This window comes from Chlorocebus sabaeus, chromosome 10 (genome assembly GCF_047675955.1).
Source record: "Chlorocebus sabaeus isolate Y175 chromosome 10, mChlSab1.0.hap1, whole genome shotgun sequence".
Taxonomy (NCBI): Eukaryota; Metazoa; Chordata; class Mammalia; order Primates; family Cercopithecidae; genus Chlorocebus; species Chlorocebus sabaeus.
Window position 1 is genome coordinate 63534619 of NC_132913.1, and position 144179 is coordinate 63678797.

The 144179-nt window shown below is 36.3% G+C and overlaps 1 protein-coding gene across 2 annotated transcripts; it reads left to right on the plus strand.

The window, feature by feature from the left end:
• Positions 1–23435: 23435 nt before the first annotated feature.
• Positions 23436–93460, plus strand: MTX2 (metaxin 2). 2 transcript variants are annotated; one of them, XM_007965437.3, is made up of 10 exons: positions 23436–23681; positions 49717–49764; positions 50709–50755; positions 76283–76355; positions 79700–79776; positions 81171–81263; positions 81758–81796; positions 82180–82305; positions 83366–83442; positions 93009–93460. In XM_007965437.3, exons 1-10 carry the CDS (start codon positions 23642–23644, stop codon positions 93178–93180), a joined length of 792 nt encoding a protein of 263 aa, XP_007963628.1. In that variant the 5' UTR covers positions 23436–23641; the 3' UTR covers positions 93181–93460. The 2 variants fall into 2 exon arrangements, with proteins under 2 accessions (XP_007963628.1, XP_072875935.1); XM_073019834.1 differs by lacking the exon at positions 83366–83442 and having other exon boundaries at positions 23454–23681.
• Positions 93461–144179: the final 50719 nt, after the last annotated feature.

The window sequence follows — 144179 nt, forward strand, 5'->3', positions numbered from 1 at the left end:
CACTTAAAAATGATTAAAATGACAAATTTTATGTTATGTGTATTTTACATTTAAAAAGAATTGAAGCAGTGTGCATTTTAACATTTGGCTAATCCAAGGGCGTTCAGAGAGTGGCAACTGCACACCGTAACAGAGGTCTGACACATGAAAAGTGTTCTGCACCCATCGTTGTATTTCATCCTCACCACGGTCTGATTAGGAAGGTATCGCCACTCCACCAGAGGAGAAGGAAAACTGAGACTCAAACAGATTTTGTCCAAAGACTTACAGCTAGTAAGTGATGGAGCTGGGAGTTACATCCAGGAACGTGTGTTGTCTCCAGAGCTATGTGTTTTCTATGTGCTAACTATACCACACTGAAATAGTGGAGATGTAAACTGTGCTTTAGAAATGTTCTGAAATCCATGTCATAAGCCTGCAGCACAGTAGTGGGCCACTGGCAACCACCAGCAACAGATGGCTGAGGCAGGTCTTTTTAAACAAAAGCCACACTGTGCTCCAGTGGAGGAGCTAGTGGTACAAACAGGAGAAAGCACCATCAGAAGTGGCTGAGGCTGTGAATGAAAGCACAGTGCTCTGTGGAAGGACTCATCATTTCACACTGGGCTCATTAGCATTTCCTCACACACAGGCAGTGACCACCATTGTGGGGCATCACCCTCGGATAAGGCACAGCTGAAATATCAGATGCTCAGAGGTAAATTTAAAATTTTATATCTGTCACTCATATGAAGCATATGAGTGCTTCATAAATACGAGGCATTAAAATGATTCAGCATCTACAAAGCAGTCTGGGAAGAGGAACGGTTTTGTCAGACTGGTCTCATAAAGCTTACTGACTGCGAAAACAATAGTGTCAAAAAGGAATTCGGTTCAGACAACTCAGGGAAGCTTATATACTGCCAACTTGAACCTTTCTTCTTTTCCCACTAAAACATGTTTTGAAAAATCTATGTATGTATCCTATTGTATAGGGAACTTCAAAAGGCTCAAGTGGACCACTACAGAAACCTCAGAATACTGTCTTGAGAATACTTCAAAGATTTCCAAAACACATCAGGATAAAACATCTGCACTGTAAATTCAAGATGCCAATTGGGTTGCCAGCAAAGACAAAGTTTAATATTCCCAGATGTTACTATACAGTATCTATGATATGTTGGCTGAATAGGGTATGCACATTTGCACAACATGCTATTTTTTCAAAATGTAAATTTAGTCCCTGGAGATATAACAATAGCAAGGCCGAATAAATTGTCTAAAACGTAAAATTCGTATTTTTCTTGTTAGTTTAAAAGATGGGGAAAAGAGAGAGCAGTAAAGCTAATTCATATATTAAATGGCATTTTAAAAATTGAGATAGTACCCCCAAAATCTTAAAAGCGTGAATAGATCTGAAATAAATAGCTTTTTATTTTGGCAGTGATTATTCCCATTACCAGAACTTCGTAAGGACACAATGAAAGCTAAGTATGCTAAATTACTTAATCAACTCTCTTTTTGAGAGGATATCATAGTATACTCCATTTAAAAAGCGTCTTATATATTAAGACTGTTGACTGAATTCTTTCTAGAGTGTTCAAAACAAAATGAAGCATGATAATTTTACAACCTCAAAGAAGTCATACCTACATTAAAGAACTATTTTGGAGGATTTAGTAGTTCACAGCATCTTTGTCCCTGTGGGAGGTCATAGCAAGGATGGAATTGTGGAAGCAATTTGATTATGGAAGTTTTCTTTTACTTCATTTGTAGTTAAGCCTCAGTGGTGATAACCATAAAAAGTATTTTTAAGTACAAAGTTATTTTGGTTAACCCAAAGAACAATGTTTATCCAGTCACTGTCTAGTTTAATTATTAAAAGGATTTTGAACTCAAAATATCATTATTGAAAGCAGAAAGGAAAAGTTGTCAAGTATGTATGTCCTTTATACAGGTAATATGGCTGAAGTATCAGTCTCCAAATACTTTGGTTTTGTCTAAGGGTCTTCAAGGTAGAGGTCAGTAAACTAGGTTTCTAGACTCTATCACTAACCAGTCACGTGACCTAGGAAAAATAATTGCAGCTCTTTGGAACTATGTTTCTTCATTTTCAAAATAACGTTGGATTGGACTAGTTTTTCTGACCAGCTTCATCACTGGAGAACCTCTTTTCAGCAGCTGTCTTGGGAATCCTGATTGGGAAACTTTGATTAGTCTATGTGGTTAATTTGAGGTCAAACATACAATGGCTATCAGGTGTTAGACTCAGATCATTGAAGTCCTAAAGTTTCCTTCCAACACTAACAGTCCTTATTGGGACTTATTTGGTGCCTATCCTTCAATCATCATCAACAATAATGAGTTATGGAATACCTATTATTTTACCACATTGTGCTAGTCAAGGGGATACTAAAAGGTTTAAAAGATTCCTGCTCGATCTGGTTGGGAAGATGGGTTAGATAGATAAAATTAAGGAAACAGAGTAATGTATACAGGATAGAAATGACAACCTAGGCCCAGGGCATTTGGGAAGACCTTGACAGAGGGGACTTTAGAAAGGTTAAGGTAGAATGTGGCGATAAGGTCTTAACAGATAAGATAAATTGAGTCACCAGAAATATGAGAGCTGGAATATTCAATGCCTGGCTTGGAATAAAGAGTAAGGTAGTTTGGCTGGAAAGAATTGTGTTATTAGTTAATGAGCCTTTAATCCCAAATTGTGTACAGCAGCTCAGCTGTTATTTTAGCAAATGTGGTAGCTATTATTGCTATAGCTATATTTAGCCAACCTATGGTACATCAGACTATCCAACTGTTTACAATTACTTTTATTAACCCTAGGGAAATTATTGATGTGTCTCAGAATGTAACATTGACACAGTGGAATAATCGACGAATATTTATTGAATCCATATAGTGTGCAAGTCTTTATGGGGTATAAAACTGGATTGGAAAGTTTCTTGCCCTAAGGGAACAAACCAGTTGCAGTTATAAAATGGCTGCAAGGAAAAAAACCAAAATAAGATACAAGACTATATAGTGAATTTAGCACTTTTCAAAATGTAAACCTTCAAGCAACCCACAGTTACAAAAGTGATCTTCTTCATACCCACAATGAGAATGATTACCTTGGTACACTGATCACCCCTAAGCTTGTAGCTCTGGTCCAGGTTACTTCACCCCACCAACTCTAGGACAGGATTCCTTTACATTCATTCACACTACATATCCTCTACCTAGTGACTTCCAAAGATTCCAAAGTTTTTAAAATTGTGTTTTTGTTTTATAGGTCCTGTGAGATTTATGCTTTAAAGAGATTCTGTTCTGATGTGTTTCCAGGATTTGTTTCAAGATTTAGAGCTCCTTTTAGCAGTTCTTGTAGTGGTGGCTTGGTATTAGTGAATTCTCTTAGCATTTGTCTGAAAAAGACTGTATCTTTCCTTCATGCATGAAGCTTAGTTTCGCTGGATACAAAACTCTTGGCTGATAATTGTTTTGTTTGAGGAGGCTAAAGATAGGGCCCCATTCCCTTCTAGCTTGTAGGTTTCTGCTGAGAAACTGCTGTTAATCTGATAGGGTACCTGGTGCTTTTGTCTCACAGCTCTTAAGATTCTTTCCTTCATCTTAACTTTATGTAACCTGATGACAAAGTACTTAGGTGATGATCTCTTTGCCATTAATTTCTCAGATGTTCATTGTGCTTCCTTGTATTTGGGTGTCTAGGTCTCTAGCAAGGCTGGGGAAGTTTTCCTCCATTATTCCTTCAAATATGTTTTCCAAACGTTTAGATTTCTCTTCTTCTTCAAGAACACTGATTATCCTTAGGTTTTGTTGCTTAACATAATCCCAGACTTCTTGGAGGCTTTGTTCATATTTTCTAATTCTTTTTTCTTTGTCTTTGTTAGATTGGGTTAATTCGAAGACTTTCTCTTCGAGCTCTGAATTTCTTTCTTCTACTTGTTCAATTCTATTCCTGAGACTTTCCAAAGTATTTTGCATTTCTTTTTTTCTTTTCTCTTCTTTCTTTCTTTCTTTCTTTTTTTTTTTAAAGACGGAATCTTGCTCCGTCACCCAGGCTGGAATAGAGTGGTACAATCTCAGCTCACGGCAACCTCCACCTCCCAGGTTCAAATGATTCTCCTGCCTCAGACCCCCTGAGTAGCTGGGATTACAGGTGCGCACCACCATGCCTGGCTAGTTTTTGTATTTTTTTTAGTAGAGACGGGGTTTCACCATGTTGGTCAGGCTGGTCTCAATCTCCTGACCTCAGGTGATCCGCCCACCTCCCAAAGTGCTAAGATTACAGGCGTAAGCCACCACTACCAGCCAACATTTTGCATTTCTATAAGCGTGTCTATTGTTTCCTGAAGTTTGCATTGTTTTTTATGTTATCTATTTCCTTGAATATTTCTCCCTTCACTTCTTGTGTCATTTTTTAGATTTCCTTGCACTGGGCTTCACCTTTCTCTATTGTCTCCCTGATTAGCTTAATAACTAACTTCCCGAATTCTTTTTTAGGTAAATCAGGGATTCCTTCTTGGTTTGGGTCCATTGCTGGTGAGCTAATGTGATTTTTGGGGGGTGTTAAATAACTTTATTTTGTCATATTACCAGAGTTGGTTTTCTGGTTCCTTCTCATTTGGGTAGGCTCTGTCAGAGGGAGGGTCTAGGGCTGAAGGCTGTTGTTCAGATTGTTTTATCTCACAGGGTGTTCCCTTGATGTAGTACTCTCGCCCTTTTCCTGTGGGTGTGGCTTCCTGAGAGCCAAGCTGTAGTGATTGTTATCTCTCTTCTGGATCTAGCCACCTAGTAAGTCTACCAGGCTCCAGGCTGGTACTGGGGGTTGTCTGCACAGACTCCTGTGATGTGAACTGTCTGTGGGTCTCTCAGTGGTGGATACCAGCACAGTATTTGGGGTGTCTTCTGGGTCTTGCAGGAGGAATCCACTTCCTTCAGGTCACACCCCACTTTTGTATGTTGGATGTGGCTTCTGATGATGATGACAATGATAAGGATGCTTGCTCTCCTCCGCCCTCTGCAGGGTTCCCCTGGGCACTGCGCTCCTCCGCAGTCACTTTCCTCCTGACACCTGCCTCACTCTGACGTTTTCCATTCCAAAGTTTAAGTTCCAAATAGAATACATATTTTTTCTCCCTGACACATCATCTCCCCTGCACCCCACAACAAGCAAATATAAGAAAAACAGAAACCACTTCAATTGATATCTCCATCCCCCACAAAACAACAAAACCCCACCAAACCATTCTTTCTCTGACAATTCCTACCCTTGGTGAATGGTACTACTTACAACAACCCAGTCCCCAGGTCAGAAGATTTGGGCACTGGGAGAAAGGCACAGTGGGATGGGGGAGGATTGTGTACCTGAAAGGGTAGGGACAAAGGATTTCCATGAGGCCGAGGGATGTGTTCCTCCTGTTCATTGTATTTCTACAGGACCTATAACAGTAATTGGCACTGAGTAATTGGTTAGTAAGTATTTGCCAGATTAAGCAGAAATTTGCTCTAACATAGAAATCATTGCCTTATCAAAAGGGGGGAATACATTACTATATCCTTTTGTTCTTTCCTTGACAGCATAAAGTTTGATCCACAGATTCTTGAACTGGTATGGTTAGTACTTTGGTTCTGTTTCATCAAAGGCTGAATAGACTTTTGTGAGTTAGCTCCAAAATTTAAGCTGCGTTTATAATGGGACTTCTGAGGGAAATGGTATGTAGCATTTCAAGCAGCCAATTTATAAGCATGCTTTTGGAACACATCTTGTTTATAAAATTGGGGGTTCTCTGTATTCATTATGACAAATATTAAATGGATGTGTCAGATATTAGACACTAAAGGTGTACTGAAGAGGGCAAGATTGCTTCTAGTGGGGTAGGTGAGAGAACTTTTCAAGATGGAGGATTTATGCAGAGCCTTTAAGAATAGGTAGGAGTTGGAAAGGCAGAGAGAAGGTAGAAGAGCAAACTAGATGATAGGAAAATTATGAGCAAATGCAAGAATTAACAAGGGGAACAAGGGGATAATGAGTAAATGTTTAAGTTGTGCACAGAAGTATCTGATATGTAGAAAACATGTTACCACAAGAGTAGCATTTTAGCAAGATTAACCTCAGGGTTTTCTGTGGCATGATTTGGAGTTGGGCAAGATTGGAAACAGGAAAATCAATTAAGAGTCTATTTCATAAGTCCTGACATGAGTTAATGGCCCAAACAAGAGTGGTAGTGAATATGCAAAGAAAATGGAAAAAGACAATAGGAAATGAATTATATTTTATTATTAATACTTCACAGAGCAGAAGATATATCCAGGTCTTTTGTTTTATAGCAAATGTATAAACTACAGTGGCATGTTCTCTGAAATATTCATTAGTAAGGCCTTGCATTATTTCTGTTGAAAGTACTTTTGTTTATGTAAAAGACATATTGAATAATATATAATTATACTGACAGTTGACTTTTCATTATTAAAAAGACATACTGGCATTTCTATTTATAGAAAAACTGTGGATTAAAAACCTGAAAAACTCTCCCATTGAAAATAATTTGGAAGGCCTGGAGCAGTGGCTCACACCTGTAATCCCAGCACTTTGGGAGGCTGAGGCAGGTGGATCACCTGAGGTCAGGAGTTCGAGACCAGCCTGGCCAACATGACAAAATCTCATCTCTACTAAAAATACAAAAATTAGCTGGGTGTGGTGGCGGATGTCTGTAGTCCCAACTACTCGGGAGGCTGAGGCAAGAGAATCGCTTGAACCCAGGAGGCGGAAGTTGCAGTGAGCTGAGTTCGCACTGCTGCACTCCAGCCTGGGTGATAGAGCAAGACTCTCTCTCAATAACAAAACAAAACAAAAAGCATTAAAAAATCATTTTGAAATTCAGGGTAAAAGAAAACATATCCATGCACCAAAAATGAAGAAGGAATTGAAAACCAAAGTGGTGCCGGGGAAGATGATGTTATGGGTGCCTGAAGAGTTTGTTGGTCTTATTAACTTAGAGCCTCGGGTTTACTCTTCCATGTAAGAGCAGGAGAGACCTTGGGCCAGTGACAGGTTAAATTCCCACATAATGCTAGACTTCTCAAAAAGTTGTGACCTCAAAAAAAAAAAAGGGCTAGCTAACAAAAATATGCCTACCAACACAGGAAGGCAAAAGAAAGCTTGATTTTCATGTATGCTCTATATGGACCAAAATAGTATCCTCTTAAAATTCGTAACCATAAGCCCTCATTTGTCATTTGAACTCACACCACCTGTAGAACCCAGGAACGCTCCCACACCGAGAAATTAACCTAAAAAAAGTAATCAAGGCCAGGCTGGTAAACCTCCAGGGTGCTTGGTGGAGGCAAATGCAGTATCTTTCTGGAGGGTACCTCTTACACCCTAGTTGCACATAAATTCCATACAGCAAGCAGAGCAGATAAAAACTTACCAAAGACACAAGGAAATAATCTACTATGAGTGAGAGTTAGCAGATATATCAAATAGCATGATCATATTTCAAGAACTTCAATTAATAGAAGTATTGGTTAATTATTACAAAATCTTTTTTTTTTTTTTTTTGATATGGAGTCTCACTCTTGTTGCCCAGGCTGGAGTGCAACCTCTACCTCCCAAGTTCAAGTGATTCTCCTGCCTCAGCCTCCCAAGTAGCTGGGATTACAGGTGCCAGCCACCAAGCCCGGCTAATTTTTAGTAGAGAGGAGGTTTCGCCATGTTGGCCAGGCTGGTCTCAAACTCCTGACCTCAGGTGATCCACCTGCCTCGGCCTCCCAAAGTGCTGGGATTACAGGTGTGGGCCACCGTGCCCAGCCACAAAATCTTTATATACTTGTAGACTTCAAAAAAGAAATTAAAAACATTAGAAAAGAACAAGTCATTAACTTTAAAAAAAGATAAATTTTGAGACCTCATTCTGGGCAGGTTATTGGGAAAGGGGAGAGAGTTGGGCACAAAGCAGGGCTAAGATGAATGTCTGGGAATTGTCAACACTTCAGACCTAGTGTCCAAGGGGCTAGTGTGAACTTCCATTCTATTCAATTAATGCTGATATTTAAAATGTCAGCTTTTCTTAGTGAAGCCTCATGACACGGATCTTCATTAAGTGGTGATAATTTGAGTAAAATGGTGGAAGAATAGTGGCTGTGAAATTCTGTTCAGTTGAAAGCAAGACTCTAGCCACCAGGTAGCAGGGTTGGAGGGATCAGAGTAGGGGTGGAAGATAGCAGCTGACAAGGACTTGGGTGACTGTCAAGACCCTGGTCAAGAGGGCTTGAATGTAGGGAAGATATATATACCAGCAGAGAAATGAGTTACAAGATAAATTGGGAAAGAAGTCCTTTAATACAGATTAGGCATGCATGAGGAAGATAGAAAGCAGGAATGACATACTTCAGGGTTGGAAACAGGAGTACCCTGGATACCAGACTTAGGTTAACATGGCTAGTTCCAGACCCTACATGCTGATGGGAATGGAGTTTCCAATGTGCTGCCAGGCTTTCTTGCTCAGATGTTGAGCAAATTTAGGGCCTAATGCTGGTTGGAGTTTAATGATGCAGGAACTGATACAACCAACTATATTTATATATCCACTTATCTCTAGATTGCGCAATACCCTTAGGACTTAAAAAATGAAGACTCTTGCATTAGTATTGGTTAATAAAACAACTGTCATCCCTTTAACTTTCTTCAAAACATCATGCAAAATACTTCTTTTTGCAGACCTGACTTCTATTTGAATGAATATTGAATCTCAGTGAACACATTTATGATAAGTCCATCCAATTCTGCTATCTGGCTTCCACTATCACTAAAATTTCTTTTAAGGTGTTTATGAAAAAAAGCACTTTTTTCAGGAGTAATCTTTACAGGAGTAATTTTTCATTTTAGAAAACTTTACTTTGAACTTTCCAAGATTTCCCCCCCAAGTTTAGAATGTTTTCTGTTTTAGAGATGGAATCTCACTTGGCCCTCATCTCTCCACCCTAATGGCCTGCTGTATTGCTGTCCAGCTGCAGGTTCAGTCCAGATGAGCTGCTCTCTTCTTTCTGGAAATAGCCTGCAGCTTCCCTACTCCTAGGGTTGAGGGTTTGCTTCTGAGAACCACAGGGTCGTTCTGGCCCTTTTGGGTCAGATCTCTTGGGAACTGATGCTGCGGAATTGCATTTGAGATTCCAAATTCTCCTGGACCCTTGACTCAAATGGCTCCTTGTTCTTCCCCGCTGCCCTCCACAGAGCCCTCCTCCTCCTCAGCCCATTCTCTTGCTGTCTCCATCAGTCTCCAGCTCACAGTTCCTGCTTTAGAGGAGTTTCAGCATTCTGTTCAGCTGGGGCTGTGCAAAATGCTAGGAGTACCAGCAATCTTCCAGAGTTAGAAAGTGCTGTTTTCCATAAATAAAAATAGGATTCTGAGCTTCTATGTTTGACTTTGAAGGCAGAGAGAAAGTTAAGGAAGATTAGTTTACAGTGTGCTCTAAAATTTCCAAAGTGTATTCCATGATACATCTCATCTTGAGAAATGCCTACGAGAAAAACAAGCTAGGTCAAAGTACTTCAGGTGAAATTGGTTAAATAAATTTATAGAAATCTGCATACTATCCTTGTTCATAGAAATTTGCAATCCACAGCAGCATACTAACAACCCTGAGAAGCCCTGTAGTAAGGCAACCTGTTTGACTTTGATTAATACAACGTTTTCCGAACTTTTTGACCTCTGTAACTTTTTTTGGAATAATACATATTATCATCCAGAAGCAGCTAGAGTGATGGGGACCACACTTTGGAAAACGCTAGAACCACTTGCATCTAATGGCATTGACTCAGGCCTCATTTCCTTTGCAGCTACTGTTGTCTTGCCAGAGAAGCCCATTTTCCCCTTCTGGACCTTTCTTCTTTCTTGGTCTCTGTGATGTTCCTTATTCTAGTGCTCCTCCTACCTCCTCATGGTGTCCTAAACCTGGGTGTTCTCCAAGGTCCAGGCCTCAGTTCAGTTTTTTCTTTTCTTCCTTAGGGGTCACATTCTATATATTGTCTTCAATCATCACTCATATTTGGACTTAAAAAAATGAATCCCTACTATCTCTCCAAGCTCTAGTGCTGCGTCTCAAAATGCCCCAGAACGTTTTCACTTGTATATTTTGCCGGCATCTCAAATTCGACAGATTTATATCTCACTTTCCATAAAATGCAGGGTTTTTTTTGCCTTCCCCCAAGGACTGGTCACTTTGGCTATGATTTTTGTGGACAATATTTTTTAGAAATATTAAATAAGGGCTTCATTTGAATAGAACCCTGTCATTTGGCATTATTTTTTGCTGACATAGACATTGGTGGGGGGAAAAGCTCCTCAAAATCTAGCACTTTCAGCCCTGCATTATGTACTATGGATACTAGATTAAGAGAAACTATGGTGGTAAGAAATGATATCACTCTTTTTTTTTTTTTTTTGAGACGGAGTCTCGCTCTGTCGCCCAGGCTAGAGTGCAGTGGCCGGATCTCAGCTCACTGCAAGCTCCACCTCCCGGGTTCATGCCATTCTCCAGCCTCAGCCTCCCGAGTAGCTGGGACTACAGGTGCCCGCCACCTCGCCCGGCTACTTTTTCTGTATTTTTTAGTAGAGACAGGGTTTCACCGTGTTAGCCAGGATGGTCTCGATCTCCTGACCTCGTGATCCGCCCGTCTCAGCCTCCCAAAGTGCTGGGATTACAGGCTTGAGCCACCGCGCCCGGCTATGATATCACTCTTAATGTCCTTTTTTAAAATCACAAAGGATAACCTGTACTTAGTCACCAAAGTTAACTATATAACATTTAAAATATAAGGCAAAATGTCAAAAATGAATAGCCTTCATATGCATAACCAATAACCAATTACAGTCCATAAAGTTACAGAAAAATCCCATTTTAATAGCAATAAAGAAGATGAAAAACTCAGGAATAAACGTAATATGAAATATGAAAAACCTAGATGTGAACAATTTAAAACACTCTTGAAAGCCAGAAAAGTAGACGTGTGCAAATGGAAAGACAATCTCTATTCTTGGGTAAGATGAGTCAATATTATAGACATATCAGTTATCCTTAAATCAATTTACAGATTTAATGCAATCTCAAAAAAATTACCAAGAAGCTTTTTTATTGACTTATACAAGTTGACACAAAGTTCATGTGGAAAAACAAACATGCAAGAATAGTCAGGATAACACTGAAAAACAAAAACTACAAGAAAAGAAAAACACTGAAGAAGATAAAGTACTTCATGTAAAAAGGGGGTTTTAAGAAAATAAACATTTATCTCCCTGCTTTTGCAAAAGGAATGCAGGAGGGATAAACCAGAAACAATGAGATTGGTTACCTACAGGCAGTGGACAAAGATGGGGTGGAAAGAATGTGTAGGAAGAATGAGGGGAGAGTGCCACTTCTCTGTGTAGACCTTTTGTTTTTGCTTTGCTTTGTTTTTGAGACAGGGTCTGGCTCCATCACCTGGGCTGGATTGCAGTGGTATGATGATGGCTCACTACAGCCTCGAACCCCAAGGCTCAAGCAATCCTCCCACTTCAGCCTTTGGAGTAGCTGGGACTACAGGTACGCACCACCACACCTGGCTAATTTTTTTTTTTTTTTTTTTTGAGACAGAGTCTTGCTCCATTGCCAGGCTGAAGTGCAGTGGTGCAATTGCGGCTCACTGCAACACCCGCCTCCCACGTTCAAGCAATTCTCCTGCCTCAGCCTTCTGAGTAGCTGGGACTACAGGTGCGTGCCACCATGCCCAGCTAATTTTTGTATTCTTAGTAGAGATGGAGCTTCACCAAGTTGGCCAGGCTGGGCTCCTGACCTCAGGTGATCCACCTCCCTTGGCCTCCAAAAGTGCTGGGATTACAGGCGTGAGCCACCACGCCCGGCCCGCCTGGCTAATTTAAAAAATTTTTTGTACAGGTGGGGGTGTTACTATGTTGTTCAGGCTGGTCTTGTACTCATGGGCTTAAGTGATCCTTCTGCCCAGGCCTCCCAAAGCGCTGGGATTACAGGCCTGAGCCACCATGCCAGGACTGTACATCTTTCTGTATAGCTCTGACTGTCATAAACATGGTAACAGCCCACATATGCACCTCCCCAAATAAATAATTAAAATCACCCAGGATGTGGGGGAACCCCAAATGGAATATGAAGAGTGGTGGATGAAACTAAGTGTATTAAATGAATAACATAATCACACTGAAGTAAGTGGGGAAGGAAAGAACTAATTTGAATATCCTTGGAAAATAGTATTTTGACTATAAACTGTAAGATGAAAGACCAAAAACCTGGATAGAAATATTGTACTCTAATTAGTAAATTTGTTTCTTGGGGAGATTGGTTTGCAATTCTTAAAGTGCTTTATGTGTACACATTATTATGACTGAACAAATAAAAAAATATATTGTGGATAATGAAAGACAGGTTTCCCACTGTCAGAGAAAAAAGTTACAAATAAGGAAACAGGGGAAGGCTAAGAATGAACTTTGTGTTGGATTAAAATGGAAGGTATCAGTATAAACTCATGGTTTTATATACACATACACGCACAGATATTTTTAGAAATAAATGCAGACATGTGAGAGTGTGTTAAAATACACACATAAATCCTGTCTTTCTGGGCTGAGAAGACCTGAAAGAAATGATGACCCAGGAATATTGGGCATACCTAACAAACAGATATTGGTTTCTTTTCTTTTCCTTTTATTTATTTATTTATTTATTTTTTTATGAGATGGAGTCTCACTCTGTGGCCCAGGCTGGAGTACAGTGACACAATCTTGGCTCACTGCAACTTCTGCATCCCAAGTTCAGGCGAGTCTCTTGCCTCAGCCTCCTAAGTAGCTGGGATTACAGGTGCGCACCACCACACCTGGCTAATTTTTTTGTATTTTTAATAGAGATAGGGTTTCGCTATGTTGGCCAGGATGGCCTAGAACTCCTGACTTCATGTCATCTGCCTGCCTTGGCCTCCCAAAGTGCTGGGATTACAGGTCTAAGCCACCACGCCTCTCCCAGATCTTGGTTTCTAAATATCATTCTCCATTAAGAGAAACCAAGGCTCCTTGGAAAATGATTGCTTCTGTGTCTGGGGCAGGGAAAGTAGAAAATTAGTCTAGAATATCTTCTAGCACCAGCAAATAAGGAAATAAAGAATTGCTCAAAAGACAACACAGGCATTTTTGGAAGGACACAGAAATCAACTTGAAAGATAGCCAATTGACCAATCTGGGAAAATTTGAGCAAAAAAAAAAAAAAGTTACTTGTTGATTATAACCAATAGAATTCCTGAAATAAATAACCATGCACTTATACTGATATAAATAATCAAATAAATAAATAAAGGGGGAGAAGGCACAACTCTTCTTTACAAGTAGAATTTAAATGAATAAATGTGGAAAAAATGTTGAAAATATTACAGAAAGTCACCATTAGGCAAACACCAAAGCAATCATTGTTGCAAGCAAGCAACCATCCACCAATACTAAAGTTACTGGACAAAAGTATGATTACAAACAGGATTTTTCATAGTTTCAATGTAGCTCCCACAATGTGCTTATTAATTACAAAGAAAAGAAAGTTACTTTATAATGGAGAAGCCTGGCAGATACTACCTTCACTAAATGATCACATTTAACATTACCAGTATTAAAATATATTGACATGTACTCCGTAACATGATGTACTGGCAAAGGCACAACTGTCGCTTCAATGGTATGCTTACCAAAAACATATAACCTCAATTTATCATGAGAAATATCAGGCAAACTCAAATTAAGAGACATTGCACAAAAGAACTGACTAGTATTTATCAAAAGTGTCAATGTCATGGAAGACAAAGATAAAAGAAAAACTGAGGAACTGTCACTGATTGGAAACTAGGGACATGACAACTAAATGCAATGTGAGATCCTGGACCAGAAGAAGGAAGTTAGTGGGAAAATGGAAGAAATTAGAATAAACTTTGTAGATTGGTCAATTGTATTATAATTTCCTGGTTTCAATAATTTTACTATGTTATATTTTATACTTAACAAATACATGTACATTTTACAAATACAAGTATACTACATTTACAAATACCACTTTGTATTTACATAAAATAAAAAATTCTATTTCTCTATTAGATATTAACATTAGAGAAATCTGAGTGAAGGGCATATGAGAATTATCTGTACAATGTTTGCCACTTTTCTATAAGTCTAAAATTATTCAAAATAAAAGTTAAAAACAATTAGATAAATTAGGACATGATTTTCAGCTATTAGGAGTAAATAATACTCAAGAACTGAAATTAAAAGAAACCTAGTGAAAAGGCAATGATATTTAATTTAATTTTTGGCCTGTTACAGTATATTTTAATCCAATTTACATTTTCTTTAAAGTATTTTCTATGTAGCAGAGTAGCACAGTAGAAGCATGCTGGGCCCATAAAGTATTTTCTTATGACAACATAATTTGGCAGGGCTGGTAAGTTTAATATGTTTTCTAGTATGCCCATTTTTTCCTAAAATCTTGCGTCTTGCTGTTAACATATGGTTCAACATGATAATGGGCATTAAGGAAAAGTTGAGAGATATAAGAAAAATATATAGGTTACTTAAATGACCTTTAAATTGTTGTTAGAGACCAAAGTAAATTTATTATTTTTAAAAAGTAAAGTATTATCTTTGTTTACCCTGACTTCATTTCATTTTAAGACACTAAAATTGCTTTCCATATTTGCATTTTTGTATGTGCACAACTATACTCCTAGATATATAAGCTAGTTCTCTTTTCTCAGCTGTGTAGTTATCTAGTTACAAATCCCCTGGAGAAAACTGGATGAGGGAGTTGTGTGGAGAAATTGAATTCTCTGATCCTTTCCTAAGCTAGTGAAAGGCCTTCTTGAGTTTTTAATACTTCAGCCTTAGATTGCAGTGTAGATGCAACTAATGTGCTTGGAGTGCTCCATACAAAAAATATCCTTTATTTTCCTGAACTGGAGGTGTAGCCTGACAGCACTACCGGCATTTTAAATACAACTTTAAACAAAGCAGAGGCAGATAGGATTTTTAATACTTGGAATTAGGTTCTTTACTTGCAGTAAAATGCAGACAAAACTAAATAGAAGACAAAGTTCATGTGGATTCATGTGAATAACTGGGTTCAACAGGGAAGAGAAGAATATTCAGTCAATTAAAAAAATCCAGAGAAAAAATGGAAACGATTGCTGTGATTGGCAGGAGGAACTACTATCTGATATTAGTCGTTTTTATTCCTTTTGAGTTTCTGTGCTTTATTTCTGGGATACTGTTAAGAAAAAGAAAAAGGAAGTTGGCAAGATACCAAATATTTCATACTAACCAGCAGCTTAAAATGGTTGCTTTCAATAATGTTGAAGAGTTATATGGTGTGATGTTTTCATTTTATGTAGAAAGGAAGAAATTGCTACGAACAAAGCATGTTGTGCCTCTGAGGAACTGTGAGGTTCAAGTATGTGCCAAAACAAGGTTGGTCATTATTCTTGTGAACGCTGAGATATTTAATGAGGTTTCAAATATCTGAAATTACTGAAGGTGCATTTTCTATTAACCCAGTTAGTTATTTTTCAGATATTTCGGAAAGCCATTTGGTATCCTGGCAAGGACATATCACTCACCCTGAAGAGTGTGGTAGCTGTGCAACATGGCAACATAAAACCTCTCTTAGATAACATTGCCTGTAACTTTGAATGTGTTTGTATACTCTTTCAGTAGCATGTATTACACTGTGTTGAAATGGCCTGTTTGCTTGACCATCTTCTCAATTGGATGGTAAATCCCTGGAGAGCAGACGTTGACTTCCATTCACCATGTATCTCTAGACGTTGAGGACCCAACACTCCAAAATGAGATTCAATAATTACCTGAAGAATGAATGAGTGAATGAATCTCATTCTCTACTATAGATTCTGATTCGAACAGAAGGCAAAGGAAAATGGTAATGACCATGCTGTTTTGCATTACCTTCTAGATGCCAGCTTTGTGTTAGAGGGACCTATTTCTCCATCATGGTAGCCTCTTCCTCAAAGTAGTTCCAAGTATTCAGGAGTCCTTTCAAATTTCTGCTTTCTTAGGGTAAACTCTTTACCAGTTATTTGCCAATGCTCTTGCTTCAGGGTTCCTTAAGCCTCATTGCCATCCTTTCAGCTTTGTTTAGGGCTATGAGGTAAAATGTAATGACTCAAATACGGTTTAAAACCAATGTCAAATTAACAAAAGGGTCTATAACTGATCTACGAAGTTTGCCAATTTTTCTCTGCTTAACACATTATTTAGTATTCAACAATAGAAATCACATATCCAGATGTGTCTTGCCCATTTGTATACAGTCTTTTTTTTTTTTTTTTTTTTTTTTTTTTTGAGATAGAGTCTCCTTCCGTTGCCCAGGCTGGAGTGCAGTGGCATGATCTCTGCTCACCACAAACTCTGCCTCCCGGGTTTACGCCATTCTCCTGTCTCAGCCTCCCGAGTAGCTGGGACTACAGGCGCCCACCACCAAGCCTGGCAAATTTTTTGTATTTTTAGTAGAGATGGGGTTTCATCGTGTTAGCCAGGATGGTCTTGATCTCCTGACCTCGTGATCCGCCTGCCTCGGCCTCCCAAAGTGCTGGGATTACAGGTGTGAGCCACAGCGCCCGGCCGGTATAGAGTCTCAAATAAGAATAATCAAACAATAATGTATTTGGTTGTTCTGTCTGCACATGTTCTCTCATTATTACCATATGAGTGAATCTCTGCCATGGAACATCAAACATGGAGCTGGTTAGAAATAGCCTGTCAGCAGTATAATTAATAGGCTGTCTATTATGCAAGACCTAGATGCAGACAGGTTAGAGCACTTGCTATATTAGTCACTTTTAAAGAAGTTCTACCCAGTGTGACAAAACGCCTTTTTTCCCCAAATGGTAAAAGTGGCATAAAAATATTCCAGGAAGTTTAGAAGGCAGCACAAATAAAAATAAAAATCCCATGTTGCCTTGATAGAACAGTGTTACTACATTTGAGAAATCCCATCCAGTTTTTTTATATACATGCTTTTTGCATACTTGTATTCACAGGAAAATACATTATGCATTCTGCTGTTTTTCCTTAACATTGCATCATTTACATTTTTCATGCTATTACGTGGATTTCATACCTATTAATTATAGCTTCAGAAAGAAAGTATATCCTTGTTAGCCAGGTCTGGAAGCACAATATACACCAAAGGATGAGGCAATTGTATGTGTGTTTTTTGCTTTATCTTAAAAATGTTAAAATGTATTGCTATGGTGATTTGGTGTTGACTATTTTTGTTAGCGTTGTTTAGGGTTAATGATATTTATGAAAGAAGGTAGTTATTTCACAGGTATATAATACTTCTATTGAAGGCATCTTCAGTTCTGTTCCTCTTGATTAACCCAATTATCTGAATTCCCCCTCCTGCCCACCCCAGGGGTTGTAATTAATGCATCATTAGATTTTACTACTTCTTTCATAGAAATGAAAAATATTAAAAGGCTTAGATGACTTGTCCAAGTTTTAAAACAAGAGTATCCATAGTACAGCACTATAATTCTTGTATATATACATACATATATGTGTATATATACATGTACATATATATACGTGTGTGTGTGTTTGTGTGTATTTTGAGACAGGGTCTCACTCTGTCATCCCAGCTGGAATGCAGTGGTGCAATCACAGCTCACTGCAGCCTCAAGCAGATCCTACCGTCAGGTGCATACCACCACACAGGGCTAATTTTGACATTTTTTGTAAAGATGGGGTTTCAGTATGTTGCCCAGGCTGGTCTGGAACCTGCCTCAACCTCCCAAAGTGCAGGATTGACAGGCATGAGCCACCTCACCCAACCTCAAGCATATTTTCTCCCATTTTCCTTCTTGTCGCAGGTCGCATTTCCCCCTGGCCTGGTAAATCATTCAGCCCGTTCACTTGGACAAAGTAATTAATCCAGAGTGAGACCACGCAAGCAAGGACAATTAATATTCTTCCCTGAAATGAATACAGCATTAGGAAGTTGGAAGAGAGTAACTCTCTTTGCTCTTGGGTTGCCAAACCTGGAAGATGTCAAGTTGGTGCTGCTGGCTGCTATTTTTTCTGCCATCTGAGAGAAGGCATGTCTTCAGTTAAAAATAATAAAGCTGAACAGAGATGAGAGATAGAGAGCTGGAGGACTAAGCTATTGGTTCCTAGAACCCTCCATTCTGTTCCGTGAATTATTTCTGTATCTTTTCTTCCACTATGAGGCAGTAAAATTAAAATTTCTTAAGCTGAGTTTAATTGTGTGTGTATTTTTTTTATAACTTACAACCAGAAAAGTCCTAACTAATACAGTTCCTGTAACTGTAGATAAGACATTACCACCACCAGTAAAGAGCAGTCAATAGAGTAAAAAGATTCAGCTCCCTATAATATGGTAAAGCTATGAAAATGAGGCAACATATAGGCTCAAGGTGGAAGAATATTTTGGAAATCTAGCATCTTAATATATTTTGAAAAGCAGTTAATATTTGAAGAATCTAGGTCCACTACAATCAATATTGTAGATATTTCCCAAAGCATGGTCAAATATGCCATAGTTTATGTGAGAGTGTGCTAGCTTAAAACAGGGAGTAAGAACAGAAAGCGATAGAAAGGTAATAATGTAACAGTCCTGAGTTGGTTATAATTTCTTAGGAATTATAAATGGAGAAAAGGAGTTGAGGGATATAAGGATGAATGACTGTCACATTTATCTACCCTTTTAAAAATATCTTTGTAAACTTTATATATTAGATTGCTTATAGTTGTCTACAGCTTGTTTCTAAAGCAGTAAAGAGTATTAACAGAGGAACTTAAGGCACTGAAGCCTAACATTGTTACTGATATGGTTTGAATTTGCATCCCTGCTCAAATCTCCTGTACAATTGGAGGAGAGGCCTGGTGGGAGGTGATTGGATCATGGGGGCAGATTTCCCCCTTGCTATTCTTGTGATAGTGAGTTTTCATGAGATCTGATCCTTTGAAGGTGTGGGGCACTTCTCCCTTCTCTCTCTCTTCCTCCTGCTCCACCGTGGTAAGACATGCTTGCTTCCCCTTTGCCTTCCACCATGATTGTAAGTTTCCTGAGGCCTCCCAGTCATGCTTCCTGTTCAGACTGCAGACTGTGAATCAATTAAACCTCTTTTCTTTATAAATTACCCAGTCTTAGGTAGTTCTTTATAGCAGTGTGAGAATGAACTAATACAGTTACTTCAGTGTTTTTAACTATATTAACACTCTATTTGGGTTGATTGATTTAACCATAGTTAATTCTGTTGATGGGGGTATGAGGGAGTAATTTGATAAAAAGGTCTGGATTTATATATTGTTCTTAAGTAAATAGTAATTTTAAAGGAATCATAGACAAAAATGTTATCTTGCTGACACCTTTTTAAAAATAAAATATTTACCTTAAAATATTAACATTCTGTCAGAGAAAATTAAAATGTAGATAAAATATCTTAGTATTTTAATCTTAATAAAGTATATATTCATCATAATAACTGCTTCTTTTCTTATATTTAATACAGCAACATGAAAGTCTAGATTAGGGACATGAAAATATTCTATAATAGTTTTGCAAGAAAGTGATTTTTTTAGGGCAAGCAACAAGACTGTTAATGTCATGTATTGATATTTTATTTTAAAAATTGTGTAATTATTTTTTTAGTAACATATGGATTCCCCAGCACTTTTGTTTTATAACTCATTTTTTAAAATTCTAGTGGCTTGTTTTCTTGTATTTCCCTCAATTGTGGTGATCTTAAACAGATCTTGAGTTTTAAATCTGCCATTCATTCTAATACAGATGCGTAAATATATTTTCTCCAGTTGCCTATTTATTACAAAGACAGTTTATTTGTGGGCACCATACAGACATCTGCATTTTATTGGACTTAATTTTTGGTAATAAAGACCTCCCACATTACAGATTCTTTCCAGCCTAAATGTGTCTGTGTGGGAAGCAAAATAACCATCAGTCAGGGGGAAAAAGTGAATCCATATGGTGCTCATGATTCTACTTCCCTGGCTTAAATGAAGAAAGAGTTGAGTATAGACAATGCCCCCAGCACATCTCTGTTTTTTTTTTTTTTTCTAAAAAGCATGCTGCTATGGTTTGAATGTTTGTGTCCCTCGACAACTCATATGTTGAAACTTAATTGCCAATGTGATAGTATTAAGAAGAGATGGGGAATTTAGGAGGTAATTAGGTCAAGAGGGCTCTGCCTTTGTGTATGGGATTAGTGTCATTATAAAAAGAGGCCCAAGGGAGTTTATTTGCCCCTTTTGCCTTCTGCCATGTGAGGACATGTCCAAGGTGCTATCTATGAGAACTGGGACCCCCAAGACACTCAATCTACTGGTGCCTTGATCATGGACTTTCCAACCTCCAAAAGTGAGGGCAGTACATTTCTGTTTATAAATTATCCAGACTAAGATATTTTGTTAGAGCAGCCCTAATGGACTAAGGCACTTGCCATAATAAAGAAGATTGGTGTCAGTTCCAAACCAGTACCTTTGAGCCAGCTCAGTTCATGCATGTACCATGTATCAAGCCATGGGTACTTAACTTAAATTTTAAGGGCACATTCTATTTTGCCTCTAATCTTGCTCTGTTTCTCTTGCATCTGTGTCTAGTCTCTGGCTCTTTCTCTTCCACTTTGGGGCTCACTTCTACCCTTTGGATATGTTTGATTTTGGTTTCCCTAGTTGAATCTTCATTACTCTCCAGGGACTTTGGCTTAAGTTCCCACACAGGCCCTATGATATGGAGAAATCTTAAACTTCAAATCTGTCAAAAAGTAGTCAAAATATTGTGTCTTCAGCTTTATAAAAACGACAAACCAAAATTGATAATATAACTTAAAGTGATGATATGTCTTCTTCGTTATTACAGTTATACATAATTCTCCACTGTGAGGAGAACGGACAGGGCCAGAAAGCTTTTCTTTTGATTGATAATAAAGTACCTGGAACAGCTCATTTCTCTTGGTCAATAACACCTACGGGATGAGGAGGAAATTGAATCTCATGTATTCATTACCATCAGTGTTACCTCTCTCTGCACAAACAAGAAAAACCTATTAATATTACCTTCCCTGTATTTCTACTATTCACAACTGTTTGTCAACTCTGAATTTCAGCTATAGAGAAGACACTACTTCCTAAGACACTGCTGTGTTCATGTCAGTGTAAATTATTGGGTAAATTTAAATGCAGTTTAAGAAACTTCCTTTTGCTGAGGGAAATGAAAATATGACTTAACCTTAAAAAATATTATGGGGCCGGGCATGGTGGCTCACACCTGTAATTCCAGCACTTTGGGAAGCCAAGGTGGGTGGATCATGAGGTCAGGAGTTCGAAACCAGCCTGGCCAACACAGTGAAACCTGGTCTCTACTAAAAATACAAAAATTAGCTGGGCATGGTGGCACGCGCCTGTCATCTCAGCTATTTGGGCGGCCAAGGCAGGAGAATCGCTTGAACCTGGAAAGTGGAGGTTGCAGTGGGCCGAGATCACGCCACCGCACTCCAGCCTAGGTGACAGAGCAAGACTCTGTCTCAAAAAAAAAAAAAAAAAAAAAAAGAAATCATGTTAAGACAAGGTCCTACTGGATTAGGGTGGGGGTCCCTAACATAATGACTGGTGTTATTTCTCAAGAAGAGAGAAATCTGAACACATTGACATGCAGGGGGAATGCCATGTGATGTGGTGGCAGAAATTGGAGTGATGTATCTACAAGGCAAGGTACATGGAAGATTGCCGGCAACTCCCTTCTCTGGAGCCTTACAAGACATCAGATAGCCCTGCTGACACCTTGATTTCAGACTTCTAGCCTCCAGAATTGTGAGAATGAATTTCTGTTGTTTAGCCAACCAGTTTGTGGTAATCTGGCAGCTCTGGGAAACCAACACACTAGTTAAGGAGGCAGAATGAATAGTAATAGAGATCTATGGATAAAAAGAATGGAAATATAGCTTTCTTTTTTTTAAAATTTATTTATTATTATTATTATACTTTAAGTTCTAGGGTACATGTGCATAACGTGCAGGTTTGTTACATATGTATACTTGTGCCATGTTGGTGTGCTGCACCCATCAACTCGTCAGCACCCATCAACTCATCATTTACATCAGGTATAACTCCCAGTGCAATCCCTCCCCCCTCCCCCCTCCCCATGATAGGCCCCGGTGTGTGACGTTCCCCTTCCCGAGTCCAAGTGATCTCATTGTTCAGTTCCCACCTATGAGTGAGAACATGCGGTGTTTGGTTTTCTGTTCTTGTGATAGTTTGCTAAGAATGATGGTTTCCAGCTGCATCCATGTCCCTACAAAGGACACAAACTCATCCTTTTTTATGGCTGCATAGTAGGAAATATAGCTTTCTAAATGTCATGGACAGTAATTCTTAGAATACAGGTTTCCTCTGCAAAAATCTAGTAAGCTGTCTGACATTTTGATTTACTGTGTGATTTAAAATGAGTTACCTAACCTCTCTGAACCTGTTTCTCCTTAGTGAAGGGGGCTTTGGGTTACCAGCTCTGAAGCCTGTCCCACTTGTAATACCACCAATCTGTAATGCATATGATTTTTCTTTAATTGTGTAATTTAAGAAGCTATTAGGTTAAGAGAAAGTCACTCAGGGAATTTAGTTTCTCCTCTGTCTGCCCCGTTCACCCCCAAAAGTGAGAAGTGTGTGAAACTAAAGTATCTTCTTCTCCAAGCTGAGCATCATTTCGGGTGTATGTAGTTGAAGCACAAATTATCTTCTGGCTTAGGTGCTGCTCAAGCCTCCTTTCTGCCAAGCATGTTTGAAAAAATAAAAAAAATGAACACCAATGTCTACCCATGGACTAATCAACCCAGCAATATAATGGAAAAGGGGGAATTCACGCAGCCTTGAATCTGGGCCTCAGAGGACTGCCTGGGCAGGCGGTTTAAACTCCTTAAGCCTATGTTCTTATCCGTAAAATGGCGATATTATTACTTTAATGGGTTGTTGAGTGGACGAAGTCAAATAGAATATATGTATATATATGTATGTATGTGTATATATGTATATGTGTGCATATATGTATATATGTGTGTATATGTGTGTATATATGTATATAAGTTTGTGTAGATATATGTATATAAGTGCCTACTATCCAGTGGGCGTTTACAAATGTTACTTGCTTACAAAACTCTGGCTTACAGAAAGCACGCTAAAAAATCTCCCAGATCCCCCTGCCAGTCCCCTGGGTGGGAGACTAGTCGGGTACTTCGCTTCCCTCTGCAAAGCCCCTACGCAGAGCCTAGAATTGGCGGGTCGCAGCTCGCAGCGCCTGCGCCCGGTAGGACGGCGCGGGGGCGGGGCCGGCGGAATCGCTCGAGTGTCGTTTCGGCTGCGCCGGAAGTTCCTAGCAGGGCCTGGCGGTAACCTTCGGGGCGTCGCTGTAGCTGCCGCTGCTGCTGCAGTGGGCTTTGCGGGTCTGAACCTCGGCGGGGCTAGGGTAGTTAACTGCCGAGAGTCGCCAGGTTTGCGGTGGAGGACGCTGAGGCCCGTGGGGGGCAGGCACACCGGCGCAGGGCCTCCCAGCCGACATGTCTCTAGTGGCGGAAGCCTTCGTCTCCCAGATTGCAGGTAGCGCGGGTGGCCGTAGACCCAGAAGGTGGCGGCGCGGTCTCGGGGAGTCGCGTGGGGTACAGGGCTGGAGCATTCCTCCACCGTTGTGGCATTATACGCTGAACCCAGCCCGGAGGGTGGAGGCAGGCACGGACTACCAACCTTATCTCACGTATGGGAAAACTAAGGAGACACTTGGCCAAGGTCACTCCGCAGGAGCTGGAGTCCCGTCTACTTCCCTTGGGCGGTACTTTGTCCCACCTCCCCATTCCGTTGGGAGGTGCTGGAGTATGAGGGGGAGGCCTTGGATTGGGATTGAGGTGGGGGGCGTGACCACAGGGGCAAACATCTGAACGCTTCAGTCTTAGAGTAGGGGCAGTTTCTGGGTCTTAGTACCCAAAGTTTAAGGTGACTGTCACTAATCAGTTGTTACCTATTGTTGTTGAGGGAACATCAGACTTCTTGCTTCCTCTCCCAGCGACACAGTAGTGCCATTTGCTAAGACTCTAGGAGTTATTTATTTATTTATTTTTTGAGACGGAGTTTCTCTTTTGTCACCGAGGTTGGAGTGCAGTGGCACGACCTGGCTCCCTGCAACCTCTGCTTCCCGGGTTCAAGCAATTCTCCTGCCTTAGCCTCCTGAGTAGTTGGGATTATGGGCACCAGCCACCACGTCTGCGCGGATTCATTGAAATATTTTTAAATCTGCATGTACTTTAAAGAAATACCTTAGAGTCGGTGCACTGAAAATGACTGATGTATATAGATTTCTGATTTCTCTTATTGAGGTTCTTATTTATTGCCGTGAAAGAAATTAAATATTGTTGAGAAAGTGAGGAGACCAAACATAGGTACTTTGAGATACAGGCTGATAGAATTAGTCATAACTCCCTAGCAGTGTTTTCAACATGAGTACAGTAATGAAGACAGTCACCACAATAAATAGGTACATTTGAAGTAATAAGATAGTATTTTGGAAATGGGAAGTACAGAATGTGTCATAAAATTTGCCGGAATGTTTTTTACTGCTTTGCGTTTGTGTAAACATACATTTCTTTTTTTTCTTTCTTCACTTGAAAATATTCTTTTTCTAGAAGAGAGAAGCTCCTACTAGATTGCAAGCTTCTTGAAAGTAGGGATCAAACTTATTTTATTCCCCATTGTATTCATAGTCAGTTGGTGCTCAGTAAATATTTGTAACCCAAATCAATGACTAATCTTGAGATTTCAAGGAATGATTATTTCCATTTTTACCATTCATATTGAAAACAAAATCAGGCTTATATAGTTAGATCAGCGATTTAATTTAGTTTGCTACTATGTTAAAAAAAAAAAAAAAAAAACTTCACAGTGTATGTTGAGAGTGGTTCACTGGGTGCATGTGTCCTAATGTGTGATTTCTTTTAATGAGAAAATGATGAATGTCTTTTAATAAACTTTTGATACTGCTTTAAGTAGTGACGTTTAAAAATTTCTAGGCATTTTGTCTGTCTGCCATCTTAGCTATTTGTAGTGATCTGTTACTCTAGGAGGAAGCATTGAAAGATGGATAATTCAATAAATGGTGTTGGAACAACTCCTAAGTCATTACACCACATGAATAAATTCCAGATAGATTAAAGATCTAAATATAAAACAACAAAATTGTAATATAATAATTAGGGGAAAACAGATTATTTTAATAATTCTTGGATAGCAGAAGAGGTCTAAGCAAAACTTAAGAATTCATAATCCATAAGAGAAAAAATTGGCAGATTTGATTGCAGAAAGAATTTAAAAACTTTGATAAAAGACATCTTAAGTTAGTACAAATAAGAAGACAAACCAACAGAATCAAGGACAAAGAACTGGAACAGGCATTTCACAAAAGGGTGAAATATAGATGGACAGTGAACAGATGAAAAGATGTTCTGTGTCACTAATAATGTATAGCATCCTCCCGCCCCCCCCATCAGATGGACAAAAGTGAATATGATTTCTAGTACTAATAGGGCATGGGGAAAACAGTTACTCTCAAACTATTGGTTCTGTAAGTTAGTATTACTTTTTGGGAACTTAATGTAGCAATATTTATTAAAATGACATTCTCTCTCCTGAAAATTCTACTTATGGGGGTTTATCTGATAGAAATGTAAAGACCAGTACTTAAAGAAATATACAGTGATACTAATTGCAGCATTATTTGTAATAGCGAAAAATTAGAAATGTTTTAAATATATGTCAAATTATCTTGTACCAGTCCAGCAATTCCACTTATGGTCATGTATCCAAAGGGATTGAAATTGTCTAGGAGGTATGTGCACTCCTGTGTTCATTGCAGCAGTATTTACAATAGCCAAGATATGGAAGCCACCCAGGTGTTTATCAGTGGATGAATGGATAAAGAAAATGTATATAAGATGCAATGGAATACTATTCAGCCTTAAAAAAGAAGGAAACCCTATCATTTGTGATAGAATGGATGGATCTGGAGGACGTTATGCTAAATGAAATAAGCTAGACAGAAAGACAAGTAGTGATCTAAAATCTGATCTTTTTAGGGAAATCTAAGAAAGTTGATCTCCTAGAAACAGAATACAAAGGTGGTTACCAGAGGCTGAGGGGACAGAGGTGGGAGATGGGGAAGAGAAATGGAGAAGAGGAGATGTTGATCAAAGGGAACAAAGTATGTTAGACTAGAAGAAAAAATTTTAGTGATCTATTGCACTGCAAGGTGACCACAGTTAATAATAATGTATTATATGTTTCAAAATTGCTAAAAGCTTAGATTTATAATATTCTCACCACAAAAATTTAAGTTGGTGTGGTGATGGATATATTAATTAGCTTGATTTATTCTTTCTATTCTTTGATTTATTCTTTAGATCAAAATACCACATTGTACCTCCTAAATATACACAGTTATTATTTGTCAAAAACATAAAAAATTATGATATGGTCACATTTTTACAGATCCAAAAATGAAGAGGTGTATTTGTTAAACACATTGTCTTGAAAGCTATGGTTATATTAAGTAAAAAGTTACATATTTTGTATGAACTCATGAAATCTATATAAACATACGTATATTTATATATGTTAAGAATATTCAACTAATTTTAAGTAGCGATTGGGATAATAAAAATAGAGTGTTGGTAGAGGGTGGAGGAACTTTATTTCTGAATTGTTTGAATTACTATAGTGTGCATAGTTTTGTAATTTAAGTGATTGTAATTGTTAAAATTTTTAAGATTATATTTTGTCAAGAAGTGGCATTACATTATGGATAAGGAGGCTGTCTTAATCTGTTTTGTGTTGATATAACGGAATACCACAGACTAGGTAAGTTATAAAAAAAAAAAATTTAAGTCTCACATTTCTGGAGGCAATGAACTCCAGCTTCAAGGTGCCAGTATCTGATGTGAGCCTTTGTGCTGCATTATCCTGTGGCAGAAGGTGAAAATGCCAAAGAGGGCAAGAGCCAGGGACTGAGAGGGCTGAACTTGCTTTTATAACAACCTACTCTTGGGATAAAGAGATGAATCCATTCATGAGGGTGGAGCCCTCATGACCTAATCACCTCTAAACATCCCACCTCTTAATACTGTCAGAGTGGCAATTCCATTTCAGCATGAGTTGTGGAGGGGATATTCAGACTATAGCAGTGGTTAAAGTAATAATTTATCAGAAACACTATGTTTGACTTGTAAATGACTTACAAATGTGACTCAAATCCAGCAACTGTTCTCAATATTCTGTTTCTGGTAGTACAGGTTAGAGATATGTGTCTATGTAGACCTATTATAACTTAAGTAATTATGAATCTGTTTTTGTAATTGAGAGCTCTAATTTATATTGTATCTAACACTTTGCTTATTACCCTTCCTTCCTGTGGACATGAGCTAACACTGAGTATTTCTTTTGGAAATGTTTAACGATATCTGGCATCTCTCTGTGGTATTCTTGAAGTGACTTCTTTGAGATCCTTATTCATAAGGATATCTTTTTATAAGTCTTCTCTGAACTCCCCAGTTTAAGTGAACTGCTTCTGCCTCCTTACTACCAGTATTTCCCTCGCCAACTTTTTTCAGTTATTATTCCTATATAGTACTTATTCTATCCATTTCTACTGCTGTTACCTTAGTTCAAAGCTTTGTCATTTTTTGCTTAGATAACTGTAGTAGTCTCTGAATTGATTTCTCTGCTTCCAGTCTGGCTTCCTTCCAGTGGAGTCCATACACTGCAAGCCTCGTGGGTTTTCTGTTTGTTTTAATTTTCCTTAAAAAAACAAAAAAACAAAACCTCCTCTTGTTTTAACATTTTGTTGGTTTCCCATTGTCAGTAGAACAGCCTCATGTCTTGTCACTTCTTTCCTTGCCCCTTGCCTGAGATGTCCACTTTGCTTGAATAACTCCTGTTCATCCTTTAAGACTCTGGGCACCATTTTAACCATTTAATGCAAGTCTACTTGATGTTTTTTTCCTGTCAAATGAGAAAGGTTTGTTGTTGAGGTTTTTTTCCTAATAATGATAATGATATGTTGCCATTATGGAAAATGAAAACAATCCAGAGATAAAGTAAAAATTACCTGAAATCATACCACCCAGATTAAGACTTTAGAATTCCATCCTCATCATTTTTTTTTTTTTTTGAGACGGAGTCTCGCTCTGCCGCCCAGGCTGGAGTGCAGTGGCCGGATCTCAGCTCACTGCTAGCTCCGCCTCCTGGGTTCACGCCATTCTCCTGCCTCAGCCTCCCGAGTAGCTGGGACTACAGGTGCCCGCCACCTCGCCCGGCTAGTTTTTTGTATTTTTTAGTAGAGACGGGGTTTCACCATGTCAGCCAGGATGGTCTCGATCTCCTGACCTCGTGATCCGCCCGTCTTGGCCTCCCAAAGTGCTGGGATTACAGGCTTGAGCCACCGCGCCGGGCCGCCATCCTCATCATTAAAACTTTGATGAACAAAGCTATTTCATTCTCTTTCCCTGAATTAAAAGAATCGACATAATATATAATATGCATAATTTTTTGTAACCTGTTTTGTCATATATTGGGATCTCTTTTCATATCTATGAATGGAATTACACATCATCATTTTAAAATGGTTATATAGTATTTCATTGTAATGAAGAAGCCAAAATTTACTAATGTAGTATTACTTAGATGGGTATTTAGGGAGTTGTTATCAGTCAGTTCAACCAGAGAAGCAGATGTACCAGGATATCTGTTTCTCTCTTTAGCCACACACACACACATGCATGTATGTGCATACACAAACACATGCAAATAATTGGCTCTTAATGTGGGGGCTGGCAAAGTAAGTGCAAAGCATGCAAGGCAGGCAGTCAGGATGGGGAGATCCAGGACTAAGAGAGCACTGGCAAGAACAGATACTGCTTAGAGTGTCTGATCCCAGGGAGGACTTAGACCCTTTTTTAAAGAGCTTTCAGCTGATGAAATCAGGCCACTTAGGATACTCTCCCTTTTGATTAATGTAAAGCTAACTAAGTAGGGACTTCAATTATATCAGCAGAATCCCTTTATGGTATCACCTAGATTAGGGTTAGAAAAGCTAGGAGGAAGTGTGTGTCTGCTACAAAATGACTGTTGCCTCGCTTCTCTTTCCGGCACCTGGCAGAGAATATCCCTTGTAGCCCACTTTAACTGGAGACGTAGTAGAAAGGGAATTTTGGGAAGTGTGTTCAGTGTAGGTAAGCTGATGTGTCCCAAAGCCATCACACGTGTGTGTGATTTTAGTCTGTTGTAAGCAGTGCTTACATAAACATATTTATGCATCTGTTCAGTCGTTTTTTGGAATATATTTGTTAAAGTGGAAGATAATTTTGAATTTTTCTTTTATCTTAATATGGAAAGAAATGGTAAGTTATCTTTTTGAATGAGTAGTTGTTTCTCTACATGATGATGTGCTGGATTTAGAATTTTTTTTTTTTTTTTTTTTTTGAGATGGCGTTTTACTCTTGTCACCCAGGCTGGAGGGCAGTGGCACAATCTTGGCTCACTGCAACCTGTACCTCCCGGGTTCAAGTGATTCTCCTGCCTCAGCCTCCTGAGTAGCTGGGATTACAGGTGTCTGCCACCATGCCCAGCTAATTTTTATGTTTTTAGTAGAGATGGGATTTCACTATGTTGGCCAGGCTTGTCTTGAACTGCTGGCCTCAAGTGATCCGCCTGCTTTAGCCTCCCAAAGTTCTGGGATTACAGGTGTGAGCCACTGCGCCTGGCCTAGAATTTTAAAAGAAGGATAAAAATGGACCTGGATGTTATTAAAAAAATAGTTTAAAAAATATTTTATAACCTGTATATTTAAGTTTTCATTTTTTTTAATGGCAAGATTTTTCAATACATTACTTACATTTTTTTTTTTTTTTTTAATTTCGTTCTTACAGTCAGTTGGGTATGAATGTATCATAGGGGAGGATTGTGTAATCCCATTTGGGCTACATGACCACATTTGGAGCAGCTAAAAGGGTAGAGTACTTGGGTGGACAGGCCTAACTCACTTGCCCATCCCTGTGCCAGTAGTGGCTCCAGGTATTAGGGCTCCATAGTGCCACCAGATACACAAAAGAAGGGAGAGAGGTGTAGAGCACTAAACAGCGGAAATTGGCTGCAGTGTGGATTGCTTCCTTCACCTTGCTTTTACACTTTCTTTGGATTTTGAAGTGAAAAGTCTAACCTGGGTTCTTATTCAGCTACTTCCTAGCTGTGTGAACTTGGGCAAATTAACTGCCTGTTTAAGCCTGAGATTTCTCATTTGTAAAATGGTGAAAATAATAATATGTTACTTTAAAGATACAATTTTGGTAAAGCTTTAAAAAGTTATTTGTAAATAACATATAATTTAATTCAATAATAGGAAGCATCTACATAGTTATTGCCGTTATTAAAATTACTTAGGAATGTATCCTAGAATACTTTGTTATTCCAGGATATTTATTTCAAGATATATACTTCAGCCATGTTTATCTTCATTATAAAATTGAATCTTGGTATAAGTCATATTGGTGGTCTGTTAATTAGAATTGCCATAGCTGGTTACTGATAGTAAGCTTTTGAGCTACTGTGTTAAATGATTTATGTATGTAATTGCTAATAATAACAATTTGGTCTTGTTAGATAGGTATTTTGTGGATATGAATACTGAAACTCAGTATAAAGGTTAGGAGTAAGGTCATTGGAGTAAGAGCTGAGTTCTAAGCTCAATGCTGCTTCTTGTTCTGTGATCTTGGACAGGACTTTCTAGTCCTCAGTTTCCTCATTTGTAAAAGAGGATAATAGATTTTACAATGTTTATTAAGTGTCTAGTATAGGGTGGTCGATAATAAATGTTCAGTACATGTTACTTTCTGTTGTTACTTTTATTGCCCAAGAGCCTTTCACCTTATAGTAAGGGGTCCTTTGAGGATATTAACTCTTAACATCTGGTATCCCATTACCATTTTGGACAGAAGAAAATGCCCAAAGTATTCTTATTTTTCTTTACTCATATACCATCTTTTCTGATTTATTACTCCACTGGTGCCTTGAAGTATTTTAAGCACATCAGTTAGTTTCATCATACTATAATTTATTAATCTTTTGAAATAAGCATGATATCTGTTCTGTTCTTTATTTAGAAGCTCAGTAAACTATATAAAGGATGAAAAAAGAATGGTCGGAATATTCCATTTATCTCATTGTGGGCATTTGGGTGCTTAATTATTTAAATTTATTAATAACTTCATTTAAGCAGTAGCATTAATTTATAGTATGAGCTAGGAAAGTAGTTTTGCAGGGTTCCATGGAACCCATATGTAAGCATCTTGAAAGTAAATGTGATCAAAACGGGTATGTTCTAAAAAATTTGTTTTTATATTGGTAATAAAATGCTTTCATTCCGTCTCTCCTTACATGAGTACTGGGGAATCTGGACTGTAAAAGCATTCAGAAGAGTTCCAGAGGCTAAAGGAAGTACAAAATATAGGTTTAAAGGCTTTTGTAATATAGAAGTGATGCTGTTGCTCACAGTGAAGAAAATGATGGTAAAGGCTTGTACATCCATGTATCAGAACATTTAGTGATGACAGGTGCAACAGATAATTGAAAAAATACAATGCATTAAATTCTTTTTTTTGAGATGGAGTTTTGCTCTTGTTGCCCAGGCTGGAGTGCAATGGCACGATCTTGGCTCACCACAACCTCCGCCTTCTGGGTTCAAGTGATTCTCCTGCCTCATACTCCTGAGTAGCTGGGATTACAGGGATGTGCCACCACACCTGGCTAATTTTGTATTTTTAGTAGAGGCCTGGTTTTTCCACATTGGTCAGGCTGGTCTCGAACTCCCAAACTCAGGTGATCTGCCCACCTCGGCCTCCCAAAAGTGCTGTGATTACAGGTGTGAGCCACCGTGCCCAGCCTTAAATCTTTTGCTCTTGAAAATAAAGATATTTTGTTATTTTTACGTAGTATTTTGGGGATTTTCCAGTATTGAGGAAGGCACTGAGGAATTATTAAAAAGTTATTGAACTGACCGTCAAGTTTCAGAGAATTAAAAAAAAAAAAATCATATTAGTCATATGAATAATCTTACACAGTTGTGCTTATGACTTTGGAGATACGAAGCTGAGATTGAATGGTGCAGATGGTAAAGCGAAACAGTGACAAAATAGATTATACTTCAGACTAGAGGCAAGATATAGTTTATTGACAGCAGTGGATCCTATACTTTATTATACCGTATTCCTGAGTAGGTTGGAACTATTTTTTTTTTTTTTTGAGATGGAGTCTTGCTCTGTTGCCCAGGCTGAAGTGCAGTGGGGTAATCTCGGCTCACTGCAACCTCTGCCTCCCAGGTTCAAGTGTTCTCCTGCATCAGCCTCCCAGGTGGCTGGGATTATAGGTACCCAACACCACACCTCGCTAATTTTTGTATTTTCAGTAAAGACGGGGTTTCACCATGTTGGCCAGGCTGGTCTCGAACCGCTGACCTTATGTGATCTGCCCGTGTCGGCCTCCCAAAGTGCTGGGATTACAGGTGTGAGCCACCCCACCTGGCCAAAACTAAATTCTTAAGAGCAATGTTATGTAAATTTTTGAAAACTTGGATAATAAGATCCCTTCAAAGCCTTGTTTTCTGTTAATGGAATAGTTCATAGGCTGTAATTTGAGTTTTAATTTTCTTAATGTGATTTATTAACGTATTATACTCTGAAATTACATGATTTTTAGTTGTTAACTTAAAACTTTGGTGATGGGTGCCCCATAAAATTTGTCAGTCTTTCTTGAAGACTTTTGAGTTATTCATGTTAGCCCAAGCTTGCCATATTTTGGTGAAAATTGAAAGAAAATGCACCAAACTTCTTAATATTTTTCATTTTTGAAATGTCTTGATAAGCAGTTATCAGATGGACTGAAGATATCAAATACAGATGAGATATTGAAAATTCAGGCTTCTCATTTTTTTGTTCAAAGACAGAAGTTATAATATTCAGAAAATCCAGCAATAGACATTTATATGTAGAAGAGAAGTATTTGCCTTGCCAGTAAGAGAAATGCATGCTTTAATTTTTTGTTGCTTTGTAAATGAGCCTCTCTTCTATTCTTGAACACTTTTCTTATTTTTATATGCTCTATAAATGAATGATGGTTTTGAACTTTTTTACATCAGTAATAAAAATGAAATTTGATTGGTTGGTAATAAAGAAGCTTCTTTTCATAAAAACAATCATTTTGTCATGACAATTCTCATTAACTGTAACTGTGTTGGCAAAATAGAAACCGTAAAATGCATTTCACTGTTTTTATGCACTTAGCTATGTTTTTTTGCTGATTATATATTTTATCTCTAAGAACTTGTATAAACCAAAGAATTTCTTCATAACTTAATCTGTCTTTAGATGGAAAAAAATAGACTTTTGATGTGTATATTTATTCCAGTGGATACAGTATCTTTGAGTATTACAATGGTATTTACCTCCACATGGTCATATTTTATTACCTGGTCAATTTAGAGCACTAATTAGAACTTTATATGAATAAATTGTGTCATTTTTATAACATGAATAGGCCATTATTATTCAAACAGTGTTTATTTCTGTAAAGTAATATTGGCGGCTGACTCTTCCATGATCTAGCCATTTTTTGATCTCCATTTCTTTTGATTGTTAGCTTTTATGTTATAGAAAAATGTTTTGGCATCATGACTTACAAGTAATGTTTCCAACTTTCTTATTTTATACATTTAAAGAAAGATTATGTGTCTTTATAAGAAATAACATGAAAATAAAAGTTGCTATCTAGTTTTTCATTAGATGCTATCATTGTTATTTTTACTATTACTGTTATTACTGTTCATCGATTTAAGATTCTAATTTGGCTTGTCCAGGAGAACTAGTTACATAATGTTAACTATTTAAGTGATAATTGACATTTGTTCTTACATTGAGATTGTGAATTATTTTTGATGTATTTTCTCCCTAAGCAGTTTTCTCCTTTTTGCCATCTACTTGCACTGATTTTCTCATACTAGCATTTGGTGGCTGTTTGGAAAATATAAAATAATTTTAATATTAAAATAAATATTTAGAAAAGGTGCTAATGTGTGAGAAATTACAGAGTGCAAATTAAAGGCACATATAAAGTATGCTTTCATTTACTGTTTTGGATTATTTTTGTATCATAGGTAAATGACTATTGGTCTGACTTTTATGAAAAGATATAGTTAGATTTGACTTTAGCTAGAGTTGTTTCTCTCTTGGAGTCTCTTTTGTTTCCTCTATCTGTGAATAATACAGCAACTGCCATTCAGGTCAGTTTTTAAAGATGGATGTAAGCCATTCTAGTCACTGGGTACCAAATCCTGGAGGTCAGGGAGTCATGGTGATGCGGTCAGCAAATTGGAGATACAGTGAGATTTCAGGAAGGCAAAGATTGAAGATACTGGATTAATAAAGTGAAACTGACTGGAGGGAAAGTGCAAGTGTCAAAATCTATGTCTGAAGCAGTAAAGGGTTACTTATGTATAGGGTGCTGTATACAGCACAGGAAAGATGGTTTGTCTCTCACTCATGATGTGTGGGTCTTCAGCTGAAAAGACTCAAAGGCTGGGAATGATCCAGTGGTTGAGGGTTGGAAACATCTGGAAGCATCTTCACTTACATATCTGACAATTGATTCTGGCTAGGACTTCAGCTGGGGTTGTTTTCTGGAATGCTTACATGTGGCTTCATGTGGCTTGGCTTCCTCACAGCTTGGTGGCCTGAGAGTAGTCAGACTTTTTATGTAGTGACTCAGTGTACCACATACAAGTGCCTAAGCTAGCAAGTTAGAAGTTGCACCACCTTTTATAACCTACTCTCAATTGTCCTGCAGCATCACTTCCACAATATTCTGTGGGTTACAGTGGAGCTACAAGCCGACCCAGATTCAAGGGAAGGGGAATTGTAGGACAGGAATTACTATTGTGGATGTATTTAAGACATATACTTTGCCACAGTAACCAAGGTGGTACTGCCTGTTTTCGTTAGATCTGGGAACTGACAAAGCACACTCATGACTGAATAGAGGTTCTAAAGAAGGATGGGGATAGATGGGGAGTTGGGGGTGAGTAACGTGGGTGGTCTTGTACATTATAATTAGTTACCTGTGGAACTCTCTGAAGCTAGTGATGCCTGCCCAAACATGCTTGCGTATACAAATACTCCTTTATTCTCACCAAAGGCCTATTATATGGAAAAATTGAGGATAGAGTTAAGAAAAGTATAGTTTTCAAATACTCTATGTGTCTTTGGTTAGGAACCACTGAATGATTTGGAGAGAAAGTGAATTCTTGAGTTTACACTGTTGAATTTGGTACCCATTGTTGAGATGTTATCGTTCCTTAAATTGGTTCAATGATTTTATTTTTAGAGTTTTAGCAGTGTTTTTTTTTTTTTTTTTTTTTTTTTTTTGCTGTCAGATACCTTTCAGGCTTTAGATAGCAAAAGACCTGCTTGTATTTTCTGCAGAATATGTTCGCTGAGTACCTAATTTGAGCTAGGTGCTCTGCCAGGTGTTGGGGATACAAAAATAAGTAACAATTCTTGCCTTTCTTGAACTTATATTCTTTTGCAGAAATAGATCATTTTAACATGAAGAGCTATATCCTATAGTAGAAATCTGCACAGAGGTATCTAGTTTAGTAAGCCTTTGCTGAACATTTTGCCTCCCTTTCCTCAAACTGCGTTGGGGGTGTTAGGTTTTTGGTAAATATCTAAACTCGTCTTCATGCCCCCTACCTTCTATCTGGCATGCTTTGGATTCTTTTTTTGGATCCAATTCAGATTTCATCTCCTTTTGTGAATTCTTTCCTGTTTTCCTCAGGCAGATTTAGTTATTTCTTCATGAATATTTCTATAGGGCTTTATACACACTTTTGTTCTAATGTGGATATTAAGAATTATTGATTGAAAATATACTGTGAGCTGGAGACTTTATAGGGTACTTACATAGTTTATCTACTTTTTTTTTTAGATGGAGTCTTGCTCTTTTGCCCAGACTAGAGTGCAGTGGCACGATCTCAGCTCACTGCAACCTCCATCTCCTGGGTTCAAGCGATTCTCCTGCCTCAGCTTCCTGAGTAGCTGGAATTATAGGCGCGCACCACCACGCCTGGCTAATTTTTGTATTTTTAGTAGAGAAGGGGTTTCACCATGTTGGTCGGCTGGTCTCAAACTCCTGACCTTTTGATCTGGCCGGCCACCTTGGCCTCTTAAAGTGCTGGGATTACAGGCATGAGCCATCACGCCTGGCCAATCTAGTTTTATTCTTCCAATAACCTAACAAGATAATTAATATTTCCCTCTTTTACAGTGAGGTAATTGAGACAAGAATAGGTTAACCAGTTTGGCCAAGATAACTCATACAGTAAGTTGTAGAATTGGGAGGGGAAGCCAGGTATGTGTGACTCTGAAATGTATGTTTTTTCCCTACACCACCTGTATTTGCTTAATGTATTTTAAATGGTTATGTGTACCTTAGTCACCCCTAATCCCAACTCCCTCTTTGTTCTTCACTTGCTCAACAAAATTAGATCCTAGAGGGCAATAACAGTTTTATATTCATCTTTGTCTTTGTATTATAGTTTTGGGTACATTTTGGATGTTTATCACCTGTTTGTTCATTTAAATGCTTTTAATATTTTTTAGGGGGAATCCTCTGAGCATTTTCTACTGTGTTCTCATATTCATAGGGAAAGTCTTTGATGGAAAGACTGTTACCTCATTTCCTGTTTTCTTCTTCTTGGAGAATCTTGCAGTTTTGTTAACATTTCAGGCGGTATACTAATAAGTCAGATTCTCTGTGGGGGATAATTTGTTCTATAACTAGCTGGGAGTAATGAAGGAAGAGGAATAGTTTTTTGGTTAACTAGCTTGATATGAGATAGCAAAGTATATGTACAGTACCTGGAACCATAATCACGTAGTAGATACTTAAAAAAAATAGGTGCTGTCATTACAGTGATTGTATTTGGTTTAGATGGGAAGAACTACTTAGTTTGAAGGATATTTGTTTTCTATCTCTAGAGTTGAATTTAGAGAACCATTAAACTATTGCACTGTGAAGGTTAATGTTGTTGAGGTCTGATAGTTGTGTGGAGCTGTTTTTGTATCTGTTTTTTGGCCAGGTGGATTGGACCTTTACTCTTAACCAGCTGTTTTTCTGTAGTTCTGCTGTTGATCTCATACTCATTTTTAGTTCTGTGAAAAGCTCAGTCATTTTAAATTTCAGATTACCATTTTGAAAATGAAAATTAAAAGTTTGAGTACCAACTACAAGACTCTTCTCTGTTAATTTATCATAATCATATGCAGTTGGCCTGCTTTTTATTGGAAATTAATGAAAAATAATGGATATTTTTTTTCTTTTTGTGATGGAGTCTTGTTATGTTGCCCAGGCGTGCCTCAAACTTCTGGGCTTAAGGGATCCTCCTGCTTCAGCCTCCCAGGTAGCTGGTATTACAGGTGCACACCACCATGTCCAGCTATGATGGATTATTTTTATAATGGATCAAAGTCTAAACATAACCATTTGAGAACATGACACATACATACTTATTAAGAAAGAATGGAAGGTTTTAAATTTGACTTGTATTTATTTACTTTACCCTGAGTTATTGGCTTGTTGGTGTTGTGAATTTGTTTTCTTGACCCTTGTTAACCTCTAGAAGTTTGTCAGGTTTACGAAATTGGTCCTTGAATACCATTTTGAAATTGATCTCTAGTTACAAATAGATAGATATCACAACTGATGTTCATAATTCCTAACTTATTTTTACTTTCCTTATCTAATACTTCTAATGGAAAAACTATCATGTTACCACTTTGATTCCAAAGTAAGTGTGGCCTGAGTTCATTTATCTTAAAGGCTTTTTCTTGAACATTGTAAAATAGCAACATGTTACTAAGGCATGTTTTAAAACATGGCTTTAAGCCATAGCCTCAATGCTTAAGGAGAAAAAGGTGGTCAAAAATCTTCTTGAAAAAAATTTATCTACACACATCCTTACTACCATTTTCTCTGAGATAAATGAATGAAAGAGATAAAAAGAACGTAATCTTATCTCAAGTGCCATCTGTGTCTCTAGGATAGTCTTTGTTGTGGTGTTCACAGACCATCTGCATCAGATTTACCAGGAGTGCTTGTTAAAGATGCAGATTTTTGGTCCTCATCTCTACAGTATCAGAATTTGAGTTTAGGAAATACATAACTGTATCAAGTTCCTCAAGTGTACAGGAAGAGTTGAGAACTACTGTTGTAAGATAATTATAATTGCTTTAATTCTAATAATTATTACCCAAGAATGTTTATTTGTGAGCTCTGCAGGAGGTTAGCTAATTTAGTTGTGTGTTCACCGTAGAGTAATACTACTTGGGTTCAAATCCTGGCTGCTGTCACTTACTAGCATTGTGACTTTGGACAAATTACTTATGCTTGTGCCTCAGTTTTCTTATTGTAAAATTGGGAAAATAATAATAGTATCTACCTCATAAAGTTGTGGGGTGTTTAATATATGTCAAGTACTTACATGTACAGTAAGTACAATAAGTCTTTTAAGATTTTCTATTCAGCTTTCTTGAGATATAATTTACATACCATTTTAAATTTATAATTCAATGATTTTTAGTATATTTACATAATTGTGTGACTATTACCACAATCTTTTTTTTTTTTTTTTTTTAATTTTCCACTCACCTCTCCAGTTACCACAGTCTAACAGTAGGTTTCCATCACCTCCAAAAGAAACTCTTTGCCCATTTGCAGCCACTCCTCATTGCCACCACCAGCTTGAGTCAACCATTGGTCTACTCTGTTTCTGTAGATTTGCCTCTTCTGGACATGTCATATAAATGGAATCATATGTTTTCTTTTGTGTCTGGCTTTTTTTTTTCATTGGGCATAATGGTTTTTGAGGTTCATCCATGTATTCATGTTGTAGCATGTATCAGTACTTACTTGGTTCTTTCTTATTGCCAAAAAGTATTCCATCATATGGATATACTGCATTTTGTCTGTCCATTGACCAGTTAATGAACATTTGAGTTGCTTTCCTTTTTGACTATTGTGAATAATGCTGCTATGAACATTTGTATATATGTCTTTATGTGGATACTTATTTTTATTTCCCCTGGGTGAATACATAGGAGTGTAATTGTTGGGTCATATGGTAAAATTCTGTGTTTAACATTTTGAGAAACTGCCAGACTTTTCATGGTCCCACCAAGCAACATGTGAGAATTTTCGATTTCTCCACATTTGCAAAACATTTGTTATTGTCTGTCTTGTTGATTATAACCTTCTTATTGGGTGTGAAGTGGCATCTCATGGTGGTTTTGATTTGTATTTCCCTAATGACTAATGATGGTGAGTATCTTTTCATGTGCTTTTTGGCGGTTTGTATATCTCCTTTGGAAAAATGGCTATTCACATTCCTTGCTCAATTTTAAAAATTGGGTTATGTTGTCTTTTTATTATAGGGTTGTAAGAGTTTCTTACATATTTTGGATATATGCTGTATGAGTTTTGCGGAATCTTAATTGCTATCATTATCGTAATCATCATCTGCCTAAATAGAAGTCTAGTTTGTATTTGGCCGGGAGATAGATTCTAGTTATTCTCTGGTTTTATTGGGCTCCAACTTTGGTTGTGAGAGGGAAGTTCTGCCTTCATTTTTCTGTGTTTTCAATCTTTGTTGCTTTTCATCTTGTGCTTCTAGAATGGCAGGGTATTAAGACCCATCTGCCTTGGGTATTCTACTGTCCTCATTCATTCGTTATTACTCACTCTGAGTCTTTTTTTTTTTTTTTTTTTTATTCTCGAGATGGAGTTTCGCTCCGGTTGCCCAGGCTGGAGTGCAGTGGCGCGATCTTAGCTCACTGCAACCTCCGTCTCCCAGGTTCAAGCGATTCTCCTGCCTCTCAGCTTCCCAAGTAGCTGAGATTACAGGTATGCACCACCATGCCCGGCTAATTTTGTGTTTTGTATTTTTAGTAGAGATGAGGTTTCACCATGTTGGCCAGGCTGATCTCGAACTCCTGACCTCAGGTGATCCACCCACCTCAGCCTCCCAAAGTGCTGGGATTACAGGCATGAGCCACCGCACCCAGGCCACTCTGGGTCATTTTAATCTTTTGCTTACTACCTTGTTCCAAATGAATGGGTTGCTGGAGATAGTGAGTTATTTGTGGAATATTATTTGAGTTATTTGCCGTAGTTCAGTAAATTGGAATTCATTTGGTATTTTGGAGATTATACACTGTCGTGTATGTTTTTTTCCTTGGTTTTTGTGTAATGTGTAGCCCAAACAGAATTAAGCCTTGTTATATGTATACCAGATAATATTGTCATAATGAGGTAGACTTCAGTATTTTTTAGTGTTTTTAACTTCAGGCATCGTAAAGGTACACATAAGGAGACAGGCCACATGTACCTCTAAAATAGAAGTGCCTTATGGGCAGTTACTTGGTTTTCTTCATAATTTTACCTTTAGCTCTTAGAATAGTGCCTGACACTTTATATGCATTCAATGTATTTATTGAATGAATGGTAAAACTGATTTGTAGCTGTGGCTAAATTTACTTTCTGAAATAAGATATATGTATAATTTACTGTACATATTTATATACACTGAGTATCCCTAATTTGAAAGTCCAAAATCTGAAAATGCTCCAAAATCCAAATTTTTTTGAGTGCCAACATGATGCTCAAGGAAATGCTTATTGAAATGTTTTGGATTTTTGATTTTTGGGTTAGGGTTGCTTAGCTGGTAAGTATATAATGCAAGGATTCCAAAATGTGAGAAAAATCCAAAATTTGAAACACTTCTAGTGTCAGGAATTTTGGATAGGGGATACTCAACCTGTATGCAACAAGCAATAATGGATATACAATAGACTCTTATGTCAGTCAGTAAGTTTCTTTTTCCTAAAAACTTATGATGATATGTAGCCAAAGGAATAGTTCTGGTCTGAATCTTCTTCTAGAAGAATCTTCTGGAATCTAGGACTACTTTTGTATTTGTGTCTAATACTTATCTATTTTGTCCTAGAATGTTTGCTTTCTGCTTCAGGATTTCTATTTTAATTGACAGTAGTCTGTATCTTTGTATCTACACCTGCTTGCAAGTGTGTTTTTTAAGTAGCCTTACCACTGTGCTACACAATACTGCCTGCTTTTTTTTTTTTTTTTTTTAACGTTTATGGAAATGACAGTGTGACGCTGCACTTTCCTGTTCTCCAACACAAGCCATTTCTGACATAAACACTAATCTCTGACTATTGAGGTAATGGGAAAATGGTTTTAAACACCTTTTGTGGGAAGAGTCACTTCTGCTTACACATCCTGTATCATATCATTAAACATTCCCTATGAAACACTATCTAAGGGGCATTACTATTTAATAATTTCATGATCATCATTATATAGTGTTATTTTTGACTTGCACTATAGTTTGCAGGTTGATTTTCTTTTGAATTTAATACATAGCCCTTAAAATTCCAGTTTTGATAAAGTCCCATATCATCATATTTTAAGTCTAAACATCTTAAAAATCTATTTTAAATTAAACCTTCATATATTGCCTAAAACTTGATGGGTTTTGAACATGGTGTCTATGTTGATATCACTGATATCATTAGTATAATATTTATGTCAAATTAACAAATTTCCTTCTTTTCTCTGTGTGTCTTGCAGTAACTTGTCCATGTTTAAAAACTGCCGAATGCTCTTTGAACATTTTATTAGCAGTTTTTGCATTTACAACTTTGGCAGGAAGCCATCCAAATTTGGAGATAGGCTATGCATGTTTCTTGCTCCTTTTATATAACACTGTCTAAATAGTCTTGCTGTGCTGAAGAGATGACATCTATGAGCTTTCGGAATCTAGTTGCCTAAGGATAAACTGAGTTTGACTTCATTAGTGCACAAATGATAGGTTTGTGTAGAGTTATTATAGCATTAATCAATTTGATGGATTGGAAATATGACAGAACTGAAGCAGCATGTAATATTAGTGCCTATTATTCTACAAATTATGTCTTCACCTACATTCATATGGCAGAGGAGTCATGTACATCAAGAGTGCAGAACTTTAAAAAAAAGAAACAAACAACAGAGGACATCTCTTTCATGGCCCTTCTCTTATCCTCTTACATTAGATCATTGAGAGATGGATTTCAGAATTAGACTAATTTTTTTTTAGGTCATAGCACTTTCATACTTTGAAATACCTTGATTTGAATGGAATAAATAGATATTTAATCCCAACCTAATATTTAAGAGAATACTACAAGTAATATATAAAATCTTTAAGAGACTTATGGCCATACATACGTGAATTTATTGGTTAGCAGTCATTTCATTAAAAATGATAATGGATTAGTAGTAAAGAATATTGATTTTTTGTTGTATTGGTTGATAAAGCTTAAAAATAGGTAACTTAAAGGTAATTAAAATGAATGAGAAACAAATACTTTTTTGGGGGGTTGTGGGTGCTGCTCTATCATGTGTGCATTTCTAACATTTATGCATTTATTTTATGGCATTCAAAAGTTCAAGAATATGTGTCACTTCTTTTTGATTTTACTTTGTTCTCCAACGTAAATACTCATGAGCTTCTTTAAGAAATATTAATTTGCAAAAAAAACTCTCCCACTAAAGCCTGAAACCTTAAGCAGCATCTCTTTTGCTCCTGGTAAAGAAGACACTAAATGTAGCATAATCAGGGCCTGGGCAAAATTGGGAAGTAGGTAAAGAACTAACTGGACTTTTAATAACTAATTGGATATGCACTTAGTTATGAGGTGCTCTGATATTTGCTTTATTTCTAGGTATTCTTTTTATCTGCAATATAGGGATATATTTTTTCTTTATAAAAATGATAAAAATTTAATGGATCTTTTGTTAGAGAATACTATTAGAATAGTAATTCTAATTTTACAGAGTGAATTAATGTAGGTCACTAGGAGTACCTTAGAGTAAGTTACTGCTTTAGTATGAAAGTAGTACAGGAATTTCTTTATCATGAAATAATTAATTTCTAAAAGGTGGGTAGTTTAATTTAGAACTCTTATAATAAAGATATTAGCTTAAATGATGCCTATATAAAATTTAATCGTTGTTAATTTAAATTTCATATTTTGGCATGTATTATTGTAGAAGTCATTTTCAGTTTGGAGCAGTTGAGAAGCCAAGATTTTAATTAATAACCTCGGGACCACAAGAATTTTTCACATTCTAGGAATTTACCTCCTAGAAAGAGAGAAAAGATATTGACATAACAGTATGATAGAGTAGAAAATGATATATAAGAAAAATGCAAACTGCTGTGGACAGTATAGATCAAGGAGAAATTAGATTTGCTTAGTCCTAAAAGCCTTTTTGATGAATGTGGCATTTAAACTTGGTTGAGAAAGGTATAGGATTTGAGTATATGGCAGTGAAGGAGTATTCTGAACTTAAGGGGAACAATTTGAGCAAAGTCACTAAGATGAGAAAGTATGAAGTTTGTGGGGGAAATTTGAAGTACTCTGGTTGATACAAGGGTCATGTTAGGGAGGTAGTAGGCAGGGATTCCCATTCTCCTCACTAATTCATGTGTGTTCCCCCCGCAAGCTTTCTCCTTGGTCAAAAAGGATGATTTTATCAGAAGAGAGCAAGACTCTTCCTTGCTCCAGAGTACATGAATGACTGGGTTTCCTGCAAAAACTTCAAATAAGTAGTTATTTAATTAGAACGATGTTCTCCAATGTTGGATGAGATGTATGTAGGAGCAAGGGGTGATTACTGACTTTGTCTGACCTTGGGAAAGAGAAGAGTAGAGAAGAAGTTGTCCTTTTGGATTTTGTCTTTTCCCAAACCAAGAGATCAGCTTTTTATAAGGTGTGGATAATAATTTTCATGATTCATATATTTACATATGAAGACAATTTTAGAGCTCGTTTCCTAGAATGATAGCTACGAGGTTGATTTGTAGATTCATTGCCCAGTTTAGGATTTCCACTTTGGGCACTCCTAGGGAATAACTAGTTTTTTTGTTTTTTTTTTTTTCCTCTCATGTCATGCTTTACATGTAATGTATGTGCAAGACAATCCTTTGAAATACAGGAAGAAAAACATATAAATTAACTATATATTACTTACCTTTGCACTAACCCTAAAACTGGAAATCTCTTTCTATACAATATTTTATATTAAATATATAGTTTACATCAGATGTTACTGCTATATCACTCCTCAGTTCAACTTACCTGGCAATCTCAATGTTCCCCTTTCCATTTCCTATGACTCTAACCCAAGAATCACCATTTATGAAAATTTCGTGTGCTTATCAATAAAAATTTGAGCATTCAGGCCTGAATTTAGAAATCATAAAATTGTTAATTGCTGAGCCAATACATCATGCAAATTATAAAACATATACTAAAAAAGAAGGTAGAGTTAGAAAAGATAAAAATTCAAATTCCAGGAATTTTAGGCAGCTATTTAATATTTTTTTGAGTTGTGTTATTGGTTGTAGTGTTGAAGTTGTTTGAGTAAAGTTTATTTTATTTTTTATGTTTTGCCATGAATTTTTGTTATCTTCCCTGCTACATTCTTAGCCTGCATAGTACAGAGTAATAACAACAATGATGATACTGCTAATAATGAAAACAAATGTTTATTCAGCCAGCATTTACTGATAACCTGCTATGTGCTAGGTTCTAGGGATGAAGTGGTAAGCAAAAATCAGACGTGAATGGTGGATTCATGGTGCGTATTTTCTCGTGGAGAAGGTAAACAATCAACTACTTAAATGTAAAAATACAGACGGGAATGCATGCTATAAGAGCTTGTAAAAGGAGTGTTTGAACTATTAAAGGCGATCAGCGAAGACTTCCCTGAGGATAGGACTGGCTACATAATTTTTAAGACCCAGTGCAAAATGAAAATGTTCAAAAATTACTCACTTTCAAGACTGAGACAGCAGAACATTAAACCAAGCAGGGGGCCCTTCCAACTGCAGGCCCTATGCAACTGCACAAGCTATATGCTCATGAACCTGGCTGTACCTGAGGAAGTGATTTTTGAGCTGAAATGTGCCAATATCATAGGAGGATAAAATTGTTCAGGCAGAAGAAACTGCAGGGGGGAAAGTGGTGCATTCAGAAACTGGATGAAGGCCAGTGTGGCTGGAGTGCAGAGTCAAGGTGGGGAATGTGTGTGTGATGAGGTGGGCTGGTAGAGAGGGTAACTTCAGAGACCAAGTAGAGCCCTGTAGGCCATGTTGAGGATTTTCGTCTTTATTCCAAGAACCACATGTAACTATTGATGTGTCTTAAACGTAAGATTTACTTTTGATGTGGTGAGAATACAAGTAACTTGCACTTTGACTGCATTGGACAACTTTCTTCTTCAGCCTCCATTTCTTGCCAACCCCCTTTTTAGAAACTTTCTGTCTCACCTTCTATGTTTTTTCTAAGGCTGTCCCTTCATTTAGGTGTGTTTAAAATGGCACTTCACACCAGAGGTGCTTTTGGTGATAGAAACTGAAAATAAGTAGAGTAGGCGAGTCATGACATTTTATTTACTATTGAAGTAGTTTGTGGTGTAAAACATTTCAGGTCAACTGAAGAAAAACTAGTAAAATATAAAAATGTTTTATTATTGTTTTAAAATGATTTTTCTTTTAAAATGCCACAGATTTTTAAGATGTATATTGTCAGCGCCATGATTTTAAATCCTTAATCTCTCTTTTACACATGCTCAGGAGCAAGGGGTGATTACTGACTTTGTCTGACCTTGGGAAAGAGAAGCGTAGGGAAGAAGTTGTCTTTTTGGACTTTGTCTTTTACATAATAGGTATTCCCAAACCAACACATAAGCTTTCTTTCTGTTAGGTGTGGATAATAATTTTCATGATTCATAGGTTTACGTATGAAGACAGTTATAGAGCTCATTTCCTAGAATGAACCTGCGTGATTGATTTGTAGATCCATTGCCCAGTTTAGGATTTTCACTTTTGGCACTCCTAGGGAATAACAAACGAGGTTTTTTTTCTCTCATGTCATGCTTTACATGTAATTATATGAGCTCTGTCACTGATACAGTTTGGATGTTTGTTCCCTGCAAGTCTCCTGTTGAGATTTAATCCCCATTGTCGGAGGTGGGTCCTGGTGGAGGTGTTTGGATCATGGGGGTGGATCCCTCATGAATGGCTCAGTGCTATCCTTGATAGTGAGTTCTCTCTCTGAGTTCACACGAGATCTGGTTGTTTAAAAGAGAGTAGCATCTCCCCGCCTTCTCTTGCTCCTGCTCTTGCTATGTGTGACATCTGCTTCCCCTTTGCCTTCTGTCCATGTAAGTTTCCTGCAGCTCTCACCAGAAGCAGATGCTGGCACTGTGCTTCTTGTACAGTCTGCAGAACCATGAGCCAAAATAAACTTCTTTTCTTTATAAATTACCCAACCTCAGGTATTTCTTTACAACAATACCAACAGCCTAACAGAGTCATGTGAGGTGATGCACTTAAGTCAGTGATATTTATATTCTCTGAGCTGCTCATGGGTAAGATGGGCAGCTGGTTATTCTTTGTATACTCTACCATTTCCTGTCTACTGCATGATAAACTGCAATTCCTGGCTGCTGGCTATATGGGTTTATATCAGTCCATTTGCCTTCTCTTTTTAAGTCATAAGTTCTATTTGTGATGAAAACACTGGATGTTTTGGTAGAGTTACCTTCTGAGAATTTATTTTCAATAGTGATTTCTGAGTTGAAACAGAGTTTATGTCTTAGATTGAGTAAAATATTCACCCTTTTCACCTATTTCCAGCTTTAGATTCTTAATAACAGAGCTTTTGGTATTTGTAGGCAGCTTCTTTGATCTTATTTGCAGTGAAGTAGTATGTTGCAAACTTTCTGTTACTTTCATGTTTGTCTTTTGGATGAGATCTGGAGAATCCATGGGGGTGATGATGAATTAACTTTTTTTTTTTTTTTTTTTTTTTGAGACAGAGTCTCACTCTGTTGCCCAGGCTGGAGTGCAGTGGTGCGATCTTGGCTCACTGCAACCTCTGCCTCCGGGGTTCAAGCAATTCTCTTCCTCAGCCCCCTGAGTAGCTGGGATTATAGGCGCCAGCCACCACTCCTGGCTAATTTTTGTATTTTTAGTGGAGATGGCCATCTTGGCCAGGCTGATCTTGAACTCCTAAGCTTGTGATCCACCCGCCTTGGCCTCCCAAAGTGTTGAGATTACAGGCATGAGCCACCACACCCGGCTGATGAGTTAACTTTTAACTGAAATTACTGACCACATAAATTGCTGTTCATATAAGAACTCTGTTATGTTACAGAGTAGTGAAGTAGCTTCTGATTTATCAGAGAATACTTAGATTATATTCAGCATATGTTTAATACTAGTGTATGTAAAGGTTGGTGCAAAAATAATTGCAGTTTTTGGCGTATCATTTGTTGGATTCTTCTTTGTAAAAGCCGTAAAATATCAGAATCACCAATTTTAACACAGTAATACAGGTTTCATACAGTTTTTGGGCAAAAACTGCATTACTTTTGCAGCAACCTAATACTTCATTGTTTTAAAAATTTGTAATGCATGCCTAGTATGTGCACAAAATAGCTAACCAAGAGTTAAAATTACCACAATTTTAAATTAGAATGTCTTGTTACCTTAACATAGATGGTAATGTTGAGTAAAACTTTAATTAGCCAGCATGTTTAGGGAATTAAATGGTAGGTTTAATCAGATATCTTCTTTCTTTTTACAGACAATTAACATCAACTGTATGCAAAGCATAGTACAGTGTGTGGTTCACAGATGCATATGACACATCTGTGTCTCCAAGGAACTTGATTTCAATATTTATTCTTCGAAATTTTGTGAATTTTATTCCTATGCTTTATTGCTAGTAAGATTAATATAATGCATATAATTGAATCTTTGATGATTTAGAATTTTATAACAAACGAATCTCATTGTATTGTTTTTAGTATAGATGTAAGCAATATAGGTGTGCTGACTATACAATTTATCCAAAAAGGTTATTTTTTTGAGTAATTTGCTGATGTCAGCTTGTTTTTGTTTCCTTTTATTTTAAAAACTGTTATACAAGTTAATTGGTTCTTAATGAAATTTTACTTTATTAAAGTTGTGACAGCAAAGTATTTTGTTTCATTGCTGTGTTGGTATATGCATTGAAATTCAGTAGCCCTTATATATGTGTGTAATATTGTGGGGAACAGCATACAAAATTATGTGTAGTTCATTATTTACTTGATGTTTTCATGGCATTATCTCTAAATATGAGGTTAATTTTGTGTAGCCCAAACCAAACTAAACCTAAAAGTCACATTTGTTATTTTTTGTAATAATACTGTGTTTTTCTTTTTATTCTAAAGTATAAGTAAAAGCAAATTAAGGAGTTCCTTTTTCCCATTCCAGGGATTGCTTTAGAACATTTTAAATGATCAGTCTTAAAAAAAAAAGCTTCATATGTATAAATTTGTTTTTAAAAATCAGCCAGAATTATATATTAAAGTTATTTGTTGCTATGTCACAGAGACTAAATTAGTATAAACACAATTAGAAATATAACAATTATTATCAAATCTCATATATTTAGTTGCTGAGAGCAAATGTAGTTACGTTATTAAAATGGGTGATTCTGATGTTTTGTGACTTTTACAAAGAAGAATCCAACAAGTGATATCCTGATACCCTATGTATTCTGTCAGTGGAGCCATTGCTTCTTAAGTGCAGTTGATTAGACAAAGTTCAAATCTAGTGCTTTTCCCAAACTGGGAGGTTGGTAATATTCTCTTTGTAGCTGCAGTCTTCTCTAGATGAGAGATTAAGGGTCAAGTCAAGTTTCATTTCAGGCCTAAAATTATCTTTACTGGCATTATTTCACATTGTAGTTACGTAATGCTTCATCACGCAACTTTGCTCTAATTGTGTTTGTGGGGTGGTGTTGGTAGGGTCAAGGCAATGAAATCTTCTGGAATACAACAGGATTCCTCTGTATTTTTAAATACTGCCAGATTGTGGGGAAAGATGGACAGTTTGATACAGATATATTTGATTCTTTCATATAATGTCCGCTTGAAAGTTTACTTTGTTAAAAGTTTACTGTAAAATATTAAAAATATTATTTCACTACATTTTTTTGTAGTGAATTAGACATCAGTATCTTTTTATACATATGAGTAATATTTAGAATATGTCTGTGTTTGAAAGAAGCTAAAGGAATTGTAGCATATGGGCTATTTTGTTTTTTTAATTCTCATTTTGGATTGGGCAAGGTATCTTCCCCTCCTCCCCACTAAAATCAGCAAACGATAAACCAAACATGCTTTTAAAACAAGTTATCTAACTTACTTCTCCTGGTTACCATAGAATCTAAGATAGTGTGATTAGTTGCCGTGTATATACCTTAGCAATTGACTTTAAATGCTCTAGCCAAATGTACATGGTTATTAATTTGGTTTGTTATTGATACGTTTTTGCTCTATGTGCCTAATTATCACTGCCTTGTTTCCATAGCTGCGGAACCTTGGCCTGAAAATGCTACATTATATCAGCAATTGAAAGGTAAATTCTTGTTCACAATTAAAAATGGCTTTGTATCAAGCTGTATGTATTACAAAAAAATCCTCAGTAATACAATTTACTGCAAAGAGAATATAACATGTAAAAGAAGGGATTCCCTTGTATAATTTGTCTGGGAGGTTTTACCTAAACTTGTATCTGCGAGTGTAAACCAACTATTCATGGCCTATAAGGTCCTTAGTTTATTATTGACTTGTTATATTGGCTGCTGTAGGCAGTGTAAAATGATGTGGTTGCAGGAGCAGTTGGCAGATTTACTGCACCAATAGCTGAGACAGCAGATTTTTGAAGTCCTGTGGTAAAGTGGGCTCTCAGTAAAAAGGAACTGTTAAAATGTATAGGCTAGGATGGTTCAGGCTCCCTTTAGCAGCTCTTCATATATCATCAGATCACATTATGGACCCCATTTGGGGCTTAGCAGCCTGCTACAGTTGTCAGAAGACTGCAAAGTAATGAAGACTAATAGGCAGCAGCCCTAGTCTTCTAAGCATGGAATTTTTATTGCAGCGAACTTGTCATCTTTCTTTTGTGTGACAGACCTAGATACACTGTGCAATATTAACTGCAAGCTGGTTTTATATTATTGTGAGTGCTTTTACTTTTAACTAGAAAGGTTTCAGCAGATTTTACTTAATTTTAATGAAGAGAAACATTTCTTGAAAACGAAAAATGAGTTTGATTTTAAGTGAACAATTTTAATTACATTGCTGGTAAAATGAGATAAGTGATCAAATAGTTTTAGAGGGAACTGTCCTAGTTTATCATTATTTGTGATAATTTAATCAAAATTATAATTATATAATAACATTGATATAAAACTTTTGAATTTAGTGGTAGGCAATACCTTTGAAAAAATATAAATACTTTTTAAAAATAAAAATATTATATTCTATTTGGTTAAGTTATGCTTCATTGTATTTCCACAGGGGAGCAAATTTTACTTTCTGACAATGCAGCTTCTCTTGCAGTGCAGGTAAATATGTAAATAATATAATATGTTTTTCACCCCCTAGGTGATTTGCATCATTTTTCATTGCAGTTATATTTTTCCCCTTCCAAAAAGTCTGATACTATATGTTTAGATTTTTTCCTGTGTGATTTACCATTATCTATATAACATTGCTGGGTTGTGAAGAATAATTTTATTATGTATTATTCAGTTAATTGTCAGTATATAAAATAAACATAAAAATTATTATTTTTTTAGAAATCACTTTGATGTGCTAGGCACTTTCTGTGTCTCAGCAGTTGGTTTGCTTTTGGCTGGATATGATGGTGTTGATTATTTGGGGTGATATGTTCATTTGTGGACTCACAATTATTTCCTAATTAATTTGTTAAGATTTATTTATCACATATTTTTAAGCATTGTTTTGCTCATTGCACTCATTGGCCTCTAACTTTAATCTGTTTGGTAATCTTGTAGCAGTGTTCTGGTTCTCTAGCCACTCCTGATATATTTATTGATTACATGAGTGTTTATTATTCCCAAAACCATTTATGAAATGTAATAGCTCTTCAAGTTGTATATACCATTTGTATAATCCAAAAAAAATTAGTGCCCCTGTAAACTTTAAGCTGCATTATAGGAAAAATAGGATACTTGCGGATGTTTTGCTTAAAAAACAATGTTTATGTTGTAGGTTATGGAATTATAGTTATCCAATCATTTTGCATATTTAGCTGCTATTTGCTTAGCTTGTGTAGTTTAATATAGGACTGAGCATGTAGACTGTATCCACTAAATGTCTGTTGTATGAATAGTTTATAAGTGTGGTGAAAGTAGTCATGCCTTGATAACAAATGTAAAAGTAAATGATTTGCTGTGTATAAAATGATGTTTTCAATCTTTGTATCTTTGGAAAGATAGTTTCAAGGCGCTGTGAATATTTTAGTTGAAGCACTGATTCTTAACCCTTTTAAAATTGCTATTTTGGGGATAACCCTTTCAGGATCTGGCAAAAGCTGTAGAACATTTTTCCAGAAAATATACCCAGGCTATTCTGCATGTGGTTTCAGTAGGTTTACTGAGTTTCCTGCTGAAGCTATCTGGATCCCCTAGGAAGAGCCCCTGAAACTACATAATAGTAGTTTAAGAAGTGCTGAAATAATTTTCATCAAATAGAAAGGTGTTTTGGGTAGGAATATACAGTGTTTTTCAACTGGGCAGCTCTTTAGTACTCCCCCTACCGCCATCCTGTGACATTTGACAATATTTAAGTGTTTTTGCTTGTCAAAACTGTTGAAGGGTAGAGTGCTATTCTCATCTATTGGTTAGATGCCAGAGATGCTGCTAAAAATCCTAAAATGTACAGAGTAGTCCCTGCACAACAAAGAATTATCCAGCCCCAAATGTAAATAGATTTGTCAAGGTTGACAAACCCTGGAATAGATGGGTTAGCCAGTTTTCAGTACAAACCAAAATACCATTATATTACCATTTAAAAAAATTAACGTTTTAAATAATCCAGAGAAGGGAGGAAAAAATAAATCTTAGTGTGTATTTTATTTGTTAATTCTATTTTTATGATCTATTAATTTGCTTTCTTATGGTTTCTCAAATCATAGTTGCAATTAAAAATAAAACCAGAAAAAAGGACCTTTTACAATGTAGAATTTTCCTTAACCATTTCAATGTTTTTATCCTACATATGTCACTTCGATGATAAATTAAACAGCATATATTAAAATTTCTTAGTTTTCTTCAATATTCTTTGGCTTGACAGCTGATAGTAGCCATGACTATAAATGTGACTTTTCCAGATATCTGATGTAAACTTTATGGAGTAATTTTCTTCTATATAGTGGGCCAGCATTCGTTTAGAAGAATCAGTTAAAGGCCTACATTTGATATATAAAATTGATCAAAACAATGTGACAGGTATCCACAAACTGGATTATTTTCTAGAAGATACTAGATATCAAACATCAGATATTTTAATAGTCTGCCAGTTAGGCCATTAGGAAATTTAAATTTTACTTAACATATACACTTGGTGTTTGTTATGCCCCTGAAACTAAGTGGTTAGGTCTTTTTGGACTCTAGGAACTTTTATGATTTCAGTTTAAAAATAAATGTTTTTTTCCTGTAGGTATTTCCCCTTAGATTTTCTATCCTTCACTCTTGTGTGTTGAGTATAGTGAAGTATTAGTATAGCATGTTTCTCTGGTCCCTTGAGCCAAATGTGTATATATGCAGTATTATACACACATGCACACGCTAGAGAGACAGAGAGATATCTTCCATTCTGTACTTGTGCTTTGAAGGACTTAAGCTTATACTGATTAGAAACAATAACTTTGATAATAATTCTCTGTTACTATTCTCTCTTACCCCCAAGTCCAAACCAGCCATCTAATAAATACATAGCATTGGTCACATTTGTGATTTGAAATTTTCTAGAAGCCTCATTTTAAAAAAGTAAAAAGAAATAGGCAGAATGTATTTTAATAATATGCATTATTTTACCCGGTATATCCAAATATTATTTTAATATGTAACCAATACATAATTTATTAATGGGACATTTTTTATATTAAGTTCAAAATCTGAAGTGTGTTTTACACTTACGGTACCTCTCAATTTATGCTAGCCAGATTTCAAATGCCCAGTAGTCTCGTGTAGCTAGTGGCTTTTGTGTTAGACACTGTTATTAATAATAGAATACAATATGAGCAAGACATAATATACTCTCCAAGGTTTTGGCAAAAATTGTTTTGTTTAAGAAGTTTATGTCTATTGATTGAGTATATGCTGTCTTTTATAGAAGATTCCAATTGGTATCTGTTTCAAAAACAGCAAACCCTAAATAGAGCTCTTTGTTTCAAGTTTGCTCAAATATAAAATAGAGATATAATAGAAGCTATCCTGTTGGGTAGGATAGGATTGAATATGTTAACATTGAATATGTTAACATATGTAAATCACTTAGAAAAGTACCTGGCATATTGTAAATATGCAATGAATGCTGGTTATTACTTTTTTCTCTCCTAATTCTTTGAAAGAAATACACATATTCAGTGTCAGTGAGAGGAATGGAAGCTTGCAGGCTTGATAGTACCTGAAAACACTAGAGTAATTGAAAATAAATGTTATGTGTAAGAAGAATCTTGTTTGGACATGCTTGTGTTTGTGTGAACATTAATTTTTATAATCATTCTTTATTTAAAAATTAATATTGAATGCTTTAATGCAAACAATTTTATTAATACTGAATAATATGTTTTAAAACTATTTATTGAATACTTTTATTGTATAAGACACTCTATTAAAAGCTTTTATGTGCAGCATTGCATTCAGCCTTCCCATGACCCTAGTGCACAGTAGTATTATTACCCTCATTTTAAAGATGTGGAAACTGAAGCTCAAAGATGCTTCGCCCACATTCATAGAACCCACAAATTGTGGAGATAAACAGAAAACAACAACAACATTGGTTGAGTGCCACCTGTGCTTGTCACTGTGCTGAGCTCTTAATTCATACTAACCCATTTAATCCTTATAACAACTGTATGAGGTAAGTGCTGTATAGGGTAGGTATCAAATAATCCTTTCACACAGCTACCCTATGAAGTAGGTACTATTATTATTCCTATTTTCCTACAGATTAGGAAAGTAAGGCAGAGAGGTTAAACAGTGAGCTCAAAGTTAAATAAATAGTGCTTGGCAGAGCTGGAATGCAGATCTAGGAAGTCTGGATCGACAGTCCACACTCATAATACTTTGCTGCATATTGGTCTAGTCCAGTGATACAGATCTTGAAGTTTTACCTAACAATAAGTGATCATTTAATCACAAATTATTTCCGACATTTCTTAGTAAATTATGTCTTATGATTAATCGTTTACATTAAGGAGTAAAAGAACATGTCTTAGCTTTTGTATCTTTGAAATGGGATAAAGATAGTCTTACCTCTATAATATTATGAAGCCCAAGGTAGGTAATAAATGGGAAATTCTTTTGAAAAAAGTGAAAGGAATAGGAATGTAAGATGTTGAATACAGAATTAGTGCCTATTTTGACTGCAAAGATTTATGTACTTATTTTGTGAGTGTCTTTGTATAATAAAATGTTACTTTCCAATAAGTTTTAGAAGTCTAATGTGCTATCCATTGTGCAACAGAGATTTTCTAGTAAGGTTTAGAAAGAATTTTGCTTTATGTATGTGAAGCCAGTTTTAAAAATCTGGGGTTATTTTGTATGGCTTAATCTAGATATTATAAAAATTTGAATTTTTGTTTGGAGTGTCTCAAACTGATGATCATTATTAGAATATTGCATGAACAAGTAATCTTTTTCCTTACTTTTTACTTCAAGTTAAGAATAGCATTTAAGCTCAGGTGTCCTTGTTCCATTTAATATTTTTACTTTTTCTTATTGTTTGTTAATAAATGCTTTTCTCTAAAAGTGAAAGGGAAGACAACAGAAAAAAACTATTTTCTTTCTGTTGAATATAGTATATAATTTGAAAGTCAGCATTTTGTTTTGTTTTGCTTTTTTGAGGAGTCTAGCTCTGTCGCCCAGGCTGGAGTGCAGTGGCGTGATCTCAGCTCACTGCTGGCATGATCTCCACTCACTGCAACCTCCATTTCCCAGGTTCAAGTGATTCTCCCACCTCAGCCTTCTGAGTAGCTGGGATTGCAGGGATGCGCCACCAAGCCCAGCTGATTTTTTTGTATTTTTAGTAGAGATGGGGTTTCACCTTGTTGGTCAGGCTGGTCTTGAACTCCTGACCTCAAATGATCCACCCTCCTCAGCCTCCCAAAGTGCTGGAATTACAGGTGTGAGCCACCACACCTGATCAAAAGTCAGCATTTTTATAGGCCCCATTAATGCTGGGACATAAACACTCACATTTCAGATTTGATGATAAATACTTAGCTGACCCTTGCATTTTCCTTCTTTTAGCAAATGAAGCTTTCTAGAAGGATGGATTAACTATTGGCTAAATGATAATATCCAAATGTAGTGTTTGGGAAAGAGCAGGAGAGAGGAATATCTGTCTGTCTTTTGAGGCTGCAGGTTGATTACTGCCTTAGAGACAAAACTTTGAGTGTGAAAATACAGCTGCTGTAAATTTGTCGTGTCATTTAAATGGCCATAGTAGACAGCTGCCTGCAGAATTTTAGAGGAAATGATTTTGAATTTTCAGTTTGGTTGGATACATTTTGTTTTAAACGAGTTGTTCAGGGTTTTATGCCGTTTTAAAGGGTCAGTTTAAACCTGATATAAATAGAAGTAGGATGGACATTAGTATATATATTTTAATAAATAATATAATATTCTATGAAAAACCTTTAACAAATTGACAAAACTTTATTAAAGCCTCAAAGTATAAAATTTTAGGTTTTTAAAATTTGTACATTCCTCTTAATTTGATTGTCCTCTGTCAGATGAGGCTTCTAAATTCACTTTCAGGGTTAGGTGAAGGAAAGGAAAGCTAAGGGATAAATATAACTTAGTGTACATTTATGAGATACAGAGACTTGTAAAATCCTTTTCAGTATTCCAAACAAGCAAAATAGAGTCTGCAGATGTTTGTTTGATATCAGTGAGTTTAAATTCTTCAGACTGATTGTCTTACATTACATCATTATAGTTTGTGTGCCAGAAATGTTAAAGCATTTTGGTGATTTATGCTTATAAGACCTTGGATTATTTCAGTATATAAAATGTGATCTTTATCAAGATAATTGTGAACTGAAATTGCAAATAGAATTTAGAAATTTAAAAAACAAATCTCAATATTAGTTTCTCAACACTTAAATGGCATGGTGTATATAAAACATTAAAATTGGTCAGTGTAGAATTTGTGGAAATGAAGTATATTCCAAATAGAATTAGGTGGCTGTAGGAGTTGTTGTTTTTAGTAATTCGTGAAATAATGTGAAATGGTTATAAAGGGTAATAATGGTTTGCTAATATAAATATATATTTAACTTAACAAAATTCACACTCCTGCAGTTCTGAGAGATTGCAACTTAGAATAACAACTATATACTTTTTTGTTTAAAAAGTAAATAGCAAGCAGGACTTTATTTTGTTGCTATTAAACAGAACAATAAAGATACAGTAGTAAGATGGAAAAACAACAGCCTTTTTTTTAAAACAGAAAAAGGCTAGAATTCTTCACTATTAGATATACAATATCAACATAATCAATCTAGCAACATTATATTTGAGCTGAAAATATACTTAAATTTGAAGCCATACACTACCCTGTGTGAGTGAAACATCTTTCATATAGTTCTAAGATGAAATTACCCTTGAATGAATAGCATCTTCATTTATCTTCAAACCCCTTCTGTGCTTTTAGTGAATCTGTTCTTTCAACATTCTACAACAAGAATTACATTATACCATTATACCAGAGTACTTCTGCAGTATGAAATAGATTGGTTTGGAAAATGAACCTGGCTTTGCTATAAATTACATTCACAGGTACAAAGGAATTTGTTATTTTGTTTAAAATAGTCATAAATATAATTAAGGTCTTAATTTATGTTAAACTACAAATATGGCTATTATGGTAACTGGATTAGGAACTTAATCTGTCACTTCAAGAATGATACCTAACACTTTTCATTTATAACCTTAGATACTTTATTTCAATTACAGGGTCTGCAGCTGTTTGATATAAAAATGAATTATTTTATAGATAGATTTGTTCATGGTTTTTAATTTTAAATCATGCCTCTTCAGTAAGGTAGAAAATAATTCTTCAGTTGTCACAAATTTTCCTTTGTGTCTGGTTGAAAAAGGATATGAATTAAAATTCACAATCATTTTTATTTTGTGTCTTGAAAATGGCATTGCATGCTTGAGAATAGTCCTTAGTGAATTCTTACATAAAATATTTCAAATTTAATTAGGAAATGAATAGAAGCTTTGTCTTAAAGAAGAAAAACTTGATGTCTGCTGTCTAAGGATAGCTTTACTTGGTTGGACTGAAAATGGATTGCTACCTGTCTAGAATTTGAATATTTGTTCATGTGACTTACATAAATTTAGAAGCTGTGTTTATAACCCCTCGAATCCCATGGTATTAATCAGTGTAAAGCATCTAATCTTTAAAAGGTTATTAAAGGCAATTCCTTAAAATTTTGATTTACTTTTATATTTTTATTGGCAAGCAATCCTGATTTTATTGCTTAGGTGCAACTAAAGAGAGTGTGCTGTGTATCTAACTTGAAAGACAAATGTTCATTTTGTCTTTGGAATAAAGAAGAGGAAAGAAGACATTGGTGCTGGTCATTGGCAAGTGTTTCAATACTGAGTTACTATTAGTTAAAGAGAAACGAGTATATTTTATGTTCCTGCCATCTGCTAGTTCATCCTAAGAACTTTAATTTTTTTTGTTATTATTTTTCTCAGTTGGGAATTTTTTTCTAAGTAACAAAGTTTTAAAGCATTCATTATAGGAACTCAGAAAAAGAATATATATATTTTTTCCTTTTCTTCCCAACTGTTCATTGAGTGCCAACTATGTAACTGCTATTATGTTAGGTTCTTGGGTTACAAGAATTGTTCTTTTTGTACCTTTGACTATTTTATAACTCTTGCTTAATTTTGACCCTACAACTTTATGAAAGTAGTAAACAAGATAGACATGGTCTGTATGTACTAATGAAGCTTATATTCTTGGGAGGAGGGGCTTTTATCAGTTCATTTATTGGTTTTATCAGTGTGTTATTTATATGTAATTCTCACAGGGAAAGCTTATATCTTTCTCTATTCTAGTTGTCTTTTTTGTTGCTTTCGGAAATAACCTGATTTTTTTCTATAGCTGTCAGATGTTGATGTATCTAAAATTGACTTAGATATTTCAGTAGTTTCTAGGTGAGAGTTTTATTAAGGAAGGTCAGTCTGTGAAGTGATATGTCTTCAAATGTGCTCTCAAATAACATTTCATATTTTTTGGTAACAAATTCACTCTCTTTAAAGCTTTTTATGCTTATTGAATTGTGGTTTCTGATTTCTACATAGATCATTATTATTATTATTATTTATACTTTAAGTTCTAGAGTACATGTGCACAACATGCAGGTTTGATGCATAGGTATACATGTGCCATGTTGGTTTGCTGCACCCGTCAACTCGTCATTTACATTAGGTATTTCTCCTAATGCTATCCCTCCCCCAGGTCCCCACCCCCTGACAGGCCCCGGTATGTGATGTTCCCTGCCCTGTGTCCAAGTGATCTCATTGTTCAGTTCCCACCTAAGAGTGAGAACATGTGGTGTTTGGTTTTCTGTCCTTGTGATAGTTTGCTGAGAATGATGGTTTCCAGCTTCATCCATGTCCCTGCAAAGGACATGAACTCATCCTTTTTTATGGCTGCATAGTATTCCATGGTGTATATGTGCCACATTTTCTTAATCCAGTCTATCATTGATGGACATTTGGGTTGGTTCCAAGTCTTTGCTATGTGAACAGTGCTGCAGTAAACATATGTGTGCATGTGTCTTTATAGTAGCATGATTCGTAATCCTTTGGGTATATACCCAGTAATCGGCTTGCTGGGTCAAATGGTAATTCTAGTTCTAGATCCTTGAGGAATCGCCACACTGTCTTCCACAATGGTTGAACTAATTTTCACTCCCACGAACAGTGTAAAAGCATTCCTATTTCTCCACATCCTCTCCAGCATCTGTCGTTTCCTGACTTTTTAATGATTGCCATTCTAACTGGTGTGAGATGATACCTCATTTTGGTTTTGATTTGCATTTCTTTGATGACCAGTGATGATGAGCATTTTTTCATGTGCCTGTTGGCTTCATAGATGTCTTCTTTTGAGAAGTGTCTGTTCATATCCTTTGCCCAGTTTTTGATGGTTTTTTTTTTTTCTTTTATTTTTTTTGGAAATCTGTTTGAGTTCTTTGTAGCTTCTGATATTAGCCCTTTGTCAGATGGGTAGATTGCAAAAATCTTCTCCCATTCTGTAGGTTGCCTGTTCACTCTGATGGCAGTTTCTTTTGCTGTGCAGAAGCTCTTTAGTTTAATTAGATCCCATTTGTCTATTTGGAGTTTTGTTGCCATTGCTTTTGGTGTTTTAGTCATGAAGTCCTTGCCCATGCCTATGTCCTGAATGGTATTGCCTAGGTTTTCTTCCAGGTTTTTTATGATTTTAGGTCTAACATTTAGGTCTTTAATCCATCTTGAATTAATTTTTGTATAAGGTGTAAGGTAGGGATCCATCTGCAGCTTTCTACATATGGCTAGCCAGTTTTCCCAGCACCATTTATTAAATAGGGAGTCCTTTCCCCATTTCTTGTTTTTGTCAGGTTTGTCAAAGATCAGATGGCTGTAGATGTGTGGTATTATTTCTGAGGCCTCTGTTCTGTTCCATTGGTCTATATCTCTGTTTTGGTACCAGTACCATACTGTTTTGGTTACTGTAGTCTTGTAGTATAGTTTGAAGTCAGGTAACGTGATGCCTCCAGCTTTGTTCTTTTTACTTAGGATTGTCTTGGCAATGTGGACTCTTTTTTGGTTCCATATGAACTTTAGTTTTTTCCAATTTTGTGAAGAAAGTCATTGGTAGCTTGATGGGGATGGCATTAAATCTATAAATTACTTTAGGCAGTATTGCCATTTTCATGATAATGATTTTTCCTATCCATGAACATGGAATATTCTTCCATTTGTTTGTGTCCTCTTTTATTTCATTGAGCCGTGGTTTGTAATTCTCCTTGAAGAGGTCCTTCACATCCCTTGTAAGTTGTATTCCTAGGTATTTTATTCTCTTTGTAGCAATTGGGAATGGGAGTTCACTCAAGATTTGGCTCTCTGTTTGTCTATTAATGGTGTATGGGAATGCTTGTGATTTTTGCACATTGATTTTGTATCCTGAGACTTTGCAGAAGTTGCTTATCAGCTTGAGATTTTGGACTGACACAATAGGAAATATACAATCATGTAATCTGCAAACAGAGACAATTTGACTTCCTCATTTTCTAATTGAATACCCTTAATTTCTTTCTCTTGTCTGATTGCCCTGGCCAGAATTTCCAACACTGTGTTGAATAGGAGTGGTGAGAGAGGGCATCCTTGTCTTGTGCCAGTTTTCAAAGGGAATGCTTTCAGTTTTTGCTCATTCGGTATGATATTGGCTGTGGGTTTGTCATAAATAGCTCTTATTATTTTGAGATATGTTCCATCAATACCTAGTTTATTGAGACTTTTTAGTGTGAAGGGCTGTTGAATTTTGTCAAAGGCCTTTTCTGCATCTATTGAGATAATCGTGGTTTTTGTCGTTGGTTCTGTTTATGTGATGGATTATGTTTATTGATTTGCGTATGTTGAACCAGCCTTGCATGCCAGGGATGAAGCTGACTTGATTATGGTGGATAAGGTTTTTGATGTACTGCTGCTGGATTTGGTTTGCCAGTATTTTATTGAGGATTTCTCACATTGATGTTCGTCAGGAATATTGGTCTAAAATTCTCTATTTTTGTTGTGTCTCTGCCAGGCTTCGGTATCAGGATGATGTTGGCCTCATAAAATCAGTTAGGGAGGATTCCCTGTTTGGAATAGTTTCAGAAGCAATGGTACCAGCTCCTCTTCGTAGCTCTGGTAGAATTTGGCTGTGAATCTGTCTGGTCCTGGACTTTTTTTGATTGGTAGGCTATTAATTATTGCCTCAATTTCAGAGCCTGTTATTGGTCTATTCGGAGATTCAACTTCTTCCTGGTTTAGTGTTGGAAGGGTGTATGTGTCCAGCAATTTATCCGTTTCTTCTAGATTTTCTAGTTTATTTGCATAGAGGTATTTATAGTATTCTCTGATGGTAGTTTGTATTTCTTTCAGATTGTTGGTGATATCCCCTTTATCATTTTTTTATTGCATCTATTTGATTCTACTCTCTTTTCTTCTTTATTAGTTTTGCTAGCAGTCTATCAATTTTGTTGATATTTTCACAAAACCAGTTCCTAGATTCATTGATGTTTTGAAGGGTTTTTTGTGTCTCTATCTCTTTCAGTTCTACTCTGATCTTAGTTTTTTCTTGTCTTATACTAGCTTTTGAATTTGTTTGCTCTTGCTTCTCTAGTTCTTTTAATTGTGATGTTAGGGTGTCGATTTTAGATCTTTCCTGCTTTCTCTTGTGGGCATTTAGTGCTATAAACTTCCCTTTACACACTGCTTTTAATGTGTCCCAGAGATTCTGGTACATTGTGTCTTTGTTCTTATTGGTTTCAAAGAACATCTTTATTTCTGCCTTCATTCTTTTATTTACCCAATAGTCATTCAGGAGCAAGTTGTTCCGTTTCCATGTAGTTGTGCGATTTTGAGTGAGTTTCTTAATCCTGAGTTCTAATTTGATTGCACTGTGGTCTGAGAGACAGTTTGTTGTGATTTCAGTTCTTTTACATTTGATGAGGAGTGCTTTACTTCCAGTTATGTGGTCAATTTTAGAATAAGTGCAATGTGGTGCTGAGAAGAATGTATATTCTGTTGAATTGGGGTGGAGGGTTCTGTAGGTGTCCATTAGGTCTGCTTGTTGCAGAGCTGAGTTTAGGTCCTGGATATCCTTGTTAACCTTCTGTCTCATTGATCTGTCTGATATTGACAGTGGGGTGTCAAAGTCTCCCATTATTATTGTGTGGGAGTCTAAGTTTCTTTGTAGGTCTCTGAAGACTTGCTTTATGAATCTGTGTACTCCTGTATTGGGCGCATATATATTTAGGATAGTTATCTCTTCTTGTTGAATTAATCCCTTTACCATTATGTGATGGCCTTCTTTGTCTCTTTTAACTTTGTTAGTTTAAAGTCTGTTTTGTCAAAGACTAGGATTGCAACTCCTGCTTTTTTTTGTTTCCCATTTGCTTGGTAGATCTTCCTCCATCCCTTTATTTTGAGCCTATGTGTGTCTCTGCGTGTGAGATGGGTCTCCTAAATACAGCAAACAGATGGGTCTTGACTCTTTATCCAATTTGCCAGTCTTTGTCTTTTAATTGGAGGATTTAGCCCATTTACATTTAAGGTTAATATTGTTATGTGTGAACTTGATCCTGTCATTATGATGTTAGCTGGTTATTTTGCTCGTTAGTTGATGCAGTTTGTTCCTAGCATCGATGGTCTTTACATTTCGGCATGTTTTTGCAATGGCTGGTACCGGTTGTTCCTTTCCATGTTTAGTGCTTCCTTCAGGAGCTCTTGTAGGGCAGGCCTGGTGGTGACAAAATCTCTCAGCCTTTGCTTGTCTGTAAAGGATTTTATTTCTTCTCCATTTATGAAACTTCATTTGGCTGGATATGAAATTCTGCGTTGGAAATTCTTTAAGAATGTGGAATATTGGTGCCCACTGTCTTCTGGCTTGTAGAGTTTCTGCCAAGAGATCCGCTGCTAGTCTGATGGGCTTCCCTTTGTGGGTAACTTGACCTTTCTCTCTGGCTTCCCTTAACATTTTTTCCTTCATTTCAACTTTGGTGAATCTGACAATTATGTGTCTTGGAGTTGCTCTTCTTGAGGAGTATCTTTGTGGCGTTCTCTGTATTTCCTGAATTTGAATGTTGGCCTACCTTGCTAGGTTGGGGAAGTTCTCCTGGGTAATATCCTGCAGAGTGTTTTCCAGCTTGGTTCCATTCTCCCCATCACTTTCAGGTACACCAGTCAAACATAGATTTGGTTTTTTCATATAGACCAATATTTCTTGGAGGCTTTGGTCATTTCTTTTTACACTTTTTTCTCTAACCTTGTCTTCTTGCTTTATTTCATTAATTTAATCTTCGATCACTGATACTCTTCTCCATGATCGAGTCAGCTGTTGAAGCTTGTGCATGCGTCACGAAGTTCTCATGCCATGGTTTTCAGCTCCATCAGGTCATTTAAGGTCTTCTCTACACTGTTTATTCTAGTTAGCCATTCGTCTAACCTTTTTTCAAGGTTTTTAGCTTCCTTGAGATGGGTTCGAACATCCTCTTTTAGCTCGGAGAAGTTTATTATTACTGACCTTCTGAAGCCTACTTCTGTCAACTCGTGAAAGTCATTCTCCGTCCAGCTTTGTTCCGTTGCTGGCGAGGAGCTGTGATCCTTTGGAGGAGGAGAGGTGCTCTAATTTTTAGAATTTTCAGCTTTTCTGCTCTGGTTTCTCCCCATCTTTGTGGGTTTATCTACCTTTGGTCTTTGATGTTGGTGACCTATAGATGGGGTTTTGGCGTAGATAACCTTTTTGTTGATGTTGATGCTATTCCTTTCTGTTTGTTAGTTTTCCTTCTAACAGTCAGTTCCCTCAGCTGCAGATCTGTTGGAGTTTGCTAGAGGTCCATTCCAGACCCTGTTTGCTTGGGTATCACCAGAGGAGGCTGCAGCATGGCAAATATTACTGCCTGATCTTTCCTCTGGAATCTTTATCCCAGAGGGGCACCCGTGTATATAAGGTGTCTTTCAGCCCCTATAGGGAGGTGTCTCTGAGTTAGGCTACACGGGGGTCAGGGACCCACTTGAGGAGGCAGTCTGTCCGTTCTCAGAGCTCAGACACTGTGCTAGGAGAAGCACTGCTCTCTTCAGAGCTGTCAGACAGGGATGTTGAAGTCTGCAGAAGTTTTCTGCTGCCTTTTGTTCAGCTATGCCCTGCCCATAGAGGTGGAGTGTAGAGGCAGTAGGCCTCGTTGAGCTGTGGTGGGCTCTGCCAAGTTTGAGCTTCCAGATGGCTTTGTTTACCTACTCAAGCCTCAGCAATGGCGGACGACCCTCCCCCAGCCAGGGGGCTGTCTCACACAGATCGATCTCAGACTGCTGCACTAGCAGTGAGCAATGTTCTGTGGGTGTGGGAGCCACCGAGCCAGGCCTGGGAGAGAATCACCTTATCTCCTGGTTGCTAAGACTTTGGGAAGAGCACAGTATTTGGGCGGGAGTGTCCTGTTTTTCCAGGTAGTCTGTCACGACTTCCCTTGGCTAGGAAAGGGAAATCCCCCGACCCCTTATGCTTCCTGGGTGAGGTGACGCCCCGCCCTGCTTCTGCTTGCCCTCCATGAGCTGCGCCCATTGTCCAACCAGTCCCAATGAGATGAACCAGGTACCTCAGTTGGAAATGGAGAAATCAGCCATCTTCTGCGTTGATCACGCTGGGAGCTGCAGACTGGAGCTGTTCCTGTTTGGCCATCTTGTGGTTGTGGGCCAGATCATTATTGTTTTTAAGTTGAATTCCTGTTACTGTTTTCTAAAGCAGTATCAACTTACTGATATTTGTAACTATTGATTTTTTAAAATATCTCTGAACTTAATGAGTTACATCTAACTTTTTAAAACAGTGAATTCTGAACCCATAAAATTACAAAATGATAATTTTTGCTGTAGTTTACTAGCTTTCTGTGAACTTAGGTATGTTTGCATTTATTTTTGGGAATATCTATGGCTTGTTCATTAAGCAAATGTTTATTGAGACTTTATTGTATGCCAAGGACTAAAGCAGTAAACAAGATAGACGTTGTCTATGTATATTAAGGAACCATATATACTTGGGGGATGGAGTCCTTCTGTCAGTTCATTTATCAGTTTTATCAGTGTGTATGACTCTAAAAATTATTCACAAACATTTATATCAATATTGAGATATCTCATTTTTGCTTTGTTAGAAAAGATTATATTATATAATTATATATATTGAAAACATAAAGCATGTGTTCATTATTCTTTTGAAAAGTTCTATTGGGCCAGGCGTGGTGACTCATGCCTGTAATCTCAGCACTTTGGGAGGCTGAGGCGGGTGGATCACCTAAGGTCAGGAGTTTGAGACCAGCATGTCCAACCTGGTGAAACCCCAACTCTACTAAATACAAGAAATTAGCCGGGGGTGGTGGTGCATGCCCGTAATCCCAGCTACTTGTGAGGCTGAGGTGAGAGAATAGCTTGAATCTGTGAGGCAGAGGTTTCAGTGAGCTGAGATCGCACCATTGCACTCCAGCCTGGGCGACAGTAGTGAAATGCTATCTTAAAAGAAAAAAAAAAAAAAAAGGAAAGAAAAGTACTTTTGGTTATTTTCCTTTATTCTTTTAACATCTTTCTGGAAATTTTTATCTCAGTACACACTCTTGGTATTTTGATTTTATAGAAGTAAATGCAATTAAATTATAGTATGTAATAATTATTTTAATTTTTCTCATAAGGAGACATTAAAAGGTAATAAAATAAATGAAGCCAGCTTTCTTTTGAAGTCACTGAGGTTGAGTGGTCTTCCTTCCTTTGCAGATGAACAAATGAGTATTATGAATGCTGTTACTACTATTAATAATAATACCTTATTTTTTTGAATTACTCTGTGTCAGATAGTGTATAAAGTGTTTTGCATATAGAACTTCAATTAATCTGCCTGATTGTCTAATTTAGAAATGAGAAAACTTCTGAGGTAAAGGTACTTTCTCAAGCTAACATTTCCCAGGATTCTACCTAGAGAGCTCTCTCTGATATTCTGCTCATTAACTTCTTATTGTTCTAGACTGATCCTTTTTTTTTTTTTTTTAAGGAAATAGGGTCTCACTCTTACCCAGACTGGAGTGCAGTGGTGCAGTCTTGGCTCACTGCAACCTCCACCTCCCAGGCTCAAGTGATTCTCTCGCCTCAGCCTCCCAAGTAGCTGAGATTACAGGCGTGCACCACCACCACCCAGCTAATTTTTGTATTTTTAGTAGAGATGGGGTTTCACCATTTTGGCCAGCTGATCTTGAACTCTTGACTTCAAATAATCCACCCGCCTTGACCTCCCAAGTTGCTGGGATTATAGGCATGAGCCACTGTGCCTGGCCTTATTGTTCTACACTGATTCTTAAGACTGATGCAGAGGATTTCCTTCTTTTAAATGTATGTTCACTCTAGTCTTTTTTTCACTTAGGTAACTTGCTTTTAAAATCTGCCCTCTGTTACGATCCATTAGGTTCTGCTAGGGTACTTAATTAGTAAAATGTGTTGGTAGTTGCCCAGTCATGAGTGGTAGGGTTTATGACTCAGCAACAGAAAGTAAGAATAAAGGATGGTAAGGACAGCAATCTCAGTGAGGCAACATCATTCTTGTGCACAATAGCCACCAAGGCTGACTGTTTCCATTCAACCACGTTGAACCCTTTTTACCATTTTTTGAACTATGTATTGCCTTTTTTTTTTTTTAAATGCAGTTAAAACAAAGGATATTTGATATTTTAAAAAGTGTTGTAGAGTCTGTTCCCTTACTCCTGTCAGAAACCATCATATTTAGGGCTGGGTGTGGTGATGGCTCACGCTTGTAATCCCAGCACTTTGGAATGCCAAGACGGGCAGATCGCTTGAGGCCAGGAGTTCACCACCAGCCTGGCCAACATTGCAAAACCCCATTTCTACTAAAAATACAAAAAATTAGCTGGGTGTAGTGGTACACGCCTGTAGTTCTACCTACTTGGGAGGCTGAGGCATGAGAATTGCTTGAGCCTGAGAGGCAGAGGTTATGGTGAGCCGAGATTGCACTGCTGCATTCCAGCCTGGGTGACAGAGCGAGACTCTGTCTCAAAAAAAAAAAAAAAAAAAAAAAAAAAACAACAACAAAAAAACAAAACCAATATATTTACTTTTTTCTGTAAACAAATTGGGTTACTTTTTGGCTTTACATTTAGTTTCACTGATTTCCTGCAACATTTCTTTCTGGGATATTATTAGTATATTTGGGATTGAAGACTTGAAATTAAATATGTATAATATTTAAGATGTTTTGTTGATTTGCACATTAATGTTATTCTGTTTACCTGATTTTCTTAATTATAAGACCTGTATGCTTGCTTTTGACGTCCCGAAGAGTGGGCCATAGTTACTGAGATTTTAAACGATTCAAGTGAACAGTGGTTCCTTCATGTGTAACTTCTCAGTAAATTTTCAGAAGATCATACTGCTCTTATGGGACAACTTCTTAGCTTCTTAAAGCTTCTCATTTAACCAAGACGTTAAATTGACTTCAGTTTTTAAACTTGGTAGGCTATAGATGCAGGAAGCAGAAAAGACCAAAGATGAAGACGATCCTTGATTATATTTTTATTCTGCCTGACATCTGTAGTTCTTCTCATTTCTTAACACCTTCATAAGTATCATACCTGCAGGAAGTGCTAACAGATAGTATTATGTACATTTGTAGGCACTTCTGTCAGTTGTGTGCACAAAAGAGGTTGCGTGGCCTTGAGGATTGGGCTTCTCAAATTTTTAATAGAACCTGCTTATCTGGTTTTCAAAGCACATGGCTGTACTCTTAGCAATTCTAGGCCTTTGAAAAAAGAGTAGAGTTGTCTGCTATTCATTTCTTGTCAGAAGTCTATCCAAAAAGTGATAATTAGAGACGACGATCTAAAGACTTGTAGGTCCCCTTCCTTCCACCAAAACCTGCTCACCTCACAGTTTTTCCTAGTTTGGTAAATACCAGTTCCATCTTTCTAGTTGTTTATGCCAGAAACTTTTAGTCATTTTTGGAGTTCTTTTTCCTATATCCACATTGAGTTATCAGCAGAACTTCTTGATCCTCCCTTAAAAATATAGCTAGAATCTGACGTATCACTTTCATCACTCCCACCCTGGTCCAGGCCACCATCATATCTTGCCTGGATCATTACAAAAGCTTCCTAATTCGTTCTCCTGCTTCAGTGGTTCTGCTCTCAACAGTCTAATCTCTCTATAGTTGTGTCCTTTGAAGTGTTCAGTTAGATTACGGCAATCCCCAGCTCAACACCTTCTAATGATTTCTTGTCTCACTCAGTAGAAGCCAAAGACCTCACAATTACCTATAACGTCCTACATGGTATTTTTGGTTGCCTCTCTGATCCCATCTCTTAGTACTCACTTCCTTACTCCCACATAGTCATACTGGTCTTGTTAACTGTTGCTGAAACATAGATGAAGCACAAGCCTGCTTCAGGCCTTTAAACTTGGACTGTTCTCTCGTTAGATATCTGCATGGCTTGCTCCCTAACTTTCTTAGGTTTATGGTCAAATGTTACCTTATTAGCCCTTATCTGACTACCCTATATTTAATAGCCATACCTTTACACTGTTTTGTATTTCTAAGTAGCAGGAATTACCATGCATATTTTCTGGTTTATTTGCTTCTTATCTGTCTCCATTGTGATGTAAACTCCATAAGGACTGAGACTTTATGTTGCCTGCTTGTCCCAGTAGCTAGGGCAGTCCTTGATACATAGTGGGTGCTCAGTATATACGTATTGAATTTATTTTTGTAGGTACTCAAAGTTACGTCTTTCTGACAAGTTAGCTCACCAGGAAGTTTCATAGTGGACCAGATAGCCTTTGTAGGCCTTTTTGAACTATGTTTTAATGTTTTGCTCTAGGTGGTTAGAAGAAACAGCCTCATGAAAAGCATTTTTGCATTTGGCGTTATGTCATCTTATGTAATTCAGTAGCCGTTATTAGAGATTCCAGAGGAGAAATGTCTTTTGGAATTTAGTGTAAGAAATCCAGTTGAGGAGCAACCTTACTCTTTATTTTTTGGGTTTTTGTTTGTTTGTTTGTTTGTTTGATTTTTGTTTTGACAAGGTCTTATGCCCATCACCCAGGCTAGAGTGCAGTGGTGTGATCATGGCTTACTACAGCCTCAGCCTCCTGGGCTTAGGTGATTCTCCCACCTCAGCCTCCCAAGTAGCTGGGACTATAGGCACACACCGTCATGCTTGTCCATTTTTTTGTGTTTTTAGTTGAGATGGGATTTTGCCATGTTGCCCAGGCTGGTCTTGATTGAATTCCTGGGCTCAAGTGATCAGCCTGCTTCAGCCTCCCAAAGTGCTGGGATTACTGGTGTGAGTCACCTTGCCCAGCCAACCTTATTCTTTTTTGAAGGCCATAAATATTCTGTTGATGGATGCATCACAATTTGTTTTAACCAGTCTTTTATTGATAGGTATCAAGCTGTTGTTATTATTTTGCTGTTATAAATAGAGCTTAAGTGTGAATATCCTTACACATATCTTGTATAGTTTTTTACATATATGTTCATATTATATACTTATAGCAATAACATTTCTAGTTCAAAGGATATGTACATATAGAATTTTGGTAGACCTTACCAAAGTGCCCTCAAAAGGTCACATTGATTGTATATTACAACCAGTGGTTGACTATGAATGGTGTTTTGGATTTTGACTAAGTGTCTTTTTTTTTTAAAAAAAAAAAACAACTTTTATTTTCAGAAGTTTCTGTTGCTTTGTTTTCAAAAATTCACATGACTAAAACTAGATGTTATTGTTTACATTTTCATATGTTCATTTATTTATTCATCTGGTAGTCATTATCTGCCTGTTATGTACGAGGCACATAACTTCTTTCCTTCCTTTTTTCCCTCTTCCTTTTTTCTCTCCCTCCCTCCCCTCCTCTACACCCTGATCTTTGTTCTTTTTTCTCATCTTGAGATAGTGATACTTGTACATACCTTATAGGGTAAAGTTCTTGTGCAAGTACTTGGCATATAGTAAGTGCTCAGTAAATATTCACCATTATAATTTTTCTGTGAAGTTGTCTTGCTCTTTGCAGTTTTGTTTGCCAGTTCCTTTTTCTGTGGTTTGTTTTGGCTCTGTATTTTGTTTGAGGCTTTCCTCAAGTATCTGTTGATCTCTGCTAACAATTTATAGTTAAGAGTAAGGCTAAAGAGATGAGGGACTTTTTGACATGTAGCTGTCAAACTGTAGGTTGATTACATATTGAGAGGTCATTTTTGTTACTCACTATTCCTAGCCCACCCCACCCCCAATAAAATCATCAATATGTAGATTTCTTTTCTCTAGAGAGATATCCTGGAGTGATATCCTACGTTTGGGAGCTGAGAGGGAGAGGGATCCTGTGTGAATCTTGTTCAGTATGTATACTTACAACTTTGCCTCTTTCAGAGTGACACTTCACCTAGTGCCCTCTGCTGTTTGGGTCCCTCTAGTTCAGTTTCTCCAAAGAATAAATCTTTCTCTTCTGCTAGACTAGGGGAGGGCTAATTGTCTGATGCTTAGGTAGACTTTCATCCAATCCTTTATTTGCTGTCCTATATCTCACTTCTGCCTTCTGTGTTACTTGGTGCTTCCAATTTTGGAATCTTCCTAGTTTCTGTGATGCAACTGTATTGATTTTCTACTGTGCAAACTCTTAGGTTTCAGCTTCCTCTGCCCTGCTAAGTCTGCTTTCCATCTTAGAAAAATAGGTTGACATCTTTGGTCTGCTTTTGTCTCCTCTGCTATTCTTTATGTTTTTCTGGGTGTATACCTTTTCTGTTTCTTCATTGTTATTTTAATAGAGTTTTTTTTAAAGGTTGCAGAGATAAATGTGTAAGTTTAGTCTTTCATGTTTAACCAGTTATTGATGATCTGGTAATAGTTTTTTTTTCTTTAAATTTTTTTAAAGTAAAAAACCCTACCCCTGACACCCTACCCTTTCAAGTGAATTTTTAGATGTTATGAATTCAATTAATGTATTCAATATGTTGAAACTACATCAAGCTGATTAAATTTCAGGGTCTTAGAAATCAGGTACAGGCAATTATGTTCTGTGTGCATATACATATGTGTGCATTTAAGAAATTTCCTACCAGGTACTCACTATATATAAAATACGGGTGCAGTTTTAATACATTCTTCAGTTCTTAGTTTTCACATACTAATACATTTGCCTCATCATTTTAACAATTTGAGTTGCTCAGCAAATGAGTAATCTTTATATTCTCTCAGAAATTGGAAATACGGTATTTAATGTGTCACCATCATCAAAAGTTGATTGTATCACTTGCAGGATTTTTGGACTCTGTGCTATCATACAGGTTTTTAAAAATAATGTTTGGTATAATCACTTTCAGATGATGTCAGCTTCTCTTGCTAAGATCTCCTTTATGTACTGATTACTGTTGTTATATATCCATACTATCTGATAGACATCATCACATCACACTGTGATGATGGAGGTGTTCTGAATCTGGATTGTTCAATAAATACAGTAGCCACTAGCCACATGTGCCTGTTGAGCACTGGAAATGTGGCTAGTGTGACTAGGGAACTGAATTTAAAATTTTATTCAAACATTAATTAAGGCGCCATATGTGACTAGTGGCTGCCATATTGGACAGCATAGTTATAAAACGTTACTCTGATAGGATGTGCTAAGTGTTTTATTCAAATTATTTTATGCTGCTATTCATTTAAATTAGTTTGGAATAAAGTATTCAACCGAGGAATAAGAGTTAGCTGAGTTGTTCCAAGTTTATTATTCATTATTATAATTTGAAATACATTTTTCTTTGACTTCCATAAGAATAAAAATATGCAGATTGCTATTTCTGAATTGAAAAGAGGATATGTTTTAGGTGGGTGTGCCATGCCAGTTATTTGGAGTATTTTTGTGTGCCGATAAGATATTGAAAGTCAAAGCGGAAGGTGAAAGTGAGCCTCTCCAGTGTTTTCTTCCATCTTTCAAGAGAAAGGGGAAATACTGTTTGAACCAAACCTTGCTATTGTTTTAGAGTTTTTATATTATTGAAAATAGTCATGGTAATGTTTTGGTTTTTCCTTTTTTTTTTTTTTTGCATGATCATAGCTCACCTTGAATTATTGGGCTCAAGCTATCCTCCTACCATAGCTTCTACAAGTAGCTGGGACTATAGGTGCCTGCCACTACAGTGCTGCTAATTTTTTTGTTTGTTTGTTTTGTTTTGTTTGTTTTGTTTTGAGATGGAGTCTTGCTCTGTCACCCAGGCTGGAGTGCAGTGGTACGACCTCAGGTCACTGCAACCTCTGCCTCCCGGGTTCAAGTGATTCTCCTGCCTCAACCTTCTGAGTAGCTGGGACTATAGGCATGCATGCCTGGCTAATTTTTGTATTGTTAGTAGAGTCAGGGTTTCACCATGTTGGCCAGGCTGGTCTCAAACTCCTGACCTCATGATCCTCCTGCCTCGGCCTCCCGGAAATATAGGCATGAGCCACTGCCCCCGGCCTGTGCTGCTAATTAAAAAAAGTTTTGTAGAGAGAAACTCTCACTATGTTTCCCAGACTGGTCTTGAACTCTTGGCCTCAAGGAATCCTCCCTCCTTGGCCTCTGGAAGCACTGGGACTGGCCTGTTTTTGCATTTTTAAAGTTTGGATGAAAATGCTTTGTGACATCAAACTTTTTTGTAAACTGCAGATTAATTGGTTAACTAGAATTATGTTATCAGTTGAGGTCTGTAGTAAGTTGAGTGTCATTTAATTGGTAAAATTGTCAGTTAGTTTTTATAAAAAAATAAAAAGCATGGGACTAAGAAGCATGGGTTTTGGGAGTTGAAGTTTGCATTGAGCTGAGATTGTGCCACTACACTCCAGCCTGGGCGACAGAGTGAAATTCTGTCTCAAAAAAAAGAAGCATAGGTTTGATTGCAGAACATTACAATTCTGCTTTTATTTTAAGTGAAATACAATATTTTTGGAATATTAATTAGCATAGTTACCACTGTGCATGTAGTTTAGCAAAATATACTATATTTACTATTTTATACAGTGTTATTATTGTTAACAGTTGAATATTATTCAGACCTTTGAGAAGATATATTAAAGTTATTTCAAACTCTTTTTTTGTTCTACTGAAGGCCTTAATCCCTTCTTAGTTTCTCATTCTCAGCAAATGATTTCTCCTTCCATTTCATAAAATATGAGCACTCTCATTCTTGTTCTTTCGTATCAACTTGCAGTCATCATCACTGATTCCCCACCACCTCTTGCATTACAGTGGAAAAAGTGTCCTGTTCTGACAAAAACAGAACTCTCCAGCTAAGTTCTTATTTCCTCCCTTTTTACTTATTCTTCTTCTTTTTTTTTTTTTTTTGAGACAGGGTTTCATTGTATTGCACAGGCTGGAGTGCAGTGGTGTGATCATGGCTTACCGCAGCCTTGAACTCCCAGGTTCAAGCAATCCTCCCACCTCAGCCTCTTGAGTAACTGAGACTAAAGGTGTACACCACCATGCCCAGCCAATTTTTTAAACTTTTTTGTAGGAATGGATTCTCCCTATGTTTTCTAAGCTGATCTTGAACTCCTGGCCTCAAGTGATCCTTTTGCCTTGGCCTCCCCAAAAGTGCTGAGATTATAGGTGTGAGCCACTTCCCCTGGCCACATGGATCTTGTATATCAATTATTTCACTTGTTTTATATAATTTCAGCCTATCTCCATTATTTTTTTTCTCTTTGTGTTTTAATAAACTCCACTCTTCTTCATATGTAATAGAAGGGAGGCAACCCTTCTCCTCCCTTCTTCCTTTTTTTCTGATCCAGGCTTTTTGAAAGAACTGTTTATATTCATTTTCTCTCTTTCCGTAAGGAAAAAAAGGAAAAGCCATGCTTTGACATGATTTTGATGCATGCTGAAGTTTGAGAATCACCACCCTACCCTATCTTTGTGGGTCAGTCAGGAAGCTCACTGTTATTGCTATGAATTGGAATCACCGGTTATAGGTTTTAGAGGACTGTTAGTTTCCACTTAGACACAGAAGAATCAACTTCTGGTGGGGCAGGATGGTGTTTAAACTTAGAAGTCATAACTGTAGGTGAATTAATTAAGATCAGGTTTGGCAGTGAGTGACAGAAACTCATTATAGTGGTAGCTTAAAAAGATAGTTCACTTCTCGTACAAACATGGGTAATCCAGGTTTGGTGACTACATGATTATCAGGAAGCTAGGCCCCTTTACTCTTGTTGCTCTACCATTTCCAACACTCAACTGCTACTTCCTGATTCTGTTTGGCTGCTATAGCTATAGCCATCATTTTTACATTCTAGTCAACAGGGAGGAGAAAGAGGAGATATTTTCCCCTTTTAAAGAAACTTCCCAGCAGTTGTCCAGAACTTTTAGTCCAGTTGGCCATACCCAGTTATAAGGGAGCCCGGAAAATAAGTTTTTATTTTAGGCAGCCTTGTGTGCAGATGTAGTTTCTACCACTGTAGGAAAAGGGGAGAACATATGTGGCAGGAATAACAGCCTCTGCCATGATAAGCTCTTGGGAGCTTTGAATGGCTCAATCAGTAAACAATATTGCTTATTATAAGTAGTGCACTATGAAAGGTTAATTGTGGGAAAATGAGGGAGATTGGGGGGAGGAGAACAGAATTGCAAAAAAAAAATTAAAACTCTCCCGCTTGGTTTTCTAAGAGATTCCATTTACTTGGGGAGATCAGACATGCATACATAAGTTACAGAGCAATGTAAGAATCAGAGGATGTAATTAGGGGGGGAATCAGACTCATGTGGGATTTATTTTTGGAGGCAGGCATCTCTAAAGGACTGGAGTTTTGAGAAAACAGAAGAGAATTGACATACTTTTGGGGAAATGGAGTTCTTTGTAGAAGATACTAATCACTGTATTGTACCCTTAACACTTAACAGGAGTCTTAATACTTATTTCTAATCTAGAGCTGAGGAAGGAATTATAATAAACCTATGAGAAATCTCTGTGAGTAAAATGATAAATAATATCCTTGTTAATTTATTAATTTATCTTATCTTATTTTTGACAGCTATTTATATTACTTTCAATTTCAAAATAGATAAAAGGTTTGTTTTCCAATCTGTATGTGGTAATTAGAACCATTGCAACTTATGACTTCCCAACTGAATAACTGAATGATTTTATAGAAATAACATAGTAAATTTTGTGAATAGAGAAAAAGAAGCCAAGGAGTCATAGAAGAGAGAACAAGGGGAGTGAACATTGAGTATTATAAAAAACAGTGGGCTTGGCAGAGTTCACTGGTGTCTTAAAAACCTTTAAAAATGAATTAGTGTGATCTAGTAATAGAGTTTTGCATTTTTTTTACTTAATATTATAATGTGTACATTTTTTCTTGTAAAAGTTTTTCTAAAGCACTTTTTTTCTTGTGGTAAAAATTTTTCTAAAGCATGAGTTTTAAAATTGGTTGTATAGCATTCCATAGTTTGGATTTACTATAATGATTTACCCCATACCCTGATTATTAGACATTTAAATTGCTTATAACATTTTTGTAACTCTGAACAAAGATAAACAATTTAAGTCTTTAAAAAGTGAGTTAGTGAGCACAGAAGCTACCTGTTGGAATATAGAGTATTACTGGAGAGAACTTTGAGGTAGCAGAGATAGTATTTTGAGTTTTACTCTAAAATGAGGAAGATGATGATCCTATAGAAAATAGTGGAATGAAGCAATTAATAGCTTATAAAATCTGGACTTTAGTCATCTACTTAAGCAAATTAAAGCAATATATAGTATTGCTGGTTTACATAAACTAATACAGTAACATAAATGTGGATAATTTACATTTTATTCCTTAGGTATACATGCATTAAGTTTCATATATTTACTGATGTCTAAATCATACTGATTTTTAAATAGTGAAATGACATTTTTTTTTGTTTGGAGAACAAATCCTTCACTTTCAATTGGTTCATTGTTTTCGAATAGAGCTTTGTAGTATGAAACTATTCAGTTTAGAAAAGAAATGCATACAAATTTCTGTTCAATTATGCATATGCTTTTACTGGGCTTATTGTATGTATCTTGATTTACAGGCCTTTTTGCAAATGTGTAACTTGCCTATCAAAGTAGTTTGTAGGGCAAATGCAGAATATATGTCTCCATCTGGTAAGTGTGTTTTTTTTTCTTCTCTGTTAATATTATGGAGTGATAAAATTATAGTGATAGTCCAGTTTATATCTACATGTTAAAATGTCTGATTTTTTTGTTTACCCTTTGAAGAATCTTTCCATGGTTTTAGAAAGTAACAGTTGCAAATTTGACAATCTTGGGGTTGGCATATCTATTCATTTCAACTGTGATCAGAGATGGTTACTGACATGAGGAAATGGTTTTAATAGTAAGGGAATTATTTTAAATAGTAAATGTTAAGGAAATACATGATCTCAGATTTCCCTAGTCTTAATGTACATAAGACTTTCCTGTTGAGAAAACAAATTTTAGTAATAATGAATCCATTTATTATTCAACACGTCTTTCTAAATTATATTCTCCCATAATACAGGTGGAAGAAGAGAGAGATTGTAGACAAATTAATTTGTCATTAGATCTTGAAGTCATCACTGAATGTTTTTGGTTTCTAGTTTTTTTTTTAAATGCTTAATTTTAACAGGTTTTGAGATGCATTAGCCTTCCTATTTTTAAAAATCAGTATTATCTTTATGTCAGTAAGGTACTGTTTTAAATAAATGATTCAAATAATTTTTAATGTAAAAATGTGCTATAAAGCTGATAAATAAATGTTATATGTAATTATCATGGATGATTATTGTAATTATGGTTTTGTTGGAGCAATAAGTAGAATTACCCCTTTTTGAATAAATTATTAAGGATAACTGATTGGTATAAGTGTGTAACATTGCTTTTTAGGGAAACATTTTTCATTTTGGTGTGATAATTTAGGAGTGACTTGTGTTAAACTTTTTTTTTACCTTAAGTTTTTAAGGGTGGCAGAAATTGTTAAAAGGTATGAAGACACCCCTTCTGTACATACTGAATATTCTTTTATATAAATACCTGGTTTTAGAGGTTTATGAATATACATTTAGAAAACATTTCCATAAAATAATTTCTAGGCTTGTAAATGTAAACATATTTTAGAATCTTGGAGGGCATTCATTGACTCATTTTGTGTTGGTTTTATACACAAATTTTAGGAACTACAGAATTCTGGTGAAATAAGTTATATTGTATTCTGTGCATCCTTTTCCTCTATGTAGTCATACAAAAAGAGTTTGTATATTTATGTAAAAAGGTTAGTAATCTAATACTAAAGTTCAGATCTTTGGCAAGTGAGAAATCATATAGTTTATCCACCTGTTTACTAAAATTACTATACTTACTGTCACTTAAGTAGATATCTATTTTCTTTTTATTAGACTGTGCGAAAGACAAACAGATAAATATTTTAGAGACATACAAAAATATACATTCTTTCATAGGAGTCGCCTATAGGTAGATGAAAATGGCACTTTCTACTAAGATGTTTAAATTTTATATCTCAGATTGGTATTCTCTTTCATTTAATGATTTGAGGTGATCAGGGAAATGTTTTTTATTGTATTTGCTTCTTTGATCTTGTGGCAGATTTTTAAAGCAGAGAGCATGGAATAGTCAGAAGACCAGTTGACTTAAACTCTTATATCCTAAAGAGGTAGGAAATCTTCAACTAATCCTTCTGTGACTTTGTCACATATTAACTATTTCCTTGAGAAATTTCACTTCTCTGAGCCTCAGTGACTTCATCTATAATATAGGGTAGTCGGATTAGATGACATCCAAGGTCCTATTTCTTGCATTCTTTGAATCTGCCAACTTGTTTGGCAACATATTCTTGCTTGCTTTAGAATAGAAATTTTAAAAGTGATTATTCTGTCTAAGATGGTAAACAAAGCCCTCACTTTTCTTATATGACCTTTGATTGGTACCGGAAAATAACTGTCTTACTGTGTTTTTGCCTAATACCTGCAATAATGAGGATATAACATTGGCTCTATTTTCATTAAGCAGGCTAGTGACAGAAAACATTATTCAATTCTAATTTGTTATCTTTGTTTTTATATATCTGTTTATATTTAGAGATATATAAGGTGAATACTCAGTTGACTATCCACACTTCTTTTTGTTTCAGAATTGACAATACTCAGTGTATTTTTAAGAAAAATAAAATACAAACCCTGTTTTCCAAGAACCTGAAACTGGTCATTAAAAATGAGGAATATGCTTTGCTCTAAAAATATTATACCCCCAAATACTCTTTGGTCTAGGTACTAAATAGTTTTCATTCTCAGATCATTTGATCTCAGGGAACCTGTGATAATTCTGGTAGTATAGTAGTTACAAAGATTTTATCCCAAGTTAAGAAAACAATATGGCCTAATGCTTAACCAGATAAAAAAAATTTTTTTTTTTTGCAAGATTTATAAAGCAATAGAAGGAAGGAATGCAGAATTGGCAGCAGGGAAATATCTTCTCAATACATCTATTGAGTTGTGTTCCAAAAGGCCTGCCTTCTCTTTGTAATGCATGTTGTCCTATGGATGCAGTTGAAGCTTTTGTTAGGGCTGTGTACTTCATCCATTACCCCCAGGCTGACTGAGCCAGAGAGGAGTGAATCTATTGAAAAGGAACAGGAAGAAGCCTGCTGGTATTGTGAACTCTGTTTGAACTAGGTCTGACAGCAGGTTTCATTCTTTAGCATTTGGAGTAGACCCTTCTTGCTATTTGGAGATTATTTTGTTCTCTCATCTCTAATAATTCCATCAAGTATTAGTGTTTGTTAAAGTGAAATATTTCTTTTTTAATGTGACATTTGTCTATAGAAGCTAGTTTTTATAAACATACTATTATTTTTTCCCACGTGTTGGGAACATTACTCTGTATTACACCTCACCAACTAGCATGCCTTCCAAGATTGTTAATTCTTTTAATTCTTGCTATTTTGAGTCAAAGAGATTACTGTACAATTACTTGCTTAAAATGTTGATTTCGGTATCAAAGACATAAAAGATGTAAAAAGATTTTTTAAATGTAGTTTACAATATAGATTGATTCACTGTACTCTCAAAGCTTAGCTAAATTTCTTTGAAATGTATCAGTGGTCATGTACCAATGTCCTGGCTTGGTTCATGTAATTTGGATAATTAGTATTTGCTGCTGTATGGTGGTATGTTCGTGTTGGCTCTGAAAAGAGAATGTTATGTGATCTGTTATTATATCTAAGTGAGAACTCTAGAAATGAATTTACCTGTTCTTTTTTTCTAAAGTTGGTTAGTAATCAGTTTAAAAACTTACAGAATTTAATATACACATCTGACAAAAATTTTCAGAAGTTACAGTTTTATGAAATCCCTATTTATAAATATCTGAGTTTTGTGTTAATTTTTCTTTAATTATCACAAACTTTAACATACTGGAAGTATTTTTATAAATACTTTTTTTTCTCTCAACAGGTAAAGTACCTTTTATTCATGTGGGAAATCAAGTAGTATCAGAACTTGGTCCAATAGTCCAATTTGTTAAAGCCAAGGTAATAAAAAGATATTAAATGTATTTGATCACAGTTACTAAGTCATTCATCATTCTTTAATGTGTCTTAACATTTACATTGATTTCAACCTAGTTTTATAAAATGCCAATGCAAACTACTGGAAAATATTTCTGAAGTGTAAGTTAGTATTTTTTCATGATATAATGGCAAAAGAGGTAGCTTTATTTTTCTTTATTAATGTCAAATTTATTAAAGGTATGTAATTTTAATATCTAGTCAAAAGAGATGGTTTGATCTTTACAAAATGGTAGATAATTTTCTAACTTATGCTTATGAGAACCGTGGTCAGAAATGAAAAACTATTAGGTTTTGAAGTGTCTGGCTGACCTTTGAAAAGGGAGATACAGGAGATGTCGAAGTTGAATGTATTTATCCATTTGAATGATGCTGCTTTTCATTTATTCAGTTTAGATTTTAATAGTTATTAAGGAACAACTCCCATTAGTGTTTCTGAAAAATCATTCCAGACTTTTCTTTTTGCATATATAGAAAAACCTAGATCATACTAGTATGTATTATTTTGCAACATACCTTTTAAAATCATAAATATGTTTGGAAATTCTTCCATATTAATAGCTGTAGATATATATCATCCTTTCACATTGGTGTATAGTATTCTGTATTGGATATATATATATATTTTTTTTTTTTTTCTTTTTTCCTTTAACACCCCCCCCCCCCATATTAGATAAATTAGAATTTTATTTACTCAAGTTTATTGATGGGCATTTAGGTCATGGCCAATTTTTTGTTTTTATAGAGTACTAAGATAAATTTTCTTGTATGTACATCCTTGTATAAATTCCTAAGAGTGGTATTGTTACCTTAGAATGAATTCCTAAGAGTGGTATTAGGATGTCATAGGTTATGTACTTTTTAAATCTTGTAATAGATTGCCAGATTGAACTAATGATTATACCATTTTATGTATCTCCTAGTTACTATAGTATATTAGAATTTTAAAATGAGTGAAATTTTTTCCCCGTATCTTTACTAACAGTATTTTTTTCATCTTTAGCTACTTTATAAACAGCACATGTCAGTCTTTTGGTATTTCCTTTATTTCTAATAAGGTTAATTAATGTCTTAAACAAGGTTTGCTGACCATTCTGTTTTCTTCTTTTGCGAAGTAGTTGGTAATGTAATTTTCTCTAGTGAAAGATACATTTGTGTAATGAAAAATAAGTACATACTAATATTTTGTGGTGATAGCAGAGTATTAAATATGCTTTTATATAAAATAATTTTTAGGGGGCATTTTGGAAGTTTGATTCATTGTATAGTTGCATGTTATATTATTTGTTAGTAAGATAACTGAAAGTTTTTGTATATTTAATATGATGGTCTTTTAAATTTTTTTAAATTCCCTTTAGGGCCATTCTCTTAGTGATGGGCTGGGTGAAGTCCAAAAAGCAGAAATGAAAGCTTACATGGAATTAGTCAACAATATGCTGTTGACTGCAGAGGTAAAATACTGGATGATATGGCTTGAAGATAAGCTTTTTCTCTCATTCTCATAAAATATAATCTTTCTAATGGGTTAAAGTTATTGAGAAGTGGGAAAATAATCAAGTAATTCTAGAGCTGAGATGGCTACCTGAATTATTTGATTATTACCTTTGAACAAGTTACTTGACATTTTCAGTTCTAGTTTTTGTGTTTATAAAAAGGGGTGATTCTTGCCTACTCATTATTTTACTTTGGCCTTTTGAAATTTACTTAAATAATATCTGTAAAACACTTTAATGGTGTTTAGACACATATTGTGTGAATAAAAGATATTTTTATATCGTACCATCATTACATTTAATAATTCTGGATAACAGCTAAGGAAAACAAACCCCTACGTATGTGACTTATGAAATTAGCTTATAAAAAATTGCCTTGGCAAAAAATTACTTTCTTTATCCTTTTCCTCTTTGGTATCCTAAAGTCTAGTTGACTGTTCTTTTGTTCCTAGCTGTATCTTCAGTGGTGTGATGAAGCTACAGTAGGGGAGGTGAGTGGTTCTGTAACATTTATCTTAATTAAAATTTAATGAGAAAACACTTTTGCTCAGAATCGCAAGTCCCTGCTCATAAATGAAACATTGTGGTTTATACCATTAGTGATATAGTTTTTCACTTACTTTAATTTTGCTTGCACATACATTTTAGGGAAGCTGTGTGTCATTGTTTGATATAACGGGTTGCAAAGTACATAAAAGTTTATGTATTTTTAAAGAGAATGGCTTAAAATTTTAATTTTTTAGATTGCAAGCTGTGTATTTTTTTCAGATTGCCATATGTTCTTTGAAAATATATTTCTTTTAGAATTCTATTTGTAAAAATGGGCATTGTTTTTAGGAAGGATCACCTCTTTTACAAAATCTTTTTGCTTTAGATCACTCATGCTAGGTATGGATCTCCTTACCCTTGGCCTCTGAATCATATTTTGGCCTATCAGAAACAGTGGGAAGTCAAGCGTAAGATGAAAGCTATTGGATGGGGAAAGAAGACTCTGGACCAGGTCAGTTCAGGTTGAAGTTGACAAAACCCTCAACTTTTATGCATTAAAAGAATCATTCTTTATATTGGTACTCCTTTAAAAAAATTTTTTTTTTTTAAGATTTGCAAGAAAACCATTTGCTGTTACTAACATGAAGTAATTTTATTTCTAAAAATTCATACATGCTTGATGTAAAGCAAACAATACAATGAGATATGTGTAAAAAAGCAGTGAAACTTGCCTGAAATCTCATCACCTAGAAATTGCTACCCTTAACTATTTGGAGAGCCTTCTTCTAGATGTTTCTTAGTAACATTTTCTCAAATGGGGTCATTATGCCTGCTACTGTATAGCCTGAGGGGTTTTTGTTGTTGTTGTTGTTGTTTTGAGCAATACATGTGGGTACCTTTCATGTAACTAAATATATATCTGCAGCATCGGGCTTTAAAAAAAAAAAAAGCCCTGTTAAACACAGTACTTAATATATCTGTATCTATCTGCATCTATCTATCTATCTGTCTGTATTTTTGCTACTAAAGTAGCAAAACTTAAAAATACTTAATCTTGTCCACAAGCATCATTAAGTTAATTAATGCCCGTCTTTTCCAAGGCTACCCTTAATACTAGCCAGCCATCTCACTGATGTGTGCCATTGGCCACAAGGGGTTTCAGTAAATGAATAGGGATAGAATAAATAAAAATCTATCTCCACTAGTGGGAAAACAACTCAAATGCTTTTACTCATGGTGGGTCAATGGTGTTACCTTTATTAAGCAGATTTTTCAGTATATGCAAAGCCATTTGAATATATGGATTCAGGAAGACACTTTTGTTCTTGACAAAATCCTTGTAAGTAACTTAAATGTACTTGTAGTTTGAAGGAAATTCACTGAAATTTTCTTCCTATTTCTTATATAGAAAGTATGTGTGTATGTGGTCTGTAGTCTTATTAAAATATATTATAAAAGGTTAACCTACATTTATGTTTTTGTTATAAACTATGATACAAGTTATGTTTTAGATACTTTTTATTGTTTTGCTAATTGATATACTTTTCTTTGGGGTTCATTGCCTGTGTTAGGTCTTAGAGGATGTAGACCAATGCTGTCAAGCTCTCTCTCAAAGACTGGGAACACAACCATATTTCTTCAATAAGCAGTAAGAAATTTTACTTTTTAAAAGTTAATTTTCTGTACTGTTAGGTTGCAAATTTCTTTTTTTCATAAAAGAATTGCTTTTTCAAGAAGAGATTTAGCTATTTTTATAATTTTTGTACTCAAATATTTTTGTGACACTTCTTTACTCTCAGGCACAGTGCTATGCTCTAGGAGACCTAAGATTTCTAAAATATGGTCCTTATCATTAAGAATTTCTCTTAAAGGCAATCATGTAAATCAATCATTATATGATAAGGTTTTAATGAGGTAGTTCAAGGTGCTATATATGGAACTACAAAATCTTAACAAAATTCTAACTTGTAAAGTACTATTAAACATGAAGAAAAGTAAATTACTATTAATGTAACTGTAGTTTTCTATGTAGAATGATACATGGAGGACTAGAAGAGTCAGTAAAACTAAATATTAAAAAATATTGTTTGATGGACAAGCACTATTATGAACTTTTAAATGTTAATGAAAATATTTGTAAAACAAATTAATATAAAGGATGTAGGTTAAATATATGTGTATGTATGTAAGTTGAATAATGTTTCATTGACAGATTTACTTTTGTAGTTTTGAAAAGAATCTAATGAAGGCAAAGAATGAATTTTCCTTTGTTAAAAAATTATAATTTTAATATATCAAAATCAGCTGTCCTGTGATCCAGTATAAGATGGGCTTAAAGCATTTTAATCTTAAAACTTTCCCTAGAAAGTCTAACCTTTTCTTGACATTTTAATAAAAATTATTTGATTTTTAGATTAATAATTTCTAAAAGGCTTTATTTGCTATTATGTGTTATATCATCATAAGCATTCCTCTTCTATAACCATATCAAACATATTTGGGTAAAGATAACGTTTGTAGTAAAAATGACTATGATGATAGTTTGGAAATTTAAGTTATATTAATCTATAACACAAGTAATATATACTATATATAATTGATATTAAAATAAAATCGAGGGTCTGTTGCTCTTTGAAGCAGAAAAGTCACAGAATTCAAACCATGAAATTCTAGTAGGTAAAGCTTCTAGGACTCTGTTCCTATTTCTAGTGATATTTGCTATGCAGATTCTATTTTTCAGTTCCTAGCACAAGAGATATGTATCCAAATGTCAGTATTATGTGGTTTCTTTTCTTTCTGACACAGGAATTCTTAGGAATTGAAAAGCTCAGAAGGGGTGTGTTTTATTGAAATATGTTATTCTATTTTAGTTTTGTTATGCACTCTGTGTTTAGAGGAGGCCAGGAGAATAGATCTAACTTACTTTTCTTCTCAGTTAAACTCATTGTCATTGTGTTAGTAACCAGAGTTTGGCATGTGACTCAGTGGAAACATCAAGATATCATTTTTCTTCATAAGGGCACAATTACATTTAATCTTGTGATGAAAACTTCTAACTTACAACAGTTCAAACACCCGAAGGCTTGCTTTTGAGGAACTATTTAACTGATGCTATGATGTACAGTTTTGACGTAATTTTCCTTCACATGATACTTAGATAAACATTTTCCCTAAAAATAAAATTAAAGATAGAAGAGATTTAATTTTTAATTTTATTCAATCATTTAATTAATATTAAAATGCAAATAAAGTACATTTAGAAAAAAGTAACTGGTATTTCACTTTCTGTGCCAACATTTTTCTCATTCCTTTATCTGTAGCAGGAGTCATTACTTTGTGAGATACTATGCTGAATAGAGCTGTGGCTTAAGTCAGGATACATAGTATTATACTGCAAGACAGAGGGTCTGAATTCTATTCTTGGCTCTGACATATCTCTAAGTTACTCTAATTTCTCTAGGTATACTCCAGTCCTAAAATTAGAATTAACCCCCTACAATTAGAATTAATTCCCTAAAATTAGAATTAACTTTCCTTCTAGCTCAACTACTGGGGATGTTGGGAGGACTCATGAAAGAAACCAAATACCTGTACTTGATGACAGAAAAGGAAAAGGGTAGTTAAGAGAGATCTTACAGAAAGAATAGTAATTGGAAAAAGAGGCCAAAAAGCAAGGGCCTTGATTTACAAAACTTGAGTGACAGCCCTAAAGATAAGTGATTGGGATGTAAAGAAAAGATATGTAGATCATTTCTAGTACTTTAAAGAGATGAAAAGTTAATAATGGGAAAGAACAATTGGGAAACACCCAGACAAAATTAATGCTTTTGAAACTAGATGATACTTTGAAGGTATCAGAAATAAATGTGAAATAATGAATAAGCAAAGCAAAAAAGATGAGTGCCAGAAAAATCTTAAATGGAAAATGTTAGGAAAATGTTGAATTGTACTGTTTTTATTTTGATATTCAAATGAAAAAACAGTAGATAACCAACATGAATGTGGAAAGAATAATAATATAAGAAGGCATCAAATTTCTTAGGACCTTAAAAATATATTTGTCACCCTGGAATATTTTTCTAATAAAATGTCTATAAAGTTAATCCAATAATATATGAAACTTCTCAGAGTTCACAGGTGGGGAATTGCTATCTGTATTTGAATTATAATCACAAACTATTTGGTAAGCAGAATGGTGGAAAGTTAACGTTTTCACATGATATAGCAAGATAATTAAAATTGGAGATATATGAAGATCTTGACTTGATTAAACAGTTCAGTAGAAATACTGGGTAAAATATTTTTTTGTTCTTGTCTTCCATGTGAGTTGGAAATATTTTTCTGAATTTGTTACTTCTCTATTTATTAAGTCATATTTATTGATGTGTAATGTACATCTAGTAAAATTGGCACTTTTATGTGTGTAGTTCTATGAATTTTAACAAAGGCATACAGTTGTATAACTGTCATCTATCAACTAAAATATTAATTGTACTTTTTAAAAAGAAAGACTTGTTGGAATCAGTAATTTATATATATCAAGAGTCAGTATAAGGAGTTGCTCAAATTTGGAAAAATTACAAAAAAATATGCTTTAAAGGTTAAGTGTTTGTGGATATATACAGTTATGCCCTGTATGGCAACCTTTCAGTCTGTGATGGACCAAATATATGAAGATGGTCCCTTAAGATTGTAATATATTTTTACTATACCTTTTCTATTTTACTATACCTTTCCTATGTTTAGATATGTTTAAATACACAAGTATTTGTGTACCATAAATACACATTATCACTGTGTTACAGTTGCCTGCAGTATTCAGTATGGCAATGTTCTGTACAGGTTTGTAGCCTAGGAGCAATAGGCTGTACCATATAGTCTAGGTGTATAGCACCATCTAGGTTTGTGTGAGTAGACTCTATGATGTTCACACAGCAAGAAAATTGCCAAACAGTGCATTTCTCAGAATGTATTCCTGTTATGTAACACACAATTATATGTGCTTTGGTTTAATCTATTGAGTTATACTTTTGTTGATATTCTTTTTTTTGTATTATTATTATTATACTTTAAGTTCTAGGGTACATGTGCACAACGTGCAGGTTTGTTACATGTGTATACATGTGCCATGTTGGTGTGCTGCACCCATCAACTCGTCATTTCCATTAGGTATATCTCCTAATGCTATCCCTACCCCCTCCCCACAATAGGACCCAGTGTGTGATGTTCCCCTTCCTGTATCCAGGTGATCTCATTGTTCATTTCCCACTTATGAGTGAGAACATATGGTATTTGGTTTTCTGTTCTTGCAATAGTTTGCTGAGAATGATGGTTTCCAGCTGCATCCATGTCTCCACAAAGGACACGAACTCATCCTTTTTTATGGCTGCATAGTATTCCATGGTGTGTATGTGCCACATTTTCTTAATCCAGTCTGTCACTGATGGACATTTGGGTTGATTCCAAGTCTTTGCTATTGTGAATAGTGCCACAATAAACATATGTGTGCATATGTCTTTATAGCAACATGACTTATAATCCTTTGGGTATATCCCCAGTAATGGGATGGCTGGGTCAAATGGTATTTCTAGTTCTAGATCCTTGAGGAATCGCCACACTGTTTTCCACAATGGTTGAACTAGTTTACAGTCCCACCAACAGTGTAAAAGTGTTCCTATTTCTCCACATCCTCTCCAGCACCTGTTATTTCCTGATTTTTAATGATTGCCATTCTAACTGGTGTGAGATAGTATCTCATTGTGGTGTTGATTTGCATTTCTGTGATGGCGAGTGATGATGAGCATTTTTTCATGTGTCTGTTGGCTGTATGAATGTCTTCTTTTGAGAAGTATCTGTTCGTATCCTTTGCCCACTTTTTGATAGGGTTGTTTTTTCTTGTAAATTTGTTTGAGTTCTTTGTAGGTTCTGGTTATTATCCCTTTGTCAGATGAGTAGATTGCAAAAATTTTCTCCCATTCTGTAGGTTGCCTGTTCACTCTGGTGGTAGTTTCTTTTGCTGTGCAGAAGCTCTTTAGTTTAATTAGATCCCATTTGTCAGTTTTGACTTTTGTTGCCATTGCTTTTGGTGTTTTAGACATGAAATCCTTGCCCATGCCTATGTCCTGAATGGTATTACCTAGGTTTTCTTCTAGGGTTTTTATGGTTTTAGGTCTAATATTTAGGTCTCTAATCCGTCTTGAATTAATTTTCGTATAAGGAGTAAGGAAAGGATCCAGTTTCAGCTTTCTACTTATGGCTAGCCAATTTTCCCAGCACCATTTATTAAATAGGGAATCCTTTCCCCATTTCTTGTTTTTGTCAGGTTTGTCAAAGATGAGATGGCTGTAGATGTGTGGTATTATTTCTGAGGCCTCTGTTCTGTTCCATTGGTCTATATCTCTGTTTTGGTACCAGTACTATGCTGTTTTGGTTACTGTAGCCTTGTAGTATAGTTTGAAGTCAGGTAGCATGATGCCTCCAGGTTTGTTCTTTTTGCTTAGGATTGTCTTGGCAATGCGGGGTCTTTTTTGGTTCCATATGAACTTTAAAGCAGTTTTTTCCAATTCTGTGAAGAAAGTCATTGGTAGCTTAATGGGGATGGCATTGAATCTATAAATTACCTTGGGCAGTATGGCCATCTTCTAAAGTAACTTGCCAAAAAGTTGCTATCTTTATGTGAAATCAGATCAATTTTTATATGCTCATGCCCATATATAATTCAGTACCTCTGGAGTTACGTGGATATATGTTTGCAGCAAATAACATTTTGGCCACTTCAGGGGTACTTCTGGAGCACTGTCATTTGAGCATATATTGATAGTTGAACTCTTTCAGAGCATTCATTTATTGATAAAGGGTGCCCATCTATACTACTGGAAGTTGCGTCAGGGAATATATTCACCTTTTTTAGGCTCTAGTACAAGAAGCATAGGGTAGCTGGTACTAAACAAGGATTAGGAAAATAAGTTCTAAATTGGTAAGATAAGATGTACCTCTTAAGAAATATGTTTAGGGATGTGGAAGAGTTGGTGTTTGTATTACTCTCACCAAGTGCCTCAGCTCAGCTCCACATTTATCCACTCTGCATCCTTGGTTTTTTGCAGGGATCTATTCATTATTGATTCATTCCTGTGCTGGTAAGATTATGGTGCTGTTGAGTCTAAGGACTTTGAGATTTTTTTTTTTTTTTAAAAACTATACTGTTGGCTACCCATTTAAACATGGCCACAGATTGTACATTTGACTTTGATTAACACTTCATGAATGTGTCAAAAGAGTGGAAGGCTTTCAAAGAATGTAAGTCACTGCTATTGAGAAAATAAAATATTCCACACATCTTAAGATGCTTTCTTTTTTAATTCATGTATTTATTCTGCAAGTGCTATTTCAGTTCCTTAGACACTGTGCTAAGAACTGGGAATATAAACATACATGCATCATTGCCTTTAAATAGCTTGGAGTGTAGTGAGGGAAACAGTTAAGTGAACACAGTTATAATATGGTATGAGAAGTGTCACCTTTTTATTGGTTCATTCAACACAAATTTATTGAGAACCTGCTTTGTGCAAGGAATTGTTCTAGGTATTGGGGATAGAGCAGGAACTAAGTAGGTGAGGTCCTTTCGCTATAGGACTTTCTGGTAGAGGAGATGCACAATAAGAAAAAAAAAATTATATGGTATTAATTACCAAATGTAGCATTAAAAAAGGACCACATGATAAGGAGTGACTATATGTCCACTTCAGTTTGAGTGGTCTGAGGAGACTTTTAAGATGTGCCATTTAAACCTTATTCTAAAAAATAAGGAGCCAGTGTGAAGTCAGAGGAAGAGTATTTTAGGCAGCAGGAATAGTTGTAGTTAAGGCTCCCTAATTGGCTTGAGTTTGTTACGTTCAAATGCAAGAAGCAAGGCCAGTTTGGGTTGTGTGCTATGAATGGTAGGATATGAGGCTAAAGAGGTAGGCAGAGGCCAGATTATCAAGGCTCTGTGTGCTTAGTGTAAGGAGTTTGGCATTTTAGTATAAGTAGAACAGAAATCCATTTGAATGTTTTGTGCTTGGAGTTCGTATGATCTGCTGACATTAGTCATTCTGACTATGGTATGGAGAATGAGTAGAAGCAGTAAGACACTTCAGGAGGCTATCTCAGTGGTCTAGGTGACAGATGATGGTAGGTTACACTGTGAGATCATAATGAATAAGTAAGTGGTGGCATTCAGGGCATATTTTGGAGGTAGTGTCTCACCAGACTTGCTAATGGATATAGGAGGGTGAAAGAAAGGACTCAAGAGTAGCCCCTAGATTTTTGGCCTGAACAGCTGGTTGGATAGTGGTGCCTTTATTTTGGGAAGTTTGGGGGACAAGCAGGTATTTACAGTATCTTGAGATACTGTAAATTACTGCTATTGGGAAAATAAAATATCCCACACATCTTAGTCAAGAGGCTCCACATCCTGCTCCACAGATATTCCACATTGAAGTTGAGACGTTATGTAGGCATTTGAATGTATGAATCCAGAGCTCAGGGGAGACATTAAGACCAGAAATAAATATTTAGGAGTCAGTGGCATCAAGATGGTATTTAAAGCTGTGCATCTCTAGGATATTACTTATCAATAGGAATCAAGGCCACATAGCTAGTGACAGTATTGGGGTTCAAATTTAGATTTTTACCAACTCCCAAATTTATTCTGCCAAACCAGATTACTGCAACATTTTCACGTTTATCGGGGGAAACCCCACTCCTGATATTTAACGTGAGTTATTTTCTATTTCCCTAAGCATCTCGGCTGGTCTGAGAAATAAAGGGAAAGAGTACGAGAGAGAAATTTTAAAGCTGAGTGTCTGGGGGAGATATCACATGTCAGCAGGTTCCGTGATGCTCCCTGAGCCATAAAACCAGCAAGTTTTTATTAGTGATTTTCAAAAGGGGAGGGAGTGCACGAATAGGGTGTGGGTCACAGAGATCTCATGCTTCACAAGGTAATAAAATACCACAAAGCAAATGGAGGCAGGGCCAGATCACAGGACCACAGGATGGGGCAAAATTAAAATTGCTAATGAAGTTTCGGCATGCATTGTCATTGATAACATCTTATCAGGAGACGGGGTTTGAGAGCAGACAATCTGTCTGACCAAAATTTATTAGGCGGGAATTTCCTCTTCCTAATAAGCCTGGGAGCGCTACAGGAGACCAGGGCTTATTTCATCCCTGTGGCTTCCACTGTAAAAGACGGCCGCCCCCAGGGGGCCGTTTATAGGCCTACCCTCAGGGCGCATTCTCTTTCTCAGGGATGTTCCTTGCTGAGAAAAAGAATTCAGCGATTATTTCTCCTATTTGCCTTTGAAAGAAGAGAAATGTGACTCTGTTCCATCTGGCTCACCGGCAGTCAGAGTCCAAAGTCTTATCTCCCTTGTTCCCTGAACATTGCTGTTATCTTCTTCTTTTTTCAGGGTGCCCAGATTTCATATTGTTCAAACACACATGCTCTGCAAACAATTTGTGCAGTTAATGCAATCATCACAGGGTCCTGAGGCAGGCGACATACATCTTCCTCAGCTTAGGAAGATGATGGGATTAAGAGATTAAAGTAAAGACAGGCATAGGAAATCACAAGGGTATTGATAGGGGAAGTGATAAGTGTCCATGAAATCTTCACAATTTATGTTCAGAGATTGCAGTAAACACAGGCGTAAGACATTATAAAAGTATTAATTTAGGGAACCCATAAATGTCCATGAAATCTTCACAATTTATATTCTTCTGCCACGGCTTCAGCCGGTCCCTCCGTTCGGGGTCCCTGACTTCCCGCAACACACGTTTATGTAGGCTAGCACATGTTTTCTCAAAAACTTTATCACTATGGGACTCAGAGTAATAATTAGCTCATAATTATGACATTTTCTTGTTTTAGTAATATTGCATTAGTAATTATTTTAATATAATGTAAATTGGTGATGCCCCATTTATAGATCATTAGTAGTGGGATAGATTTCATTTTGTTGTTAGTAATATATAATTAAAGAGAAAAAAACCCTAGAAATTTTTATGTTGAAGCCATCCTTACGATTTTATCTCCTTCCAAAATCTAAGTTACTTTGAAAGTGGTAAAATTAAAGTTGTATCTTGTTGTTGATTTTTGATTGGTTTTCATTTTTTTGGTCCTGTCATCACAGCGAAATCCTTTGTGCTTTGACAGCACTTTGTTTATGCAGCTATTAAAATACTTAAATTGTATTTATTAAAACAACTTTATAATTTATGTTTCATGTACATGTCTTAGAGTATTTTTCTTGTTTTTATGCCTCACATTTGGTATAGTTTCTGGCACATTGGAGATCTGCTGTATTTATTTAGTGACAAAAGTAACGAATTAAATGAATATGATCATTACATCTATATTATTTTAACACACTTAAATGTTGTTACTAAAGAAAGCAAGTCACACAACTAGCAAATCATTTTTTTTTTCATATAGCAGAAACTCCAAGTAAAGTTATGTCAGGTTGTGGTAGGATTTGTTTCTTATGTGGCTTTTTTCTTTTAAATTGATGAATAAAATGATTTTTAAAAACATATCCACGGGGGTCTTTCGTGTATCTACAGGACATTTGTTCCGGGACCCCCACAGATACTAAAATCTGCAGAGTTCAAGTCTCTTATATAAAATGGCATAATTGCTTATGTAAATTTAATGTATTGAGAAAGAAAGAAAAAATGGTACAGTGTCTGCTTGTAATCTATGTACATCCTCCCGTATGTTTTAAATCATCTCTAGATTACTTATAGTACCCAATACACACAATCTAAATGACACGCAGTAGTGTGATCTCAGCTCACTGCAACCTCCACCTCCCGGGTGTAAGCCATCCTACCACCCCAGCCTCCTGAGTAGCTAGGACTATAGCCAAGCACCACCATGCCTGGCTAATTTTTGTCTTTTTTGTAGAGATGAGGTTTTGCCATGTTGTTCAGGCTGGTTGTGAATTCCTGAGTTCAAACAGTCCACCCACCTCAGCCTTCCAAAGTGCTGGGATTAGAGGCATGAGCCACCATGCTTGGCCTGTGTTGTTATTTCTAATTGTTTAAAATATTTTGGATCTGAGGTTGGTTGAACCTGCGAATATGGGACCTGTGGGTGAAGAGGGCCAACTGTGTTTTCTATTGTAAAAGTTAAATGCTACTTACTCACATTACTCCCGTTTCTACTTTTAGGCCTACTGAACTTGATGCACTGGTATTTGGCCATCTGTACACCATTCTTACCACACAGTTGACGAATGATGAACTTTCTGAGAAGGTGAAAAACTATAGCAACCTCCTTGCTTTCTGTAGGAGAATTGAACAGCACTATTTTGAAGATCGTGGTAAAGGCAGGCTCTCATAGAGTTATGTGTTAGTCTCAGAAGTCTTAACTTTTGAAAGATGTTTTACTTGAATGTTAGATATTGATGTCAGAATTTTAAAACCAAATTACTGCTTTTTGAAACCTCAAAACAAATTATATAATGTATCTTATATATGTGCTTTATATTGTTATTTGTGTATACATTAAAATCTGAATTATTTCATCTGATATGTCATTCTGTATCTTGAAATTTTTGTTTCCTTGAAACATGCATGCATATAAAAATAAAGCTTAAACAACTGTATGGATATTACATTTACCTTCTTTTGATTTTTCTGAAAGTCATTCACTGAATTTTACACATGTGGAATAAACAGTGTCTTTTCTAAGGCAAGTAATTTGTGTTACATACTCCCAAGATTCCCTTGCTAGATACATGGTGAAGCAGATAATGGGAATAAACGTTCTTAACAAGTGTGCACTTAGAAGATATGGATGGTTTTAAGGTAATTAAATCTTGGTGCAGATTTGACATTTAAGAACGTTCTTTATATAGAGACTTAATTAAAAAACATTTCATCAGAGCAACTGTGATTTACATTTGATAAAGGAAAAGGTTGAGGAACCTAATTTTTTTGAGACAAGAACATTTTAATAATGCTCTTTTATTCCTTTGTGGGGAAAGGAAGATAGTTTTCACGTAAGTATTAACAGGAATTTTTATGTAAACATTAAGGATTGTATGTTGTGTCCTTTTCAAATTTTCTCATAGTTTATGTTGTATAAAACCAGGGATGCTCTAGAGACAGATGTAAAAAATGATTTCTTAAAGATGGCTGGAATAATAGTACTTTTATACTTTCTTTTTATGTACCAGGAAATTTTATCTCATTTAATCTTTATAAAAATAGTATGGCTTTGCAGACACTGCTACTATCTGGAGGCGCCTGCCATCAGCCATCATCAGCTCCATGTTCTCCCACATAGCTGTCAAGTAGGAGCTCCACATCTCCTTTGGGCTGTTTGCAGGCAAAGTTCTAAAGACAGCAGAAAACTTTTGTGTCCTGAGCACTGGAGAGAAAGGATTTGGTTTAAGAGTTCTAGCTTTCACAGAATTATTTCAGGGTTTATATGGCAGAGTGGTGACTTCATGCCACAATGGCACTGGTGGCATGACCATCTGTGGGGAAAAATCTGATGAGAACTTCATCCTGAAGCATGCAGGTCCTGGCATCTTGCCCATGGCAAATGCTGGACCCAACACAAATGGTTTCCAATTTTTTATCTGTAGTGCCAAGACTGAAGGCTTAGATAGTAGGCATGTGGTCTTAGGAAAGGTGAGAGAGAGGGTATGACTGTCATGGAAGCCATGGAGTGCTTTGGGTCCAAGAATAGCAAGATCAGCAAGAAGATCACCATTGCCAACTGTGGACAACTCTAATAAATTTGAATTTTGTGTTAACTACTAGACTATTCCTTTTGTAGCTCAGGAGAGTAACCTTCCACTCCACTTGTTTGTAGTATCCCATAATCTTTTCGCTCTCACTGTAGTACTTTGGATTCCATATTTTCCTTATTCCCTTCTACATCTAGCTAGATTAAATGGTTAAGTTTATGATTATAAAATAAAAACCTAACAACAAAGACGAAACACCATGAAGGTTATTATTCCCAGTTTACAGATGAGGAAATGGAGACACAAAAAATACCTTGTCCAGGGTCATAAAGTTAATAAATGGTAGAGTTGGAATTCACACCCATGAGTCATGGCATCAGTTTGGCTTTTTTTTTTTTTTTTTTTTTTTTTTGAGACAAAGTCTCACTGTGTCACCCAGGCTGGTGTGCAGTGGCATGCTCATGACTAATTGCAGCCTTGACCTTCCCCTGGGCTCAGTTGATCCTCCTGCCTCAGCCTCCATGTAGCTGGGAGTCAAGGTGTGCCACCTTGCCTAATTTTTGTATTTTTTTGTAGAAACAGGATTGCACCATGTTGTGGAACTCCTGGGCTCAAGTGATCCACCTGCCTTGACCTCCCAAGGTTCACGCCTATGTTGGGATTACAGGCATGAGCCATGGTGCCTGGCTGAGTTTGACTTCTCATCACCATGCTTTTTTTTTTTTATTTTAAGATAGAGAGTTATACCATGTAAAGGATTTATTAAGTTTGCCTTAGTCTAAATCACATGTAAACTTTGAGTACTGTCTTTGGACAATAGTGCTCTTAGTAGCTTTCCTGAGCTAATATTGGATTTACATTGAATTTCAGGGTTGTTTTAGAAAGAATCATTATTTTTACAAAATTAAGTCTTTATGTCCATAAATGTGTCATGCTACCATGTTTAGGCTTTTTCTAATGTCCTTCATTAAAGTTTCATGATTATCTCCATGGAGCTCTTGACCATCTTTTGTTGATTATGTTCCTGCGTGCCTGTTCTCCCCATTTCTATTTATTATAAATGATATTTAATTGTAATTTAAGATTTTTGCTGTAAAAAATGCTCTCATGTGTGGAATCCATCTAGTAAAATCTTTTTGAGCTCTCTTATTCTAATGATCTTTCTAAGGATCCTTTGTAGTTTTCCATGGATAAAAGGTATAAACCCTAGATAATGGCAGTTTTGTTTCTTTTTAATCTTTAAAATTTTTGTTTTCTTATTGTGGTTAGTAGGACTTCTAAGTTAATGCTAAATAAAAACGAAAGATCCTTTATTTTATCTTTCTTTTTCTCCTCTCTTCTCTCTCCTCTCCCTTCCCCTTTCCTCCCCTCCCCTCCCCTCCCCTTCCCTCCCTTCCCCTTTCCTCCCCTCTCCTCTCCTTTCCTCTTTCCTGTGTCTCACTCTGTCACCCAGGCTGAAGTGTATTGGCATGATCTCAGCTCACTGCAACCCAGGTTCAAGTGATTTTCCTGCCTCAGCCTCCTGAGTAGCTGGGACTACAGGCACACACCACTGCACCTGGCTAATTTTTGTATTTTTATTAGAGATGGAGTTTCACAATATTGGCCAGGCTGGTCTCGAACTCCTGACCTTGTGATCTGCCTGCCTCGGCCTCCCAAGAAAGATCCTTTTCTTAGATAGGAATCAACATTAAAAAAATTTTTTTTTTTTCTTTTAAAACATGGTAAATTTGTTTAAGTTTTTTGTGTACTTCACTGAAGCCTTATATATAGATCTTAACATTTTTTAAATTTTTTGCCTACTTGTTTTATGGTTTTGAGGGAATATTAGCAATCAAATCTTTTTTTTTTTCCATTTATTTTTAAGTTAATCATTGCTGGTGAATCAGAAAGCTTTGGTTTTTACATGCTGGTCTTTAATCAAGCCACCTAACTGATCGCTTTCATTATTTTGCTTTCATTATTTTGTTACTTTTGGGTTTTCTAATGAGGAATAAGTCTTTTTCCTTTCAATGTTATGTCTCTTCCTTCCCCTTCTCCTTCTCTTCCTTTTTCTTTCCTTCTTTTTTTTCTTTTACTGCAGGGGCGAGATCTTGGTGCACTATTGAAAGATAGCGATAGCAGACATCCTGTTCCCAGTAATAATGGAAATGCTTCTGGTATTTCACCATTCAGTATGGTGTATCAGTAGGTTTTGAGTAAACATCCTTTCATCAGATTAAGGAAATTTCCTTCTAATTGTAAAGTTTTTGTTTTGGAATATTATGTGTCAGTGTGCTTAAGTCAAGAATGGAAATGAAATTCTATCAAACACTTAAAAATACTTTTAGAGTATTTATGGATGATTAAAAGATTCTTCTATTTTATTTACTATTTTAATTATTGTCAGTTATTTAATATTGGGAGTTTTTATTTTTAGTTAACACATAATTTTACATATTTATGGGGTACAGAGTGATACTTCATGTATGCAGTGTGTGATGATCAATTCAGAGTAATTAGCGTATCCATCACCTCAAACATTTTACATTTCTTTGTGCTGGAAACATTCATAGCCCTCTCTTCTAGCTATTTAAAAGCATATAATATTGTTAGCTATAATCACCCAGCAGTGCTTTAGAACAGTAGAACTTATTTCTCCTATCTAGCTGTAATTTGTATCCATTAACCAACCTCTCCTGATTTTCCTTTCCCCAATCCTTCGCAGCCTCTAATAACTATAATTCTACTCCTCACTTCCATGAGCTCAGGGTTTTTTTTTTTAGCTCCTACTTATGAGTGAGAACATGCAGTATTTATCTACATAGAAATGGTTGACTTATTTCACTTAACATAATGTTCTCCAGTTGTATCCATGTTGCTGTGAGTTTCATTCTTTTTGTGGCTGAATAGTATTTCACTATGTATATATACCACATTTTCTTCATCCCTTTATCTGTTGATGAACATTTAGGTCAATTCTGTATTTTGGCTATTGTGAATAGTGTTGCATTAAAGATGGGGGTATAGATATTTCATAGGTATACTGATTTCCTTTCCTTTGGATAAATACTCATAGTGCGATTGCTGAATCATATGGTCGTTCTGTTTTTAGTTTCTTGAGAAACCTCCATACTGTGTTTCCTAATGGTTGTACTAATTTACATTTCTACTAACAATGTATAAGAGTTCCCTTTTCTTGGTGTCTTTAGTGTTTGTTATTTTTTGTCTTTTTGATAACAGCCATTCTAACTGGGGTGAGACAATACCACATTGTAGTTTTGATGGACATTTCCCTGGTGATGAGTGACATTGAACATTTTTTCATATACTTGGCCATTTGCATGTCTTTTGAGAAGTGTCTATTCAGGTTCTTTACCTGTTCTTAAATTGGATTATTTGTTTTTTTGCTCTTGTGCTGTTGAGTGCTTTGAGTTCCTTGTATATTCTGAATATTAGTCTCTCGCTGGATGAACAGTTTGCAAATATTTTCTTCCATTCTGTAGGTTGTCTCTTCTACTCTGTTGATTGTTTCCTTTGCTGAAACTTCTTAATTGGTTATTTTTGGATTTTTGCATATTGTTCATGGACTGCTTAGAGTTTGTGTGTGTGTCTGCTCTAGTTTTGTCTCTCAAGTCTTGTGAGCGTTTTGCAATGGTAGGAAACTGTCCATCTTTTTCTATGCTCTGGAACAGTTCTTACAGAATATAGAGTCCTGTTCTTTGAAGTTCAATAGAACTTGTCCATAAAACTTATTTTTCCACTCTTAGAGTTTTTTGGAAAGCCTGATTTGCTATTTTCTAGGTGCAATTAGTTGGCTTTTTCATCCTTTGGGTATTGTACATGCAAGCTTTCTACTTCTTGAATCTATTTGAATAATCCACAATTTCCTAGAAGATAATGTGTTATTTGAAAAACTTTGTAGAGGATGCCTCATCCTACCAGTTTACTTTCTGTGTGTGTGTGTGTGCTTCCTAAACCATATTTTGTATAAACATGTTGCTATTAATTAAAATTGATAAATATGTTTGTGAGTATAGGCTATCTAAAGATAAGAATGCTTCATTTGTAAAAATAAGCATCTGCTATGTACTGAAGATGTAAACCTTTAAAATTTTAAATATGCTTATGTAAAACATAACTCGTAAGCAGTAGATGGAACTTGTTTATTAGGAGTGTAAAGGCACTAATAAGACAATGTAATCTTGAGCCAACTGAGTATAAGCCATGTTTAAAAAGTGCCTTCCCCAGTTTTCTCAAATACCTAACCTGTCACACCAGCAATAAAAAATTAAGCATTGCCTTTGCATCCTCATAGCTGAGCTATGAGTGAGAATAGGTGATGTTTGGTTTTCCATTCCTGAGTTACTTCACTTAGAATAATAGTCTCCAATTCCATCCAGGTCACTGCAAATGCCATTATTTTTTTCCTTTTTATGACTGAGTAGTATTTGATGGTATGTATGTGTGTGGTTGTGTGTGTGTGTGTGTATTTATATATATCACATTTTGTTTATCCACTCATTGATTGATGGACACTTGGCTGGTTCCATCTTTTTGCAGTTGCAAATTGTGCTGCTATAAACCTGTGTGTGCAAGTATCTTTTTCATATAATGATTTCTTTTCCTTTCGTTAGATACCTAGTAGTGGGATTGCTGGATCAAGCAATAGATCTGCTTTTAGTTCTTTAAGGAATCTCAACACTGTTTTCCATAGTGGTTGTACTAGTTTACATTCCTACCCACAGTGTAAAAGTGTTCCCTTTTCACTGCATCCCCACCAACATCTATTATTTTTTGATTATGGCCATTCTTGCAGGAGTGAGGTGGTATCGCATTGTGGTTTTGATTTGCATTTCCCTCATCATTAGTGATGTTGAGCATTTTTCCATATGCTTGTTGGCCATTTGTATATCTTCTTTTGAGAATTGTCTGTTGATGTCCTTAGCCCACTTTTTGATGGGATACTTTTTTCTTGCAGATTTGTTTGAGTTCTTTGTTCTTTGTAGATTCAGGCTATTAATCCTTTGTCGGATGTACAGGTTGTGAAGATTTTCTTCCACTCTGTGGGTTGTCTGTTAATGCTGCTGATTATTTATTTTGCTGTGCAGAAGCTTTTTGGTTTAATTAAGTCCCATGTATTTATCTTTGTTTTTGTTGCATTTACTTTTGGGTTCTTGACTCTGGGGACTTGGGGAAAAGAGTGGAGGGTGGAGAGGGATAAAAGAGTACACATTGGGGACAGTGTACACTGCTCAGGTGATGGGTGCACTAAAATCTCAGAATGACCACTAAGGAACTTACTCATGTAACGAAACATCACCTGTTCCCCAAAAACCTACTGAAATAAAAAAATTTTTTAAATGAACCAATTAAAAATAACTGCAACAACTTTTCAAGACATAGACAACACAATAAGATAGATAAATTTAAAAAATTAAGTATTGAGCATCATACCACCTCTTCTGCATCTTCTCCAGAATGCACAAACCTGGGTGAGAACTCATACATAGGCTATATAGTGATGAGTTATCCCTAAATATTTGACATTTTTGATGCTATTTTAGATAGATGGTGTCACAAATTTCAATTTCCATTTGTTTGTTGCTAGTATATAGAAATATAATTTTTATATATTATAGCTCTTGTATCCTGCCATTTTGGTAAACTTACTTATTCTAGTATAACTAGACCAGTTACTGTATAACTATGGCTTCTTTGTAGATTCAGTCAAATTTTCTACCTACATGATAATGTCTGCAAACAAAAAATTTTACTTGTTTATTTTCAATTTGACTGATTTTATTTATTTATTTTTCCCCTAGAACCTCTAGTATAACATCAACAGAACTGGTGAGAGAGTACATCCTTGCCTTGTTACTAATCTTATGGGGGAAATGTTCACCCTTTCTACTTTTGTAATACAGACATTTAGTGCTGTAAGTAATTTTCTGTAAGTACAACTTTAGCAATATCCCTCAGATTTTTGTATATTGTGTTTCAGTTTGGTATATTGTGTTTCAGGTATATTTCATTAAGTTCAAAATGCTTTCTAATTTCCCTTTTGATTTCTTCTTTGAACCCCATGTTATTCAGAAGTGTATGCTTTAGTTTCCACATATATGGAGATTTCTCTCTCTCTTTTTTTTTTTTTTTTTTTTTTTTGCTATTGACTTGCTTTGATTTCCTCGTATATTCTGGATATTAGTCTCTTGTTGGATGAACAGTTTGCAAATTTTTTTTTTCCAGTCTACAGGTTGTCTCTTCATTCTCTTGATTGTTTCTTTTGCTGAAGGGAAAGTAAACTGATTGTTACTGATTCGTAATGTAATTTCATTGTCAAAGAATTGTCTTAGTATAACATGAATAGTTTTACATTTGAGACTTTTTTGTGGCCCAGAATATGGTCAGTCTTATTAAATGTTCCATGTGCAATAGAAAAGAAAGTTTATTTTGCTGTTGTTGCATGGCATATTCTATCAATATCAATTAGTGAAAGTGTTGGATGATATCAAGTTGGTTGATAATGTAGCTGATTTTTCTGCCTACATGTTCTGTCAAGTATTGACACAGGGATATTAAAATATCTGGCTGTACTGGTGGGTTCGTCTATTTCTCCTTGCTGTTCTATCAGTTTTTGCTTCATGTATTTTAAAGCTCTCGTATTAGGAGCGTAGATATCTAGGATTGTTCTTTCCTCTTGATTAGCTGACCTCTTTATTATTATGAAATGACTTTTTTTTTCCATAAAAGTCTTTGTTCTGAAATGTACTTTGATAGCATAAATCCTCTAGCTTTCTTTGAATTAGTAGTAGTATGATATATCTTTGTCCATTTTTTTACATGTAACCTATTTGTGTCTTTATATTTCACAGTGAGTTTCTTGGAAGCAGCAAGTAGTTCTTTATGTCATAATCTGACAATATCTACCTTTTTATTGGAGTGTTTAGACCATTTACACCTAACGCGATTATTGATATAATGAAATTTGAATATACTCTCTTGCTATGTTTTCTGTTTGCCCCATCTGTTTCTGTTTCCTTTTCTGTTTTTCTGCCTGCTTTTGTTTTAAATGTTTATTTTTTATCTCAACATTTTTTGTTGGTTCACTAACTATAACTCTTCATTTTGTTATTTAGTGATTGTTTTAGGACAAGCTTGTCTAACCCATTGCCCGTGGACTGCATGTTGCCCAGGATGGCTTTGAATGTGGCCCAACATAAATTTGTAAACTTTCTTAAAACATTATGATTTTTTTTGCACTTTTTGTTTGTTTGTTTAGCTCATTAGCTATAGTTAGTGTATTTTATGTGTGGCCCACGACAATTCCTCTTCCAGTGTGGCACAAGAAAGCCAAAAGATCGCACACCCCTGTTTTAGGGTTTCTAGTATATATCTATGACTTATAATGTCCTACCGTCAAGTGATATTATACCATCTCACATATAAGAGGTTTACAGAAGTTTATTTTTATTTATCTCCTTTCGGTTTTTGTGCTATTATTTTACTCCTACTTATGTTATATCCTCCACAATACATTACTATTTTTGTTTAAATGGTCAATTATTTTGTAAAGATATCCTTTGTTTCTTTGTATAGATATATATTTCCATCTGGTAAAATTTTTCTTCGGTCGAAAGGACTTTCTTAATCATTTTTTTGTAGTATGGCTTTACTGGTGATGAATACTTTTGTATTTTGTATATTTGAAAAAGTATTTCACTTTCACTTTTGAAAGATATTTAAGTATCAAATTCTAGGTTGACAGTTTCTTTTTCCCCTTTCAGCAGTTTAAGCCATCTGCCCTACTGCCTTTTCTTTTCCATTATTTCTGATGAGAAAACATCATCCTTATCTTGGTTTCTCTGTATGTAACATTTTTCCCCCCTAGATGCTTTTACAATTTTTTCTGTATCCCCGGATTTGAGCAATATGATTGTGATGTTGTTTACTGAATTTTTTCTCTTGTGATTAGGGTTTGTTGATCTTGGATTTCTCGATTTACACTATTCACTAATTTTGGAAAAATTTCAGCCAGTATTTCTTTAAATATTTTTTTCTGATCTCCTCTTCCCTCCTTCAGAGACTCACATTACACATATATTAAACCATTTGGAATTGCCTCACAGTTCATTGATAATGTATTGTTGTTGTTACTGTTTTCCTCCTCCTCCTTCTAGTCCTTTTTCCCTTTTGTGTTTAGTTTGGATAATTTCTATTGCTATGTCATTAAGTTCACCTATCTTTTTTTCTGCAGTGTCTTATCTGTCATTAACCTCATTTTGTATATTCTTCATCTCAGACATTATAGCTTTGTATCTAGAAATTTGTCAAGAACTTTTGTGTCTCTATTTAACATGTTCTTTCCTCTCATGTTTTAAACATTTGGATGTAGTTATAACAACAGTTTTATTGTCCTTGTGTGCTTATTCTAACATTTGTGTTGGTTCTGGATTGGTTTCTGTTGATTGATTTTTCTCCTTATTACAAGTTTTTCCTGCTTATTTGCATGCCTGATAATTTTTTATTTTATGCCAGATATTGTGATTTTTTTTCTTCTTGTGGGGGCTGTATATTTTTCTATTCCTACAAATATTATTTAACTTTGTGTTGAAATGCAGTTAAGTTTCTAGAAAACACTTTAATCCTTTTGAGTCTTTTAAAATGTGTTAGAAGCAGAATAATATTTAGTCTAGAGCTAATTTATTTCTCTTTTGAGACAAGACCCTTTTAAACACAGATGCTTCTTGATGTAGTTATTGGCATGTAACCCTGTCCTAAATTGAGGAGTATAGTGAATGAGTATCACTTTCATACCATCCTAAAGTTGAAAAATCTTAAATTGAACCATAGTAAAATGGGACCTTCTGTATTCTATTTAACACCTTGTGAATTAAGAAATTTCTCAATCTCACTGGTGCAAACAAGTATCATTCTTGCCCTTGTGTGATCTCTCAGTATTACTCCCTTTAATCCTTTTAGGTGTGGTTTTCCTGGCCTCGGATAGTTTTCTCATATTCATGCACTGATAGTCCTGATTCCCAGGGGGCACCAACTGCCGATTTGTGGAGTTCATCCTCACTACTCTGTCCTGCAAACTCTAGCTGCCTTTGTCTCCCTGGACTTTCCCCTCTACTTCTTCAACTTAGAGGGAGTCTACCAGGCCCTACTTGGGTTCCCTTCCCCTATGCCCTCTCCTGGTGTGATGTTAGTTAACTTTTTGTGTCAATTTGACTGGGTTAAGGGATACTACATAGGTGATAAGACATTATTTCTGGGTGTGTCTGTGACAGCATGGCCAGAAGGTATTAGTATTGGATTCAGTAACAAAGAAGATCCACCCTCAGCCATGTAGGTGGGCATCATCCAACCTACCTAGGGCCTGAATAGAACAAAAAGGTAGGGACAGGGTAAATTAGGTCTCCCTTCTGGAGCTGATGCATCAATTTTCTCCTGCCCTCAGACGTCAGTGTTCCAGGTTCTCAGGCCTTTGGACTCTGACACTTAACTAGTCCCTATCCAAAACTATCCAAACTATATGCATAAAAGGAAAGAAAGACTAGAAGAAAGGGAGGAGAACACCACCAACAACAACAAATCTTCAGTGTCGACGAACTGAGAGACAATCTCAACCCTCTAGGCCTTCAGACTCAGGCTGAGTTGCAATACTGACTTTCCTGGTTATCTAGTTTGCAGATAGTATATCTGCAGTGGGACTTTCCAGCCTCCATTTCTTGAAACCATTGTTCCATGTATTTTGTCTGGATTTTTAGGTATTTCAGGTAGGCTAGAATTAAATACTAATGGAATACTAATATCTAGTCACCCGAAATACCTAAAAATACCCAGTCCCTATGACTCCGTCTTAGCTGAAACTGAAATTCCAATAACATTTTAAGTTTCCAAGATTTCTATTTATTTTCTGTTTCATGTGTACAGGATACCCAGGAATCTCTGAAGATATTATTTAAATTTATTTTTGGTTGTATAATTGACTCTTTTTTTGATGATAATTTGTTGAGTTTGGGGTCTTTCTCTCATGGGCTTTTCTTTACATGTTGGACAGTTCTTAGTTGTCTGCTTATGTTTCTTTGCATTTGAGAATTAGTATACATTTCTCTGGGGATACTAGTTACATTACTTACCCTGCTTCTTCTCATTGTCTATGATGAGAATCTAAATAGAGTTTGGTGGCGGTTTGTCTTCTGGGTGTGATGTTCCTCATCCTTCTTGAGGTTAGTTGTTACTTGGGCACTCCCCACAGCATCCTGAGAGCGAATACTGCCGTTGGCCCCTTGCTCCTAAGCAAAAGCTGGGGATTGAGGAAATGTCCCATCAGCCCAGCTGCTCTGAATTAATTTTCACCTGAATGCCTGGGATCTCCTCATGTACTTTGTATACGATGTCACTGACTTCTGGAGTTGGACTCTATTGCCTTTTTGAGACAGAATCTCACACTGTCGCCCAGGCTGGAGTGCAGTGGTGTCATCTCGGCTCACTGCAAACTCTGCCTCCCAGGTTCACGCCATTCTCCTGTCTCAGCCTCCCGAGTAGCAGGGGCTACAGGCACCTGCCACCACGCCCGGCTAATTTTTTGTATTTTTAATAGAGACGAGGTTTCACCGTGTTAGCCAGGATGGTCTCTATCTCCTGACCTCGTGATCCGCCCGCCTCGGCCTCCCAAAGTGCTGGACTGGGATTACAGTCGTGAGCCACCACACCCAGCCTCTATTGCCATTTTTATGATAAGTTTCTGCTACTACTTGATTTCCTCCAAACTTATTTCTATATAGATCTGTGTGCTTTTTTAAAATCGAGTTTGTCACAATTTCTGCCCCTCTGTTAGCAATTTTTTTGGTTTGTTTTCCATTGTGACTATGGACATATTCTTTCAAACATGTTTATCTTTTCTGACATGGGTATAAGGAGATGTAGACACATGTTCAATTATATAATGTTTCATTATATGATGATACACTCTAACTCATTAACCAGCCATTATTAATAAAATATTTAAGTGGTGTACAGTGTGCATAAGGTATAATGAACATTCTTGAATATATATCTTTAAATAATTATGTAAATGTTAATGTGTAAAGCTCTGAAACAGTTTATTTGATTTGTTTACATTCCATTTAAACACTAAAGATATATAATATTCACTTTATTCTCACATACGTACTGATGAGGGTGTATTGGAGGAAAAAGTATTATTGATTTCATTTTGAAAAACAGTGTTTCTTCCCCCTGAGTCCTACCTTCACTCCCCATTAGTGAAGAATAGTCAAAGACAATACCTTAAAAAAAACAAACAACAACGACAAAAAGAAACCAACAAAACCTTCGAATATACTAAGTAATTTGAAAACTTTACCAAATACGTCAAATTACTAAGATATTAATTTAGGTGATGGATTAATTTATACCAAATATTTAGAGCAATATCCTAAGTTGCTCTGGTGTAATATCCTGAGTACATTATTCAGTGCTTTTCTGGTTTTCACAGCCACATATTTAATATGTGAAATTTCAATGATTATTGAGTAGAAATGTGTGGGTTCCAGAGGGGAGAGCATACTTACATCTCTCTGCTCCCAAATAACGTGTGTAGTTTGTTAATGTTGAACACGTAATTTTATTTTGGTTTAATCATACATTCAAAGAAAATAGCATTCACAGTTGTTTCTGGAGGATTAACTCCTTATTGTTTTCTCATTACCTAAGGTTTAAAACTAAACTTAACAAAAGTTGTTTTAAAAATAATATGTTAAAAAAAAAAACCCTCAATATAAGTTAAACCAGAAAACTAATTTTATGGTGATTTTTTTCTTTAATTCAGAAATGTTGGCTTACCAAGTTTAATGTAATACACTTTCATCAGTGCAATGTTTCACTCCTATAAAACTAGAGATAATTAAAAGTAAGACATTGAGGTGTTTTTTGTTGTTGTTTTGTTTTTGTTTCTTACTTTTTGTTATACACATTTAGTTTGAACTCCTGGTCCTATTTACTTGTTTCTATTGAACAAGTAAATGATGTACTTAAGGATGCTATTGGGATCTTGTACAACAAACAGAGAATCTGAAAGACAAGATGGAAATGCCATCTAGAAAAAACATATGAGAGAATCTCTTTATTGACCACACATGTAATCTCAAAGTGAAAGTTAGTGAAATTTAGGCAATTAATGCATTTTTTTAAACATATAGGCTTTTAAATGGAAAAAATTACTCTGTCTAGATGTTTATCATGATAAATAGTTGATGTTTTCAATAGACTGGAAAATTAGTTAACAGCCTATGATATATTCTAGAATAAAAGGCCATCATTGTGTAAACACTAACGCATATTCATATAATGTAAGTCCACTGAATCATTCATTTGACATGATGTTAATAGTTTTTTCTAACTGAGTAGGTTTCCATTATTTGTTCCCTTGGAGAATTTAGAAGTGCTGCATTTTCATTGGACAGCATAGGAAGCATTATTTTAGCAAGTTGTTCAATACCCATATAGTCTTTATTTCGCAGTATCATATTCTTATTTCATCACTAGAATATACCCTTGACAGTTAAGTTCTAATCAGGTTTCATGTTTACATTCTCCAAAGTGCTTATTTTCATTCATTCAATAAACGCCATTTATTTTCCAGGGACTGTGCCAGGTAAGTACTCTGGATAAAGAACTGCTGACTAGTTCACTGCCTTGTAGCTGCAGGAGCCTACTTGTTGAGCATATGGTAAGTGCTTGACAAATAGTTAATGAGTGAACTTAGGCCATGGAAAAATCCCCAAATATTGTGAAATTAAACAACACACTTCAAAATAGTCCAGGGTCAAAGACAAAAATCACAAAATAAATTAGAAAATATTTTGAATTTAGAAGTCGTGAAAATACCATACAGTTGACCTTGAACAGTGTGGGATTGTTCAGTGTATAGTCAAAAATCTACACATAACTTTGTAATCACCCAAAACTTAACTACTAATAGGCTGCTGTTGACTAGAAGCCTTGCCAATAATGTAAACAGTAGATTAACATGTATCCTGCATGTTATGTGTATTACATACTGTATTCTTACAGTAAAGTAAGAAAAAAAATGGTATTAAGAAAATCATAAGGAAGAAAAAATATATTTACTATTCATTATGAGGAAGTGGATCATCATAATGATCTTCATTCTTGTCTTCATGTTGAGTAGGCTGAGGAGGAAGGAAATGAGGCTTTGGTTTTGGTGTCTCAAGGGTGGCAGAGGCAGAAGAAAATCCATAAGTAAGCGGGCCTGTGATGTTCAAACCCATGTTGTTCAAGGGTCAACTGTATATCCAAATTTATGGGATTCAACTAAAGCAAAACCTACAGAGAAAATTACAGTGTTAAATGCTTATATTAGAAAAGAACAGTCTATAGTCAATGATCTCAGCTTCTACTTTTATAATCTGGAAAAAGAAGAGCAATTAAACTCTAAGTACTATGAAGGAAATAATTAAAAAGTGGAAGTCAATAAAACGGGAAGTGGATAAGCAAGAGAGAAAACCCCAAATGGCATAGAAAAGAGGGACACAATAGAGAAAATTAATAAAACTCTGGATAATTCCAAGATAGTGGATGGTGGGAAATAAATAGGCTTTTAGGCAGGTGATTATGGAACAACATCATTGTGGAAAAAACTCTTAGCTATACACAAAAATTAAAATGTATTATAGATCTAAATGCAAAAGTTAAAACTCTAAAGCTTCTAAAAGAAAACATTGGAGCTGGGCACAGTGGCTCACCCCTGTAATCCCAGTACTTTGAGAGGCTGAGGCGGGCGGATCACCTGAGGTTGGGAGTTTGAGACCAGCCTGACCAACATAGAGAAACCCCATCTCTACTAAAAATACAAAATTAGCTGGGCGTGGTGGTACATGCCTGTAATCCCGGCTACTCCTGAGGCTGGGGCAGGAGAATTGTTTGAACCTGGGAGGCGGAGGCTGCGGTAAGTTGGGATTGTGCCATTGCACTGGGCAAGAGTGAAACTCCATCTCAAAAAAAAAGAAAAAGAAAAGAAAAAAGGAAGGAAAGGAAAGAAAGGAGAAAGAAGAGGAAAAGAAAGGAAGAAAAGGAAGAAAGTAAAATATTGGGAAGAAACTTTTTATGACCTTGGAGTAGGAAAAGGTTTTCTATGTAGGATACAGAAATAGTTATGAAAAACTTTGAAAATTGGACTTAATCAAAATTTAAAACTTTTGCTCTTCCAAAGACAATAAATTTAAAAAGGCTTACCATAGGGGAAAAGTTTTGCAATAATATAGCTGATAAAGGTCTTGTATCCAGAACAACAAAGAACTCAGAAATTAATAAAAAGCCAACTAAAAATACAAGGTTAAAAGATAAGCAAAAGACTTAGGCATTTTACCAAAAAAAAAAAAAAAAAAAATGCATGAATGACCAATAAATACATTTTAAAAAGCTTAATGATATTAGTCATCAGGGAAATGTAAATTAAATCACAATGAAATGTCATCACACACCTATTGAAATGACTAAAATCGAAAAGTTTGATAATATGTGTTGAGAAGGACATGAAACAATTGAAATTCTCATTCACTGCTAGTGGGAGTGCAAATTGGTGCAAGCACTTTAGGAAACTCCCTGTTTCTTAAACATATATTTACTATATGATTCAGTAATTCTACAGCTAAGTACCCCAGAGGAATGAAGCCATGTCCATACAAAGATTAATGCCTGGGTGTTCACAGTAGCTTAATTCATAGTATCCCACAATTAGAAGAAAGTCCAAAAGTCCATTTGTAGGTGAACAGATAAATTATGGTACCTTTAAACAATAGAATACTACTCAATAAAAAAAGTAACGAACAACTATTACTTGTAACAATCTGGGTGAATCCCTAAACCATTACATATGCTGCGGGTAAGAGGGCAGACATGAAAGTACATACTCTATGCGTATATAAATTTTACAATACACAAAGTTAATCTATAATGAGCAGATCAAGGGTTATCTGAGGTCAGATTTTTGTTTTTGTTTTTCCTTTTGTATTGAATGTATAAGGCACTTTGGGAGGTAATGGAAGAATTCTATATATTGGTTTTGATGTTTATAAGATGTACATATTTGTCAAAACTCACCAAACTGCATTTTATTGTATATAATTATAATAAAGTTGATTTAGAGAAATTAATTGGGTGACACTTTCTTCTGTTCCCTGAAATTTATATAAGATAAACATTGTAAGCCAAGTTATTTTTTTACTTTTTTGGTTTTTTTTGGTTGTTATTGTTTAGTACCTCTCCATTCAGTCAGGGATCACAAACTCAGTTCAGAAGCCAGATATGTAATGAATAGAATGAGACTGACTAGGTATTAGACAAAAGGCATAGTAGGGGCTGTGCCAGAGTGTATAATGCATCCCTCTACCTTAAGGCATTAAAGTAAAATAATTAAAACAACTTGCCTGCCAAACCAAAATGTCTGTAGGCAGTATTCAACTTGTTGACCATCATTATGCATTCATTGACTTGTGACTTAAAATATATACCACCATTTAAAGCACTTTCTCAATGAGGAGGCAAGGAATATCTTGGGAAGCTTTTTCAAATAACACGCAGTCCCTTTACCATCTGCCTAATTGAGGACCACTGGTATACTATGTTGGTATCTAGAGCTAAATAATAATGATCAAGTTGATGGCACCATGTGGCTTTAGTTACTGGCCATTGCTAACAGTTTTCTTTTTGCCAGCAGAGAATGTTAATTTTGCTATGGATTTTAGCAAAACTACACTTGTGCACAATTGCGTTATTAGAGAAATGACAAGAGATAACCATATGTAGCTCTCAAATGGCCCACATTATAATGTCTAGTACTTGGGTGAAAATTCTGTTTTCTCATTTATTATTCATTTATTCATACATTCAATAAATATTTAAATGCATGCAAAAATAAGTTCATGATTTCTTTTCTCTGAAGATACTTGAAACTTAGTATTGGGAGGGAGAAAAGCTAGGACTGGTATTCAGATGGTGAATGTTGCTGAGATGGGCTTAATGAAGCCTCTTAGGATCAGTTGGACTGCTAGCAAATGCTTCATTTCCTGTGGATTTCTTCCCTCACAAGCTGAGCAGAGCTTCAACAGTTCTCACAACAATTATCACCCACTTGTCCTGTAGGTCTCAAGTTTTTTTGCATTCGTCAGGTTGAAGGATTCATGGTATTAATCACAACTGAAGTTGTTATTTATCACATGCTGGGTGAGAAATAATAATTTTGGCATGAGTGGGACAGCAGGCCAGAGGTACCAAATTAAGTAAAACATCTAAACACTAGCAAGGATCATTTCTCTGATTAATGATTACAAAGAAAAAGTGCTACTCATTATCTGGTCTTACCAATACAAAGTGGGACATGTAAGAAGAAAAGTCCCAGCTTGCTCAGGCCAATTTTTCTGTTTATTTCATTCCTTTCTTTCTTTCTTTCTCTTTTTGACTGCACAGATTTGTGTTGCAGTCACACTATTTTTTGTTTTGTTACCAAATAGAAATGAAGAAATACCTTATATTTTACATCAGAAAATATTTCTGGCTATCGAAACAATGTTTTTAGTGACTTCTAAGAATTTAAAGTAATTTTGAAATAGGACAAGTAGGTTACCTTTAATTTGTTGAATTACCTTCTCATATGTATATAAATTAAAATTTTTACTCTAAAGAGTCAATGTATTTTTCTTTTTCTATTTTGAATTGGATACTATTGCCAAAGGGCTTGTTTTAGAAAGGGTAAATTTTCATTTCTATTTTTTTTTTCTTTGGCAATTCTGAATAAGAAAAACTCAGTTTCACTCCGACCCTTAGAGCAATTTTTGTCTTTCATAATGCTATCCAAGAACTTCTACTTCTAGTCATGATGGAGAGGAACAAGGACTGGATGTATCCTCCTACTTTCAATAATTATAGAAATCAGACCAAATATATAAAACAATGGTTTAAAACATGAAACAACAGTTAGTTTAGGACAGTGATGCCTGCATGAAAAGAAACAAAATAAGCCCTTCAATTGCCCAGCTTCTGCTTAGAAGGCATTTCTAGGCTGCCTCACAGGAAAGAGGAGAACCCAAGCAGAGCCCGGCAGTCTCCCTGAGTTGAGAATACAAGAGTTCCAGGCCAAGAAGGCCACAGTAGGTAGAATTCACAAAGCAGACTACTGAAGAGAAGATAACTGCACAGAGAGACAGAACTCTGGAGATCTGTAGAAGGTTCTAGTCTTCAACTGAGTGTTGATCATCACATGCTTATGAAGAAACTTGACTAAGGCTGGGAAAGAACTATTGGAAAAGAGCAAGCAGAGTTCAGAGAGGGCTGAAAATAGTTTGTATTCTCCTTAGAGTGAGAAGACCATCTAATACATGTGGTATAGAAGTTCTCAGAAGGGAATGCCCTCAGTATTGGGGCCCAATTAGACCTAGACTAATGGTTATCTAGAACTACCTAACAAAGCTTAAAAGCAAGCATCAAAATCAACATGGTGAAACCTTGTCTCTACTAAAAATACAGAAATTAGCCAGGCATGGTGGTGCATGCATGTAGTCCCAGCTACTCTGGAGGATGAGACAGGAGAATCGCTTGAAACCAGAGGGAGAGGTTGCAATGAGCCAAGATGGCTGGTGCCACTGCACTCCAGCCTGGGCAACAGAGTGAGACTCTGTCTCAATCAATCAATCAATAGAATTAGTTCCAAGACTGCTTTCCAGAAAAAAACCTTAAAATAGTTAAGGAACACAAAAATCTCCAGCACCCATTAATGTAAAATTCACAATGTCTGGGACCCAAGACAACATTATCAGGTGTGCAAAGAAGCAGGAAGAGAAAAATCAATTGGTAGAAATAGACCCAGAAATGACACAGATGACACAGATTAGTAGACAAGGATGTTAAAACAGCTATTATATAATATATTTCATATGTTCAAGAAGGTAGACAAGGGAATGCTATCTAAAGAATTATTCTAGGTATATTGATATTACTGGAACTTTGAAAGTGTGCAAAGGACTGAATAAATGCAAAAAAGCCAGGATTAGTATGATTAACTTTTCAGAAGATGCATTTCAGTAAGTATACAAAGGCTTGGGAAAAAATTTGTCATTGTTTTTTCAAAAAATAGGAAAAGGGAATTATCCTGAATTAAAAATGCTGAATATTATATTTATGCTGTGTTAGAAATTATCTTAAGGTAATTTATATTTATATATGTATATATATAAAGGAAAAAACAAAGTGTAGGTCTATATTCTTTTCATTTAGTATGCTGTCAAAGCTTCATAATATCTTTAATAATTACTATTGATTAATGAGACATTTCTGCTTCAAGTGGTTTTCTAACAGGAGTTAGTGAACATCATCTCTGTATACACCTAATCAGAAAATAATGTGCCAAATGAAAACTTGACTTCTAAAACAGTCCAAGAGAAAAGGTTACTTAAACTCATCCTTTGACAATAATTAATAATATATAGTATTTAAAGAGAGTTACAAATTTGTTAAATAATACATATCAAATTATATTGAGAGCACCCAGTTGAGGGTAGTCAGGATATTTGTATATGATCTTCTATTATAAGGCCAGAATGAAAATTTCAAATATAAAAGCCATCCACTAACAAAACTCAATCAAAATGAATTCATTGCAAACAAATATTTACTGAATATCTTTTATACTGCATTTCTTAGATTCTGAAAGGCATGCAAAGATAGATAAAGCCTCTACTCTCAAGAAGTCACAATATATAATGGGTAGATACCCAAAAATACGTAAATATTTAAATTAGAGTTCAATAAAACAATTCAAGAAGCAACATAGGCCATATCAAAAATGATGCTGAGTTTAAACATGTGAAAAATTACTGACATTTAATGAAATGGTTGTAGAAATCTTCATGGAGAAGGTAAATAACTGCATTTAAAAGGTAGATAGGTAGTCTGAACAGGGAAAGGCTTTTAGAGGTCACTCTGTGAGTTAAAATTGCCTAGCAAGTTAATGGACAGTAGGTAAACCAATGTGATTGGATCAGAAGGTTTCTGTAGAATGGCCATGAAAGATAAAGTTTTAAATACAAATCTGAACTAGATTACAAGGTGCTTTGAGGGCTTATCAGTAATTTGGACATTTAGGCAACATGCAGTTATCATAGATGGAATGTGCAATGAAAACTGCTCTGGGCTTGGACTCCTGACTGCAGTTTGTGGCTGTGTACATGGTCTCAGGCAAGTCACCTCCTCTCCAAATCTGAGCTTCCTCACTTACAAAATGGAAATGTTAGTACCCGTTCTGCCCACCTCACAGGCTTGCTGTGAAGATCAAACAAGTTAATTAATGTGAAAGTGCTTTGTAGATTATGAAGCATTCCACAAACCCCACGTGTTATTTTCACTGGAGAGAAGAGTATGATATGATTAAATTGGCCGTTGAGCAATTGATCAGGAAGTGATGTGTAGTATGCCTCCTGTAGCTAGGAGTAAAAAATGGAAGGTCATTTCATTAATTTAAGTTTATGTAATGAGTATCTGGATTAGGAAGGTCACAAAGAGGAAACAGAGGGGCAGATCTGAGAAAATTTGTAAGGAAAAGCTAATGAATGAGAGCAGATTGGGTATGGTGAATGAAAAGGTAGGGTCCAAGATCTTGAGCCTCAACAGCTGAAAGGTATAGTTGGAAGAAAAGGAAATTGATGAGGGGTTGACAGTGTGGAGGCCAGTTTTGGACATATTGAGTTGGACATTCAAATGGAAGTGTCCATTAGACCATGGGTCCCCAACAGATCCAGTACTGGTCTGTGGCCTATTCGGAACCAGGCTGCACAGCAGGAAGTTAGCAGCACACAAGTGATGGAAGCTTCATTTGTATTTACAGCCACTCCCCATTGCTCATATTACCATCTGATCTCCACCTCCTGTCAGATCAGCAGTGGCATTAGATTCTCACAGGAGCATGAACGCTATTGTGAACTGCACATGCAAGGAATCTAGGTTGTGTACTTCTTATGAAAATCTAATGCCTGATGATCTGTCACTGTCTCCCATCACTCCCAGAAGGGACCATCTAGTTGTAGGAAAACAAGCTCAGGGCTCTTACTGATTCTACGTTATGGTAAGTTGTATAATTATTTCATTATATCTTTAATGTAATAATAATAGAAATAAAGTGCACAATAAATGTAATGCACTTGAATCATCCCAAACCATCCCTCTCTAACCACCCCCACATCCCCCTCTATGGAAAAATTGTCTTCCATGAAACCAGTCTCTGGTGCCAAAAAGGTTGGGGACCTCTGCCGTAGACAGTTTTAAAAGGCATGAATTTTCACAATCTAATTTAATCAATCTCCCAAATAATCTTCTGTGACATAAGAGAGATCTTTAATAACCATGTTGTTGTATTTTTAGGGTATAAGAGAACAAAAAGCCTGGGAATTGGGGAGGGATAAACTGAGTGTAATTTAGCTCTACCAATTTTGACAATGCTCATTTAAAAACATGTAAATTAAACTTGTCAGGATAAACCCCTATGGGGCTGCTGGCCACATCTTAAAAACTCTCCAACTATAAATTCACAAAATCCATCATGTTTGTTTTTCTGTAATTTTATTATTAACATATGTATATTTCCATTTTCTTTCCGCTTTTCATTAATAGAAAGAATTACAGGTAATCAGAAGTGGTGAATATTTATGGAAATTCTGTTAACTACCTGTTATTTTCAATTGAGGGTATTCCATTTCTGGAAATCATATTGAGTCACTACTAAGATGGGCTTGATAGGTTCAGTTTTGCTTATTCCCGTAAGCATTAACTGGGCCTAAATGGAACACATTTTCATTTTGGTAAGTTCATACACTTTAGTTTTCTAAAGTAATTTTGAGGAATTATTCAAAATTCACACATTGCTTTTTATTCAAAATAGGTAACTTTGGTCAGATTTTCAAAGTCTGTGTTTGGAAGAGGTTTTGTTTCTGTCTGAAGACAGCAAATGGTAGAGGACAAGAACTCAACATCACATGTCTTCTTTGAGGCCTCCAACCCACTCATAGTTTAAAAAGGGAGATTGGGGAGATATTTTTATGTCCATGTGGATTTTATAGGAAAACAAACCCATATGTTTCTGATGAATTTACACTTAACTCATCAAAATGTAGGGCTTTATAGAAGCTATTTGATGTCTAAAAAGATCCCTTTGGGAAAATCTTTAAATGTAGTTGTCATCCTCAATTGCTCCCTCTCCTTTAATAATAAGAGTGCATTATAATGTACTCTGCTTGAACCAAATGTCTAGATTTTGGAGAGCTCTTAAAAACAACCAGCAAACAAATGCTATCTCAATAGTTTAGAAACGATGTTTTAGAATCTCCCTCTTCTCTCCTATGAGTGTGTATGCATGTGTGTGCACACGTATATCTATATATATATATGTGTGCATAGATATATATAAGAAAAATCCAATTTAAGTATTCCTAAAACTTCAGATCTAGAGAAGAGCTGCCTTGTAATGTGATTTTGCAGGGATCACAGTTCCCTGGTCTGTATTAATGGCAAATCCCTAAAACTAATTATACATACTTGCAGGTGTAACCTTTTCTGTTTACAACTGGTGACGACAAATATGCCTTACACTACATTCTCTTCCAAAGGAATAAAATGCAGGTCATTTCTAAGGCATTTGGCACAGCAGTCAACCAGGGACAGCAAGGGTGCCCTTTGCTTTCCCCTTTATCAAAATATATTCATTCCAGTTTTCAAATTGCTGTTTTTGAGTCCTAAATCTCTACCCACACTAATTTCTGTGGGTCAGACTTTGACCCTGATTGGAACAAAATCTGGAGTCAGATATTCACACCGGAACGCCTCCACCTCCCTGCGTGTCAGAAGCCATATTGCTGCAAATGCTTCACACACCTTGGAGTGCGGCCTGTGGAACTGATGAGGTGAGAGCGCAGCACAGTGGCGCCGGCCTGGTAATCACGGGACTGAGGAAACACATACATCATCTGCCACACAGGTTGGCATTTCAAGTAAAAAACCTTCACACTGTGTAAGATGTTGGACAAATGATGGCCATATGCATGTTTGTCTGGCTGCAGATGGCTCTGCGTTCTCAGAGAGGAGAAAGCTGAGCTCGGCTCTTTTTGCAGATAGTTTAATATTGGTGACACAGTTTATGTCCTCTGCAAAAACAATAATGGAGGAGAAGGTGACATAAATTATTTGCAAATCGTTTGACATACGCAGGGCATTGTCCTTGCAATAATCACCATCAGTCTGTCAGTTTAAGATATGAACCATGCCACTGCCATTTTATATCACTGTGTTAAGCTTTCACATGTTGTAATTTTACAGATTTGTTCATTGGAGAACTGCTGCAACACAAATCAAAATGGATTATGTTTAGTCATATACTCTATCATGCACATTGCTTAGATAAAAATAAAAAAGTACATTCCATGGGGTGGAAGATCTTGAGGCAGTCTTCCATTACATATCTTTGTGAGGTGATGAACAAAATTCCCCATCTATACCATCACTCAACTTTAGTTCCCTTTTCAAGTTAGTGAGGTCATTTCTGAGAATCTTAAGTTTGCTGTCTCATTATAAAGCCATATAGAATGTGTAGAAGATGAAAATGATCTATGATAAGGATTTTTCTTAAGTATATTTTCTAATTTAAGAAGTTAATGTGCAATGTTCAATGATATAGACACTTTTAAAATTTATATATGGTATTATTGGATTTCTTTCTCAATTCCCCCAGAAAATGACTGTAAATGGTGATTAAATAGCAGATGGTGTTGTCCCTGTTTCTAGTGTATGAACTTAATGCCATATGGCATATTTTACTTATTGAGCTCTTGATGCCAGTTGATGTTGAAAACTGTGTTTTACAGTTTAACCATACATAGCAAATGCTGTAAATGCTTCTGAGTCATTGCTATATCGCGTATATTTGGACCAATTGATAAATGGACTTTAGAGACAGTTTCTCAATTTCCCAGTTTCTAAGAAAACAATAAATTCTAAAACAGGGCATTTAGAAATTGAGTACAAAAATTTTAAAAGAGAAATATGATCTTTTTTCATTTGAAAAAGTTACTTCCATTGAGTTCTATTAACAGAGCTGCATCTGCCTTCTGTCATTATGTAGTCCTTAAAACAAAGATTTATTACATTTCCATCTTTGAAATAACATCTTTTCTCGCTGAAGGTGACCATTATCACTCTGCTATTTTATATCTATACTGATAAGTGCAGTGAGGCAAGCATTTACAAATAGATTGTTTTAATCTATCTTACGTGATGCATTTAAATGGTACGTCAGAGATTTGGCATTGCAGATGATTTCACATTAGGTGCATATTAGGTGCAGACGATTTCAAGAAAATCCTTATAGTAGCATTAAATAAAGATATTCTTTACTTAGCACCAAGGAAAAAATTAAATAAATAAAAATTTAAATTTGATGAAGATACTGATAAAATCAAATATTGTATTTATAGGACTAACGTGTAAAAATGGCAATCATTCTGGCTGGGCACGGTGGCTCAAGCCTGTAATCCCAGCACTTTGGGAGGCCAAGACGGGTGGATCACGAGGTCAGGAGATCGAGACCATCCTGGCTAACACGGTGAAATCCCGTCTCTACTAAAAAATACAAAAAACTAGCCGGGTGAGGTGACGGGCCCCTGTTGTCCCAGCTACTCAGGAGGCTGAGGCAGGAGAATGGCGTAAACCCGGGAGGCGGAGCTTACAGTGAGCTGAGATCCGGCCACTGCACTCTAGCCTGGGCGACAGAGCGAGACTCCATCTCGAAAAAAAAAAAAAAAAAAAAAAAATGGCAATCATTCTTTACTGTCTTCCAACAAACTTAACTAGTCATTTTATTTTGGGAGTTGTTGCCCACTTGCCGATATGAGCTCTATACCTCTATGTCTAACCTCCTATGGAATCTGTTTAACTGGATGTCTCAGAAGTACCTCAAACTCTACCAGTCTTTTCTAAACTACTTCTCCTCCAGTAGTTTCCCCAACTCTGTTAAAATCACCATCTAATCAGTTGCTCCTTTGTATTCCCCTACAACTTTCATGCTAATTTCTGTTATAAAAAACTTGCATACATTGTAGTTAATTGTTTTAATTATTTATCTCTGCAAAGAAATTGTTGAGTCTTTGAGACTTTGTAGGCACACAGATGCTCAGTAAATTTCTGGTGAATTAAATTGAATCATCTTTGGCTCTCTTTTCCTCTTCATCTGCATTTCATCATGTACTGTCAATTGTTCTCATGAGTCATCTCTAGAATTCATCTCCTCATCTTCATTCTGTTGCTATTTCCCTAGTTTCAGACTGTCAACATTCTTCTCTTACATCTTGCTTATTGTTCCCTCCAGACTGAGGCCTCCTGTTTTTGCCCTCTGCTCTAGCTGGGTGCATGTTTCCTCATGGCCCATGAGCTGCTTTCTTCTTCCTGCTCCAGGGACCTCCTGGTCTTCTTATATTCCTATTATTTATTTATTCATTTATTTCTTACCAAACAGGACTTATCAAATATTATCTTATTGCTAACCTCAGTAAGGCTTTTGTTGGCAATACATTTCTTTCACGTAATTTGTTAAATTTAATCCCTAAGTATTCCATGTTTTTGATACCATGTAATTGGTATTGTTTTAAAATTTTATTTTCCAATTATTCATTATTAGTGTACAGAAATTTAATTAAGTTTTATATGTTGTGTTTGTGTATTACAACTTTGCTAAGTTCATTTATAAGTACCAGTAGCTCTTTTATACATTATTCCAAGATAGTCTCCATAGTCATCTTTATTATTTCCTTCCCTTTACTCACTTCAGGTTTAATTTATTCTTATTTTTTTTACCTCCTTAAGGTGCAAGCATAGATACTTTTAGGCATCTTTTTGCCAATATAAAAATACAAAGCACTGAATTTCTTTTGTGACACTGCTTTTATCTTTATGTCATCTTTTCTGTAGCCTTCAGTTCAAAATATCTTATAATTTCCTCTGCAATTTCTTCTTATATCAATGTGTTATTTAGAAGTGTATTATTTTAAAATACTTGAGGATTTTCTACATATGTTTTTGTTACTGGTTCTAATTTAAGTCCATTACAGTCAGAGAACATGCTCTGTGTTATTTTATTACTTTTACATTTATCAGGACTTGTTTATTGTCTAGCATGAGGTCTATCTTGGTGAATGTTGAGTGTGCCCTTGAAAAAATGTGCATTCTACTGTTCCTGTCTGGAGTGTTCTGTAAGTGTCAGGTCAAGTTGGTTACAATGTTGTTCAAGTCTTTAATATTCTTAATGATTTTCTATCTAATCATTCTATTGATTACTAGGAGATGAGTGTTAAAATCTCCAACCATAATTATAGATTGCGTATTCACCTTTCACATCTGCTAATTCTTGCTTTCTTTTGAAGCTTTATTAGTAAGTGAATGCACATTTAAAATTGTTAAATTTTCTTGATACAGTCACCTTTTTCATTTTGTCATTATAAAATGTTTCTCTTAGGCCAGGCATGGTGGCTCACACCTGTAATCCCAGCACTTTGGAAGGCTGAAGCGGGTGGATCATGAGGTCAGGAGTTCAAGACCAGCCTGGCCAAGATGGTGAAATGCTGTCTCTACTAAAAATACAAAAAATTAGTCAGGCGCAGTGGCAGGCACCTGTAATCCCAGCTACTTGGGAGGCTGAGGCAGAAGAATTGCTTGAACCCAGGAGGCGGAGGTTGCAGTGAGCTGAGATCGTGCCACTGTACTCCAGCCTGGGTGACAGAGTAAGACTCTGTCTAAAATAAAAAAGAAAAAAGAAAAAAAGAAAGTTTCTCTTTACTCTTGGTTATACTCCTTGTTCTGATGTCTGATATTAATGTAGCCATTACAGTTTTCTTATAATTACTGTTTGCATGGTATATTGTCCTCATCCTTTTACTTTTTAACTTAATGCATATTTATTTAAATAGCATATGGCTGGGCGCAGTGGCTCAAGCCTGTAATCCCAGCACTTTGGGAGGCCAAGACGGGCGGATCACGAGGTCAGGAGATCGAGGCCATCCTGGCTAAAACGGTGAAAACCCGTCTCTACTAAAAAATACAAAAAACTAGCCGGGTGAGGTGGCGGGCGCCTGTAGTCCCAGCTACTCAGGAGGCTGAGGCAGGAGAATGGTGTAAAACCGGGAGGTGGAGCTTGCAGTGAGCTGAGATCCGGCCACTGCACTCTAGCCTGGGCGACAGAGCGAGACTCCGTCTCAAAAAAATAAATAAATAAATAAATAAATAAATAAATAAATAAATAGCATATAGTTGGATATTACTTTTTAAATAATTCAATGTGAAAATCTCTAACTTTTAATTGGAGTCTTTATTCCATTTACATTTAATGTAATCATTGATGTGTTTGGGTTTAAGTCTACCATATTCCTTTTTGTTTTATATTAATCATATCTGTTCTTTGCTCCTTTTTCCTTTATCCCTTCCTCATTTGGGATTAAGTGAATTTTTTTTGTATTTCAATTGAATATTACTATTGGCTTTTTAGTTAAGTGTCTCTTATTATTGTTATATTTTTAGTGGTTGATATAGGCTTTGCAATAAGCATCTTTATCTTGTCACAATCTAACTTTAAATAATAATATACCACTTCCTGATTAATGTAAGGACCTTACAATGGTATATCTTCCCTTTCCTCATCCAATCTTTTGGTTCTTATTGTCATTCATTTTATTGATACATATATTATAAACCTCACAATATGCTGTTATTATTTTTGCATTGAAGAGTCAGTTATCTTTTAATAAAATTAATAAATGAGCAAAAAATCTTTCATATATATCCACATATTTTTTATTTCAGGTTTTTCATTATTTCAGTCTGAGGAACTTCCATTAAACCCTTCTTGGAGGACAGGTGTGTTGATGACAAATTATGTTAGCTTTTATTTGTCCCTAGAAGTATCTGTATGCTATCATTTTAAACAATATTTTCTTAGGTATAGAATTTTAACTTGGCAATTCTTTCTTTAAACATTTTAAGGATACTGTTTTACCATCGTGTTGTATGGTTTTGGATGTGAAATCTGTGCTCATTCTTTTGTTGTTGTTGTTTCTATTTTTGTAATGTCTTTTTTCCCTCTGGCTGTATAAGATTTTCTATTTTTTTCCTAGTTTTCAGCAATTTGCTCATAATGTGCCTTGTTGTGGATTGTGTTTTGTGTGTGTGTGTGTGTGTGCACGTGTGTGTGTGCACGTGTGTGCATGTGTGCACATGTGTATGTGTTCTTATTCTTGCTAGGTTTGTTAAACTTCTGGAATCTCTGGAGTTATAGTTTTTTTCAAGTTTGGAAAATTTGTAGGCATTGTTTTTCTTCAAATACTATTTTCTGTTTTTCCCCTCTTTTATTCCTGGAAATACAAATACATGTATGCTGGATTGCTTGTTATTGTCCCAGATGTCAGCAAGACTCTGTGTTAAACTTTTATTTAATCATTTTTTTCTTTCCATACTTCAATTTGGATAGCTTCTATTGCCACGTCTTTAAGTTCATTGATGTTTTCAGTGTTTAATTTCCTAATTATCCCATCTTACGAATTAATTTTTCACTTCAGGTATTATATTTTTAAGCTTTAGACATTTACCTGGCTCTTTTTTTAAAAAAAGTTTTTTATTTTCTTCCTCATTATTTTAATGGCTTTCTTTAAATTTTTGAGATATTTATAAGAGGTGCTTTAAAGTTTTTTTTACTAATTCCACCATTTCTGTTATTTAACGATCTATTTCTAGTGGCTGATTTTTCTTTTGGTTATGGGTCAGATTTTCCTGATTCTTTCCACCTCCTTAAAATTTTGATAAAATGTTGAATGTTTTGAATATTACATTACTAAGTGGATTTTGTTGTCTACCTTTAAGGAGTATTAAAATTTGATTTTGCAGTTAGCTAAGTTACTTCAAGATCAGCTTGATCCTTTGAGTCTTGTTTTTAAGCTTTCTTAGGGTAGTTCTAGAGATAGTCTTTACTCTGTGGCTAGTTTAGACTTACTCTTAAAGCGTGATCCTTTGGAGTTTTTACTGAACAACCTGAAATTTCAACAAGGTTTTAAATTCTGTTGGTCAGATTTTGAATCTCTTAGCCCTTTTGAAATTCTAGCACGTATCTAGCTTACAGTTTTCTATTAGTTTTTTGCTTGGATATTTTACCCTCCTCATGTGTACTTAGCATATAGCCAAAGATTCAAGGGAACCCTTGTGCAAATTTTGAAACTTTCTCTGCAGAGTTCTCTCCTTCGTGCAAATTTTGAAACTTTCTCTGCAGAGTTCTCTCCTTCGTAGCACTATACACCACAAATTTTTGCCACCTTATCCTTTCTGATCTTCAGTTTTTGTTTTAACCTGGTGAGACCACTCTGCTTTGCTTGGCTTTCCCCTTCCTATAATATGGTCCACTAGGTGCCCTCAGGCAAAACACTGTGATTGTAGGGCTTATCTTATTATCTCCCTTCTATCTATGATCACGTTCATGTGCTGCTTGTTGGCTAATGTCTGAAAACAGTAGTTTCATATATTTTATTCAGTTTTCTAGTTGTTTATAGTGGGAAGACATATCTGGTACTAATTCATCTCTTATGATCAGGAGCAAGAAGTCCTTCCCTTATTGTACTTTTAATTTTTATTTCTTTTATTATTAGTGAAATTTGATACTTTTTCATATGGTTAAGGGTAATTTGCTTTTGGGTGTTTTTTTTAACTAGCCCATTTAAAATTATGTTTTTGAGCATTTCTCTCTCTCTACTTTTTTCCACTTTGTCATTTGTATCTTTATTTTTGTATGGTATTGCTTGCCATGTGAACAAATATGAAAATATTTGTTCAAATATATATACATTTATATAAAATAAAATTTTACCAATCAAACCCATCCACATTATGGAGGAATTCATCCATGTTTTCCTCTAGTACTTGGGTAGCTTCAATTCTTACATGTACAATCTATTTACCTGGAAATTGTTCTGATGCGTAGCATGAGGAATACATCCATCCACTTCACCCACATTTATCTTTTTACATATAACTCTCTAGTTATTCCAATGCTACTTGCTAAAAAGTCCATCTTTTTCTTCACAGACTTGACATGCTGCCTTTATCATATACTAGGTTTCCATATGCAATTGGGTCTGCTCCAGGGTTTTACATTTTGTTTGATTGTTCTGTGTATTAAGCACTGTTGTGGTAGCTGAGGCTCTATGGCATGTGTTATACCAGGCAGGACTAGACTCCTCACTGTTGCTCTTTGATTTCCTGGGTATTTTGGTTTATTTGTTCTCTCAAAATGAACTTTATAATCAACTTGCTTTACTCCAGAAAGGAGTGGAGGATGAGTGGGAGATACTTATTATTCAGAGGGTAAAAGTCTATAGAGAAAGTTCCATTTCAGGAGCATTTTGAAGATTAAGTTTTCTGAAGCAGGTGTGGCAGGGAGGAGTCATTGGGATAAAGTCATTTGGGAAGTTGGAACCAGACAGAGACATTGATGTTTTAGGAAACTACTTAGAAAAAACACGGAGAACAGAAATCCAAAAATAACAAGAAAAGAAATAATAATATATCTTATTCTTTTTGTGTTAACCTGATTTTATGTGCCCCATTGCAATTTTTAGAGTTGATTTTTCCTAACTTTGGCATTTCCTATCACATAAAAGGACAGGATTGTCTGATGCCCTTTCATACAGGAAAAGACCCACCTGATCCAGTCTTAGTCAGATATGTGCACTGGACTGAGTAGCCACTAGCAGTGATGGCCTGCTGTAAGCCATCTGCCTTTGGTGTAGTGGGTGGGGCAGGGGATGGAGGTGAATCACAATGCCTTACCAAAAGCTCAGCCTTTGAAATTAATCAGTTCTGGGTTCAAATCTCAGCACCACTACTTCCTAGTCATATGACTTGGGGAAGTCAATTTCCTCATTTGTATAAAGAACATACTAATGTTTATCTCAGAGGTGCTGAGCTGGTTAAGTGTAACATAAACAGTAGTATTCTCTCTTCTCTCATTGTTATCTATTTTTCTTTGGTCTTTAATGCCAATTGACACATCCAGGAATCACAGATGTGGTCTTGGCGTTTTTCTTTTTTTTTGAGGCGGAGTCTCACTCTGTTGCCCAGGCTGGAGTGCAGTGGCACAATCTCGGCTCACTGCAACCTCCGCCTCCTGGGTTCAAGCAATTCTTCTGCCTCAGCCTCCGAAGTAACTGGGACTACAGGCACCCGCCACCATGCCCGGCAAATTTAACACAGCTTTCTGAGTACCTATTGTGTGAGTCAGGCACTGCCAGACTGTAGGGATATAAAAACCAATTCCAGTGAAGTTCCTGTGGTTATGTGATTTCTAGATAATTAGGGGGAGACTAGAAATTAAATCTCAATTTTATTTTGAAATCAGTTTCTGATTTCCTGGTGCATAATGGGAAATAATAGGATTCAAGGTATACTAAAAACCCTCAGAATGTCCAAGAAATATAGTAGATAACCAAATAATTTCCTTAGCTGCAAAGATATTCCATGATTTGGAAATGAATTATACATGATAATTTTTTATTAATTCCTCTTGGCATTTTTACTATAAATTAATTTCTTAATTTAAAGAAATGCTTAACCAGAGGTGTTCTGTGCCCTTCAGAGGTAAGGATGTATAAAAAGATATATACATATTCTGCATTCCCCCAATTATTTATAATTTTATTATTTTAATTGATGGCTTTAAAAACAATTTGTTCAGATCAGTGCAATATTCCGTGCCTTTCTGAGATTTACTCTATTGTGAGGAGTAAAACCCTCAAACATACATGTTAACAGAAACACCTAACACCAAACACCACACAGCAAATAAATCCACTCAAAATTTTCCATCTCTAAGCATAAGAGCCTTATTGACAATCTCTTCTTTCCCTATGTTAAATATAAGTAAGGTGTGTACTTAGCCCCTTGTCATTGCAGTCTTGTTAGAAATGCATCTAGATTCCCATAGAGGTGACTTCCTTCCTGGTTCACACAAGTTACTACAAAATGTGAAGTATCATCGTTTTGCATTATATTGACTCGGGAATTTAACAAAAATAAAAACATCAATTCACATGCAATGTCTTTCTACTTTAGGCAAGAGCAAGATTATCATTGTGCTTTTCCCACTGTATCAGATCTACTGCTGTCTACCTAAGCACTAGTGGTCTCAGTGACATTGAACAGATGAATTATTTCAAATTTAGTTTTTACATCTGTAGATTCAGTTGTGGTCTCCTTTTATGATATGAGCTGGTAGAGTTAACAGATAAAATATAAGATGCGCAGTTAAATTAGAATTTTAGATAAAGGATGAATATATTTTTAGTATAAGTATATCCCAAGTATTGCATGAGGCATACTTATACTAAAAAACTTCACTCTTTATCTGAAATTCAAATGTAACTGATGTTCTGTATTTTTTATTGTAACTAACTAAAAAAGTTATATTGTAAATTATAAGTTAAAATATAATTATAAAAATTATATTGTAAAATTATGTTGTAAATTATATTACAATTTAATTATTTTGTAATTAAATTGTATTGTAAATTATAAATTAAAAACTGTATTATAAATTGACAAGTTATGACCATATATATTTATGGGGTAAAAGTGATATTATGATATATGCATAAAAAGTGGAATAATTAAATCAAGCTAATTAACATACCCATTGCCTTAAATACTTATCATTTTTTGTGGTGAGAACATTTGACATTTACTTTCTTATTAATTTTGAGATATACAACAAACAATAACTGTAGTCATCATGTTGTGAAATAGACCTCAAAAAAAAACCCCTCATTTCTCCTGTCTAACTGAAGATGTTCTATAATTTTATTTCCTAAATCTAGCAACCCTAGTTGTTTGACTTCTTGGAAAGAGAACATTCTCACAATGTTTGTACATACCTATGATGTTTAGTACAGAAGTATGTCTAATCTGTACTAACCTGTGTGTTTGTTTTAGGACAAGTGTTTTAGGACATCAATAGGTAAACCCTGACTAGAGGCCTTGGTACATCGTACCCGTTCAGCATTAGAACCTTTGGAATAATGAAATAAGAGAAACTATTCTGGGAATGAAAACACCCCCAGGCTGCTTTCCTTTCTGTCACCCCCAGTCCATAGGGAGTCAGTCACTCTGAGCTGGATTACGGGGCCACTTTCTGTTGTCTGGCTCAGCATGAGACTGGGTATTTCCATTTCACCTCCAACAGGTCACAATAGGAACAAAGTTGTAAGTCCAAGTTCAATATTTGGCTTTTGTTAAATATTTTATAACTACTGATTTTTCATGCCCAGAGTTTCCTTTTATTGAATATTGATGTCTGATTCTGTCTTTTCCATAAGAATTAAATCCACTCACACAAAGATTCAATCTGAAACTTGTTGTGAGGAATTCTCCCCCTTAAGTCTGGGCATCCAGGGCCACCAGCAATGGTATTGTTCTCCTATGTTGCTCCCATTGTAATGAGCTTACAATCCGAATCTTTAGATCTACTGCAAGTTTAATTGAAAGAAGCATTTCAGCACTAAGATCTATTATCCAGTGAATTGAAGGGGAAGTAAGAAACTAATACTGATGTGTGTCTAGGGTCTACAAACATGCCCAATGAACAAGTATGTTAGCTTATAATTTATTTTGAAAAGAGGCTTGGAAAAAAAAAAAAGAAAAGAGGCTTGAAATACAAAATGTTAAATAATGTAAAGAGGTTGATATCTATAAATAAGTCTGACATGTCCTCTAGAGCACGATCCCTTTTTCCAAATAAGGGTCCATATCTACAAGTGGTCAGTCCTTAATAACATGAGGAAACAGAAATGATAGAGTGAACATATCCCATTCTTGGGCCAGCATCTGAGTAGGAGAATTACCATTATCAAAGGCCTACACACTTATCACATGAAGGCAATATGTGTTTTTAAAGTGGCGAGTTGTGCACAGGAGTGCCTCTGCTTAGTGGCGGCTTCATACCGGTCTGTGAAATTCATATGATTATTCTAAGAGGTCACTTGGCTATAGTAGGCTGATTTTGGTCTTGACCAAACTGCTGGTCACCTTTACTGAATTGCAAACATAATTTCTACAATTGTTGCCCTTGTTTAGCATATGAAAAATTTTTGTCCAGAAGAACATTCTCTTAGTCTTCTATATCATCCAGAAAGAAGTCCTTCCACATCCAGATGTTTCAGACAGTGGACTACATAGGGAATCAACATCTGTTATTGATTGATTTGTGATCTTTTCTCTGCCTTTTGTTGAAGGTTTTAGCAAGCAGCAAAATGACCAAAAAGCACGGGATCAAATTTGACTCAGACTAATAAAAATCTTACCCTTGTCCTAAGCCTCTGGAGTTTGGATTGAGGTTGTGAAACAGTTGTACTTATGAATCTAGTTAATTGAGCTCTTACTTGGAATGCTTTCACTTATTACACACTATTGAAATGCAAGTGCATTTTAGAAGCATCTGTGTACTATATTTATTAAGCTGCATGTGTCTTCCACATGCCAGTGACTTATGCAAATCCAGGGAAGGCATTCTCCTTCCCAGAACTTGTAGTGGTTCCTAGGATGCTGAAGTCCCATAATTTTATTGATTCTGATGTTAAGTATTTCAAATGCCATCAAGTTGAATTTTGGCAAAACAATTTCTATTCTAGATATATTTTTTAAAACTCTCTGTTTGATGTGCTTGGGATGCTATCTAAAATGAGAGTCAGGAATGTGAGAATCAATTTCTGAGGCAAGCAGGCAAAGACCATGCCTTTTTAGGGGGGTTGTCTTGTATCAGCAAAGTCCTGGGTAAGTTAAAGACAGGAATGGGAATGCAGTGCAAGTTTCCATCCCTTCCTCCAGCTATTTATGGTCGTGAGGGCTGAAGGAAGGAAGAGGCTTTAGAGAAGGGGATTTGGAGGGAGACAGGAAGAGGACGCAGGGGGACAGCAGGAGCTGCAGCCACCATGTGGTGACTCTCTTGAATGGCTGCTAGTTGCCAGCTTCTGGCATGATTCTTGAGTGAAAGACCTTGAACAAACTTGTTTCTAGTGGCAGAAACTGAGGAGACAGCAGGGGACAATTTGAAGGAGGCTGCAGTTTTGCATAGGCCCTTGGAATACTGAGCTGGCCACAATCAAATAGTAATGCTGGCTAGACATGGTGGCTCACACCTGTAATCCCAGCACTTTGGGAGGGCGAGGTGGGAGGATCACTTGAGCCCAGGAGTTTTAGACCAGCCTGGGCAGCATGGCAAAGCCCCATCTCTACAAAAAATACAAACATTAGCCAGGCGTGATGGCACGTGGCTGTGGTCCCAGCTACCCGGGAGGCTGAAGTGGGAAAATCGCTTGAGCCCGGGAGGTGGAGGTTACGGTGAACCGTGATTGTACCACTGCACTCCCGCCTGGGCAATGGAGCAAGACTCTCTCTCTCTCTCTCTCTCTCTCTCTGTGTGTGTGTGTGTGTGTGTGTGTACACACATAGGTATATACACATATATACAGCAGGGGACAATTTGAAGGAGGCTGCAGTTTTGCATAGGCCCTTGGAATACTGAGCTGGCCACATATATACACACACACATATATACGTGTGTGTGTGTGTGTGTGTGTGTATATACGTATGCATAATGTTACTTAAACTCTTTTGGTCTCCATAGGCTGGTGACACCAGTGGTCTGAGATGAGTAATGTAACTTACAAATAGCCCTGGCCATCATGGGACATCCCAATTTATTGAACATCCGTAGTTTTTATCCACATCACCCTTCAAAGGGATCCAAGCTATCTGGGGAACTGATAATAGGTATGTGCAAGACACACTGCTGGCTAGGTGCACCTTTTTGTAAGAATACTATCGACTACAGGAGTTTCAACCTATCCTTTTAGAACAATGTTTCCAAAATTTTTTCCAAAGCATAAGAACCATCTGAGTCATTTGTTAACATATAAATTCGCAGGCCTGTCTCTTGGAGATTCTGATTCAGGAGGTTGGTAGGAGAGTGAGGCAGGGTGGCGAGTGGTGGGATGAGGTCTGAGGATCTGTATTTTTAACAAGCACCTCACCCGGAGATCTTTATGATCATCAAATTTAGGAGACATTTACTTTAGATGGGATTAATGTATAAAACGCCCTGGTTGGCTGGATTTTGCCCAGAATTTGATGTCTAGGATTCAAAGAATAAGTACATTACGTTACCTTGTTTATTGTTTTTCTTAATTTGATAGACTTTGGTACATTTCCCTTTTAGCCCTTATTAGGTGGGAGTCCAAATCTTTTAAGTCTTTCTTCCTGTGAAAACTGCTTCACCCACATGTCTCCAGCCATATCTGGATATTGAGTGTGAGGACCAGAATTGCATGCAGTTTTTCAGATGTTGATGTATTACTTACCATTGTGTTCAGGAGGGTAAGAACAAATTTTCACCTCTCTCCCTTCACCACTTCCAGACTGCATCTCTTCATCTCTGCATTCCAACCACATAGAACAGCCTCCTTAGCACTCCATGGGCTGCCCACAGGTCTTTTTTTCTTCCTTTGTGCAACATCAAATCCTTTCAACCTATCTACATCTACCAAACTCCCACCACTTTTTTTGTTGTATGTTTTTGTTTTTGAGATGGAGTCTTGCTTTTTCTCCCAGGCTGGGGTGCAGTGGTGTGATCTTGGCTCACTTCAACCTTGGCCTCCTGGGTTCAAGCGATTCTCCTACCTCAGTTTCCTGACTAGCTGCAACTACAGGCACACATCACCACATCCAGCTAATTTTTGTATTTTTAGTAGAGATGGGGTTTCACCATGTTGGCCAGGCTGGTCTTGAACTCCTGACCTCAAGTGATCTGCCCACCTCGGCCTCCTAAAGTTCTGGGACTACAGGTGTGAGTCATTGCACTTGGCCATCCCACCACTTCTTTTGGCTTACTTGAGCCCAATCATCTGGATATGTGTTCTTTTTCCATATGGCATCATGTGGTTATGTCTAGAAGAGAATTTGTCACATTCCATCAATTTATTTGTCACCTTGTTAAACTATAAGCTTTGTATTTCCAACAGCAAGCATAGTGCATGGCACATAGTCTGTGCTCAGTACACCTTTGTTGAAAGAATGAATGTTTATTTGTTACATTTTCTGATGTCATCCAACATTCATGTGCTTCTTTGTTTGCAGGAACATGGCAGGGGTAATGTCTTAAAAAGTCCTTGAAGTCCAGCACAGCTGAAAGCCCAGATCCTGCAGTTTCACAGGAACATTTTGTATGGCCTCTCCTAAATGTTGACACTCATCTTCCAACTTACATCAAATCACAGTTGTGAGATACCTTTCCCCTGTTCTGTCCCTTTCAGCGCTTCACATAGTTGGTGTCTTGGCATCATCTGTATTCTGGGAGCTTTCTCTCTGTTCTCTTGTAGAATACTTATGAAACATCAAATGGCCCCAATTCTGATCTCTATGGAAACTCACTTTTTTTTTTTTTTTTTTACCAAGAAAGATGTTTATTTCTATTTTCTTTTTGTTTTTAGCTCTTATACTTCTCTTTCTTTGATAAAACAACAGACTTTTAAGAATAGAGCCCTCAAATTCATTAAGAGCCATTTGGATATGAATGGTTACAAATTGGACATATTTTGTCGGATTGGAATGGGAGAAAAGTCTATAAAAATATACGGACTGGGACTCATACCAAATAACATTATTTTGGGAACCATATTTTATTTTATTTTAATTACATTAATTAATTAATTAAATGTATTTATTGAGAAAGAGTCTCGCTCTGTCGCCCAGGCTGGAGTGCAGTGGCATGATTTTGGCTCCCTGCAACCTCTGCCTCCGAGGTTCAAGTGATTCTCATGCCTCAGCCTCCTGAGTAGCTGGAATTACAGGCATGTACCACCATGCCCCGCTAATTTTTGTATTTCTTAGTAGAGACAGGGTTTCACCATGTTGGCCAGGTTGGTTTCTAACTCCTGGCCTCAAGTGATCCACCTGCCTCAGCCTCCCACAGTGCTGGGATTACAGGCATGAGTCACTGCACCCAGCCGAGAACCATATTTTAAAAAGAAATGGATACTTTCACAATGTGCATGAAAATGTCTGTTAAGAATACATGTCAGCCAACTCAACTCAAAGTCCTTCTAAAGGCCTATTAGGTCCTATGTGGTCTGACCCTTGCTACTTCTCTGAACACATCTCCCACCAAATTCCTCTCGCCCACTTGGCTCTAGCCAAAAGAGCCTCTGTGCTTTCTTGTTCACTCAGCCTGAATAATTTTCCCACCTGTTTTCCTTCAATCTCTGCTGAAATATCACCTTCTCAGTGAGTTTTCCTTTGGATACGCTATATAAAATTCTACCTCCCCCATCCTGGCTGGCACCATTTAGCTCTCTCTCGGGCTTTATTTTTCTCTAAAGCAGTCATCACCTTCTGAGGTACGTTCCATGTATTTGTGATTGTTTTGTCTGTCCCCCCCTACTTGAAGGTAAATTCCAGAAAGGCTGAGGCTTGTCTGTCTTGTTCACTGCTGTATCTTCAAGACTTAGTCCAGTATCTGGCAACAGACTACGAGATCAATGAATATTTGTCTTTCAATATTGAATTTAATTTCTATCATATAGTATTTGTAAAATCTGTATTATTACAAAAATGAAATTGTACTTAAGGAAAAGTAAAAAGTTACAGAATAATTACTTCCTAAACTATTGAGTTCTAGACAATTTCACTATTGAGATTTCAAAGTTTTTCATGGACTATTTCATTTCAGTGTTATTAAGATCTTTTATGAGATAAGGAAAATATTCATCACAATTTATTATGGTGAAAAGTGGAAATAATACAGGTGTCCAACAATTAAGATTTGCTTAATAAGCTAATATATATCCATACATTATAGCCTTATACAGACATGAAAAAATAATCTTACTATGAGAAAATGCTTCTGAGGTACGAAGTGTATAAATACGATATAAATATGCAAAAAAATGATTTCAACTTTATTGTGGAGGATTGGAAAGAAATGGAAAGAAACAAGCTGAAATAAAAATGAAACAGAGATGCAGATGGTTTCAGTGAACTGCCCAAGGCCACACTGCTGGTGGTGAAGGAGCTGAGGGTCAAATCTCAGCCAACTGCTCTGCCTTAGCATTGTCCAAACTGTGCCTACTGCCTCTGCTTGCACGGTGCTGTGCCCATCAGTCTCACCAGCACCACTCCCTCCATCTCCTACGCATCTCAGGGCAGGGGCTAGTGTCTGTAACTCCTGCACCTGCACATATGCCAGCTTACCATGTAGTTTTAGATTTGAGTTACAGTCTAATAGAACTTTGGATCTTATACATCTTCTCCCTGAGATAATAGGTTTAGATCTCAGCAGGCATAAATCAGTCCTTTAGTTTGACCAGAAAAATAATAGCAAATAGTAAATACTCTGCAGTGCTTTCAGTAATGACAATGAAACAAGCCTACCAAGTTTGAGTTGATTTTTTTGTCTTTTCCAGAACTGGGAAAGGATTTAGCTAAAATATGCTGGTCTATTAAAAATAGTCCCGACTGTTAAATTGTAAGTGTATCAGTTAATACCTTGGGCAACTCTTAGATTATGGCATCAGTTCATTTGAGGGCAAGCTCAGATATGAAACATCTTCCAAAGAATTATCACTGGAAAAGTTTATTTGGGTATTTAACCTACATACCGTGTTAGTAAATACAGCCCTAGACTAGAGTTTATAATCTCAGGAAAGTAGCTTACAAGGTGGTCACTATTTATTCTTCTGTTTCATTAAGCAGCTATCTTGATATCCAAGATGTCCTGCTTATAAACAGTCATCTAAGAGGCCAGGGAGCAAAGAGAGCTGTGTGATGGATCACCCTCAGCGGGCTGACTCTGCCTGTCGTTCTCACTGGCTCTAATTAAAAGATGCCTAAGTCAGAGGTCTGAGGCAGGGATGACAATAGGACAGCAGTCCCCAAAATAGCAGCAAAGGAAAATGGATGCCTTTGGGTGATTGCGTGATGTCTGAATTAATGGCCAGGAAATGAGCGATTATTGCATACTTACAGCTAGGCTGTTTCATAAAGCTGTGGCATGCTCAAAGCCATATACTTGAACTTGGGGAAATTTAAGAGAGGAATTTGTTCAGTTATTACTTGCCTGAATATAATGCATATCTAAGCAGTGCTTAAACTAAGGAGAAAAACACTTTCTGTTACTGCTGTTTTAGTATTGATGTTTCTAAAATAAGCACAGTCTTATGAAACTCATTTTATAATCACATGTAGTCTCTAGTCAGTTGTTGACTTAGAGAAACAGTTTTATTGCTACTGCTTCTGTTCCTGACTTATAATAATATTAGTTGGTATTTAAATAGCTGTCTTACTGTGGAAGCAAAGCTTCTAAAATCTTTCTCTTCCTTTTTTTTTTCTAAAAAAAAAAAACAAACATATTCTCACAGCACTTCTATTTGGCAAATCGGTGACAAGCATCCTTATTTTACTGTGGCTTATTAGTTCAGTAGGTTAAAGCATCACACAGAAGAGGCCACAGTCTGGCGTTGGATCCCTTTGTGGGGGTGAGCTCCCCCAGGCTGCACTCCTCACCCTGTCACCATTTTGTAATGGTGTCCATTCATCACAAGCGGAAACGGGTGAAAGGGTGAGGGTGGATTAGAGGAAATCCATCACCACTACTGAAAACCCAATGATTATGCCAGCCTCACAGACTGAGGGCTGGGAGGGGTCCAGGGAGTAATATTTGCAAACAACAGCATGGTATGCAAATGAGGAAACTGAGGTACGGGTACATAGTATTGCTGGATTTTTGTTTTAAAGATCCTTTTAATGAACTTTAAATCTATGTGATTTTTTCCTACTTTTTAGTCAATTTGAATTTTTTAGACATAATCATTAGAACATTGGCTACCATCTAGCCTGCATCACAGACACCTAATTATTTCTTAAACTATCATGTGTTCTAAAAATAACCATCTCAAAAGTAATAGTTCCAAAACAGATGTCAAATGAAACCTTGCTCACATATATCCTCTCACAGAAAATGGCCTACCTTAGAGGAACCTATAGGGAATAAAGAAGAGAAAAAAAGACTGGAACATAACACTGACTTCAAAAGGAGGATGATTTTGGTTGAGGTAGGAGATGTTATATTTGGCCTGGTTTTGTTTTGCAGGACAGTTATTCTTAGAGTGGCTGAACTTCCTCCTGTGGATTTCTTTTATCTTGGCTAAACTCTTCTGTTTTCTCCTCATTTATTTATTTATGTTCCCACTGGTGGTGCCTCCGAGAGGCCCTGCTGCTTTCGGTCTTGCAGACAGTGCCATCAGATGCCCTCAAGGGGCCCTTGGTGCTGAGGTCGCCACCAAACGTCTCAAGTGTACCAAGCCTACAACCAAGTTAAATGGAATGACTTTGTAGGGATGAGAAAAGTCCATCTTGTTTCCTGACTTCACTCAGTGGCGTGCTACTCTTTTCTCATAGCGTATCTTTGGTGAACAGTAACTGAGGGGAATAGGAAAGGCAGCCAAGGTCTGCAAATGCTATTTATATGCTTCCCTGACAAGCTATTTGGCTTCATTTTCCAAAGTGCTATATCCACAGATAACCAGAGTGTGCTCCTACCAGTCCAGGCAACCTGCAACCTACATTTCTGGCTTATTTCCTATTTTTGAGTGGCCTCTGGAGCTGGCGTCCCTTCTGTGGACACCAGCATTATCTGTCCCCATCTGTGTCCTGGTCAGGAAGTACCTGATTTTCACTGTCTGAAGTCATTCTTCCTGGGGACCCGCCTTCCCTGACTCCTGTGTTCCAGCTTCAGCCCCTCTGCTTCACCGGAAAGGTAACATCTGGGTTTATCCCCAGCACTTTCCCACCCACACTCTCCATACCTTCTGATAGGAACAACAGCTTACTAATTTTGGGGGTTAGAAGGCTGGAGAGGAGTCTTCTTATCTCAGGCTTTAAGGAGGTTGTCTGAGTCATAATTAAAGCCACAGACCCTGGGACAAGACTGCTTAGGTCAAATCTCAACTCCATTGCTTTTAGTTGTGTGATGTTAGATAAGTTACTTGACCTCTATGGCCTCCACTTTTTCATCTTTCAATGGGAATATGGTATCTGCCTCACAGGTTTGCAGTGAGGGTTCAGTTTATTAATATTTGTAAAGCACTTAGAACAGGCCAGGTAGAGTAACTGCCCTGTAAATGTTACTGAAATAATGAGAAATCTCTCCCCTTCAAATGCCTTGCCAGGAAATAAGCATCAGCTGCCTGCAGTTCCCAGCCCCTGGCAAAGGTGTGACTGCAGGATTAGTACATTTTCCCTCCATGAGCCCCTGGAAAGCCTTGGCCCTGAAGTCTCACTGTGAACTTTGGGTCTAGGTCTGCCGAGCATAGGGCCCTGCTGACTATGGGAGCTGTGAGGTGTGTGGGGGCTGAGTGCCTGCGCATGGTCTGCGAGGTGTGGGGTATGGTGTTAAACTGGAATCTCTCCGGGATAAAACATTTTGTATTCAAGACAGAGATATTTTTAGAATGAGAGAGGGCAACTCAAGGGAACTAGAGAGAAACTGGAAAACAAGATCTGTGAAAGACAGGAACACTGAATAAATAAAGGGAAAATTGGTTTTGAAGGAAATTTAGAGACCTTAGTTAACGTTCTCAGTATTAGCAACACGTACTCACTATATTTGTGACCCAAACATTTCCCTATCTTGACTAATAAGCTTAAAGTAGTCCTTAAAGGTGTGTGTGTCAATAAGACAGAAGGGCCAGCACCACCAGCTCCTACAGGGCTCTGCAGTGTCCCGGAATCCCTTACAGAGCCTGCTCAGACCTTCTTGGAACTCTTCATGTTCCTAATTAAATCTGCTCTTTACAAGTGCCAACAATGAAGATCAAATAAATATGCCATTCCTAATCCATCTTACTGTCGTCTGTCACTTTTGTTTGGTGACTAGTTATGGGATGCGTGAGGAAAATACTGTGTATATGTTTTTAAAACATTTTGAGATGGCCCATATACTTAAATAAAATTTCTGAATTCTGAAAGACCAAGATCATTCTCCAATAGCCACAGGTCTTGGACCTTGTTTCTCTTAATTGCTGTAACTATAGAACTTGCTCAGTGCCTTACTCTAGGAGAGGCTTAATAAATATTTATTGCAGGCCGGGCGTGGTGGCTCACGCCTGTAATGCCAACACTTTGGGAGGCCAAGGCAGGCAGATCACGAGGTCACGAGATCGAGACCATGCTGGCTAACACGGTGAAACCCTGACTCTACCAAAAATATAAAAACAGTAGCTGGGCATGGTGGTGCGTGCCTGTACTACCAGCTACTCAGGAGGCTGAGGCAGGAGAATGGCATGGACCCAGGAGGTGGAGCTTGCAGTGAGCTGAGATCATGCCACTGTACTCGAGCCTGGGCCACAGAGTGAGACTCTGTCTCAAAAATATATATATGTATTTATTGCATGCAATTACTGAATATAAGGGCACATGTAACATCTGTTGTATCATCAGATAAACAGGATTCTGAGCTGTTTTTTTCTCCATTGGCTTCAGGTACATAGAAATGGATCGATAATTTTTGGTTTATGACACACTCTCATAGTTTTTTTGTTTACTTGTTTATTAATATAATTTTATGAAGTAATATATAATGATGAACCCACCATTCAGCAGGAAAGCTCAGATTTGAAAAATAATCTACACCTAACTTACGGTTCCTCTCATTCTTTCACCCTGGCTCCACCCCCTGAGGAGGTAATCATCTAGAACTCTGTGATGAGTAATCATCTAAGACCTTTCTCCTGGGATGAGAGAGGAGAAGGAAAAACATTCCCATGTTCCAAACAACTGGCCCAGGAATTTCTGAAACAAATCCATGTGCAAATTGGAGACTCTCTACAGACAGTCCACGTTGTTCAGGCCAAGGGAGTCTCTAGTCTGACCCCATTCATCTTCATAGAGGACTTTGCAGGCGTGTGATGAAAGGGGAAGGGTGGGAGGAATTTCTTTGCCTCTCGATATTAAATGTTTAACAAGGACATAATAATTGACTTTTTAAAGTATAGAATTAAGGCATTTTGTACTAGATTATCAGAACTCATATTCGTCTGTAGGCAAAAGCTGTTAATAGAAAAGTCTTCTGTGAAGAGAGATTCTCTCATTCACTATATAAGGAAGCTTTGCCCCTTATCCTTCAACTGCTCCAAACTCTTCCAATTGTTTCTTCTGGTATGATTTCCATATTCCCAGGTAAACGCATGTGACTCTTGAGCCATCAGTTTTACTGACAACCTATTGCATAGCCACTGTGGTTAAGAGGATGTAGCTCTCTTATGCCACTCTCCAGGCTTTCCACATTATTTTTGGTTAAATCAGCATTTCAAAGTTAATAACATCGTGACTATCGATATGGTTGGCTGAGCCAGGCAGTATCCCACATTACCTTTCCTCTAGCCATGGCACTTTCACTTTCCTTGGAGTGACTCATTCCCTTGAGTTTCATTGGATTTGTTTGCTTTGTGCCCATTAATATGTATTTGCATACTTCCTAATGGTCTCCCAGTACCATTTCCCTCATGATAACCCATCTTATACTCTATCAGTCTCCCTCTCTGCCTGTCCTCCTGGCGTTTTTTTTCTCCCTGGAAATCTCTCTGGATCCTGGGTCTTCCTGCTCCAATCAGACCCAGCTGCCCTGGAGGCTCGTGGTCCTGGTTTCTTTCCTTGCCCCTTTCCTATATTTACCTCTCATTTTCTTGAAGCACCTATCTTCCTTTCTTGTTTCACTATCTTATTTTGTGAGGGGGAAAAAAAAGCACTCCTGAGAAAAAAGGGCAGGGGAGGTAATTATTTTGGTATTCCACATCTCTTAAAATATCTGTATTCTTCCCTCACATTGAAATGATAGTTTGGTTACAGGATTCAAACTGAAAATGAACTTAATTGTCTTCTAGGTCCCAATGTAGCTTCTGAGAAGTCTAATGCCATTCTTATTCCTGATCCTTCATATGTACCCTGTCTTCCATTCTCCCATTTAAAAGTTATTACAATTTCTCTTTCTCCCCAGTGTTCTAAAATTTCCCGATGTGGACATATTTCATTAATTATGCTAGGCTCTCACAGGAACTTTCATTCTTCAGAAATACATATTTCTGTTCTGGGAATCTTTCTTATATTATTTATTTGATCATTTTCTCCCAACCATTTTCTCTTTTCTTTTCTTTTTTTTTTTTTTTTTGTCAGTCTATTTATCAGCTATTCCATATCCTGGATTGATACTCTAATTTTCATTTTTGGGGGGTTTCTTTTGACTCTTTATTTTTCTCTCATTGTCTATTTCCTTAAGAGATTTTCTTAGATCCTTTTATTGCAATTTTTTTTTTTTTTTTTTGGCTATCAAATTTTTCTTCTTGGAATTTTTCATGTTCCTTATTAAATCTGCTCTTTACAAGTGCCAACAATGAAGATCAAATAAATTTTGATCAATGAAGATCAAATGAATTTGCTTGTTCCCTTTTTAGAGCTTCCTCTTATTTCATGCAGTATTTTCTTTTATCCTGCTGAGAATAGTAATTGTGGTTTGGGGGATGTTTTCTTCTGCCCTTTGCATTGTTTCTCTTACCTCTAAGATCCTTTCCTCCCTCCACCAAGTTTCTTGTTTTAGATTTATATCCTTTATATTACAGAAGTTCCTCAGATGTCTGGTACTTCTGTGCTATGAGATTATAATTAAGAAAAAGGGCCGGGCACGGTGGCTCACGCCTGTAATCCCAGTGCTTTGGGAGGCCGAGGCAGGAGGATCACGAGGTCTGGAGATAGAGACCATCCTGGCTAACATGGCGAAACCCTGTCTTTACTAAAAAATACAAAAAATTAGCCAGGCGTGGTGGCATCCAGCCTGGGCGACAGAGCGAGATTCCTTCTAAAAAAAAAGGAAAAAAAAAAAAAGGTCATATTATTTGTAATATCTGTAAATTTTATTTTCTAAGCAGAAATTATCTTTGGTTTTCTGATATGTTTGATAAAAATTTAACAAAATGGAGGAATCAAAGTTTCCTGAGAATTCTACCTTCTACAGAAAACCACTATTAAAGAAAATCCGTCACATTTTAATGCATATGTAAACATATATTTACATAAACAGAATCATAACATACAGTGTTCGAAAACTGCCCTTTTCCACTATTGCTAGACCATTAATATCTTTCCATTTCAATACATATACTATACCTTTTTTATTTTTTATTTTTATGTTTTGAAATAGAGTCTTGCTGTGTCACCCAGACTGGAGTGCAGTGACACGATCTCGGCTCACTGCAGCCTTGACCTCCCAGGCTCAAGTGATCCTCATGCCCCAGTCTCTCAAAGTGCTGGGATGACAGGCATGAGCCACTCAAATTCTTAAATGGCAATTTGTGTTACTTTTTCTTCCTTTAAACATCCTGAAGCTTAGACACAGAATCTGTATTTCTCAAAGACCACCACGGCCTCCTTTCACTGAACAACCATTCAGGGAACATATACTCAACAGAGGAAACACTGTGATAATTAAATTAACAAGAGAAAGTTGAACTTCATATCCTGTTTGCACAGAGACAAAAAATCTGTCTTAAAAAATAGCAGATTGAAGTGGATGTTAAAAATATGCACCTTGACAGTGAGCACTTCTGTATCTTATGCATGAGATTACCTATGCATTATAGTAAATAGGGCATCGAATGGGACACGATTAGGTTCAAGTTGCTCTGATTTGCACTAACACAAATATGCATATTTTGTAGTGGGAGATGACAATAAAGATTCAAACAGGACCAAGCTATCTGTACTTTTGTTATAGTCCGATTGTTACTAATGCACAGTTACACTTAAAAAATGAAAAACAAACAAACGCAAAAAGAGTGGGACACAATCACAGAAAGTCCAGCTGGGTAGAACTACTGTTGATCCGATTCTCTAGGCTGCGGGAGGGGCGTCTATGCCTGCAGCAACCAAGGGATTCCTTTATGGACTAAGAGTTAGGACAACTTCCAGTTTCAGCGCCCCCTCATCTTGCCAGGCAGTCTAGGCTGTGACTCAGGTATAGTGCCCAGAGAAGTTGTCTCTGGATTTCCATGATTGAATACCCCAACATAAGTACATTCATTTATTTAGGGGCTGTATATACACTATTACTTTATGTCACATGTACATTACATAAACCAAAGAGAAAATTAACAATGATCTAAATAGTACCCATAAATAAAAAATTTAAATGTTCTATCTGTATCCAAGTATATCATTCCATTCTGGAGTCCACTGGTCTGGAAAGGAGGTACCATTTTCATCCATGAAATGAAAGGTCCTAGAATTTGCCTTTACAGCAAGTGAAGCACTTGATGAGAATAACGGCTCTGGAGAAGCTTATGTAAATTATCTTTTTTCCTTCTCAACACCCATCGAGTCCCCTCTGTATTATAGATCATCCTTCACTAATGGAAAATTCCTTTAATTAGACACTGGGATAGAAACACAGCTTCCAGAAATGTGTTTCTCCCCGATGTGATTTGAAAGTATTATGCTGGCTATTTTTATGTTCTCAAAGTTCAGGATCAAAGACGGAATTTTCAGATTAGTTGCAGGTTCTCCCTTCCTTCTCCTCATCCCACTTTTGTAACTGGATGTGCTTTAATTCAAAAGGAAACTTTTCAGGCCATTAAGCTTCAATACAGTTTAATGCCTCTGGGCTGAGAGGCTTGAAATCATAGATATGCCTGAATAAATGTTTTAAAATAAAATCTGGAACAAAAAGCACACTCTTTTTCTTTACTGCAAATTTGTTTTAAGTTTTGTGATTTTCTGCCTTGTTCAAATAAAAAATCTTGCTCATGTCCATGCTGCAAAAGCCCCAAACAATGATGGCCCAACCCAGCTTTGGAGTGAATGGGCCAAGTCTGAGGAGACTGGGCTTCTTAGAGGGAGGAGGGCCTCCTCTGGCTTGTACTTTTAAAATAGTCCCAAATGACCAGTTTGACTTCTAGGCCATAGTAACTCTTTTGCAGAATGAATAATATTTTCTTAAGCACTTTTAAGTTGTCATTCACAGCCTATTTTAAAAATGACTTATTGAGTAAAAATATGCTGTTTATAAGTCCCTATGTGCATATTTTTTTAGAATGGCTAAAACAGTAGTTTTGTTTGCACACATTCACTGCAGAGGCCAAGAGAGATGCGATTGTGATCAGCCTCCCTCACAGTGATTCATGAAGGACAGTGCTATCTGCCTGGTCATCTTTTTTAGGATCAAATTGGATTTTAGCAATTGATTCACTTGAACTTGTACAGACCTTCAGCGCCACTTTTCAAATAGGGAAATTAAGGTTTGCATATATGCAAATGACTTGCTACAGGGTAAGCCAAAGGCGGTGGGGCAATGAGGAACACGGGTAACTTGGAAAGCTAGCCACTGTGTTGCTTATGAACTATAGTGAAATCTCCTTAGAAGAGCTCTGGTCAGCAAGACAAGAAGTGGGCTCTTACTTCTAGACTGGGAAGGATTTGCCAAGCAAATTAATAATCCACAAAGAAAGAAAGTTGAGTGTATATGCTATTTTAAGTCCAGGAAAGCAACCAGTCATGTATAATTGGCATGCTAATTATGAATTATTTCTCTATTTGTTAACCAGATCCCTAAGTTATCTGTTACAAGCAGTGCCTTGCTAGCTGTATGAGTTATGTATGGTTTACAGAAATGAAACTACATTGATTTAAAACATTCTCTAATTCAGATTAGACTGAATGAAGTTCATGTAGCAAGAACTCTTTGCTTCTTGTCCTAATTTTAAAAATTAGCTTTGTTCATAAATTTGCTGTCATTTAATATTTGTGGGGTTTGGAATACTTTTATTATTTAAAATTAACAATCATTCTAACTTTAAGTAGAAAACTGCTTTTTAAAAACTAGTTTCCACCAAGAGGAAGATTTAACTTTATTTTTTAAACTGTATCTCCATGAGCCATGTCATTAGAAGCAGCCCAGGCAAAGATAACATTTAACTGAAAAGTAAATTATCTTCTAGGAATGGGCTGTATCAAATCTTTAAGTGATAGGTTTAACATCTTATGTCCTTTTTAGTTAGATATTCCAGGAATAATCCCAAACCCTTGAAAAAACTTTAAAACTATGTCCTTTGTTGCTTTTTAAATCAGTGTGGTGCTTTAGGAGTTTAGATAAAATGGTAGAGACCAGCTCAGTATTTCTCAGTAAGAAGGAGGATCCAGTGATATTATACTTTATTATAATACCCTCAAATAAAAATGGAAAAATAGCTAGGGGCTATATACCCATACAATCCTGCAAATGCAGAGTCACTAATTGACTTAAATTGTTTTAACAAATCTTCTGGTCCAAATTAATTCACGTTAATCAGATCTAGGCCACCAAAGACTGTCTAGAAGGATTTAGGAGATGTACTGCTCAGGCCAGTCATGAGAGAATCAGAATTCTTTTAAAGAGCTAAAGTTTTAAATTGTGAAGTGTTGAAAGTGGGAAAACTCTTTTTTTTTTTTTAATTGGAAAACTGCAGTCAATCTAGAGCACGTCTTCTCAGCACAGAATAACATTGATTTGAGGGTTGGGAGTTCTTGATGATTAGTTTTCAAATAAGGACGCCATTCTCTGCAATTCTGCATCATGCCTGGTTTCATTTTCACCTTGAAAACTAGTTATTTTCATCCAGCAAAAAGGATTTCCTATGCAGTGGTAATATCACAATGAAATTTTATCAAATGCCTCAGTAATATATAGTCATCAATGAATCTAACAAGGATAAATTTTATAAGAAAACCAATAAAAGAAAATGACTATATTGGTTACTAGAGCCAGCATCCAGAAATGAAAAATAGAAAGGAAAATATCACTTTGCATTGGACAGCATTTCAGTATATATAATATGTTGGGATCTTCTCTTCAAAGTTATTAGGTATCTAGCGGAAGAACAGACAGCAAAGGGATAAAAATACTTCAGCCCTTTTAAAATGTCAAAAACAACGTGAAAACCACTGTTTCATCCCTAATCTGTTGTCTGAATAAAGTGCAGTTTTCTGTCCCACTGAAATGTTTATGTGTTTAAGTCAAAATGTGCTGTGAGCCACTGTTTGGAGATGCATCTACACATGGAAAAAACTATTCAAATAGTGAAGTGAAAAAAAAAAAATCAGTGAAGGATTCTACCAGATAGACATCTGGAAAACATGAGAAATGAATTTTTTTAACCTCTGAGCACTGGGGGTATTGTATTTATATGTCATCTGCCCAGTGTTGTTTCCAGATGCAAGAATGAACTTGGTAAAGAATAATACATGTTATAAAGAAGAACAGAAAATACTTAAGATTGTAGGCACATCATAATCATCTGATTTTTTTCTTCAAAAAAATATATTAGTTTGAAATTGTAAAACTTTAAATATTGTTTAATAAGTTTAGTTGTCAGAGCAAAAGAACTTGAATGTTTAATAAGTTTTATCATTAAATTTGGAATATGCATTAGCTATCATAACTGTAGTT

Bases quoted from the DNA above. Each gene is read 5' to 3' on its own strand.
- MTX2 (XM_007965437.3), top strand. From the start codon at position 23,642: ATGTCTCTAGTGGCGGAAGCCTTCGTCTCCCAGATTGCAG. The intron at 23,682-49,716 runs GTAGCGCGGGTG...TTGTTTCCATAG, and splicing joins CTTCGTCTCCCAGATTGCAG to CTGCGGAACCTTGGCCTGAA. The intron at 50,756-76,282 runs GTAAATATGTAA...CTTGATTTACAG, and splicing joins CAGCTTCTCTTGCAGTGCAG to GCCTTTTTGCAAATGTGTAA.